We start from the raw sequence: 137,282 nt of genomic DNA, 5'->3' as shown, positions 1-137,282 counted from the left end.
AAAAGTTTAAAAAAGGGTCTGGAGCCATTAATGTGCCTGTTTGAGAAAGAGAGAGAGACAGAGACAGACAGAAAGGAGAGCGAGCTTAAGAAGAAAGCTGGCAGGCAGCGACTGAGGGAGAAAGCAACAGACATAACAGACTTATTTTTTCTTTCCTGGAGGGAAAGTCAACTTCTGGCTGCATTTCCAAGAAGGGAAACTGCTCTGTAGTAACGGCTTAAGTCTTCCCCTCCCTCTGCAGCCCATCCTCTCCAGCCAAAATTTATGAGGAGATATATATATATATAATCTCCAGACAATGCCAACCTCCAGAGGGGGCCCATGCCGATAAAGGGTTAGTGGGAGGTTTGGTCTTGGTTTTGGACCTCCCAGGAACTTGCCACCCAGCAATGTTCCCCTGTCATGGCCCAAACTTGCTGTATCCAGGGTTCTTGTTTCTTCCTTATTTTAAAACAAAAATCTTTGCTTGGGCGTGTGTGTGTGTGTGTGTGTGTGTGTGTGTGTGTGTGTGTGTGTGTGTGTCCAAGGAAAAGCAAGTTCCCAGTCGGTAAAATCAAACTCACACTCAGAAGAAAGTGGTTGTTCAGACCCTTGCCTTACTCACAGTCATCCTGTGATCCTGGGGACTCACCTGGGCTGAACCCTGCTCATTAAGGGGTAGAGGGCAGTGGTCCATGTCTGTCAGCTTCCTTGTTATCCCAGTACTGGGGAGCTGGAGGCAAGATAACTTCCTGTTTTTAGACAGTCTAGCTATAGAATGAGACTGTCTCAAAAAGCCAAAGGAAGAAAAGAAAAAAGAATCCCATCACCCTGGCTTGGAAATAGGAGGTCTTTGGGGGATCTTCTCACTGTGGCCTCACCGGAGATTGCATCTGTATGGGCAGGATCACCCTTCCAGTTGGGCCGCTGGAATTTAGTGCTGCACCCTTGGAGCCTCCTAGGAAGTCTGAACTCTTCTTCCTATAGACTGGGGAAACAAGGGGAATGGTACGGGGTTGGTGAAAGAATCGACCATTAGACCAAAGTAGGGGGGAAGTTTATTGAACACAATGGGAGAATTCAAGGGGTGTGGGGGAGTAAAAAAGAACGGCCTGTCTGCAGCCATCCTCTTTCTTTTTTAAAAAAAAAATTAAAATTATGCTTATTTCATTGTTCAAGAGGTAGGGCAATGTGTGGAGCTCAGAGGACAGCTTGTGGGGCGTCAGTCTCTCCTTCCACCATGTGGGTTCCAGGGATGGAACTCAGGTCACCAGGTTTGAGGGAAAATTCTATCCCTCACTGAGCCGTCTCGCCAGCCCACAATCTTCTTTGACTAGGATGACCCATCATGTAATTCCCATCATGCCGTTCCCAGCATACAAACGATAACAGTTCTGGTTGCTCAGTGTTCGATTCCAGGAGGAGGCTGACTTGAGAGACAGAGCAGCTCTGTGGTCTTCCGTCAAGGCTAATTTTGACTGGCCACATTCACCTGGTGAGAAAGAGTCTGGTTTCAGGTTGTAATTTTCCTGATGATCATTAATGGTCTTGGTGGTTGGTTTCTGAAATGTAATATACTGGGCAAGACCGTGAGTTTCAGGGCCTAATGAAAGATCTTTCTGAAGGCGTGGCCTCTTCTACATAGGACCTTAAATGGGCTTGAGATGTGTCTCTCTTCAGGAGTGATAGGGGAGCTTAGGAATGCCACTGAGAGGAGAGTTAGCCAGGACTGTGAATTTCTTTGATTAAATTATTAAGGAGCCTCTTGAACGTCTGAACCCTCTCTGCCTTTCCTGATAGTTGTGTGTATCACACAGCATTCAAGTAAGACTTCATTTGAAGGGCCTCATTAATGCCTTGTGTTTTGATTTTTCAGATGAAGGCTGAGCTATTTATTATCTGACAACAGAGAGAAAGAGAAACCAAAGGGAGAGATTATGTAGGAAGGGCTTTTATACAGCGAGTGAAGGGAATTGATAAGTTGCCCACGGTCCTGTAAATAACCTCTCACCTTTGCTCCCGTAAGCAACCTTGATTAAACTCATTGGCGAATCGAAACAGAATAAAAGGGGAGGGGGGCTGGCTGGGAAGAAGGAGGCCAGCAGGACTCCCTTTGGGAATTAGTCCTAAGGGAGTGTGGGGGTTTGGTTCAACAGCATGCAGGGACCACAACCTTGTTGATGACTCTGAGGTTTTACACTAACCAGTAGCTGTTGTCAGGCCTCTGAACACCAGTTTGGACATGTCACAAGGGAGGTTATAGGGGCAGAGTAGACTGATGGTCAAATGTTTATAAATTAGGGATATGGCAATCCCTGGACTTCTGGCTTGGGGGAAGGGATGCCTGGGAAAGTTGGAAATTTTGAGACAGCGTTTTGGAGAGGTTGTGCACAGTGACCATCCAGGGAAAGATAAACTGTCCCCAGGGGGTATTTGTTGTGAAATAGAAGAAGTCTAGTGGTGTGCCTGGGTAAGAGGGGTCAGGGAGAGCCTATGGGATGGTTGAGCTGTACTGTAATGAGTTTTGACAAGATGTCTCTCCCTAATAGTGTGGTAGCCATTTCAGTAATACTGGGAATGAATGTATAAAAGATACATTTTTCTAAGGAGCCATCTAGAGGGAGTGTGAGGTAGCTTAGCTCTGCAGGAGTTACCTACCAATTCCAATGAGGAGGATCAAAGACCAAAAAGTGGGTCCAAGGAAGTTGGTTAGAAGTTGCTATGGGATACCTTTCTGTATGCTGTGAAAATGTGTTGCTCTGATTGGTTGATAAGTAAAGCTGCAATGGCCTATGGAATGTCAGGATGGAGCCAGGCAGCAAAATCCAAGAGAGATAGGAAGAAGAGAAAAGTGAAGGAGAGAGATGCCATCCTGCCATCCAGGGAGGGGAGCAGCATGTAATGGCATACAGGTAAAGCCACAGAACACATGGCAACATATAGATTAATGGAAATGGCTGAGTTTAGTTATAAGAGCTAGCCAGCAAGAAAATTGAGCCATAGACCATGGCTATGCAATTAGTAATTGATACAAGCCTCTGTGTGTTTATCTGGGTCAGAGTGGCTACACGACCAGGCAGGACACAGGAAAACTTCCAGCTACAAGAAGTGGCCTCCATATTGATTAAGAAACTATTTCTACTTCCTGCCACATCCAGGGTCATCCAAGGCTTTTCCATAGAGATGAAAAAAATGAGAATCTATATACAAGCAGACTGTTAGTCAAGCCAGTCCTCCTCCCTTGTAGTCCAAGAATAGAATCAGTGATATCCTCCATCCCCCGACCTTCATGTCTCCAGGACTTTGGGTATTGAGATGGTCCTCCCTTTTAAGAGAGAGGCAGTTCTGGTCCTCACTGTTTGCAAAGTGATCATAGGCCAGTTTTGACAGAAGTGTCCTGGCTGACTCAATGAGGGTGCCTACAGAGAAGGAGGGGGTGTTACTTGAATTTGGTGTCCTCATGTGGGAGAGAAGGGACACAGTGAAGCTTTGCGGTTTGTATCATGGATGGAAACACCTAGAGCCGTCTGTCATAGGCTAGGGCAGCTGCTATTGCATCTCCTCCCTCTCTTCCCTCTCAGTCCTCAAACCTTCCTCCCAGGAAATGGGGTGCCTTGAAGCAAAGCAAGGAGGAAGGTTTGGGGTCCCTTGTCCAACTTGGGGTCAGATACTTGGGGAGTACTAACTGATGACATGGGTTGGAAAATGACGAGGTCTTCAGGACCCTCTGGGTCCAGGTTGGTAGTTATACGCAGCCTCAGCCAGTCTGGAAGTAGAACACTGCTGGGTTCGCAGTGGGGCCTTGGGTTATCCCTCTCAGTTTGGTATAATTGGCAGGTTTTATCACTACCGGTTAATCATTGTGAACATGTAGTTATGGCCCTCCTTACCTGGACATCCTTCTCCTCATAAGGCTACCCAGGATCTGTTTGGGAGAAGTGCATCTTCCAACAGGAGGGGCTTCCTGTGGGATTCAGATGTGGGCCTCATTGGCCCATCACTCAGCCAGCCAGTGGCCAAATACAGGTTTTTTCTTCGTGTGGACAGTAGGTAGTAAAAAGAAAGCGGATATTCTGCCAATTTAGGTCAAAGGAGACGGAGAGGATCTGAAAGGCTTTAATGTAATTAGAGAGGTCTTGGCTAAGAGTCCACTTCGGTTTCTGTGTGGGCAAGGTCAGGTGTGAGGAGAGGAACATAGACTCTGATAGTGCAGTTCTCCATTGGTTGGTCATGGAGGGGACCTAGGCTTCCTGGAGCAGCAGAACACATCAGTTCTTTAAAGTTGTTTCCTGAAAGGGTGTGTGGATCTCAGCGCCCTCTCTCTGGACATGGGGAAGTGGCTGACCCCCTCTGGGAAGGTGGACTCAGGGAGTAGTTAGTTAATAGATGGAGTGCACTGAAGGAGGCCTATCCAGGATGTCCTGGCCTCCTGAGGGCCATGGCAATCTAGCTAAACCCACATGGCAGGATTTTTTGTAGATTTAGATCTTGAGGAAGGAACATGAAAGCCTGGATATATATAGGAGACCTCTGACCCTTAGAACACTGTGACAGAACCGGCTGAGCAGAGTGTTGTGGTGAAGCGTCGCACAAGGATCACATTTGCCGATCTGAGTCTGCACTGCAGCCGAGCCGCGCTACGAGGGGATGCAGGGTGTTTCTTTTTTTAGGGTCTGGGGATCAAATTTACCTCTGTTCTTTAGAATAGATTCCAATTCTATTGTGAATGTGATGGGTTAGAAGGGGCCTGTCTCATGTTGAGACAGGGTGGATGACCCTAATTCCTAATGAGGCGTGCTTCTAGAGGACGGGGATCCAAGATGATTGCAAGGGAACTCACGGTACAACCTTCAAATGGGGGGGCATGAAAGGATCTCCTGATGAGTTATCTTAGCTGCTTTTCTTTCTTTAGCACAATTTCCCATTGATTCTTTGGGAATTTCACATCATGCTCCCCAATCCTGCTCAATTCCCAATCCCTCCATATCTGCCCCTCACCTCCATAGCATTCCCCCTCAAAGAAAACAAAAAGAAGTCAATTAAAAACAAAACAAACCAAGAAGTCACTTAGCTCCACCATCTTTCCCACCTCTCCAACACCTCTGCATTCATCTTAGTATCATCAGGAGCTGCAGTGTGTCGCACAGTAGACCCTTCAGTCCACCCAGCTTGACTTGCAAATGCTCACTTCAATGAGTTGTTGGTCTGGTCCAAGGCCTCTGGCTTCTGGTACATCATCAATACTGGACCCTCGTGGAAATGCCTCTCAGACATCCTGCTGTTGCCCCCAGTCATGGAGAACCTACAGATGCGGTTCCACAGAACCAGTCCCTTCACGAACTCTGGCAGGTCATAGATGGGGTAGATGTTGGGGTGAGCCAACTCAAAGCCCTGGTTGTGGGTCTGGGTGGTAGCTGAATTGGTCAGTCCAGGGCAGCTGGGACCACCCCTCTCAGGCAAGGGGCAGAGCCAGCTCTCCCAGCCTGTGGTGAGGAGTGGCACCATCTCTCCTGAGTGTGGGGCCAGCTCTCCTGTGAGGAGCTCAGCTAACTCTTCCACTATAGTGGCTAGCCAAGGGCAAGGTAGTTCTTCCAGGGTCAGCCAAGGACAGGGTTGGCTCAGCATGGCCCTCAGATGTCAACATGCATGGTTCCTAAGGCCGCCTGTGGTAACATGGGTCACAGAGATCAACACAGACCCCAGCTGCAGCAGGACCGTGGACCTAGACATGGCCTTTGGCAGCTACTCAGGCATGGATGTCACCATGGTCCCAGTGGCAGCACAGGCCACCCAGATCAGTATGGCACTGGTGGCAGCATAGCCCTAGGACACCAACATGGACTCAGGTGGCTGTCCAGGTCCTGGGCTTCTGTTCAGCCTTCAGTGGTTAACTGAAGTCATGGACATCAACACAGACCCTGGATGCTGTAAGGCCGAGCGCCTAAGCATAGCCCTTGGCAGCAGCTCAGGCCCTGACATCATCATGGCCCTGGGTAACAGCACAGGCCACTCAGCTAGGCATGGCCACAGGTGGCAGCCCAGACCCCTGGCATCCTTGTGATCTTTGGTGGCAACATGGGTCATGGATGTTCACACAGACCCTGGCTGCAGTAGGACTATAGACCCAGACATGGCCCTTGGCTGGAGCTTGGGAATCAGACATCACCCTGGCCCTGGGTGGCAAGCAGGCCACCCACATCAGCCTGTTCCTCACTGCCTTCACTTCTTCAGCTCTGCCTCTTTCCACAGCACATGAGCCGTTCTGCTTCTCTGTCTCCCCCATTTCTCCTCCATATATTTGCTCATCATTGCAAGGCACCGGGTGGGCCTGTGGATGTCTTCAGCCAGCCCAAGCCATCTCTGCTGCTTTTCTATACAGTGACAAAAGCCATGACCAAGGCAACTGATAAAAGAAACCCTTTAAATTGGGGTTTGCAGTCCAGGAGGTTAGAGTCCATGACCATCATGATGAGGAGAGCATGGCAAGAGGCAGGCAGGCATTGCATGGAGCAGTAGCTGAGCATTTACACCTTGATCCACAAACAGGAAGAAGAGGGGGGGGGCTAACTGAGAATGGTGTGGGCTTTGGAACCTCTAAGCCTATCTCCAGTGACACACCTCCTCCAACAAAGCCACGCCTCCTAATCCTTTCCAAACAACTCTACCAACTGAGTACCAGACACTCCAATATGTGAGCCTATGGGGGCTAGTCTCATTTAAACGGCACAGTATCTGTCAGGAATTGGAGGTGCCACTTTATAGAAAGGGGTGTCCTTTTTAAAAGACTCCATTGGTGTTGGGGCCAACAGTTAACAGGAGAGAACACTAGGTGAAGTTCAGAAAGGGAAAGACTTACCAATCTGATATCTACTGTGGGGACATTCTCAGAGGCGAGAAATCGAGTCAGGAGGGCTGGCCAGGAGAGAAAGGAAGGGGACATTACAGGATGGGGAAGAGCATCCGTTGCAATGAACACAGCAGATGTTGCTGTGTGGTTTGCACCAGGAACGGGGACTGAGCACAGAGAAAGAAAACAGTTCCCTCTCCCAGGCTGTCCCAGGCCTTCAGATCTCATCCGAAGTTGTCTTGGCCAGAGATTCTCAGTTGCCAAGAGAGGAGGGCCTTTCTGTCGAATGGTTTGTTAGAGAGGCCAAGTCCCTCACCTCTGTGGGAATGTGTGTGAGAACAGAGAGGCTTTTAGACTTCACAGGAGAGTTGCCTCAAACCCTGAGGCTCAGTGGAGAGTCCTGAGGCAGAAAGAGAAAGTTCCCAGAAGACGCTGGGTCCCTCAGCCCTCAGGATGGTGGGACGGAGGCAAACAGAAAGGAAATTTCCCAAAGGTTGGGTTTCTCTCCCCTCAGGATGGTGGCAAGAATGTGCTTGAGTAGGGAGACTTTCTAGTTACAGCTGAGCCAGAATCCTGCAAATGTCTGGATGCTTCTGTAAGAACCAGAAAAGACTACCACATGGGAGGGGTGATTGGCAGGTTGGTGAGAACATCCAGAGTAGGAAGTAGCAGGATGGGGGAGTACACCACCATAGCTCAGTAGCCAGGGCAGTGACAGAGCCGCCTGCCCCGTGGCCGTGGGTGTGGGGTTTGTGCTTCAGAGCTGTCCCCATTTGATTAAGATGACCCGCCATGCACTTCCTGTCCTGGACGGCTGATGAGTGATCCTGGGCACAGGCTGGGTTTACACAATAGCAGCTCCCATACCAGGTCACGGTTAGAGTGATTATCACGGTCTGGCTGCCACAGTTTCCTTTGGGGAGACACTAACCGGAAGCATAGGCTCTAGAAGTCCCCTGTTAGGGACTGGTCCTTTTCTGTGGTGTCTCAGTCATGGCTTTCTCTCCATATTTCCCTCTCTCTAGTAAAGGTTCACTACTTGGATGGGGGGGGAGGCACACTTCCACAGGCTTTAGGTCTGGCTCTGGACTATTACAGCGGTTAGGGTACAGGAGCTTAGGCAGGTTCCCTAACCTCTGAGACAGTTGTTTCTGCCCCTGGAGAAGAGGCCGATGTGTGGGGTAAACAAGGTCTCTCTCTCTCTCTCTCTCTCTCTCTCTCTCTCTCTCTCTCTCTCACACACACACACACACACACACACACACACACACACTTGTGCCACAGTGCACATGGGGAGGTCAGAAGACAAGTTTGTATTTGTGGGAGTCTGTTCTCTCCTTCTGCCATGCGGGTCCTGAGTATCAGACTCAGGTGGTCAGGCTTGGCAGCAAGCATCACCTTTCCCTGCCGAACCATCCTCTGGCTCCGTTTTTATTATTGTTGTTGTTTTGTTTTTAAGGCTCTCTAGTAATTCTGACGTCATATGGGTCCTAAGGGACTTGAAAAGATGCTATGGGGCTGGCAAAGTCCTTCTACAAACATCCACATCTGTAAACCTGGGAGTGGAGTTTCTAGATGACGGAACACCACCTCCACTTTACAGATGTGGAAACTCGGGCTCTCATTGCTCATCCGTGGTCACACCACCGAAGCCTCAAAGTGGCTTAGTGAGAATTCCAGTCACCCTGCTGTGAAATCCAGTGTGGGCTCTGCTGGTGTCTCAGCAGTCACTGTGTGATGAACACGCCTCCCCTCCTGCCAAGCCAAACGTGTCCCTAAATATTTCTCTCCCACTCTGCCACCTCCATGCTTCCCCCTGTCTGGAAGGCTTTCTCGGCCCCATCTGCCAGCTGCAGTCCTCGCTAACTTCTGGAGCTGCCACCTCCTTCGCAGAGACATTTCCATTTCCCAGTTGCTCTTCCCTTAACTTGGAAGTGCTTGGGTAGTGCAGCCTGCGCTTCAGCTCTGCCTGCTGCTTGCATCCTGCTCTGGCTGCTGCTTGCATCCTGCTCTGGCTGCTGCTTGCATCCTGCTCTGCTGCTGCATTCTGCTCTGCCTGCTGCTTGCATCCTGCTCTGGCTGCTGCTTGCATCCTGCTCTGCCTGCTGCTTGCATCCTGCTCTGCCTGCTGCTTGCATCCTGCTCTGGCTGCTGCTTGCATCCTGCTCTGCCTGCTTGCAGTTTCTTGCAGTTCGACAGTTGCAGGTGTTTGCTCCTTCTTTCTACAGAGGCCCCCCATGTCTGGCTCATCTCTGACCTTCCCAGGCAAGCCTCTTTTAGGTAATTCCCCCTCTGCACCCCTAACCTTCCACCATAGAGAGCTGCTCTTCCTCTGCTGCCAGAAGATGCTAAGGATACCTCCATGCACACATCACGATAAGGCATGGAGTCTGGAAGCAATCTTCTCAGGTTTGAATCTCAGCCTCAGAGTGGACAAGTTCCGCAGCAGTCTCTCCCTGCCTTGTGTTTCTTTTCTGCAACATGAAGAATTAATGGCCCCTACTTGAGAAGTTATGGTAAGGATTAACAAATTAATTCATGTTAGATATGTGGAGCAGGCTGGAATATAGCAAGCGCATGATGACTATTGGCTACTTCTCTGAGATTTATTAATTCATTTGACAGCCCTGGAAAAATGTTTGTGAAACTGGACAGGAAAGAGGATTCTGGAGAGACTGCAGAAGAGGGAGCATCAGAAATCTATCTCCCAAATGTCGCAACAACTGATTGTTGGGTTCTGTTTGCTGTGTCTGTTGTGGAAATCTGGAGTCTGTTGAGTCCTGGGAGCTTTCAGGGGAAGGCTTGGTTCACAAGCTGGCTGATTTCAGTCCATTTTAGCTGGTAACCCAGCAGCAGCAACCTATACCCCAGTCCTGGGGTAGGCAGCTGTGCAAGCCAGGACCTATATATACATCACTCAGAAAGGACATAGTTCTCAGTACAAGCTCAGAGCCCTGAACTCTGATTCTCATTGTCACTTCTGAGGTGGGGACACAAAGACACTGGGAGCTTTGTTGATGTGCCTCTCCAACTGAAGCAGCTACCCAGGCACTTAAAGAACAGATGCTCTTCATTCTCCTTATTTTTTTCCCCTTTGCCCCCTTGGGAGTCACACACTAAAGATCATCTATTCCAAAGAAGCTGTATATACAGAGGACACTACAAAGTGACCACATACAGCCAGGGAAGGGCTCAACAAAGACCCAAGGCCTGTTTATACCCTAGGCTGTACTTGCCACAACTTTTGTCCTATTTTGATCTGTGATTTTGAGACAAAGTCTCCCTATACAGTTCAGGCTGCCTGGAACTAGGTAACACAGAATGGTCTGACACTGACATTCCTCTGACTTTTCAGAGGTGGGAAGATAGGCATGTACCACAATGTCCACCGGGACAGCTGTCAGTGGAGAACAACCAACCAGCCAACCAACCAACCAACCAAACCAACCAACCAACCAACCACCAACCAACCAAGAACTGTGGAGGAGAGAACTTTTTTTTTTTTTTTTGAGACAGGGTTTCCCTGGGTAGTTCTGGTGCCTGTCCTGGATCTCACTCTGTAGACCAAGCTGGCCTTGAATTAAAGGCATGCACCACCACCACCTGGCTGAGAACTTTTATTTCAAGATCTACTGAATTACTAGTTTAAAATGTCAAGTTTTCGCTGGGCAGCAGTGGTGATTCTGTGTCAGTTTTGATTTCTGATAAAGCAGGTGGGGGAGATATTGCATAACAGGTGTGATTCAGCACTTACAGCCCCAGCCAATGGGAAACATATTAATGTGGCTGCTGCTGTCTTGGCCAGTCATGTTTAGGATAACCTCATGCCCTTCTGGTTGCCTATAAAAGGAGCCTGTGAGCTTCTCTAGAGGTTGTTGCCATTTTGTTGTGTGGCTAACCCCTGCATGCAGGAATTCTTCTCTTGAGAAATAAACATGCATGAGTGATGGGCTTTTGTGGAGTGATCTGTGGACCCTAACATACACACACCCCATATGTCACCCACATGCACAATAATGATAATACTAATACTAGTAATAATAAGCAAACAGAGGTCAGGCATAGTGGCGCACACCTTTAATCCCAGCACCCAGGAGGCAGAGGCAGGCAGATCTCTGTGAGTTTGAGGCCAGCCTGGTCTATATAGTAAGTTCCAGGACAGCCAAGATTGTGTGGAGAGAGAGACCCTGTCTCGAAAAACCAAGAAAATAAAATTAAAGAAAAATGAATATTAAGGGGAAACTGAGAAAGACCTAACATCAGATTTATTCTAGAAAACTTTAAAATAACCAAGGAGAAGTCAAGAAAGCAATGCATGAGCTGAATATTAATAACCAAGAAAAGATATAAAACCCTTCGAGGGAACCTGGAGCTGAAAAGGACAATAACCGAGGTGGAAACTTCACTTCAGGGATGCAGGAGGTGAAAGAAAGATTAAGCAACCCTGAAGCCAGGACAATGGAAATATTTACACCCAAGGAACAACCAACAATTAGAGAATGTAGACAGAGAGCCCTCAGCTAACAGAGAGATGCTTCATGAAGTCTGAGAAGAAGAGACACTTGTAGAGAGGATATTTAGAAAAATGGTTGCTAGATACTTTGCAAAACCTGACGATAAACAACTATAATTTCAGCAAACTCCAAGAAGCTCCAAGGAGAACATTGAGAGGGACCTACATTGAGACATTATAATAAATTATCAAAAGCTAGACATAATCTTGAAAACCTTGACTAAAGCAGCCTAGAGAAGCATCCACAGGGCTTCACAGCAGGAATCTCAGCAGGACCTTGGCAGCTTTGGAGGCTGGAAGCTGTGGATGGAGCCAGCCAGAAAGCTAAGAGAGAACAAAGCAAAATCCTGTCAACCAAGAATCCCGTATCTCACAAAACTTCGAAAATGAGGACGAGTTAAGACATCCCCATTCTGTCCTGCAAGAATCACTAAAGGGACTTCCCTAGAGCGAAGGAAAGGAATACAGACGGCAACTCAAGCTGTAGGCAGGAGATTCTGATAAAGATAAACTCGCAATTATAAACGTTAGTGTTGCCGTAGGGGGGCTTTGTAACCTCACTTCCTGTTTTCTGTGTTGTTTGAAAAGAATTATGCATTTGTTTAGTTTGAGGGACACAGTGAATAAATGTGTAATTTTGTGATTTCAATCACTGAAAGGTAGAAGGAAGGACTGTTAAGGGACCGTGTGTGTGTGTGTGTGTGTGTGTGTGTGTGTGTGTGTGTGTGTGCGCGCGCGCGCGCGCCTATCTGTTTGAAGCTAAGCTGCTGTAAATTCAAATTAAAGTATTATGCCTTTAAGATGTTAAACATAACCTCACAGCTCACAAAGAAGATAGCTAAAGAAAAGAAATGAACGTTAACGAGGGAGGGATTTACATGTTATGCTGCTAAAAATCAGCCAGACATAGAAGAAAACAGAATGCAGGAAATACGAGACAAAGACTACAAGGCACGCGTAAAACAAACAGCCAAGTGCTAGAGGAGAGCCCTCCATATCAGCACAGAAGTCACCCTCCTTTGGGGGGAATATGCTCCGAGGACCCCCAAAACTGCAGGTGGTGCCCTAGAAGTGCTGTGGGTTTTCACTGCCATCCATACCGTGGGAAAGCTTAACTTATAAATTAGGTGCAATGAGAGATTAACAGAACTACTCAATAAAACAAAGCCACGGAACTGTCATAACAATGTACAACATAATAATGGGTGAATATTTCTCTCTGACACAGACAGGCATTATATAAGGATTATGTTGTATAATGGGCATAATGGATTATATAAGGAATAAGATTATATTACAGAATGGAGAATCTGGATGAAAGGGATATTTGTGTCCTGGGCAGGATAGAGTGGGACAGAGTAAAACTGAGTGAAATTTCATCTTGCTACTCAGAACAATTTAAATCTTTTGAGTTATTTCTGGAATTTTCCATACTTCAATTGACTTTGGGCAATTGAAATTGTGGGAAAGAAAACTGTGGACAAGAGAAACTACTGTAACTACTTTACTTGTTTATTTATTTTTATTTGTTTACCTTTAGAGACAGGTTTTCTCTCTGTAGCTTTGGCTGTCTTGGAACTCACTCTGTAGACCAGGCTGGCCTTGAACTCAGAGATCTGCCTGCTCTTGCCTCCCAAGAGCTGGGATTGAAGTCATGTGCCACCGAGCCCAGCTTCACTTATTTACTTATGCAGGATCTCAGCTGTAGCTGAGACTGACTTGGAACTTGCAGTCAATCCCTCGGCCTCAGCTTCTCCAGTGTTAGGATTACAGTGTGAACTGCTATGGTAGGCTGCACGAAACACACGGTCCCGACTAGAGCTGTTTCTTTATTTCTGATTGGGGTATGAAACGGTACACCCACTTTATTAGAAATGTTCTTACACCCCTAATCTAGGAGGCATCCTGGCTTAGCACCCCAACACACCGGAGGGGACTGGTTGTACTTGTGACTGGCTGACTGGAGCTGCCCAGCATTGGAGAACATCAGACTGCATTATCATCCGCTGGGGAACAGCGCAAAGCACAGTTTCTACTGATTGCATATTGATTTTACATTACGTTGTGCCAATGTCAAGTTAAAAATGATTAAGCCGAGCCGATGATTGCGGGCCAGGTATAGGAGACGCAAAGGAAACCATTAGCGACCATTGATATGTGCTTCCCAAGAGAGATTTACTTTAGATCCAAAGACACAAATAGATCCACAATGAGAGAGTGGCACAAAGATCTTTCAGAGAAGTTGTAGCCACGCCTGTGGGGTGGCTGCACCAGTATTCCACAAATAGATTACCGTCAGTTCTGTACCACTCCAGGGACAGACCCGACCGACCGACCGACACAGTGAGGGAATGAAGAAATGAATGACAGACAGACAGACACACAAACAGAAAGCTGGGTTTGGGCGGTCTGAACTCTTGGATGGAGAAACCTCACTCCAAGCGTGTTGTTTCAGTTTGACAAGGTGAAAAGATAGAGGTGGGCAGGGGTAAGGACTGCACCACCTCCTCATATCACCAAACCGAACACTTAGAAAGGGTTAAAGCTGGGCAGGGGTGCTCACCTTTAATCCTCACACTCTGGAGGCCGAGATAGTACAGATCTCTGTGAGTTCAAGGTCAGCCTGGTCTACATAATAAGCCCCTGTCTCAACAAACAAACAAAAACAAAAAGAAAGGGTTAAAATGACATGTATGTTGTGTGCATTTTACCACACTGAAACTAAGTAACAAATGGATGGGGAAACTAAAGGAGCCTGATTATAGGGCCCAGGAAAACACTGTGGGTGTAGAGGGCTTGGAAGGCACAAAGGAAGACGGAAGGTGGTCTGGGGCCTTTAGAAGTAACACCTTGAAGACCTCCCTTGGCTGCCTTCTGGACAGGTGACAGGGCTCAGATGAAGCAGGAGGTGGAACCTGCTTCCATTCCAATCCATGTGTTCCCCAGTTTGGTGGTGGTTGGAGATCAGAGGCTGTTTTCCAAGTAGCTGTCACACTGGTCCCTTTCCAGGGGTCTGGATACACACTTGTGACCCTCCCCTCCCTCCCTTCCCTTCCCTCCCTCCCCTCCCCTTTCCTCCCCCACCTTTGTTTCCATGTGCCTCTGATCCCCCTACACTCCCGACAGCATGCAATGCTCCTACCACTGTGGCTCCGACATGGGAGCTGGAAGCCTTGAGGATTCAGTGTCATGAGACACTTTATGCCCCATTCACCCCTCACTTTTAATTCAGGAGACTGAGGCCCAGAAAAATGAACGACACATACAAGGTCACAGAACTAATAAGCAAGGACAGCTTCTAGATTCCCAGTCAAGGGCTGTTTCTTCCTCTTTCTCTGCATTGCTCCTATACACAGCATCCCCCTGCCTCATTCATCTGTCCTGCTGTCTTTATTCTCTGTCCATCTCTCCACTCATCCCACATGTTTCCCAGATGAGCCTCTGACACATGTCTAACCTTGACTGTGCCCTGGGAGTTCACAGTCAAGCTGGACTCATAGACACAGGCATAGCACAGATCCTAAAGAATTTGAATGTCTGCCAGCAACAGAGACTGAGCATACTGTATCCAGGGCAGTCTGGGGACGTTGTCATGGGGCAGGGGGTGAAGGAAACCTCTTGGGCCCAGAGAAAGGGAGGGTGAGCTTAGCAAAGGAAGGATATGACCTAAGTCTGCAGGGCAAAGAGCGGAGCAGACAGTGTTTCAATGTGCTTGAGGAGCAGGGAACCAGGGGCTCCAGTGAGGTCTGGCCTGAGAGAAGAGGAGGCAAGGGAAGCCTTGGGGAGTCTCACATACCTCCAGTTAGTCTGTTGGTCTCCTCCCAGAGGCCTGGCAACTCTCTTGCCTCACCTGCCTCCCTCCGCAAACATTCTTACTCCTCCTCCTCATCAGAACTCCATCATCTCCTTCTTTCATTTGATCCTAGCAGTTCCTGGTTCCTGCTAGCAGGCCACCCCTTCCCATTTATCCCTTGTCCTGCCTCCCTGCTGAGAACCTGACCACTCTACGATGCAGGCACGGAGTCTTCAAGACGGACCCGGGATTCCTGGCTTTGCCACTGCTGACTCTGACTTTAACGTGCCCATAGGAAACTTTCTGGCCACCAGAATCCTTCTGGCTCATTGTTTCATTGGACCCCTCTAGATCACCTGGGTATGGAAAGATGTTCATTTACAGCACGGTCCAGAAACCTGACCGGATTAGGTATCCCAGACTGCCAGTGAACCCTGGGGGCCTTTGTTATCTTACTCAGGGTGATAACTCTGTTATCAGAGTACTGTGTGCAAAGAGCTGTGTACTCAGTTTATTACTCTCTGCCCTAGTACAAACAGAACTTTGAAAGTTTACTGTCTCAGAAGGCTGATGTCTATGCACGCTAGGGTCAGTGGCAGCCAAGAGCAAATGGGTGTTTTATCAAGAGATTTTCAGATTTCTAAATGATAGTTCACAGTAAGAAACACATAGTACCACAACTGGACACACACACACACACACACACACACACACACACACACACACACACACAGCCCATATTTGAAAGAGAAGTTTGACAAGTAGTGTCCAAGTGTCCATACCTATAATACACTCTGATGGCTTCTTTTCTGCTCCATTCTGTTAGGAATAACAATGATGGTCACAACTCTGTGAAGTGCTTTCACTCCCCACAGAGAGTTACAATGGGCAATGTGCAAAATGCTGCTTTGGTCTCTCACATTAAAACGAGACATAAGGAAAGAATTCTTTCCCAGCCTCCTTGCTCAGCTAAGCAGATGAATGGCAGTATGTATTCGTCTTTCCAGCTTTCTCACCTTCCAGTCTTCCTCTCTAGAAAGGCACAAGCCTTCCAGGCCACTGAGATGTCCCCCGGGCTCTCACTGTGTGAGGAGAGGAACACAGGCCTGCCTTCCCCTCCTGGGCCAGCACTCCCTGCATCTCTGTCCCCACCCCACCCCCAAGGCTTTTGGTCAAGGCACTCTCTCCAGTGATATTGCGCACCTTCAATCCCAGCAGAGGCAGAGGCAGAGGCAGAGGCAGGCAGATCTCTGTGAGTTCGAGGCCTGCCTGATTGGCGGAGTGAGTTCCAGGACAGTCAGGGCTACACAGAGAAACCCTGTCTCAAAAAAGCAAAAAGCAAAAAGCAAAAAAAAAAAAAAAAAAAAAAAAAAAAAAAAAAAAAAAAAAAAAAAATGGTGCTCTCTCCCTCCAGCCTTTGCATCCGCTGCCTGTCAACAGGACCTCTGCCCAAATCCACTCCACCCCGGGCACAGTTTGGCTGAGAGCACTTCGGGCGGTCCTCTCTCCCTCGCCGAGTGTGGGGTCTCCTCAGTTATGGGAGCAGCCTTTGTGCTTTGTGTCTCCCATTTGGTGCTCAAAGCTTTGTTCTGGTGGCTCAATTGTTTTTGTCTTTTCTGCTCCAGCCCTGGCAGCTCTGTAAGTCTGAGGTCTGATGTGTTTGTTGCCATGTCCCCAGCACAGAGCTCAGGACCTGGCACATAGTATAGACAGAGTGGATATTTTTGGAGGCATAGACTTTAGACTCCAGGAATGTTAGAACCATACACAGAAGCACTGTGTCAGCCAGGCATGGTGGCACACACATATAATACCACATTCTGGAGGCTGAGGCCTGAGGATCTGGTGTTAGAGGCTCCGTCGTGGTTTCTATTGCTGTGAAAAGACACTGTGACCGCAGCAGTTCTTATAAAGGAAAACATTTCATTGGGGCTGGCTTACAGGTTCAGAGGTTTAGTTCATTATCATCATGGTGGCACACAGGCAGACATGGTGCTGGAGAAGGAGCCCAGAGTTCTACATCTGGATTGGCAGGCAGCAGGAAAAGGGAGGGACACTGGGCCTGGCTTGAGCTTCTGAAATCTCAAAGCCCACCACTCCTTGACACACTTCCAACAAGGCCACACCCACTCCAACAAGGCCACACCCACTCCAACAAAGCCACACCTACTCCAACAAGGCCACACCCACTCCAACAAGGCCACACCTCTCAGTAGTGCCAATCCCAGGGAGCTCATGGGGGCCCTTTCATTCAAACTACCGCAGAGGCTTACCTGGATTATGTAACAAGACTTAATAAACGAAAGTAGAAGAGCAAACAAACAAACAAAGAGAACTAGCCTGGGGTCCAGAGGGGGCAGTAACTACATGGCTGGAATACGGACCGCTCCAATCAGAGCACAGCTATTGTAGTCACAGAAGCACAGTGACTGGGTTCACAGAGGTGGACACGCGGGGCCAGAGCCTACATGAGTTCCGGTGCTTCCCAGAGGAGATGGCTCTGGCTCCCAGTTTTGTCTTATGAACCGATAAGAAGCACCTTTTTGTGGATCTGGTGATCATTTGGGAGAGATTGGGACCGTCGAATCTGGCTGAATGCACACACAGACTGTGCTCCCTCTGGGCTGGGCTGGGTGACCTGTTTCCCTTCGTGACCAAACATAGTCCCTGCTCTGACCTGGTATGGATGGCGAGGCCTGGGCTATGGCCAGGGATACTTCAGGAAGGATTCTCAATCAAAGCAGGACAAACTCACTCAGAAACCTGGGTTTTACAGATGGGAAAACCGAGACTCAAGAGAGGGCAGGAGTCCAAGGCTCATAGAGCATGCTGTGGCAGAAGTCCAGGGAGAATCTACTCTTCTGTGTAGGCTCCTTCCTAAAGCCCATAGGTCACTGGGCTCACAAGAGGAAGAACTGGGACTTGAACCCCAGCCTCTGACTCTGAGGCTCCTGCTCTTTCTGTTGCTCTGTGCTATCTCCTTATGTCTCTCCCCTGGCCCGTGTCCTGGAACACAGGCAGAGCAGGAGACTGATGGGGTAAACATGGTCCATCAAATATGGTGGGAGGGGAAGCGAGAGGACCCAGCTCTCCAGCAGGCACTCTTGGCTTCCCCACTTTCCAGGGAGCTGTTGGGAACCCATTTCCTTTTCTGTAAAATGAAGACAGTTATTATCTTGTACGGTGGTGAAAAGGCCCCCTGGAATCACTATGGAAATGGACACAAGCCTGGATATGGCAGCTACTGGATACCGTGTTCTTAGCAGTAACAGCAGCCGGGTTTAGTAAACCTTGTTGAATAACAGGGGTGACCTGGCTCACCAGTTGCCTCCAGAGCTGAGATTGGAAGCTAGTGAGCAGGAGGCAAGAGAAGAGACTAATAACTGAGCACCTGCCTTGAGTCAGGCATTCCACAGTGTCACAGCTGCTGGGGTGAACTCTGAGTGCTCACGGCAAGGTGCAGCGAGCTGTCTGGCTTCAGAGGCGGGAAACCGAAGCAGAAGGGGACATAAGGTTCCACCTCTTGTGAGAGCAAAACACAGATTTACAGCTTGGGCAGTTGGACCCGAGAGCCCCTGGGCAGCCTCCGTGTTGACACACGCGTCTCATCTCTGCTCAGAGGCCCACTGGGTTATCTTTGTGTTGGGCTATGTTGGGTCCTCTGAGTGGGTCCTGGTCCCTGGTGAACACTATCAGAATCTTCCCGGCACCTCTTCCAGGCTCTGTTCCTCCATATTCCCGAGGATCACCAGGTAAGGTCCCACCTGTCTGTCTACTGAACTTCCCTCTTCGGGAGCACCTACTCCCAGTCCCAGACGGTGACCTCTCCTGAGGAGGATGGGCTTTGGGCCCTGTGGTGCCTCCCTTGCACGCTCTCTTTTCTTGGTTCTGTGTTTCCAGTTCACAGGATGCCCCCTCCCTTCAGCCCTGGGGACCGAAATCAGAGTGTTTCCAGTTAAAGAGCCAGGAGCTGGGAGGTCAAGTTCTTAAAACCAGGGCCCTGAAGGGAAGAGGTAGCCTGGGGAGGGGGAGAGTGAGAGGTAGTGGAGAGGAGAGGAGAGGGTCAAGGGGCAGGAGCGCCACTACATGTGTGTGTGTACCCAAGCACCCTGCAGTCCTAAACCCGGATCCTGCCAGGTAGTGAAAGAACGCCGTCAGAATTGGCATCCCAGGATCAATTTGACAAGAAGGATGCTCCTATCCACCCACAGCAGGGAGAGAGCTTCCGGAGTGAGTCAGCTGCCCGGCTAGTGAGCTGCCTGTGGCCCAAGCAGGGTACTTCGCACCCTGGCAGCCCTAGGTCCTGCTTTGGAGCCCCAGGAGAGGAACTGCCACTCAGGAAAGAAGGAAGGACACTTGTCTGCTCCTGAGGTCATCATCAGGGCTGGTGGCTGATGCAAGAATGTGGGGAGTGTTTTCCAGAGTTCTTGGTGAGGCCACGCTTGAGGCCTGTGGTGACCCTGGGAGGTGGACTCCTACCCCTGTTACACAAATGGAAGCTTGGGGGAAGGAAGAGATCTCTCAGTATAAGGCAGAAGTGATAAACGGAGTTAGTTTTTATGCTGTCAGCACCTATGATGGTGGGCCTCGTAGCTAAAGTGTAGGAGACACTTAACTGGGGCTCCCAGCAGACATGACGTAATTCTGGTCTTCGTCCTCACAGGCCCGCCGGGAGAACCCTGTTGTCATCCCTCCCCTCTTCAGAGAGAGAAACAGGCGTGCTAGATGCCTTCCTCAGCACCCAGAGCAGTCCCGGGAAGCTGAGGCTTGAATCCAGCCTTCCATGTCAGAGTCCCTACCTTTAACTGCTTCTCTCAAAGTTGTGTGTGTGTGTGGGGGGGGGGAGCTGGGGGGAGACCCAACTACACTCCCTGTGCCCTCTCACTGATGGATGGGGGTGCATCAGGCCCTTCAGCTAACAGCACAGGGAGCTGGCCTAGCCCCAGAGGCAGGTGGACAGCCATCATCAGCCTGGTTCAGGGCACTTCAGGTTGGGGCACCCTAGACATGGTAGGTGACCTGTGCTGACATTTCTTATCTCCAGGGACACAAAGCCAACTGTGAGTCTGTTGAAACAGTAAGGCTGGCGGGTTGCTCAGCTGAGGCAATCGGCTTATTCAGAAAAGAGAGAGGAGAGGTCGAAAGGGCAGGGCAGGGACACTATTGCTTTTGTGTGTGTGTGCTCAAGGGCACTGCAGGCCAGAATCAGAATCCTGCCGGATAGTGAAAGAGTTTCATCAGAATCAGCATCCTGGGATCAGTTTCACAAGAGGGATGTTTCAGCCCACAGCAGGCAGGGAGCGTTCTGCCCTGGCCAGAACACCTGGCTTGATGTAGCCAAGGAACCTAGAGTCTTGAGAAACAGGGGTCCTTCTCTGGCTCAGGGTTAATTCCCTTCACAGTCTTAGGAAACAGCTTTGCCCTGTGCATCTGAGTCTCCCTGAATGTCCAGGGAGGGGCTTGGATAGTCTGGTTCTCAGGTTCTTTTCAGTCTTGCACCCTCGCTCTGAATGCTGACTCCTTAGATGGGGCTCACTTTTCAAAGACAGGAAATTGTTGCCCTGCTCATTGGAGAGGAGGATTTTCAGCAGTTCTGCATTTTTCCTTAAGTCTGGCTTTCTACAATGGTCCTCACTACCCAAGGGGTGTCTAGAGGATTGTAGGAGAGATGCCATGCTGTCCAGACATGGGCACCAAAGCTGTAAATTATCCACAGACGTCTATACTGGCTAAGGAGCAGAGCCTTCTCTTCACTTGCTCTGGGCTGGGATTCTGCCTGGGCATCCCAGCACTTTAACGGTTCATGCTGATGGAGCCCGGAGTGCCAGCATGATTTCAGTCATGGCATCACACCCCTACGCTGCTGAGGTGAATTACTACCATAAGAGGAGATGCAGGGTGGTAGAGGGAAAAGGTCAGGTTCACACCCCGCTATGACTTCTGACTCCTGGTGTGAGCATGCCTCCGCCCCAGCTTCATCGTCTTGCTGGTACTGACATTTCGGCACCCTGTGAATGAAGTCAGAGGCAGAGCACATGTATGGGATGACACACACATGCAGGCCAGCGAGCAGTGTTTGGGTACAAGGCAAAGGGAGTGGACCGAAGAGGGATCTGAAAGACCCAGGTACAAAGTCTGTCACTCATTATTACAGGCAGACTTGTGATCCCCTCCCCCACCCCAGTCTCTCTTAAAATCCTAGAGTATCTTGGAATGTGGCTATCTGGGGAGAGATACCAATGACAATGAGGTGAACAGGCCAGGCCTTGATCCCATGTTACAGGTGTCCTCATAGGGAGAGGAGATTGGCACGTGGACCCATGTGTTGAAAGTGAAGGTGGTTATCTACAGGTCCTGGAGTGGGGACTCAAGAAACCAAGCCACCGGAACGGTAAGGTGACACATCTCTGTTGTTGAAGGGACAGGGATGTATTGTGAAGGCACTAACAAGCATGGTAGAGGAGTCCAGAAAATGCCTACGAAGAGGCCTGATGCATAGTAGGGCCTCAGCAAATGTCCCTTGCCTGTATTCCAAGAACAGGGACCGCAGCTGGCTCTCTGGGGAGAAGGCACTGGGCATACTGCAGAGTCATCCTGTGTCAGCTTGAATCCAAGGGCCCCATCCTTGACTCCACCCTCACTTAATGCCCTGATTGGCAGCTAACCCTGCCCTCAGCCCAGCCCTGGCCTTGGAACTGGCTTCCGGCCAGGTCGGTTGGGTGCTGGGTACAGAACTGCCTTCACCTGTGCCCGAGTTCAGAGCAAACCTGTCACGGTTCATAGGCCGGTTTGGCATAGGGCACAGTTGCCAGGAAGTGGCAGAGAGGACTCTTGGTGTGAGCACGCCCCACAAGCTTCAGGAGGGGGCTGGGGGTCCCCGACTCAGCAGTCTTGGCTGGGATCAGCACCTCACTCTCCAGACACACCCTGACTCCTTCCACCACCAGACTGCCTACAGGTCACTCCAAGCCTTGGGGAGGCTACAGGATACGGGGTAGGGAGTCAGTGGGAGCCAGGCGTCAAGTCCTAGCTGGGCCGTGGATGGGCTGTGTGGGCTGAGTGACGTTGGGCCCTCCTTCAGTGGAGACTAGTCGGGCTCAGACAGACAGAGGCTTCTGTAATGGGAAGGTCATCTCCACCCATGGAGCTCCCAAGGCCCTCCATAATGGCATCTATTGTGATCGGCTCACAACTAACTGCTCAGAACTGTTGCTGAGTCAAATTCCTGGAGAGTCAGGATGTGTGCCTGTGGGTAGGAGAGCTGTCTGGCACATCCAGGGGCCAGAGCTTCCTCCCTACAGCATCCCTCCTGCAGCTCCTGGCAGCCTGAGAGGCTAGGTAACAGACCTCAGCTCCCGCCCCCAGCCCTCAGTTCCCTCAGTGTTCTTTTGCTTTCCGTTACCACCCAAACTTGTCAGGATGTTCATATTTTCTGTGGTCTCTCCTCCCCTTCCCCTTAGGAGAATGGTGATCATGTAGCAGGAACTTGGTGCTGATTACTGTTCCATCTCCTGCACCCAGAACAGTTGCCTTGTGCTGAGCCCTTCCCCGACCTGGGTCCTGCACCCAGGAAGACCTAGGGCTGACAAAGAAAACGGAGAAAGGATAGACACGTGGATACACGTACACAGAGAAGCTGAGGTTGGGTGGTCTGGGCTCTCGGATGGAGAAGCCGCGGCACACTGGCAGCTTAGCCGGTTTATCATATACACTTGAACAGGGAGGCAGTGTTACAGTGTACAGATAAGCAAGGGGGCGGGGTTTATGGTGTACAGCTGAACAAGGAGGCGGGTTTAGCTAATCTCCCAGGAGCAGTCTGTAGGAGAGTAGTCTTCAGGCTGTATACATCTTGGGGTGGGGTGGGGGGCACAGAAAGTCCACACTCACACCTAAGGGAGGCTCTGCCACTACCACTCGACTGAAGCATTGGTCCCTGACATGGCCCTGTCCAGGTTCAACAATACACACTCACACAAGACTTTCCTAGCTCCCTACAGCCTGGTACATAGTAGGTGTTCAGGCAGTCTCTGGGAGGGGAAGGTGCTGTGGATATCGTTCTATATAAATAAAACACTGATGGCCAGTGACCAGGCAGGAAGTAGGTGGCCAGGCAGGAAGTAGGTGGGACAAGGAGAGAGGAGAATTCTGGGAAGCAGAAGGCTGAGGAAGAGAGACACTGCAGCCACCGCCAGGACAAGCAGCATGTAAAGATGCCGGTAAGCCACCAGCCACGTGGTAAGGTATAGATTTATAAAAATGGGTTAATTTAAGATATAAGAACAGTTAGCAAGAAGCCTGCCATGGCCATACAGTTTATAAGTGATACAAGTATCTGAGTGATTATTTTATACGTGGATTGTGGGACTGCGGGGTTTGGTGGAACCTGGAGAGAAGCCCTCCAGCAACAGGAAGGGAAAGAGAGAGAAAGCTGAAGATCGTTTGCAGTCAGCCTTTACTGCATTTGGGACTGTTGCTTTAAGTCAGAGCCCAGCTCTACTTTCTAGAGATGCAGGAAAGAGACACAGACACAGGGACTGTTAGCTTGACCTGTTTCCTGAGAGAGGGCAAGAGGCACCAGGCTGGGGACCTGAGAGCAGGATGGCAGCTCGATGACTGAAGGCTTTAGGAAACAGTGGTGCTGAGAATATCAAAGGTGAGGAAGAATTGGACAGATGAGGCCAGAGCAGCTTCTAGGCAGAGAACAGCTCTTGCAATGGTACCGGGTGGGGGGTGGGGAGCTTGTGTGGGGTTACAGGCATGTGATGCTCTGCATGTGATATGGTCCAGGAAGGGGCTGGGTTAGGGGCTGATGGGACACAGCTTTGGGATGTGCAAACCCAGCCTATGGCTTCTCTGGGCACTCAGAGGCCTCCTGCTGATTGAGAGTCAGGGCTGTCCAGGGGCAGCCAACTGTTGCCCGATGTCTGCCCAACCACAATTTTCCGAGTGAGCTTACTCTCCTGAGCTGGTGTCTGTCTCTCAGTCTCCGGAGTCTGGGGTATAGGCCCAGCCAGTGTGGCTTTGGGATCTTGGAGTAGCCATACCTATCCTGAGCCGAGTTTCCTCCTCAGACCGGCAGCTGGAGGTCTCAGGGCTTTGTCGGCCTTGCCTGCCAGAGCTGGTGTTTGGGCAGCTGGAGCCGAGGCAAGGCAGCAGTTGGTAGAACTGCCTTCTCACCCCAGGGGATTATGGGAAGAATTCTTCCTGCTTTGCTCAGCTTAGGATCTGGATCCTGGTCCTTTTTCAAGGTTTGTCATTGACACTCCTGGTGACCTCAGTAATTCTTCTGCTTCCCCTACGCCTTCTTCCATCTTCAGAGATGGGAAACTTTTTCACTTTGTGCTGGACTCCTGGGGTGTAGAAGACTCAGTCCTGTCCAGTGAGGAATAGAACCACAGATGTATCCACCATCTATGTCCACTCCAAACGAAATAATGATGCAGCTGCCACTCAGAACTTCTCAGCCCAGACCTTGTGACCCTACTGAATACCTTCATTGTTTTTCTCTGCATGCTCTCAGATAATAGCTCTCACTCCCATTGTGTAGACAAGAAGACTGAGGCTTGAGTAATCAGATATTTCTCTAAAATCCACACAACTGGCACAATGACTCCTGACTTAAATCAGTCTGGATGATAGCCACTCACTGGCTCTGCTGTCTCTCATTTGTGCATCTGTTGCTACTGTGGCCAGGTTTGGGGTCTCCTGCACTTCAGGTCCATCCCTGACTAATTGTGCAGTTTCTAAGTCAGGGGAGACAGAGCAGGGCTTTCTATTAGCAATCTGCCTGTGAGGATCTTGGGGTCAGAAGTCCCATGCCTGGGGTCTCAAGATGCATGCTCTCTGGAAGATTCTGAGCCTCACTATCAGTTTTTGGAAGTACACTCCTGTGAGTGAGGAGACCCCTGCCCAGCACCCTCAGATTGCTCTTTCCTGCAGTTAGCTGGCAGTGGGCAAGGTCTGGGCGGGGAGCCCAGACTTCTTGCAGCCCTGGCTATTGCTGGATGGCCAGTGTGTTCTTGCAAAGGTCTCTACCCTTTTGGGGTTGTTTGTTTTTGAGACAGGGTCTTATAAATCCCAGGCTAGCCTTAAACTTGTTGTATAGATAGTCAAGAATGGCCTTGAACTTGTGATCTTCCTGCCTCTATTTCTGGAATGCTGGGAGTATAAGGTATACCACCACACCTGACTTTATGTGATGCAGGGATCAAACCAAGGGCTTTGTGCATGCTAGGCAAACACTGTACCAACTGAGCTACATCCTCAACAAGTCTTCTCTGTGAGATGTCAGATTCCAGATTTGCAGACGTGAGGCTGGAGTAAGCTCTCCGAGCAACACATAATATGAAGTAACTGTAGATGACTCAAGCCCTGTCTTGGTTGGATCTGGAAGGCCGAATGTGGTTTTGAATGGTTCCCCTCACCCCTCCCAAAGCCCCTCCTAGACCTTGTGGCTGCTCATATGGCTCCACCCTGCATCTCAGATCATTTGGGAGAGCAGACAGTGATGCAAGAGGGAGGGAGTGAGAAGGGCTGAGGTCACTGTGGCCAACTGCCCAATAGTGTGTGATGGAGGGTGTCCTTGGCTCATGCCCACACCTAGCCAGCCTCCGCCTTCCATCCTGTAAAACAGTGATAACAATAGTACTTACTTTCAGAGGTGCTTGAATGGTGAGGATAACATAGGGACCAACGGGAAGCATGGTTGAAACACACATGGCACGGAGCCTGGGATGTAGTCAGCACTCAGAGAAAATGGCTTGGCAATAAGATGATGGTGCTGGTGATGGTGAGGATAGGGAGAAGGATGATGTCAGCCATGATGCTGTCTGACTCCACCCTTGTGGTTCTTCCTGGGTGCCTCTACCCAAGACATCCCACCCCAGTACAAACATGTCCGGAGAAACCAAGTAGCCAGGGCCTGCCCTCTGAGTTGGGTAGAGGCCAGATGCTGACCCTCATGGACAGATCAGTGCCCAATGGCTGTGTTCTGGGCATGGTGGAGCATCAGCTTTGAAAGAATTAATGGAAGTCTTCCCAGGGGAGGCAGTGCTTAGCTGCAGTATTGATGGAGGTGTAGGAATTGGCTGATAGAACAGAATAGGATTTCTCTTTTCCATTTAAAGGCATTCCTGGCCGATGAAATAACATGAGCAAAGGCAGAGAGGTGTGAAATAGCCTGTCGAGCTTGGGAAGCTGTGAGAGGCACAATATGGTTAGACAGTTGGGAGCCAGTGGCAGCAGGGAGGTGAGGGAGGAGTGAGGATGTTTGGGGCAGATCTCACCGAGCCTGGGGTGCTAAGTCATGCACACCCTAGCTTTAAGGCCGAGCTGTTTGGTACATTGTACGATAGACATTCCAAGCATCTACCGATCCCAAGCACTTTTGTGGTGGACACCGTGAGTGCGAGCCCGGATGCCTCAGAATCCCCAGGCTGGGTCGTTCCTTCCTCAGTTGTTGAGATTTCCAGTGGCAGAGTTTGAGGCTGATACGCCTCCCCGCCATTGCCTCCCCATCTAGTGTCCTGTCCTGTCCTGTGTCTGGTAACTGGTTCCTATGGGGCGTGGGGGTCCAGGACTCTTTTCTCAATTTGTGATAATTGTGAGAAGTATTTCCAGAGGCTGGGGATGGTTTAGTCTAGAAAGTCCTTGCTGTACAAGCCTGAAGAACCTGGGCTTGGACCCCCAGCAACCTGTGCAAAATCCAGGCCCAGAGGAGGTGAAGACAGGTGGGTTGGAACTCACTGGCCAGTCAGCTCATCCAAATGAATGACCTCCATGTTTGGTGAAAGACCTGGTTTCCAGAAATTAAGTAGAGGGTCAGTGCGATGGTTCAGTGCTGAGGTGGTGCTTGCTGCCAAACCTGACAACCTGAGTTCAAATCCCAGGCCCCATATGGTGAAAAGAGAGAAACGAAACCCACAAACTGTCCTCTGATGTCCACATGAGAGACATGGTGAGAACTCATGAGTGCGCGCACACACACACACACACACACACACACACACACACACACACACACAGAAAAAAAAAACTTAAGAGGGGAACAAGTGAAGAAGACACTTAACACTGACCTCAGATCTCCACAAACAACATGTGTATTGCACCAGCACACACTCATGCACACACCCACAGGAACACATATATCTTAACTCACACACAGCCCCATACATACACAACCTCTCCAGCTCCAGACCTCTGGGAGGAGCAGGCAAAGGCTTTGGAGGGATTTACCTCAAAGTCCAGTTTGACCCTCTGCTCAGTCCCTCCCCATAGAGGCTGATCTTGAAAGAACTTCCCCGAAGAACATTCTGCCAGCAAATCTTCCTCTTGGCCTCCTTCCCCAGGAGCCCCACCTGAAACAGCCCTCATGTAGGGATGCCCATGATGGGTGACATGTAATAAAGGGGTGATAAGGAACCCTGATTTTGAGGGAACCTTCAAAAGGGCATCTCTGTCCAGGGTGAGGGAAGGAACTGGAAGGACACATCGGAGTCTGGCGGTCAGAGAGGGCACGGTTGCTGCAATCTAGCAGATGTGGGCATGAGGTGGCGGGGCAGGCAGGAAGGGTAGATCTGAGGGGACCTAGAGAACAGGGGAGAGACTGAGTGTGGAAAGGGTCTGGGAGCCATGGAACATCAGGGCAGAGGTGGAGTCCGTGCCTGGAATGACAGGAAAGATTGAACAAGACAGACAGCTCAGTGAGCATCATGGCTACCAGACATCTGGGTGGAGGGGCCCTGGAGGTGTGTAGGGGGGCTGTGACCTGGGGGTGCGGAGGTTGGGTAACAGCAACTGGTGGTTTACAGAACATTCATTCACCCATTGAGTCTGTCAGCAATCAGAAAGACCAAGTGTCCTAGAGAGTCTTGCTGGGTGAAGGGACACTTGCACTGTGAGTGGCAGCTACTTCCAAGTAGTCAGCTAGCATCCCTGTATGCCAGTGTCCTACAAGCCCTGCAGCTCCCTCTGAAATCCTCCCGAGAACCCGCTAGACAGACACCTCAATCCTCGTCATAAAGAGGAAGCCAGGGCTCAGGGAGGCTCCCGCTTTGGCAGGAACCAGGCGGCTCCTAATGGTGGAGTTAAATCCAGGCTCATCTAACACATGCCTGTAATTGCTGGAGGGGAGATCGGGACCCAGAATTCTTGGCTCTTTAATCAGAGTCCTTTCTCCTTGCTCAAGTGGCCACTTCCTGTGGTGAATTCCAGAACTTCTGATCATGAGCCAACTTCTTCTTCTTCCAAGAAACAGAGCCGAGAATGACCAGTTTCTGGGGGGTGGAGTGGGATTATCTTAGCAGGAATTTCCAGGCCCGGGAATCCCCCACTCATGGTCTGGAGCCCTGGCACACAGGAGCAGGTCTCTGTAGCAGCGGCAGCAGGAGTCTGTCCAGTGGACAGCACCGCCACAGTGTCAGGAAGGCGGGGCCCCCAAGCCTGCCTCAGCTTGGCCCCATCACCCCCAGCCTGTGCCCTGTGGGGAAATGGGCTCTCTTCAATCATCTTTTCCCAGAGTGTTTCTGTAGAGCCTGGCTGTCTCATTGAGCCGCGAATGTCTGCAGTCTCTCCCTTCTCCATGATTTTGTGTCCCAGGGCTTCAGTGACCTGCTGTCCACCACGATCTAAATACATTAAACGGAAGCAAGGTGTGGTGGAACACTCCTGCAACCCCAGCCCTGGGGAGGCAAGGGCAGGAGGCCTGTGAGTTCAAAGCCAGCCTGAACTGCACACTGAGACCTTGTCTCAAAAGACAAAACCAATCATTTTACATGGAAAATTCCAGAAATCACTTGGTAACTTTAAATTACATGCGGCTGTGAGCAGCGTTGTGCTCTTTCTGTGTCTCACCCAGAAAGTGAGCCATCCTTCTGCACATTATCCACCCCGCATGTACTACCTGCCCTTGCTCCGCCAGCAGACACCATAGTTAGCTATTAGACGCCCGATGGAAAGATCAAACACCCAGCGGGTGACAGAACGTGTGGGTGTCCACGTTTGCTCGTCTCATCCTGGAGTGGTTCCAGCCTTGCTTGTTCACGCGCAGGCCCAGAGGCAGCCACAGCCGGAACACAGTGGGGTTCAAGCCTTCACTTCATGGATGTGGACAGAGTGGGGTCCAGGGAGGACAAGGACCTGCCCAAGGCCACCCAGTGCTCTGGTGTACAGCATGTTCCATCCTGAGTGTCCCAACCAGCAACTCAGCGCCTTTCCATGCCCCAGATCAATGTGAGTGGTGGCATCAGGCCAGAGGATTGAGGGAATTTAGAAACTGACTTGAGTTCAAGGTCTGGCTCCACCCTGGACTTGCCAGGGGACTCTGCCAGGTCACCGGTCTCCCCGTCTCAATTTCCTGGGCTTTGAAATCAAAATACTGACTCCTTCCTTACATAGTCCTTGTGAGAACGTAGAACAGCGTTGTGGGAGACATGCAGTGGGCCTGAGCTGCTCCAGCCAATGACCGTCTTCACTAATGTTGACACAATCAACACCAGCTGTGCGCTCTCAGACACACAGCTTGCTTCAGCCCCATCCAGAGCAACGCAAACTGCAGACGCAGCACCCACTGATGGCCCGGCACACTAGAGATGCTCACTAAAGCTTAGTATCTAACTCTGCATGCAATCACTTCTGCTTCCATGGGTGGCTGCAGGGGACCTGCCTCATTCCTCATGACAACAACCCAGGAGACGAGAAGAGACGAAATTGTGATTGAAAGAGAGGAAAGAGTACGGAGCTAGCTTCTAAAATCATCTTCTCATGGAAGCTTGAAACAAAGCAGCATGTGTTTTAAAAACCTGGTGTAGCTCAGACCTCTCTGGTCACACCCAAGACTTTTACAGGCCCTAGGGAAGGAGCCAGAACCTGCAGATGACCTCCCTCCTGTACTCTCCCTGGCCAACACTGACCCTGGGCAAGGCTCAGGAAGAAAACCAGTCCTGTGTGGTCGTCCAGGCTATAGCTGAGCAAATGCCAGAAATGTTCTTTTGGTAGCTAGATTTCATCTGGAGCTATGGTGGAATAGAATATTCTAGGTCTGGGAAGGTTCTAGTGTCTCCGAGTCCAGCCTCCATTTCTCTCCAGTTTCATGGGAGTCCAGAGTCGGATGGTCTCCAGGAATGGAGATGTAGCCCCAGGCCTGATGCCCCATGTAGCACCCCCTCATTCCCGTCAAGGGCCTCCCCTCTTCTGTCCATCAACCATACAGCCCAATAGCATCTGTGGTGGTTTGCATGAGGGTGCTCCCATAGCTTCATGAGTTTGAATACTTCATCTCCAGTTGGTAGAACTGTTTGGAAAGGATTAGGAGGTGTGGCCTTGTTGGAGGAGGTGTGTCACTGGGGTGGTTTTCAGGTTCCAGAAGCCCATGCCCTTCCCAGTTAGCTCTCCCTGTGTGCCTTGCTGTTGACTCATGGCGGGACCTCTCAGCTGCTGTTCTAGCGCCATGCCTGCCTGCCTGCTGCTGTGCTCCCCACTATGACGTTCATGGACTCTGGGGTTCCAAAGCTGTAAGTGAGCCCCCAATAAACTCTCCTGTAAGTTACCTTGGTTGTGGTGTTTTGTCTCGACAATTGAAAAGTAACTAAGACAGCAGCATCTCGGTGTGTCCCCATGGGTGTGCCGGCTCAGAGGCAGCTAGGGATGAGCATGTTGTCCTCCCTATCTTACTGCACTGCCAGTTGCCCACTTAGCGCCCAACTCCTGCACCAGCTTGGACCGAGAGAAGGTTGGACCTAGGTGAGGCTGGATCCAAGGTGGCACATGGCACGTGAGAAGTAATCTAAATGCCCTCAGAGGTGCGTTCTAAGACTGCTGGGGGACACAGAAAACCTTGAGTGGTACCAAATGCTATATACAGGCCTTGGGGCAGAGGGAGCCTGGGAACAATGAGGACCTCGGTTGGTCATTTTGTTCATAACCTTCGAGTGGCTAAAGCTGAGGGAAGCGTGTGGACTCTTACCACGTGGTCAGCCATCCACAGAAGCAATGGTGACCACTCCCTGTGGCAAGCAGGATGCTCAGCTCTCGCTGCTCACCGAAGCTACTACGAGCAAGTGAGTCCTGTTTTAATTCCCATTTTACACCTGAGGAAGGAGACCTTAGAGATATTACCAGGCTTTCCCAAATGTGTACACTGAATGGGTGGTAGAGTTAGGAAGTGAATCCCGACAACAAAACTTGGGCCTCTAGCCATATCATACAGGTGCCTTCGACTCCAGTGGGAAACTCATTTAAACTGGGATGTTTCAGGGTGGCCTTCATCAGCTCAGGACTACTGAAGCCAGGCATCATTATTTATGTTTGTAATCCCAGCACTTTGAAGGCAGAGGCAGGAGGATTGCTGCTGGAGGATAGCCTGGGTTATCTCTTCCGTGACTGGCTGACACATTAGGTAAGATACGGGCCCAGACATTTTCCTCAGCTTCAGCCCACCCAAAGTTCATGAACCGGGAGGCTAACCTAAATCCTGCAGAGTGAGACTCTGTCTTCAAAAAACCACAAAGAAATACGTATGGGCTAGTAAGAACAAAGCGGAGCGGTTAGTGTGAAGGGAGGCCACCCAGGCTCATGTCACTATCTTAGCAGGCACAGCTGGACAGATGCTGCCCAGGGCCTGGAGTAGTGATGGGAGAGCCAGTCACACGAAGAAGGATGACAAATAGGAAATGTGCCCTTTGTCAAGGGGTGTGGCCAGGCCAAGGAACTGCCGAGAAAGCCTGGGAATATGTCCTCCAGCTGTCTTCTCTCCTTCCCTCCCATGTCCTGCTGAGGTCCTCTTTGCTGGATCCAAGCAGAAGCCAAAGGGCCTTGGAGCCTGTTCAGGTCAGTCTCTGAGTGCACAGCGGGTTTTAGAGAAAAGGAGAGCTGGCCTGGAAGAACACGACCCACCCACCCAACCAACATACATCATCTGCCCCCCCAACTGTCTCTCTATTTTGCATATCTCTCCTGGCATTGCTGTATCAGGCTCTGCTCTTGAGGGGAGGAGGGAATGATTCTAGGCAAAACAGATGTGGTTGCAGTCTGCCTCTGTGGGAAGCTGTGGTCTGGGTGTCTGGGACTAAAAGTGGACAGCACTGCCCTTGACCTACACAGGAGTCACTGCTTTCTGTGCCCTGAGAGGCAATTGAAGCCGCTGTCTCCTGTGTGTGGCTGACAGAGCAGATGTCAGAGGAGACAGACGCCATCCAACCAGCAAAAAAGAAAATCCATCTGCTGAATTTACCAACTGGCCGACAAATCTTGAGATTACACGCAGCTCTGGAGACGGGAAACTGTAGTCTTGCTGAGGAAGGGCTCTGCCCAAGGCCCACCTTGGCCTGGGTGGCTTCATGAAGAAACAAAACCCCAGGGGCAGGCGGGCAAGTCCCACCCAGCCTTTGGGGTGTGGGTATTATCAGAACCCTGGCTTCAGTTCCAGCTCAACAGGGCACCCTCGAAGGAGCTGGACCTCCCTCCGGGCCTCAAACTCTTGTGCAGAGGGCCTGGGACATGGAGTTCTGAGGCTGCACACATCCTGGAGAAAAGCCACACAGCAGGGTGTGCCCCCTGCCCCTGTGTGCTCCCCCAGAGCTGGAGTCTGCCCCTGCCTGAATGCCTCCCTGACTTCTGATTTCCTCCAGGACCGTGAGTTCCTTCCCTGCTTCCTTGCCCTTAATTATCCCGCTCCCTTCCACCCTGACTTAATTACTGCATCTGAGCACATTACCTCTGGCTGCTCAGACTTGCTGTGAGGTTAACGATGCCAACAGCGCTCATCTGAGGGTTCCAAGCATGGGGGGAGGGCTCTGGGAGCCCACTCAGGGGTCTGGGAGGGGGAGAGTACTGCCCTTGTAACACCCCCACCCCCACACTTGGTGTGACTGATGCCATCGATGCTAGCAGCTCACTAGGATCTGACGGGTGGGACCGGGGCGTTTAGACTTCCAGTTATCTCAAGTTGGGCTTGTTTGTTTGTTTAGGCTAATAGCTTTTCTTTTCCAACTTTTAGTTTCATTAGTATTTTTAGTTATTGTACCGAATGATAGGTTCTTGTAGCTGGAGTATTCCTGTATCCACCCGGCTCCTTGTAGCTGCTCAGGCCCAGTTAAACACACAGAGACTTATATTACTTATAAACTGTATAGCTGTGGCAGGCTTCTTGCTATCTGTTCTTATATCTTAAATTAATCCATTTCTATTTATCTATAAGTTGCCACGTGGCTCATGGCTTACCAGTATCTTACATCATGCTTCTCCTCGTGGCGGCTGGCAGCATCTCCTGACTCAGCCTTCTACCCAGCATTCTCTTCACTCCTTGCCCCGCCTACACTATCGTTCCTGCCTGGCTACTGGCCAATCAGCGTTTCATTTATCAATCAATCATAGCAGCAGGTTCTATTATTACCTTTTTGCACATGTGAAACAGTTATTGTATCGAATGCTGGGTTCTATTACGGCATTTTCTATACACATGTAACATTGTACCTGGCTGGTATTCATGCCTCCACTGTCCTCTGTCTCACTCTTTCTCCGCCCATTCTTTCTGGTCTCCTTCCTCTCAAACCAAACCCCTTTGCTTTCATGTCATGTATATTTATACCTAGATTCTACACATAAAAGTACGTGTGATATTTTATCAGTCTTTCCCCGTACATTCTCTCGTCCCCCAGCTTACTTAGTTTCCCTCCATTACTAGGCTGTCAAAATCATTTCCTGTAAGATTTCATCTATTGGCACATTTGTATGTCGGTTTTCATGATCTGTATGAACCCCTGAAGTTCAATGCCCAGGTCCTTTATGCCTGGACCTGAGAGGGTTTGCCACTTGGAAATGTGGGCTTAGCAGATGCCCGGGGAAAAGCTGGCGGCTAAGTCTCCCCATGGGAATGTCATTATGAAGACAGTAACCCAGGGCAATACACTGGTATACTACCTCTGCCTCCTTCCAGATTAAAGATGCCCCTAGGCAGAAGGGCTGCAAAAAAAAAAAAAAAAAAAAAAAAAAAAAAGCCCTTAGCTCTGTGCACAATCCAGAGTAGTGCCAGCCAGCAACAGGGTCAGACGCTAAGGATGCACTCCTGTACCCAGTCCTGATGCAGGCCAGTCCTCTGTCCAGCCCCAACCAAGGTCACGAAGGTCATGGTCTCTGCAGCCAGAGGCTGTCACTCTGCTGTGATGGGAGCAGGCCTGAAAACAGAACTTCATTTGTTCAGGACCAAGATATTTCCCACCCAGCAGAGCCCTGTGTCCTGTCCCACCCCCTCAGCCACTGCATCCCCTAACTCAGCTGGTAGCAGGTCACTGCTTGGGTCACATTCTTTGTGAGTGTGTGAGATTGTGATCTGGCACTGAGGATAAGAGCGAGCAGGGTTAGCCTGTGAGTGAGTATACGGGTGTGCTCATGCAGAAGCCACACTTCATAAAATCAGCTACATCCAGGGAAGAACAACAGACACTCCCTGGCATCGGTCTCACAGCAAGGTGTACGGACCCCAAGCAGCCTAGAGAGGCTTCAGAGGCTCTGAGCCAACAGGCTCCAGTCTGTATTTTTCTCCCAGGGTCTGTGGTTATCCCGGGTCCCTCTGGCTGACAGGGAGGCTTTCGGGGGCTGGGGAGATCTTCTGGGTCATCCAGAGCAAATCTGATCCCTTTGTTCTCAGAGCAAAGCCATCACTAGTTGGGCTGGAGAGATGGCTCAGCAGTTAAGACACAGGCTGTTGCTCTGGAGGACCCAGGTTTGAGTCCCAGCACCGGCATGGTGGCTCACAGCCATCTGAAACTCTAGTTCCAGGGGGTCTGACGCCCTCTTCTGGCTTCTGCAGGCACTGCATGCACAGACATACATGCAGGCAAAACACCTATATACACAAACTAAAAATAAATAAATCTTAAAAACAAAATCAATCCATTACTAGGTCCCTACCTATGGAAAGCCAGTTTTTTATAGGGGGGAGGGGCCAGGCCTGGAGCTGGGAAAGGAGACCAGGGCTGACAGAACCTTACTGAGACACCTGTGCTCTGTTCTTAACACACAGCTAAATTAATCTCCTCCACCACCTTGGGGGTGGGTGGGAGCTAGGTTATCAGCCCCATTTTATGGAAAAAAAAACAGGCACAGAGAAGCAGGTAAAAACAGGCACAGAGAAGGGCGGTGACTTGTCCAGATTGCTCTGAGCTTTCGTTCTCATCCTTTTCCCACCAAGTCATACCCACTTCAGTGCTCCCCAAAGTTCAGAGGACCAGTGGGAGAGCTGAGAGTTCAGGCAGCGCTTCGAGCTTCCATCTCAACTCTCCATTCCTGACTCCACTCCTGGTCTCTGCAACCATTGGCTGCAGAGACCTTCGTTAACTGGAACAGAAGAATGGTGCTCACCGAGGCCGAGGATGGAGGAGGATGGGAAAGCGTGCTGTGCCTACGTCTTGCAGAGCACCAACCTCCATGCGGCGCCTGTGGAACCACAGATTGGGTTCCTAGATGCTCTGCCCTCTCCTCTCTCCTACAGTGTGGTGTGCACACCAACCCACCAGCCATGGCTTTCCCAGTGTCACCAGGAGTTCCTTGATATGATGGTTAGTAGGTGGTCAACTTGACAGGATCATAGAATCGCGGAGACAAAGCTCTGGGTGTCTCTGGTGGAGTTTCTCAATTGGGTTAAGCGATGTTGGAAGGCCAACCCAGGATGTAAGCAGCACCATCCCGTGAGCTGGGTTCTTAGACTGAATACAAAGACGAAAGAGACTTGAGCACCTGCACTCATCCGTCCACTCCCTGGCTGCAGATGCCATGTGACCTGCCCCTCTGGCTTCCATCCCCATGACTTCCCCACACTCTCAGACTGGAAGCCACACAACCCTCCTTTCCTTAAGCCGCTTCTTGTCAGGTGTTTGGTTCCAGCAAGGGCAAAAGCGACCAATTCCCTTGTCAAATTCAGTGGATACTTCATGCGGCCCCTGGTTGGCTGTCCTCACAGAGGCCTGGTACCCTCCTCCTTCAGATGCCCCTCAGCACCTCACCTCACAGTCTCCCCTCTCCTCAACCCTTCCTGAGGCTCCTCCTTCACCATGGCTACGTGTTTGTCCTCCTTCACTTCCCCCACCCTCCATCCTGTCACATCCAGTCGCTCTGTCCATCTAGCTTCAGCCACACTGTCGCAGCCTCAGGCTAGCCCCATGGGATGTCCCCATGCTCTGCACTCAGCCAGTGAAGAGGGCAGTCACCCAAACCCAGACCTGATGCGCCTCCTCCTTGACTCAAACCCTCCATCCACACATGGGAAAGTGAGCTCAGGGGTGCACAGTTCTCTGCCCTAGCACATACAGTGTCCAACGATGCATGCGTGCCCACACATGTGCATTGCATGACCCGAATGGCTGTCCCCGTGGGATACGCTGACCCTTGGAAGTCACACAGTGGAGCCCTGCCATTCCTGCTACCACAGCAATATCAAAGATCTTGCCATCAAATTGTGAGGCAACTGAAAGGCAAGGAAGGCCACACTGATCAACTTCATTTATATGAAGTTTACGAGACAGATAGCTCCAGACCCTCATGGGAGAAGCCAGGACAACAGTCAACCTTGGGGCCTGGAGAGTGGAGGACAAGCCAGGTCTTCTGGACGCTGGGCATGTCTTGCATGTTGAGCTAGCTGGGCTTAGCCTGGTGTGTTTCTCATGAAACCACATCAAGGTGCATATTTACAATGTGGGAATTTGTATATATATATATATATATATATTCAATGATATATTATATCTATGTATATTATATATGAATCATACTTCAATGCAAAGTTAAACAACTAAAATTACCATCAGGTTCTTTATTGCACTCAAGAGAAAACCACAAACTTCATTCTAGACTGGTGCGTACAAGGCCCTTCACGAGCCACCCCAGACCTTGCTGCCTCCTTCCCATTATCACTTACTCCCTTCCCTGGCCCTTCCAGGATCAAGGTGTCCACCAATGCCTGGGAGCCAGAGCCTTCTGCGTTCCATCTTTCTGGAATGCTCCTGCCAATCTATTTCATCAGCCAACTCCCAGAGATCCTCTGGATGTTTCCAGTTCCTGGAGAGTTAGCGTCTAGCAACCTCAGCTGGGTGTTCACATCCAACCTCCGTTCCGGCATCTGAACAACATTGTGCTCCTCTTATCCCTGTCTTGGCTCTGAGCTCCATCTTACAGGAGCCATCTTTGATGGCTTTGTTCTTATATCCCCAGGGCCAGGTCAGGGCCTGGGACAGGGTAAGTGTCAATAAGTCATAAAAATTAAACTGAATATACTCGTGTGTATGACATCTTTTCACTGAAAGGAGCGGGGTGATATAAAGGGAGTGAGAAACGGTTTTATGCACATAAGTTAATGCAATACCTTGACATTCAGAGTCAGAAGTCCCTGAAAAAAAAAAGTCTGTTCAGTCCTGAATACATCCACAACAAAAATATAAATAAAAAAATGTTACCTGTATTTTTTTTTTTTTTTTTTTTTTTTTTTTTTTTTTTTTTTTTTTTTTTTTTTTTTTTTTTTTTTTTTTTTTTTTTTTTTTTTTTTTTTTTTTTTCCTGTTCTTTCATGTCATATAGGCATCCAACAACAAGCCAATTCATGCTAAAGTAAAAAGAACTGATTACCTGTATTTTTTTTTTTCCTTTTTTTTTTTTTTTTTTTTTTTTTTTTTTTTTTTTTTTTCTTTTTTTTCGAGACAGTGTGTTTCTCTGCGTAGCTTAAAATCTACATGTGTTCAGAACAGAGACAAGTTTAAAAAAAAAACATTTAAAGAGCATTTTTACTACATTTAGAAAGTGTGTGTGTGTGTGTGTGTGTGTGTGAGAGAGAGAGAGAGAGAGAGAGAGAAGAGAAAAAAAAAAAAAAGAGAGAGAGAGAGAAGAGAGACCATATGTATATGGTGCCATTTCAGGCATAGTGGTCTATGGAGAACACCTTCCTTCTTATGCTGGGTACATTTACTGGCCCTTTAGAATTCATATGGGGACACGGTTATTAGAGTGGAACATTCTAAAAATGACTTTTCTTTCCTTCCTTCCTTCCTTCCTTCCTTCCTCCCTCCCTCCCTCCCTCCCTCCCCCCTCCCTCCCTTCCTTCCTTCCTTCCTTCCTTCCTTCTCCCACCTCCTTCTCCCCTTCTCAACTCTATCACATTAGTGACTAAGTTTTCATGAACCACTGAGGGCCAAGCCACAGCTAACCCATAGCAACATCCTGTGTTGATAAGAGTTGCTATTCACATGGGAACTGGAAAGGTGACTCAGCAGTTCAGAGTGCCCCTGCTCTCCCATGGGACCCAAGTTCAGTTTCCAGAACTCACATCAGGTGGCTCACAACCACCTGTAACTTAGTCTCCAGAGAAACCAATACCTCTGGTCTCCATGGGCACCCACACTCATGTTCACATACCCATACACAGACACATTATTAAAAATAAGACATATCTTAAAAAAAGTAGTTACTGGCCATGTACGTTGGTACTGCTCTTTTTGGAGACTACCTGACACATCCTACTAGAATTTAAAATATACTGCATATTTGCCCCAGAAATTCATTCCTGTTATCTACCCTCTGAAGAAACACCTGGATACATGCACAGAAATATTTCTTAAAGCACTGTTGGTAACACTAAAGATTGGGAGGAAAATGTCCAAACAGGGGTAGTTAAAAACTGGCATGCTCTGTTAGAGGTTCCACACAGCAGCAGAGCAAGGCATCCTTGTAAGCTTAGACCCACGGTCTTGTCCAAGGGAGGCCTGCCGTTTGCCTGACTCTGTCCTGTGTTCCAAATGTCCCGGTGAAAGACCCTAACCCTTCAGGCTTATACCCCCCAAGCCCCAGGAAAATAAGGAACTAAAAAGAAAACTAGTTCCAAGGGCAAGCTGACCCAATCATTATTCAACTACCCTTGTAACAATGTAAAAAGATTTCTGTTAAGAGATGTGCTCGACTGTGACTGGGATATTTGCAAGTGTTCCAGGAAGGACCACTGTGACCTTTGTGTAAACTCCACTCCTGCCCTGATACCCCCCTTGAGGTTTCAGGAAGAATGTACATGCAGACGTGACTGTACCCACTCTGTGATCAGACCATGATCTTGTGAAATGAAATTGTATGGGAATTGTAATCTTACGGCTTTTGTGGGTCTTTCCTTTAAAAGCCCCCATGTGGCTGCAGTAGGATGCGACTCTTGCTCTTTGGAGCTGAGTTTGCCCTTCTGTACAGTCGCCGCTTCAATAAACCTCATGCTGTTGCATCAACTGGAGCAGAGTCTGGGTTCTTGGGGTACCCACTCGAGACCCTAAACCTTTGGGGTCCAACACCGGAAGCTGATCTGAGGGCCAGAAAGGTAAGCAATGGAGCAGTAGAGACTGAGGTGAGACCCCTGGGCAGGGGCCAATGAGGCTGTATAGGCTCTCAGTGCTCGAGCGTAGCCATCTCAGAAAGAGTCACCCCTGAAGCATGGACTGACTACAAAGATCCCGAGTTCATGAGCTGGGAACCTGACTGAAGAGCCCTGTGCCCGGACAGGTGGAAGACAGGCCTGTGGGGGCAGACAGCACCAGTGTGCATGCCTCTTTAGGGTGATCCTCTACCTGCTGTTCACACCAAGCTTCCAACCTACCCCAGCCATACCCCAGACACTTCCCAACTCCACCAAGTAGAGCCAAAGCCACCTGCAGGACAGACTTGATCACCTTATTTTTATGTATATATTTTTAGGCAGAGTTTTTATGTAGCCAAGGCTGGCCTCAAAATCCCTATGTAGACAAGGATGACAATCCTTGAAATTCTGATCCTCCTTTCTCTTCTTCTAAGTGCTGGGGCCACTGTACCTGGTTTTTCTGCAGTGCTGGGGCCTCATGCATTCAAGGCAAGCACTCTGTGAACTGAGCTACATGTCTGCCCTCAAAGTGGAGCATATTTATTTAAGAAGGCAGGACAGTACCTGGGTTCTTAAATGATCAGCTCAGATCGAAGTTTTAAAAACAAATTCAGTAACATGATGTACATTTTCCCTGACAACCAAGGGAGAGGATGGGGAGAAGTTTGGGAGGAAAGTCAGATTAGTAACAAAATAATTATAGCTTCCTTGTGCACCAGAGCAGTGAGTTGAATCTTGTAACCCCTCTGCCCAGCACGTGGTTCCTCTGTTTTCTCTGCCTGGCATGGTTCTCCATCTCTTCCTTCTGGTTGCTTCCTACTCTGCTTTCAGTGTGGCCTTTGGTATTTCCCCCGGGAGCTACCCTGCACCCACACTGACTTCCACCATCCTGTACTTTCCTTTAGGTGGCATTTAGTGTATTGTATTGTGATACCTACCCACCCTCCGAATGCGAACTAAGACCACCTAGTGTCCCCTCAGCATTTAGCATGGTACTCAGTTCGTGGCAGGGGTTATTTAAGGATGGTTAAAAGGACAGACACGCATCAAACAGATGCGTGGGCAAATAAGGATTTGTTTACAGGGGGCCTGAAAATAGTATGACTTAAGGCCGCTTATTTTCCAACTCTGGACCTTGGTTTGGGTCTATAAAGAGGTGGGCTGGGGGCTGGAGATGTAATTCAGTTGTAGAGTGTTTGCTTAACATCAACCAAACCCCGGACTGGATCCCCAGCAAGCATGTTACCCTAGCACTTCCACTTAGTAAGCCTGGCCTACATAAGATCTTGCCAGGATGTGTGTGTGTGTGTGTGTGTGTGTGTGTGTGTGTGTGTGTGTGTGTGTGTGTGGAGAGAGAGAGAGAGAGAGAGAGAGAGAGAGAGAGAGAGAGAGAGAGAGAGAGAGAGATCCCCGGACTGTCTGGATTGCTAGATCCCCTGTGCCCCACACTCAGTCTCAGACCGGATGTCTGTTGTGCCTCCCAGTGCCCAGTGCTCAAGGCCTCTGCTGCATCCTCTTCTGGGTGTGAGGTATCTGTGTAGCTCTCTCCCCGCCCCTCAGTCTTGAGGTACCTTTACAGCTTCCATATGAGCATGGCCACTGATCCTTCCCAGAGTCCAGCAGGCAGGCAGCCCAGGCAGCTGAGGAGTTGCCTCATCCAGGCTCACCCTGCCCCTGGGGAAGTGCTCTCTCCACTCTTGTGTGATCTTTGTGGAGGCCAGAGGACAACCGTGAGTGTCAGCCACCTTCCACCTTGTTCAGGAGAGGGTCTGTCCTTTGTCACTGTGTGAGACAGGTTGGGTGGTCTGAGAGCTTCGGGAATTCTCCCGTCTCTGTCCTCACATCTCACTGTAGGAACATTAGGATTGCAGATGTGGGCTGCTGCTTCTGGCTTTTGTGGGCTCTGGGTCCCACACTCAGGTCCTCTCGCTTGCACAGCCAGGGCTTTATCCACAGCGCCGTGTCTGCAGCCCTGGTTTAATCTTTTGTTCTGTTTTCTACTCCCTCTTTCTCTGCCCTTCCCTCTCTGTCTCTCCCTTCCTGTCTTGCTTTCTGTGACCTTCTCTGCTCTCTCCACACTCCTGTCCAACCAGCAGTACCCTCCACCTACCCAGGCCTTCCCCTCCCCCAGCCTGGCAAAGGGTGGCGGTCAGGCCTGAATTCCACCCTCACACTGCCCACTGCTCATGCTCCACGAAGGTCAGTGGGCATGTGCTAGATGTCACAATTTCCTAACACGGCCTTGTTGAGGCAGTAGAGGACAACTATGACTCACGGGCAAGGTCATCTGGGCCTTTTCCAACCTAGAGATGTCCTACCTCCATCCCGCCTACGCAGCCTGGCCCCCTCCTGTCTCTTACTGTTCTGGTGTCCTGGCCAGGAGCAATCCCCTTCCTAGGCTGCATTTAATTTCCCCGGGGGCTGCTTGACTCAGTCACCTTTGTCTCAGAGCTTGTTGGGCCCTTACACATCTGAGAGGAATTAGAACCCAGGACATTCAGATGTAGGAGAATCCAAGTAAGAGGCGGCTAGGCAGAGAAAGTAGGAATGGACGGAGGTAGGAACTGACCAGTGAGATTCAGCCCCGATGGATCCTGAGGTCTGCCTTGCCAATGTGTGGAGGGGTCTTAGGCAAACTATTTCCCTGTTCTCAGTTTGCTCCCTGACCTAAAAATAGAATACAGTTCCCACCATGCACTGTTGTAAGAAGTAAAGGTTAAGTCATAAAATGCCCAACACAGAAGGCTCAGGGTAAATTTTACTTGAGGTGGAATTTGGATGCTTGATGAAGGAATAAGCTAGGAGCTGGGGAGCTGGGTTTAAACCCCATCATTGCCTCCTGTGATTGCCACAGGGAGGATGTCCAGAATAAAGAGGAAGTGGAAAGATGAGAAGATGAATCGTAACCAAAGGCAGAGGGTTCACGTCTTAGTAAGTACTACCCGAAAAAAACACAACCAGGATAAAAATGAGTGGAGAAAGATGCCTTTTAGTAAACCAGGGGAGCATTGGGTTGTTTAGGAAGCAGTGCTTTCTGGGAACAAAGAAAGCATGGATGGGATTTATTGGGAAGCCTATATACACTAGTATAGGAAAAACATGTAGAGGCAGGCACATTTCAAAGTACCATCAGTTCAAGGTCAGGGAGCACATGTTCAGAAAGGAAAGATAGCTGCCATGAACACTTTGGGCATGCTCAGTTCAGTATTGCAATGAGCCAAGTTTACTCTAGATTGCCTGAAAGAATGAATCAGAATGACTCTGTGACCTTGGCTGTTTCCTGTTAAATTTCTCAAAAGACTTTCAGCTAAAACAAAAGGAAAGAATATCTTTGAAGATGTGTTAACAATCTTTCAAAGGGATAGCAGCTCTCTCCCCAGGAGGGGTAGGAGTTACACTCTAAAGGTAAATGAATGGTTGTCTCAGTTGCTGGTCAGCTATGGCCTTGCATACATCCCAGGTCCTCACTAAAGCCGAGGTGGAGCATGTACTCTGCAGTATGGAGGAGAATGAAATAAGAAACTTCAAAGAGCATGGTTGGTGCTCAAGAAATACTAGTCCATGTATGAATTATAAATATCATAGTATGAGAATTGAAATTTGAAATTCATCATTTAAGGACGAAACAATACAAAACGGTAGGGTGGTTGCTCCGTTTAAGCCTTCACTGGTAAGGATCATGGTAAAAGGGCCTGGCCTGTTTACCGTGGCCCTTAGGCCCACAGCTGTTGAGAGAAGGTGCCTGGAGATTTTTTTTTGCAGGTTTTGATCAAATGTCCAGCAAGCTTCTGAGGAGCCAGACATCCAGCCCCAGGGGAACTATGATTGGAGCAGGCACAAGGAGGCTAAGGTCAGAGGGACAGTCCTGCCAATGAGGACAGAGGCCCAGGGGCTTGGCTGTTTCCATGACTACAGCTTTATTCTTTCTTATGGTAGTGATCTGGGCACCAGGCTCCTGTCCCACCTAGCATGGGCCATGACCCCATAGGAGGCAGGCAACCGACTCCTGATTCTACTGGCTGCCCTTAGACATACTGCATGTCACTGTATCTGTGCCTCAGCTCCTGCTGTTCCTCACACCAGGGTCATGTAGTTCGGCCTTCTCTTTCGGCTAATAGCCTGCCTATCCTCAACTCTACTTTGAACCCCAAGATCTGGTCAGGATGACTCATTACTAACTGACTCTGGGAAGGTTACCTGAGTCAGTGAGCCCCAGTCCACTAACTGGCAAATGGGGTTGTTTGTCCCTTCCTGGGAGTCTTACGATCATCAGGGAGAGAATTTACATGAGACTATGACTGGAGCATAAATTTATACTGACACTTTCTTCAGTGAAAAACGAGTCTTGCTTTCTGCCTTATGTTAGTTGGCTTATGTCCCTCAGAATGAGAAGTCCTTAAGGACTGGGTCATTCATATCCTTGATGTCTAACCCAAGACTCAATTCATCATGGAGTCTGTGGAGGGTGGTGGCCCTGGCCCTGAATTCCCACAGACAAACAAGGCCATATTCTTTGCATGATCAATGTGAGGATCATTCTCTGATCATCCAGTCAATTAACAAATGCTTAGTGATCATCTATTAGACACGAGGTTTGTCTACAGAGCTTGGGTGACGTCAAGCAAAAGTCACAAGCCTTCTGTTAGAGGGAGCAGACGACCAATAGCAATGGACTTTAGGAGGTGACAAGTTCTCTGGATAGAAATAGATTGACACTAGAAGGGTTGGGCCAGTGCAGGCCTCTCTAGGAGGGCTGGGAGTATGGGAGGGTGTTTTCTAGACAGAGGTCCCTGGGAGTGTGTTCTTGGTCAAGAGAGCAGGGCAAAGGCTCTGAGGTGGAGCCTACTTGGCTTGCTAAGGTGGAGCTGGACTCCGAGGAGTCCAGGTGTGATGAATGAGGTCACAGCTTAGGAGAGGCATGAAAGGCCACTGGGGAAACTTTGGTTTTTCCAAGTGGCTTTGGAGCCTTGGGAAGCTCTGACCAGAGAAGTCACCCTGTTTGCCACTGTTTTAAAAGGACTGCCCCACTGGGCATTTTCATGGGCCCCAGCTCCCCTTGTAGCTCTATCCCTGAGTGAGTTATTTCTCTATCCTGCCTCATTCTCCTCTGGAAAAAGTAGATTAATACTATGTACCTCCCAGATCCTTGGCAGAAATTCCTGTCTGCTTCTAGACCTAAGAATAGCAGTCCTGAGCAGTTGGTCGGCTTCACTCATGAGCACAGCATGGCTCATGCTTCCTGGCTGCTCGGGAGCCCAGAGTGTAAGGCTTGGCCCACGGCAGGCATGGCCACCTTCACGCCATTCTGATGTCGTTCCTGGACTTGGTTCCTTCACACCTACTTTAAAAATACATTTTAAATGTTATCGCCTTTAAATGATGCCTTTTAAATAACATTTTCCCCCTCAATTACAGAAATAAGACCTGTTACTGTTAGCTATTTGGGGAAATACACAGGAAAAGGACCATGAATGAAAGAAAATATGTGTAACTCAAAGATAGTACTTTAATCTTTCTATAGTATTTCTTGTCACTGAGTATATGTGTGTGCGTGTGCATGCATGTGTGTGTGTGTGTGTGTGTGTGTGTGTGTGTGTGTGTGTGTGTGTGTGCGTGCGCGCATAGCCAGAAGAAAATGAAGCTACTAAACATTTTCCATCCTTCCCCCAGTTCCCTTAACCTCAAGCCCTTGGCCTTACTCAGCTGTAGGGCATGATGTCTTCATGCTGGGCTGGGTCTCTCAGGCAGTGTTATTGGACCATCTTGGCCTTTGTGGTTGGAGGGTCAGCCACTCATTCAGAAGGCCTGGTGAAGGGTCAAACCCTCACAGTCCAGAGCAGACAGCGTTCTGAGTGAGGGAGAGCTGGAAGAAAGGTGAGGGGTCTGGCTGGGTACACCTCATGCTGTCCCAGAAAGACAGCATGTGGGAAACAGCAACCAGACGCAGAGGGCTGCTGTGGGGCTCTGGGAGCAGGCAGAGGCTGAGGGCCGAAGAGCAGGGCCTGGCTGGAAAAGCAGAGGCAGCTGAGGGAGACAGACTATGAGAGCCTCATAAATGTCCCCTGCCCCAGGAAGACTCAGGACAGCTGAGGGAGGATCTGGGTCCCTGGAGTGTGAACACAAGTGGAGTGACCTGCAGCCTGTATGCGAAGCAGCTGAGTAAGGCAGTGTGTCCTTTCATAATCCTGGGGGCTTGAAGTTGGTGTCAGAAACTGGAAGTGTTGGCAGGCTGCATACCCTGGAGTCTTCGGGACGGACTTTTCCCTTCCTCTGCCAGCTGCTGGTGGCCGTCAGTCCTCCATGAGGGCGGCTGCGTATTTCCCTGTGCCTTCTGCCTCAGTCTTTTCTGTGTGTCTGTTAATCTCTCATGATAGGCCCCTCCCTTCCAGAGCATCATCTTAACCAGATCTTTTGCCACATAAGGTCACGTTCCTTGGTTCCAGGGCTTTGGAAGTGGATGTATCTGGGGGTAGGGACATTGCAGTAGCCAAGAACATTGCTTGGAATCAATAGGCCTTATGACTGGGCACAAAGATGGCTGGCGGTGACCAGTGGGAGCTGGCCAGTCAGGGCTCAGACAAGATTATGAGATGTCTGTCTTAGGGCAAGCCACTGCAGACAAGAGACATCTGAGGACCTACCTATTGAAATAGGAAAAGGAGGTGGGGACAGGGACTCAGAAATGATTGAGGGTGAATTTCTACCCTGTAGAGTGGTAGCTTATCATAGAAATTAAACTTTATTAGGAAAATGAAATTAGCAGTTTTTGTGTCCTTGTGTGGTCTAAAATTATAACTCATTATTTACATACATGTGAACGTAAGTAGATATATAATTCTTAACCCCCAAATGAGTTCTTATCAATAAATACTAGTTTGTAGGCTAATTATTCTAACCTAATAAAGTGATTTAAACAATTTTCTGTGTTGTTAAATGTCTTTGATTTTGACTGTCTTTGATAGTCTGCTGATAATTGAGTGTATAATTCTATACATATCACACTATCTTGTAATTTTATGAAGTCTTAGCTTGGCCACTACACTGTAATCCCAGCACTCAGGAGGCTGAGACAGGAGGTTTTCAGAAGTTGAAGCCAACCTGGGCACATAGTGAGTTCCAGGCCATCCTGGGCTATAGCATGATCCCCTATCTCAAAAAAAAAAGTGAGAAAGAGGGGGAAGAGTAGGAGAGAGAGAGAGAGAGAGAGAGAGAGAGAGAGAGAGAGAGAGAGAGAACACTCTTATAAGCCAATCAAACCTGCTTTTCTTTTTTGACAAATGGGAAATCAACATATTTATTGAGTTGCTATGAGGTTGCTATGAGAATTAACTATAATTCTGTATATGTAAAATTTAGAACTGAATTTTAAAAAATTCAATCCAAGTTGAATTTTAAAAATTGGATTTAAAATTCATTAAAATTGGAATTCATCAAAATCCATTATCTCTTACTGCTGGAAGGGTGCTGTCCAAATCAGAAAGCCTCCTTCTCTCCCTACCCTTCATATCTAATCGTTGCCAGCTCCCACCCCTTCTCCTCAGGGACCCTCTCAGGATCAACCAGTTCTGCCCACTCTCATGGCTTTTTCCTGACTCAAGCTCAGGCTTTTTCCTGATTCAAGCTCTATCTCTGCTCTATCTCAACCCCCTCCTGGCTAACTTCCTTTGGGTTGCTCCCAAAGCAGATCCTGAGATGATTTAGGTAATTTGTTTGGGAAGTATACGCTCATATAAATAAGTAAACATTGGAGAAATTGGGGAGAAAAGACAATAAAATAGGGAGGGAATGAGCTCTGGTCCCTGGGGACCCTGTACGTGGAGTAGGGTCCTGTGGAAGCCCTTCTCTTTCTCTTCGTGGGTCAGAGGCAGGAGGTGGGAATCAGTCATGGTTTCCTGAAGCTAGGATGGTCTTCTGGGCTCCAGAGTGGGTATCACAGCATCTGCTGGCTTAGTCTTTACCTCAGTCTCCCCCTCTAAAACAGGGATTCCCAAGACTGTGGGTTCAAGGCTGTGCCTGAACAGGGCCGTGGTTTTCAACCTTCCTAATGCTGTGACTTTAATACAGGTCCTCATGTTGTGGTGACCCCCAGCCATAAAAGTATAGTTGTTACTACTTCATAACTGGAATGTTGCTACTGTTACGAATTGCAATGTAAATATCTGATATGCGATCCATGTGAAAGGGTCGTCCGACCCCCAGGTTGAGAACCACTGGTATAGAGGCCCAGGCAGAGGGGCAGTGGGACAGACACAACAGGATTGCAGGTGGGCCTGCCCCTTGTCCAAATCACACAACTGAACAGGGTGGAGCTGGACTGAACTATGGATGAGAATGAATGAACATCGGGTCTTCCTTGGATCAGACTGAATTGGAAAGCGGATGTTCTTAGCTTCAGGTTGCAGAGAAGGGGGGCAATGAACCCTTTGAGATTGCACATTGGCCATGACTGATCCCCCCACACAGCACAGAGTCTACCCTATGCCTCTGAAAAAGGCACTTAAGGGGTAAAGATGTATTCCAGACATCATGGATGCCAATTCTTATCTTCATAAACTCCCTGCAGATCTTAACAGGGGGAAAAAACTGCTCCTACTGGAATGCTGCCAGTGTTGATGACTAAAGGGACTCTCGTGTCTGAGATCTGCTGAGGGATCAGCTGTCTGTATGACAGTGAGTTTCCCCAGGAGCTCTGTGACATGGCACCTACATGGGACTCCCAAAGAAGCTTGGGGTCTGGATCTCAAGGATGGCTGTAAACAGACCCCGTGGCCTTCAGCAGAACAGGCCCTGCTGGGTCCTCTTGGAAGCACAGACTTTGTTATGTGCTGATTAAATACTGAATCCAGCAGCTACTTCCTGGTGCAAACTAGCCAAGAGCTTGGGTCTGGGGCACACAGATGATTTCTACTGGCAGAGGTGTAGGTGATCAAGACAGGAGGCCACTTCAATGCTGGGATGATGGTGGCTACCACAAAGGATATGGCTGTGGAAGATGCCAGTGTTGCTTTTGAAGAACGATGGATAATAAAGCCATTTGTGCAGAATACGAGGAGCATCCCAGAGTTAAAGAAAGAAACAAGAGAAACAACTCCAGAGTTCGCAAGCTGCTTGGAATGGCGTCATGCCCACACATGATGACTGTTTAATGATAGCCTGTCAGATGAAAGATGTTTTCATTAGCTGTTCTCAAGAAGAAACCCAGGAAATGTTAGAAGGCAGCAAAGAAAATTTGCAAGAAGAAATTGATGCCGTAGAAACCAGATTGGCATCCATTCCATCTTCTTCAAATGGTAAAGAAAGGAAACTCATTTTGGGGCTGAATGATTGCTTACTAGGTTAAGAGCACTTAACCCTCTTCTAGAGGACCTCAGCTTGGTTCCTAGTGCTCACAAGCACCTGTAACTCTAGTGCCAAGGGATCTGATGCCCTCTTCTGGCCTTCTTGGGTACCTGCACTTACATGCACATACACACATATATAATGCATACTTTAAAAATAAATCTTTAAAAAAATTTCATTTATTTAATGGAAACTTGCCTATTTTCACATCTTGCTTATTTATTTTTAGAAGAAGTCAGTATTCATAATATGCATTTTGCATAATAAAAGTCAAGTTTAAGAGCTTTGTGTTGTGTTATGAATAAACAAACAAACAAACAAATAAACAAATAGTCTTGTATGCCAGGATGGAAGGAGGCACAAGGCTACACAGTGGCTTGATGAGATAAATGAAAAGGAAGCTTCCTAGACAAGGTGACAATGAGATGGGTATTGACGAATGACTGTAAGTAGGAGTGTGTTGAGTGGGTACATTATGGGCATCCCTTCACTATTTATATAGTCAGGCTTCTTGATACATATGGGCTAAATGAAAATGATATACACAGGAACCTTGTGGCTAAGGAATCTGAGGCCCAGAGAGGCAAAATGACCTGCCTTGTGTCACACAGCACCTGGAGACAGATCAAAGACTCCAACTCCCTGGGTCCAAATCTTTCCTTATTGGGCATGACTCCAGAGGACAGACAGGCAGTGGTGACAGCATAGCTTCCTGCTCTGAGTGTGCCCATGCAGGGTTATACCAAGCCCACACCTGCGCCCACACTGACTCATCAGCACAAATAGATATGCCATGGTCCTTTAGTTTCTGTCTTCTGTGCTTCTCTCCACCTCTCAGGCTGGGCGAACATCAACGTTCAGATATGGTAGGTCATAGCCTTCCTGCAGCTGGTGTCACCTGCCTGGGTGGGGTGAGCATGGGGCAAGCATGGCGTTCAGAGGGGTGGGAGCTGGTGGCAGGCTCCTCACAGCACAGCTCATGAGGAAGCAGAGAGCTGTGGGCTATAGCCTTCCAGCACCTACCTCTCGTGGCTGCTTCTGCCAGCGAGGTCCAGCCCGAAAGGCCCCACAGACTCCCAAAATACTGCCACCAGTTGGAGAACAAGAAAGACTGTAGGGACAGTTGATACAGAGGATGGAGGCTGAAGTATGTGACTTTTTATGACCCCGACTTCAGAAGTAGTTACAAGACACCGCGCGGCTGCAGCCTATCACTTAAGGCAGTGCTCAGCATCTGAGGAGTTCCAGGCCACAGGATATGAACCTTCCCTCTCGACTGGGAGGGGCAGGACCCTCAGAAAGCATTTAAGAGCAAGTGTTGTCCCAGCTATCTTTGGAAAATACAGCCTGCCGTGCCCGGTTCACACCCGAATTTAACAGAGCGTCCAGTCTCTGTAGTGGTTGAGTTTATTACAGGCTCCCTGGCTGTTTACATTGTAAATGTCTTGGAGTTCTTCCCTACCTCAGCTTCATAAAAGAATGTTTCTCACCACGTCTTCAAACGCTGACAAAAACAACTGGCTCACCTGTGTTACAGACCTTGACCCACCTGAACCTGGTTTCTGTGTAGGTTGTTGAGTGTGGATCAAGTTGCAGCTTTCCCGTAAGGACACCGGAAGTGGCAGTCCCACGTGGACAAGGGTTTTCTCTTCTTCTTTCTCCCAGTGCAGCTGTCATTTCTCAGGTTTCCACACGTGCACAGCTGGTTTCTGGGCTCCCTCCTCTCTCATTACCTCACTGTGTTCACTGTTTCTCTCCACAGCCACATTTTTGTAATTTCCATGTGGCCTGTGATCCGTCTCAATAGCTTGTTGGACAGGGCCACTAACCTTATTTTTCCTTTTGGGGGCATATCTTGGCCTTTTGCTCACCCACTTAAAGAGACGAAGCAGCAGCAGCTTATATTGTGGGCTATGATGGCCTGGTGGTTAAGGGCACACACTGCTCCAATAAATTCAGTTCCCAGCACCCATACTGGGTGGCTCACCCATAACTCCTGCTTCAAGGGGTCCTACACCTTCTTCTGATCTCTAAGGACACCCACACATACCCCAATACACACACAATTAAAAATAACAAAGTAAATCTTCTTTAAAAGCCCATACACAAGTGACTTACACAATTCTCTGGAATAATCACTAGAATTTGGATTGGAAAGGCATACAATCTATAAATTCACTATTGACACCAGTAATTGGGATCTTTTAATATATGGGATCTGAAATGTTTTGTTTCTTTATAGGTCTCTGTTGGTGGTTCTCAACCATGTTTAAAGTTTTTCTCATAAAAGCCTTGTTTGTCTATTATTAAATTTGCTTCGAAGTTCATTTTAACATCTGTTAGTATTAGAAATACATCTTTTAAAATGATGTTTCTGAACTTTATGTCGTCAGGATATACAATGTGCCTGTTTTGATATATTTATCTTATATCCACGCACCTTGCTAAACTCTTGTTTCCATTATTTGTGGGTATTTATGATTTCTACATAGACAATAGTATCTTGCGCAAACAATGGGCTTTAGTTTTTTCTTTTCGTATCTTTATATTTCTCATTTCTTGGTGTTATTTTATTGTGATGTCCGGGGTCTCCAAAGGGAAGGCAATAGAAATTACAGCAGCAGAAATCTTTATCTCCTACAGAGTTCTAAAGAGGATTTAAACAACATCCCCCTGGTTATCCAGCGTTTGCTCATAGGCTTTTGTAGGTGTTCTTTTATGAAGTCAAAGGAGATTTTGTCTCTTTCAAGTTTGCTGAGTTATTTTTAGAATCATGAGTGGACATTGAACTTTATTGAATCCATTTTTTTTTTCATTTATGAGATGAAGTATAATCTTTCTCCTTTAATTCCCTGTTGCAGAATGCTAGGATTAGGTTTGGCTGTAAATGACTAAAACCCCCAAAGTATTGGCTTTCCTATGAGGGAGCTGTCTTTCTTAGAGACGGATCTAGAGCAAACAGCACAGGAGCAGTTTGGTAAGAATGCACCAGGAGGCGCTCCAGGCCACAGGTGTGACGCAATTCCTCCAGCGAGCTGACACTGTTGGTCCTTGTCCCAGGGTGGGTAGGAGGGTGGGACAGGGGCAAAAGCCTGGCTCACCTGAAGAAGGGCTCCTGGAAGTTGGTGCCTGAGATCTCATATGTTTTATTGGGGATTTTAACGTTCGTGCTCCTATAAACATTTTACTCTACCTATAGGCTTTGGTTTTGATATGGCTGAATTGTGATAACTAGAGGTTATTCATTTCTGGAAGGTTTGACATTGCTTATGGGGAAAACCCTCTTTGGAACATTTCCTTGTGTGCACACATAGAGAAAATATCCAAATATGCAAGCCAAACATGTTTATATTTCCTGAACAAACTATCGTGACCTACAAAACAAGGCTGTTTCCCTACATACAACAGAACCTTCAAAAACCACAGCAAGGGCATGAATGCATTATCTCCATCCACTCCTTACGCTGCTTGTGGGTTCCTACAATTGTCCCAGGGAAGTCCTTTAGAGCCAATGATCCGGTGTAAAGTCTCTCACTGTCCACCTCTTAGACTCGAGACCGAGGCGGAACTGCAGACCTGCCCTGCTTTTCCCATGCTCGAAGCTCTCACAGATTACAGGCCGTTTCCTGGAAGATGCGCTTCACTACGACTTTGTCTTGTGGCTCCTGGTGACTAGATTCAGGTTTGACTTCTTGAAAGGAATGTTTCAGGAGTTTTAAGTATTGAGCTTGAACCCTTTTTTTTTTTTATTGGTGGCTGCTTTAAGCCAACAGTGGTTTTAATGTTTATGACTTATTCACTACTATAGGTTGTTTCCATTCCTAAAGAGCTGTCCTCTTCAGGCTGTCTTTTAAGTTTACATTTTGATCTGTAGTAGCTTCCTGTCAGGTGCAGTGACTTCACCCTGTTCCAATCCTGATGGTTTGCTCTTTGGTCTCTTGAATAGTGCTTGTCAGGCTTCCCCATCATAAAATCTTGGAGCAAAAGGATCTTTTCCCATCCCTTTCACAATGAACAGCATTTTGTGGGAAGGTGTTTTGAGGGTGTGTAAATATCCCATGCGTCATTAAATGTCCCCTCCCTCCTTTCTTCTGTCGCTAATATCTTGGGTTCCTGGTTTCATTATTTTATTCAAGGACTCAGTCTGTTGTGGCCATTATTTATTTTGATGCACAGAGTAATCCAGCTTTGCCCTATGGGAACCCTCTCTGGTTCTTTCTGAAATGTCCAACATTCTTTGAGCATGCTCTTTCTGACATCTCAAGCTGTTCCGTGTTTACTGTGTATTCCCTACCCCTGGGCTTGGAGTCAATCATGTTTGCCAGAGGCTTTGACTCCATTGCTTTTGGGGAAGGGTGCCCTCCCAGGCCCTGTCAGCAAAGTAAGCAAAAGAATGTATCTCCCTACGGGTCCGTGCCTCCACCCTCAATTCTATGCCGACGCCACAGGATTCACTCTTTCATGGTCTTCTCACTCAATCGTATAGAACTCTCGCATGACCCTGCTGGCCCAGTGTGAGGACACCCCCCTCTCTCTGCCTGGAGGCTGACAGCTGGTGCTGGATCCCACCCTCCTCATGCCCCAGGACCTGGCACAGGAGAGGCAGGTAGAAGTGAATGTTAGTCGCCCTCACCCACGCGATGCTCAGTCTGACACAATGAATCCGGAGTTCAGAAAGTCAAGGCTTATTTTACGAGCTTGTCTCTTCCTTATGCACTGGAAGAGAAGCATTTGCTTTCCAAACCAGCAGGAACTCCTAAGCCCAGCCCTGCCACACCTTCTTCCCTCCCCTTTGGGGCTTCCTGACCATCTCTTTCCTCCGAGTTTATTTTACTTGTCACTCTCTTTGAATCTCATATTTGCAGCTTGACGCTCTCACTGCATTGAGGGTCTCTGTCTTCTCATCTGAGACATGGGAGAGGGACGACCACTGCATATTCTCTCTTTTCCATGCATTGGTCCTGAGCCGCATCCTTTATGTGTTCCTGGTCTATTTATTATTGCATATTCCTTCCTCTGCCTCTCATTCTCTTCGGACCTCCCTCCCTACTTCCTCTTTTATGATCCCCCTACTTCTGCCTTCCAGCATTTACTTCCTGTCTTAACCTTTCTCAAATCTAGCTCTCCTGCTCTCTGGCTTTCTGTTTCTCGCGTGTCTCTGTCTCCCTCCACCCTCCTTTCTTTCCTGCCCCTGGCAGCTTTGCTGGGAATCCTTCTCTGACCTCATTGCTACTTGGTTCCTGCCTCCTGCTGTCTCCCTGCCACTGCTGTCTAGTCCTTCCCTTGCTGATGTTTCTGGGTTCCTGCCCATCTCACCATCCCTGACCAGAGCTCCCTTCCCATGGTACCCTGGCGGAGGACTAGGAGTTGATGCTACGTGGCTTCTTCTTCTCCCCAGCCTGTGGCAGTAAGAGCCACTGTGAGGCTGGCCTGGGGAAGCATGCTGGCCCAGCTGGCAGCCTCTGTCTCAAAGGAGGCTTTGCAAGCAAGAAATGGCACTCAGCTGGCAGGAAGCTGGCCACAGCCTGAACTCTAAGAGCAGACAGCAGGTCCACAAGCAACCTCAGTCCTGGTGGGCGGTACAACCACGTGCCACATGTGCACATACACACACACACACACACCCCTCCCCACAGCTGGGCACCAGCCTGGCACTCAGCTTCCTTGGGAACTGCTGCTTCTGTTCAGGTTCCACTTAGGATCACTTCCTCCCTCCCTTTGGAGTTGACTCCGGCCTTAATTGCCAGCTCTGGCTCCAGCGTGGCCCCTGAAATGTTCTCTATGCAAGTGTGAATGAAGATTCAGTGGGAAGGGAACAAGGATGAACCCATCCGCAGTTTAGAAGCTGACTGGCACCCCATCAGGCTGGCAGAGTCTTCATCTTATAGTGTGGCTTCCATGCTTTTCTAGAACTCAGCTCTAGCATGTGACATTTGCCGTGTAGCCACAGTTCCAGGTGCGCCTGTCATGCCATAGGACCTCCAGAGTCACCTTGCAAGGCAGGCACCATTATCCTCCACATCACAGGAGAGGTCACAGGTCAGGCGGAGACAGGATTATCAACCTAACTCCTGTCATATTGTCCTCTGTTCATAGTGACAACCTAGGCCTGAAGAGATGGCTGGGGGATGGGATCAACTGAGTCGGCAATTGGACCAGCTTTGGGGAAGGCTCAGCAGAAGGAAGCATGTTAGATCTACTGTCCCAACAGGGGCCGTGCCAGATCTAGCCAGGATGACAGTGTGTGAGGACAGACGCTTTAGGGTAAGAGCTGGGAAGACAGACACATCACAGCCCCTTCAGAAGGAAGAAGGGCCAGGCCTGCCTGTCTAGGCATGGCACCTGGTGGTTTATCCACACAGAGGGCCTGCTTCCTCCCTGGCTCACCATCCAGGGCCTGCGGAGCTCTGAAGGGTCAGCATCTGTGCTGTACACTCTGCAACTCCTGCAAATACTGAGTCAAGTTGGCCCTAGTGGGGCCCTGGCCAAGGGGGGAAAATGGACAGCTGTTTACACCCCATGCCCCAGGGCGCTGTTGGTGCTCAGTTCGCATAAGTGGGGCTCCCTCTTACCATACACTATATGGCTCATGGCTTCTGCATCTCCCACTTACACCTATTTGCTGCCAGCTTTATGCGGGTGGCAGGTCCCCCTGCAGCCTGCCCACCACTGCTTCTGTTATTTAGCTGCCGATGAGGATGACCTAGCAGAGGGTTCATTCACCTGCACAGCCGTGAGGATGGAGGGGCAGGAAGCACCAGACTGGGGATCTCCTTCTCAAGTCAGTTGCTCTTCTGCTGTGTCTCGGCCTCCATCAGGTCCTAAGTGTCTGCCTGCTCTGCTGGATTATGGCAGCCACCCTCGTCTGCCGACATCAAAACGGCTAGCAGAGCAGGCGATGGAAGGCAATGGAACCCACATGCATAGAGACTGCATTTCCACAAGCAGGACCACCGGACAGGACGCCCTGGAGAACTTCATGAGGGATCAATGTGAAGGAAAGGCCCTGTGAGCCCAAGACTGGGAGCACAGCCATGCCCTGCCAGAAGACGCTGACCCTCTTGTGTAGAGGATGTTGGCTTGCTCTGAGTGAAAACCACACCAAGGCTGAGGAGATACAGAAGCAGACTTGTGATGCAGCACCTGCAGGAGAGGTTGTAGACCAGGACACAGGAGGCTCTGGACACTGCCTTCCCGTGAGAGCTTCTCTCCATCTTCAGACCTGCCCTCGAAAGACCAGGGGACCAGCTGCACATGACATCCCTTCATTGGTTTTTTGTTCTGGGCAGGACTGACAGCTCAGAACAGACAGCTGTTTGACTAGTGTTCTCTCTCTTCCTCTTCCCCTTCTCCCTGCCCCCTGTCTGTCTGTCTATTTCTGTCCTTCTCTGTCTGTCTCTGTCCTTCTCTGTCTCTGTCTGTCTGTCTGTCTGTCCCCCCTCCACACACACGTGTGTGCTGGGGATGAACCCAGGCCTTGTACATGTTAAGCAAGTGCTTTACCACTGAGCCACACCCTAGCCCTCAGGTTTTTGAGACTGGGTCTCACTATGTAGTTCAAGTTGGCCCCAAACTCATGATCTTCCTGCCCCTGACTCCCAAGTACTAGGATTATATGTGTGTACCACCATGCTCCTCTTTCTTTCTTTCTTTTTTTTTTTTTTTTTTTAAAAATTTGCTTTAAAAAAAAGCTGTATAGAACCTGGCTTTGCTTTTTGCAGAGTGCCACCGGTGGATAGGGAGCCCACAGGTTGATTCCTTGTCCTGGGATAAATATCTGGTGCTGATTAGGAATGACTGACAAACCCAAATGGAGAAGTGAGCATCCTTACACCCCGTTAGGGTGGCAGACTTGCGCTTTCTCCCGGAGGTGCGAGCCAAGCCCCTCATGGAGATGCTGCTTTTGCACGTTGCCGGCTTACAGCTGGTGCTCACCATGGCGTGTGAAGTGTGCACTTGGCATCCTCCCAGGTGGCAGGATGAGCCCATTTAACCCAAACCCATGTGTGTCTGCAATGACCTTCCCCGGCCTCAGAGCACAACCTCCCCCCATCCCCCCCCCCCACTCCTCTTTAATCGCATTTTATCTCCTTTCAGGGAAACCTCGCACCGGGAGGTGTTTAGATACTGGACAACTTACTTCCCACCTCACACTTGCTGGGTGGTCTCGGGTGACTAAGCTCCAAATGCTTCACACTGCAGTACATTCCATTCACTTCTTAAACACGTGCAGAAGGCAATAGTGTCACTGTTTCCCCTTGAGACTCCATGGCAGTTGGCGGGTGCCACTCGAGTATCGAATCTGTGCTTTCTGTCTCTGTCCTATGCTCCCTGGACTCCGGCCTGGCCTCTGCACCTTGAGTCCCTCGTCTTCCAGAGCTGCCAACACGCTGCCATGAAGGCTAGCTCTCACTACAGGTGTGCTGGATGGCAGGAGGCAGTTCATTAAGAACTCTAGCGGAGGTCAGTGAGTGCAGTCCGGGTGCCCTCTGCTGGAAGAAATGCTGTGATGACATTCTAAAGTGCATTTAGTCCATCTGCCTGCCATCATTCTGCTATTCACTTATTCACCTGCCTGTCCAGGTACCAATCATCCATCCACCCATCCACCCACAAATCCTTTGATCCACTCATCCACATTCTCATTAATCCATCCATCCATCCATCCATCCATCCATCCATCCATCTATCCACCCACCCACCCACCATCTGCCTACAAGTACATGATTCTATCCATACACCTACTCCTACAGCCACGATTGTTCCCTCCCTCCCTCCCTCCCTCCTCCCTCCTCCCTCCCTCCCTTCCTCCCTCCCTCCTCTCTCCCTTCCTCTCCCCACCCCCCAGTATCACCATCCCTTTTCACTGGCTTTTCATTGCAGCATCCCCAAGTCTTCCTCTGCACCAGTCCCTACACAGGCCTCAGTGCCACCGCGAAGGATAAATAGAGCCCCCCACCCCGCCCCACGTGCTTCTTTCCCGTTTGCAGAGCACTTTCCCATCCATCAGTAGCTCAGAAGCCTTAAGATCCCCTTTTACTGGACGGGGAAACTGAAACACTGTACTGCCCACAGCAGCACACAGACATAGTCTTTGCAGACAGTGAGATGTCACTAATTTTGTCACACTGGTCAAGTGTCTTGGGTTCTCTGAGCCTTAGATTCCATTGGTAAAGTTGACTATTTGATGACTATTTGCCATGTGTGGCTCTGGGAAATCAGTGGGCAGGGCAGCAGGGGCCCCTCTTAATCTTGCTCCATTACATTATAATGAAGCTTAGGAGACACAGAAACATCACACAGTGCCAAGGTAGTGCCACCATGTCACGTCATTGTCATGATGTCTCTAAGAATGGAAGGGGATGGCTGGCGTGTTTTAAGACATTTTCAAAGTTTGTTACTGTACTTAGGTGTGGCTGGCCTGGTGTTCTGCCTCCCACAGACCCGGAATCAACTGAGCTCACACCAGTCTTTCTTCCCGTGGGTTGTTCTGTCAGTCATTTGGGCAGAGTAATGACAAACTAATGGATACAACCGTTTTCCCTGCCCAGCCATTCCCAAATTACAGGGTCACGAGCAAAATAACCAAGAGTTGTATTAAACATTTACATTCCAGGTATCTTTCCCTCATTAGGTGACTAGAGCAGAATGCCATACTCTGCTTGTCCCCTTCAGAATTCAGAGAGATACTTCTAGAACATACAACATGTGCCTTGCACAACTGTGTAACTCCATGGAAGTTACCTTCTGTGCATCTCAGTTTCCCCATCTGCAAAATGGGACAACAGTTGTAGCGTTTGGAACATTCAGTCTAAGCCACACCACTCCACACAAACTTGATTTCTGTTTTCCCAGCTGGAGTGCTGTAGTCTGGTGTGGCTTTTCACCAGAGGCCACTGCTTCTCTCCAGGCGGTCAGCTGTCCATGGGGCTCCACAGCCTGACCCCATCTTTAAAATTTTTTAAATTATTAATTAATTTATTTTGAGTGTACCTGTGCCAGAAGGAAACTGTGGGAGTTGGCTTTCTCCCTCCACCATTCGGGTCCCCAGAATCGAATGCAGGTGGTCAGACATGGCAACAAGCATCTTTACTAGCTAGCCATCCTGCCAGCCCTGTCTTGAGCATAGACCCTTCTGAGCAAGGGCCTCTGGGAGCTACACAGTTTGACTGCACACTTTATGCTGTACTCCCTGTATTAGGAGGGCTAGGAAATGACCATCCCAACAAGACAATGGAGTTGAGTTGTTGGAATTGAAGCTAGGAGTCTGTGAAAAGTATTTACCTAAGTAGAAGGCCTGGGTTCCTTTCCTGGAACCACAGAATAAATGAAGAGTTGAGTCATGAAATTCAGGAATATTCTCCTGTATTTGTGCAATACAGGGATAGACTTTTTGCTGAGGAAGACAGGGATCCAGCAAATTGTCATAGGTGGTAGCATGGGACAATATCTATTCTGGGATGTCACAGGGCTCTGGCACTAAGCCCCTGTGACAATGATAGTGATTATAAAGATAATGGAGAGCCAAGAGAGCATACTTACAGTCACATAGTCCTTAACAGGGATTCAGTCTGAGGAGCACATTGCTGGACACTTGCACGGATGTGTGACCATTAAAGTCTACACATACAAACCTTGATGGCATACATCAAGCCTGATCCATGCTTAGACCACACAATCACACTGTCACACATGCAGTCTGTCATTGATTGCTATGTGATGTCTGTCTGTATGTAGGGAATAAGGGATGTAAATTATGATCACATAATTGAGGGCATGTGGTTGAAAGAAAGCATCCATAAAATCTAAATGGAATCCTTCACGTGCTGCAGGGACAGCTAAGGTGCAGTGGAGGCCCACACTCAGGATCTGATGGCAGCATTCAGTCATGACCTCTTCTACTCTAAAGGGGGGACATTGATGGACAAGGATGGGACCCCAAGTCACATGGGGCAGACATTTAGGAGACCAGGGAGGAGTGTAAGAATTCTAAAACTTCAAGTTGCCCTGAACTCCTTTGCTAGTAAATACAGTCCCTGCAGGCCTTTCTGAGCACCCCCATGGCTACTCCCCCTCCCCAGAGCATGTCCTCATCACTTCATTCCTTTCTGAGCACCCCCATGGCTATTCCCCACCCCCAGAACATGTCCTCATCACTTCATTCCTTTCAGACCACAGCCAGGGGTCCATTCCAGCAGAGCCTGGAGAACCCCCAGGTTCAAACTGCCAGCAATCGGTTTCAATGTTAGCATGTAAAAAGCTGGGTCTGAGACCTGACGACAGAAGTCAACCAGTCCTGAGGCAAGAGAGGGGAAGGGAAAGGCTTTAGGACCATGAAGTCGGCGGATTGGAAGATGGAGGCCCACCTTGTCCTTAAGAGTGATCATCCTGGGAGGCTGACTTCTAGTGGCATTAGATGAGGGTCGAGTGACGTGCTTCAGTGCCCAGCCTCACATGCAGTGAAAGACTTTGAATTCCATGCCAGTCCCCAAAAGTTTAGATCAAGAGGAAAAATGCTGAAATTAAACTGGGCCAAATTCACTGATACAGGAGCTGGTTTCAGGATCTAATATTTTGCCTTGATCTCTCAATAGTCTTTTCATCTGCTGGATGGATGAGTGGGAGTTTGGATTCAACAGCGGCCTCACTCATAAAGAGGAAATGTGAGAACCTCTTTAGAACAGGGAGAGGGATGCATCTGGAGGCGGGGAGAAACAGACACATTGGGGAAGATAAACATGGCGCCTGCCAGCAGGAGGGTGCCCCCTCCACCAGAGCAAAGAAGAATGGATGCATGGAGTAGGGCCCTGCTCATGCTGAAGACCTCCGGGAGTCAGAGGCCACTGTGGGGGTGAGGTAATGGACGTTCTTGGTGATCGATGTTAATAATGGTAGCCTGGGAGTCTAGATAGGGAAGAGTCCTTGACCATCAGAAACAGATGAGTGGACACAATTATCAGAATGAGCTACAGGTACAGAGTGATTGTGGAAGTGTTTATGGGATCTGTGGGGATTTTTAACTCATTGCACTATCCCTAACACCACAGACAGGATGTTTTGGCATGGAACTAATAGAAAAAACGAAGAAAAGGGTTACAGGTCAGACAAAGTGGCTTGGGTGTGTAGTTGGCTGGTAGAGTACATGCCTAGTCTCAAACACTGCAAAAAATAAAATTGTTTTTAAAAAGATTGGCAAGACTTGAGTGGGACGTAAGCTTGTGAGTAGATGTGAGCTGGCACTGTCCAAAGAGGTAACCAGACGGGCCACTGGACACAGGAAAGGGTCTACTTCCCACTGATCTGCTGCAGTCAGATAAACTGGGAATAGTTTCAAAAGATGCTTTTTCTCCTTCTGTACAAACCTCTGGCTCTGAGGTCTGCCAGATAACCGGGTGGTTATATTAACCCAGGAGCGACTGAGTTACCTCTGCTGTGGGCACCACCATCTCTCGTGGATGCCCTGGCCCTATAGTTTAGTCTTGGCCTATGATAGGAAGAAGGACTTTCAGTGTTTGGGCTACTGAAGAGGCAGCAAGGTGAGGAAGAACATGTTCCAGCCCCAGGGGGTATTAGGTCAAGTTAACTCTGCATGATCATTCATGTATAAAACATCTTAAATAAGCATTGTGTTTTCTACAAGCCTGGCCAAGCAGAATCTGGCTCCTGGGGCAAGACAGCAAAGGGGTAAACACGCTGTGAAGAGAGATGCCGTGCCTTCCACCTTGGTCGTCCTGCAGACATATGCAAGGAGAGCCGGTTTCTTCTTGCATGGCAGTGGTTGTTTTCCATGGCAAAGCAAGTGGGGAGCTGAGAACGCACTGCCCAGGGGCAGGACCCCCAAATTAGTGAATTTTAAATTCGCCCAAAGCAAGAGTTGCCACCAGGCTCTGACTGGACATCTGAGTCCATTCTTGGGCTTACCAAAGGCATTTTATAATATGGATTTTCCCTTGGTAGTGGCTTCCATCCTGCCTTCACTTGCTCCTTGGTCTTGAGGGGTCTGAGCAGTCATTTGTGAAGTCATCCTGAGCCTCACCTGCTCAGCCGGCTTCACCACAGGGGCCCCTGTAAACATTCTGTGGCCTGACCCAGCGTTCTGTGACAAGGCTGTTGACAGGGAACAAGGATGGAGCAAAATTGTGCTTTGAGTGGGCAGTCAATTAAGGGCTCAGAGGGTTTCCCCCTTTCCCCCCTGTGGTGATCTCTGCCTCATCCATGGGGAGGAAGATGGCAGCCGTATGCAGTTCTGCTTGACAGTCAAACACTATCTGGGGTCATCATGGTGAGGGTGCCTTGCTTCACACCCAGTTCCCAGACTGCAGTCCCCAGCCTCAGAGCCTCGTGGAGGTAGGACGAGGGTGGGCACCAGGTCTCTCTGAGGCAAGTGGATGCCATGGATCTTCTTCCATGGTGGAGGGAAGCTGGGAGGTTACTAGACACACACTCTGACTGCCACTGAGTGCTAGCTGTCAGGAAGGGCAAGCAGGACACTCTTGGCCTGGGCCTTCCCAACGGAGGATGCGATGGTTATTCACCCAGTTCCAGAAGGACCTGATGAAAGTGGGCATGCTCAGCAGGCAGGCAGGTCACCACCTGGCTTCCCTGACCTGGCAATGAGAGCTCGAGGGGAGGAAATATGAAGCATTTTCCCATCTATCCCCTGCCCAGAGAGCACAGCCAAAGCAATACCAGATCCCCGAAGGCCTGAAGTGGAATCAAAGGCTTGAGAGACATGGGCAGTCATTCTTATCACACCCCATTAACTTGCATTTCTTTAAAAAACTAACATTTATTTATTATGTATGTATATGTGTACCATGTGTGTGTGATGCTCACGGAGACCAGAAGAGGGAGTCAGATTCCCTGGATCTGAAGTTGCAGGCTGTTGTGAGCAGCCCAGCATGGACTCTGGGAAGTAAACTTGGGTCCTCTGGAAGAGCAGCGAGTGTTTTTAACCACTGAGCCATCTCTCCTGCACCCACACTGGCATTTTGACTGAGCAGGGGAAAGGTGGATGTTCTGGAAGACAAAGACGATTGTCGCCAATGCAGCCTGAGATGACGCCAAGGAAAGCTTCCCTCCAACCGTCTTTACTGCACTGGGTCCATACAGTCCCGACACCTGCTCTTGTCCTGGCAAACATGATCCGTCCTGTTCCTACCAGGAAGTACATCAGAAGTGGTGTGCGGAAAGAGCAGCAGAGGTCTCTATTGTTTTGTCCCCAGAGCTATCCAGAGCTCCAGATCTCCGTCATAACAGGGCTCAGGGGACCTTGGATAAGCTGGATGTCCCACAGAGTATCATGGCAGTAGATTATATTGATGCCATTTTGCTAATTGGGCCTGATACCAAGGGAGTTAGCCAGAATCCTAGATGTCACAGTGGTAAATGCTAGGAGAGCCATCAGTCCCTGAGGCTGTCACCCCAGGGCCCAGGTGGCTAAAGCCATATTGGAACATCCTTCCTTCTTCCCTCCTTCCTTTCTTCCTTTCTCTTTTGTTTCCTTTTTGTGTGTGCATGTTACTGGGGGTGGGGTGTGGAGGCTGTAGGTGTGGCTGCAGTTGTGTTGGGGGGTGGTTAGAGGCCAGAAGTCTACCTTGAGCATGGTTTCTCAGGATTCATGAACCTTTTTAAATTTAATTTTTTAAAAGAGTAGAATTGCCAGGCGTTGGTGGCACTTGCCTTTAATCCCAGCACTCGGGAGGCAGAGCCAGGCAGATCTCTGTGAGTTCGAGGCCAGCCTGGTCTACAAAGTGAGATCCAGGACAGGCACCAAAACTACACAGAGAAAACCCTGTCTCATAAAGACCAAAAAAAAAAAAAAAGAGTAGAATTAATTGTCATTTACAGTCAGATAGCAGTTGGGTACAGGTTTCTGTTCTTCATACTTTTTCACAAATTAGGAAAACAACAGCTTTTAAACAGCTGGTGGCTGGTTTTGCATTTTCAGGACATGATAAGGCAAATTCATTAACAGTGGCTTCTAACTTTTCCCTCTTAGTTCCAGAAAAAGTGACCCACCTTCTGACCCGTTTATGAGACTGGAAGGTTAGCATGCACCTGACTTCACTGTTTGCAGCAACATCCTGATAGTCATCCACATCCACTTCAAGGAAGGGCACTCTGGAATACTTATCAGAGAGGAGATGGAAGGAGGCTGATCTTTCTGCAAGGTCCACAGTACATGTCTGGGAAGTCCAACATCTCAGGCTTACTTCCTGCAGCATCCAGGGCCTCCTGAAAAGCTTCCATGCTCTTGATCAGCCTCATTATTTTGGCCATTGTGGGAAGGCACCTGATGAACTACTGAAGAAACAGGCCTGAGGCACCAGAGCATGCACTAAATTTAATATAATTTATTATTGTTGTGTGTGCGCATGTCTGGATGTGTATGTGCATGTCCTTAGCACTTAGGGGTACAAGATGTCCTTGGCTGTCAGTCAGCTGCTTCTCCCACACGCTAGGGTTCCGTCAATAAGTGGAAGTAGCTTTGACAGCCAGAATGTAGCCTACCCACGACAGCATGGACTTCTATTATGGCGATGCCACTGCTGTGTGTCTAAGCGGCCGGCAGCAGAGGTCGCTGCTGAGCAACAGTTCTTGCTCCTCTTGGGAGGGTATCGGCCAGCTACCTGGAGACTGATTCTATCAGATCTCTCCTTCAGATGATCGCTTTCCATACAAGAGTTAGGAGCCGAACTGGCCATGTGTCTGTTTCCCTCACCTCCAGTGCTTTTGCTGAAGTCAGGATCACAGTCACACAGGCCACCCCATCTTTTACCAGTGTCCAACGACACCCCTGACTGGAGGAGGCATTTTACCGCAGGGCACAGAAGCAGGGGGCTCGCTGGGGGCTTCACCTCATCCGTCACCCAGCATCTGATGGGATAGAGAAAGAGAGTGCTGGGGACGGTGACAGGGTCAGTTGGGGACAGTATTGTACAAGATTGGGTGTGATCTAGTGGCCAAATGTGCCATCCCATAATCAGAGCAATGGGGCAGGAGTCAAGGAGTGGAGATGAGGGCGGTGGGGGGTCTCTCATTCTCTTGCACAGATGCTCTGCTGGAGGGTCACTGTTCATTTGTTGTCCATTTCTATTATCTTGAACTTAGGATTCTGGAGCACCTTGATCTTTAGCAGTGGTTCCCCACCTTCCTGATGCTACAACCCTTTAATACAGTTCTCGAATTGTGGCGACCCCCAACCGTAAAATCATTTCCATTGCTACTTCATAATTGTAATTTTGCTACTGTTATGACTAATGTAAATATCTGTGTCTTTCAATGGTCTTAGGTTACCCCTATGAAAAGGTAGTTTGACTTCAAGGGGGTTGTGACCCACAGGTTGAGAACCACTGCTCTAGAGGGTGCAGAGGTTCTTCTGATGAAGTAGGTTAGACCTATCCCTGGCCATATGGACTCCTCAGGACCCAGGGTCAATCCAAGAAGGGAGCTACTACATAAGCTTGCGTGACAGATCCCAATTTTTATAGGGGAATTTTGTTAGTGCCCCATAGGGGGCGAGAAGGGCTATGTAAGAATACAGTATGTTAGCGCCAAGAATTGCCTTGCCCTACAATCCTGAATAATGGCCACCTTGTAAGGACTAGACTCAGATCCTTCAGGAGGGAAGCTTTGTTTCATCCACCTGGAAGTTTCCACAGACCCATGACAATATCTAATTGTTCCTTCTGTTAAAAACTGTCCCATCCCCACTGATGGTCAGTGGTTTCTAGTGTCTGCCTGAAAGTCACCCTGTTGGACCACAAGTCATCTTCATTCCAAGCAGCCATTTAAGGGCAGAACTGTTGTAGGTCACTGTCAGTCCTGCAGTGAGAACGGACTCCACTCCTAATAGATGGGCTCAGGTAAAGGACACATCCCACCTGGAGCATAGAGTAGGAAGGAGAAAGAGGGAATCAGGGCAGTGGGGAGGCAGCTATGTGGTCCCCCAGCAGAACTGCGGGTGGTGATGAAGTGAGACCCAGCCCCTCTTCGGTTCCTGATCCTGCTCCCTGAAGAAAATGGCGTATCTTTGAAGGTCTTGGAGCTGCCCGTTTCTTCCACTCTCACAAGCAAGCAGTGAACAGACTGTGACAGTGCATCATGACGCCAGCCTCACGTGATCCCCACTCCCTGTGGGTGAGGGGCACTTGTCACTGGCTTCCAAACAAAGAACATGGCAGAGATGGTATTATTAGATCAATTACACTCTGTTAGGTTGGCTGGCTGGCCGACTCTCTATGTTGCTGGCTTTGAAGAAGCAAGTAGACCCCACAGTTCATGACCAAGGGAGCCAAGAAACAGATCTTTCCCTGATTGTGTCTCCAGATGAGACCCAGGCCTGGCTCCTTGATTTCAGCCAGTCAGACACTAAGTAGAAGTCTCTGCTTAACCTGTGTTCAGACTTAGGGCCTATGGAACCTGTGGGATAATACTGACTGTGGAAATACATGATGTGACATAGAAAAATGTAATTCAGGGCTGGGTGACTGTAGTGCACGCCTTTAATCCCAGCACTAGAGAGGCAGAGGCAGGTGGATCTCTGAGTTCAAGGCCAGCCTGGCGGGGGGGGGGGGGGGAGAGAGAGAGAGAGGAAAAAGAAAAGAAAAAATACAATTCAGGATTTTTTTAAGTGCTGTGTAAGAAAAAAAACTAAACTGTTGGTGCTGAGGAATGTTTGGTAAAATTCATATCCCTACATTATTTGTTGATATTATAACTTTAAATTATGAAAACTTTCAAATACACACAGAAATAGAAAGAAGAGTGTAATGAGTTGAAAACACATCTGGAGAATGGGGGTGGGATTTCCCAGTGTCTCCCTCTCTGTCCTCCGGTTGTCTGTGAGCTTCTCCTCTTGACTGAAACTAGCCAGAGGCAGTGACAAAGGATGCCGGGAGTTTCTGGGTTAGGCCATGCAGTGAATGTGCAGTCCCAGCTTCCCACCCTCGCTCCTCCCTCTGAGCTTCGCCAGCCTGCTGAGGGGTCAGAGAATGGGAAGGAGAGCCAAGGGGCCCATGTCTGCCACACCAACAGGGGCTCTGAAGCCCTCCCAGAGTACGATTGGGGCTACATAAAAAAACACAGCCCAAATGAGCTTACCACATATCTTCTCTTTCTTGACTGTTAAAATCATGCTAAAGACTGCATCGTAACAGAAAACTTCGGGGCTGAGTCGTGTATATGGCAGTTGATGTTCTTTGACTCATTCTACAACATCTGTCACTTTTCAGTGGCAAAATGACATCTGCCTACTTCATTATCTGTTGACTCTTGTGCCCCTCCCCATCCCTGATAGAAAAAGTCTGTGAAGAGTGGAAACCTTTGTTCTTTCCATATGATGATGGGGGCTTAGTTATTTAGGGCGATACCTAGGAGACAGATGAGTTTGGGGAAAACGGCAGGAACTGGGGGTTTAATTGGGGGTGGGGGAGTGACTTTGACTCACTCCATGGCAGAACCGAGAACTGAGTGCTTCCTAAGTTCCAGTTGAATGGGTAAGGTGACAAAGAAAACAAACATCTTTCCACTTGACAAGGTTGCCTAAGGGGTGAGGTGGGGCATGATGCCAGCCCTCAGCAGACACAGGGCCCTCAAGAAAAGCTGGCTGCCCAGGTAAGCGGGAGCGGGTGGAGGAGGGCGGTGGGTAAGCCCACTGGACTGAGGTCTTATCCACACCAAAAGGAGGGTAGAAAAGCCGTCTCATTCATGACCAACCAGCATGGTGCGATAAGCAGGAGCCTGAAGCTGCAACCAGTCGGCCATGCTGCCATGGTTCTGCAGCCTATCAAATGACCAAACTCTCTGGGCCGGACTTAAAATGAAAGTAATAACAGTGCCTCTGTGAGTAGAATGAATTGTGCACTTGTGGATGCTTGGTGATGCTGGCTTCTGGGACTTGTCCAGACTCCCTGCCTCCTGGGTGCCCGAGCGTGACCGGAGCTGTCCACAGTGCTGAAGAGCTCTCTTGCCTTCTCTCCCTCCCTCCTATCCTCAACTCTCCCTTCCTTTCTGAGGTGGCTCCCCAGAGCCCTGGGGTCTGAACAGATTCAATTTTCCAAATGGTTTCTCTGGGCTCCTAAGGGGGACAGAGAGGGAATGAGCCATATCTGAGGCACTGCCCAGGCAGGAGTCTCAGGAAACCGTCAGATAACAGGAGCGGCGGCCAGGGCACCACACTGAAAACCGGAGGCCCCAGGTCTGAGGACCTGGTGTGAAAAACTCAGAACTGACAGTGATGTGGTGTCCACTCTACAGGCCCACCATGGCAGGTGAGTATGCTGGGAGCATGCCCTGAAGAGAAGGCCGGGGGCGGGGGCGGGGTGGTGGTGGTGACCCTGGGCTGATAGGAATTCTCCGTCCATGTCCTGTAGGCTGCTGTCACGCTTTCTGGTTTGGTGTCTTCGTGTAGACAAAGGCTTCTCCATCTCTGAGTTCCAGGGCTCTGATGGGAGCCTTTTTAACTCTGTGTGCTCGGCCTCATAAACCAAGCAGTGGCTAACTCTAAGGCCATCTCCAGTTCTAAAAAATGCAAATCCCATCCCCACTTCAGGTAGCCCTTGCAACTATTGTGGCCACTGCAGAGGGACCAAGGGAGCTTACACCCATGGGGGGAATATTTGAAGGAGAACACGGCTAAGTTCAGAGACGGAGATCCCCGTCTCTACGTGTTCTACTAGCGCATGGGACATCATCGCTGATGGACGTTTAGAGACTTAAGATGCACACTGAGCTGCCTTTGCACAGTTGAGGAAACCAGGGCACAGGAAGGTCTGGACTGTGTGCTGCAAATCAGGGCCAGAGCTGTAGTGAAAGGCTGCCCTGCCATGTCCTACAACTGTGCTGCTAATGTCGTGAGCCCTGTGTGTCTTTTCAGGCCGTTGACTGCAGGATTCTGGAGGCACTGAGTCTGACCAGGAGGATCTCAGGTCAGGGGTCCTACCAGTGTTTTTCAGGACCAATGTGCAGCCTCCTCTCTGAGCTTCAGTGTCCTTATCTAGACATAGAGGGGTCGAGTTAGGTATCTACATCCTTAAGGCTCTGACGCTCCATATGAGGTAGATAGATAGATGATAGATGAATAGCTAGATAGGTTAGATAGATGGAGAGGGATAGGGATAGGGAGAAGGGGAGAGAGAGGGAGAGGGAGAGGGAGAGGGAGAGGCAGAGAGAGAGAGAGAGAGAGAGAGAGAGAGAGAGAGAGAGAGAGAGAGAGATTGAGAGCAAATTCGAGCGTGAGGATTTGGTTGGTATTGATTCTTTGACTGGAAAGTTGGAGGCTAAGTTCTGGGTCTGATTTGGTGAGACCTTTTGTGAGACCTTGGACAAGTCACTATCTATCTAGAATAAATTTCCTCCTCTAAAAATGAGAGCTAAGAGGTTCCAGCAAACTCTGAGTCAGGGACGATTTGGGAAACAGACTGTGAGGGAAGTGACTGCCACTTTGACCAATGAAGGCACATGTTTTGGTTCTCATCTAAAGGCAGGCAAAGACATTATATGGCCAGAGCTCATCCCATAGCCCCAAGGGTGAGTGGACCTCAGCTGGATGCCAAGAGGTCACTTTGAGCATCACAACAGGAGGCAGCTGGGTCCACAGGGCTCAAGGCAAACAGGAGAACAGCTTTCATCCTCCAGCCCTGAGCTGGAGAAGCAGAGTTGTTGTAGGCTTCAATGGGCAGGGCAAAGTGTTGGCTCTACACCCTGGAAACTCCACAGATGGAGTGGCTGAGGCCTGAGACTCAGCCTCCTACCTCCTTCCAGCTCAGCTCTCTTTGCATCTTCTGCCTCCCTGCAAAGATCTGAAGATGGTGGGGTGGTAATGAGGAAGAGGAGAGGTGGCTCCATTAGCAAGTACAGAGCGCTCATCCCCACCATACACACGACACAGTCTAGTTTCCACAGTCCACCAGGTAACGCTTTGCACCTTCATTTTGCAGGCTGGGAAACTGAGGCTCAAAGTGTCTAGCCCAAGGTTAGGAGCTAGTAAGTGAGTCTTCTACATGGTTCCAAGGCTCTTCGCTCTCAGCATCAAACATGATTTCTAAAGAGCTGCCCTATCCAGACCCTTTTTGATGTCATTCAAAGAAAACCTTCCCTTCTCTTGAGCTATGTCTCCAAGTGTAGGGTTAAAGTGAGCTCTGTCTGCTCTAGAAAGCCCTTACTGTCCCCTGCTCATCCCCACTCATCCTCTGTCTATGGTCCAAACTCATAGCTAACTCTTCCCTTGGCTGAGATCTGCCTCCCTACTGACGTGGCTGTTTCCTGGGGGCCAGAACAGATCTTACTCCTTTCTGGGGTTCTCAATGTGACTACATAAATGGTGTGAACAGGAAGATAGCTGGGCCCTGCGGATGGAGGAGAGGCTATGGCAGGTTTCAGCAGAAGCCAAGAAGGTTTTCGGGGTGGTACCCAGAGCCTCTAACAGCAGATAGAGGGGAATGGCAAGGAATGTGAATCAGACACAGAGCTCGGGTGAAAGCCAGCCCTTGCCTTATTCTGAAGCTGACCTATTAGGCTCTGCAGCTCTCTGTGAGTTCCTGCAGGCCACTGGCTACAGAATTCTTGAGACACTGAGTTTGGCCAACAGAGCTTTATGTAGAGGAATTTTACTGATGCTTTCTAGGATAAGACAAGTGTACTTGGAGGGAAGTCCAAGCATTCTGTTTGAGAAAGCCATGTTTGAGGTGGAAGAGGAGCTGAATGGACTTGGGTTACACCCCATCTTTCTACTAACTCCATGCTAGTTCCTCCAGTTTCTTCCTCTATGCAGTAGGGTAGAGAAGCCATTTGGTCCAGGCAGGTCTGTGAAAGATGCCGGGAATGGAACACACATGTGTGGTGTGAACACTGTAGCCCCAGCTCTCTTGGACACATCCAGCACGTGAACTACAGCACTTGGCCCAGGTGCTTTGCTCCCGGGGCCTTGGACCCAGCAGCCAGGACCTTTGGGTGGAGCTAGGCTTGTAGAGAACAGTGGCAGGGCAGGGAGAGCTTGATCCTCCTAAAGATGAATGAAAGAAGAAACAGCCATCCCAGGGTAGGAGAGGTAGGACACGGAGTCCCTGAGCACTGGCATGATGCTGAATGCTGTCCATGGTGCCATTTTGTCACCACAGTAAGACTTCTGAGCAGTTTTGCAGTTCGTATTTTCAGGGGAGGAAGACAAGGCTCAGACAGCCTCGGAGGCTAGTCTGCAGGGGGAGGCAAGGAGTTGGGTCTCAATGCTATTTCTGTAGGCAATGTCCTGTTTGAGCTCCAGCCTGGGACTCAGCTTGGACATCACAGCTCTGGGCCAGTCCTAGGGAGTCCTTCAGATCATGGCTCCAAGTATCTTATATACCAATATGAGAAACGGCAGAAAGGCTAGACAGGAAGGCTTATCCACACTCCTCCCCAGGACTGCAGCAAGCCCTGCACCTTGAATGCCAGGACTGGACAGCACCACCCAGGAAGACCTGCCTGCCCTGCCAGAGCCCATGGGGCCTCAACGTCAGTCATCTGAGGACAGCCTCTTCCATATCAGCTCTCTCTGTGGTATTTTGGGGTGTTCTTCTGTGGTCTGACTCCCTTTCTTTGCCAGCATGGGCAAGAGAGACCTTCACCCTTGGGGTGCTGGGTCCCTGGGACTGTGACCCCATCTTTGCCCAGGCACTCCCCAGCATGGCTACTCAGTTAGCTGTAGATGGAGTCAACCAGGATACCTCACTGCTGCTGGGCTCACAGCTGGATTTCAAGGTCCTCCCCACAGGCTGTGATACCCCTCATGCCCTGGCCACATTCGTGGCCCACAGGAACACAGTGGCTGCTTTTGTGGGCCCTGTCAATCCTGGATACTGCCCAGCAGCAGCCCTGCTGGCCCAAGGCTGGGGCAAGTCCCTCTTCTCCTGGGCCTGTGAGGCTCCAGAGGGAGGAGGTGAGTTGGTGCCCACGTTGCCTTCTGCTGCCCATGTGCTACTGTCTGTCATGAGGCACTTTGGCTGGGCTCGAGTGGCCATCGTGTCCTCTCACCAGGACATCTGGGTAGCCACAGCTCAGCAGCTGGCCACAGCTTTCAGGGCCCATGGGCTGTCCATTGGACTGGTGACCTCTTTGGGACCCGGAGAAAAGGAGGCCATGGAGGTTTGCAAGCAGATCCACAGTGTGCATGATCTGAAAAGTAAGTATGTCTGGGTCCCTCCCTGCTGTAGGCAGCTTGAACTTCACATGGCCACAAGGAAGCCCTGTCAATATCAACTGGGCTGAGCACTTGTCAAGTATCTGAATAACGACCTGTAAGTTATCCTTGATGAAGGTTTCCTTTGGCAGCCCAGAGAGAGCAAGGAACTTGCTACACAGTAGTCAGTCAGATCCACAGGATCATAAGCTCTGGTTCAAATGCCCAGGGCATTCTTGGCAGTTGCCTTTGAAATGAAAGTTCCAGGAGTATAGCAAAGATCTAATCATGACTAGCATTATAAAACAAGCAAACAAACAAATAAATAAATAAGTAGGGGAGAATAACAAGGATAGAATTGAGAATGAAATAAAATAGAACAGCGTGTGTGCATGTGTGCACAGGTATGTGTGTATATATGTAGCTCTTAGAGCTACTTTCATTATATCCCACAGGCTCTGATCTGTTGTATTTTCATTTTCACTTGATTCTAGAAATTTAAAAATTCACCCTCCAAGTTCTTTGATGATCCATTCACTGTTCAGCACTGTGTTGTCCAATCTCCATTTTTGTGCAGTTTCTTTTGCTATTGATTTATAGTTTTATTACATTGTTATCAGATAGTATAGGTTTATTTCAGTTTTTTTTAAATTTGTTAAGAGTTGCTTTGTGTCCCAAAATGCAGCAAATTAGTCATCCACTGTTACTGTGTTAAGATCAACCAGCGCCTTTACATCCAGTATGGTTTGTTTCATGAAACTGGGCGCACCAATGTTCGGTGCCTATCTGTTCATATTTGCAGTATCCATCTAATGGATCACCCTTTAACCAAATATACTGACTTTCTTTATCTTTTATGACTTTTTATAATTTGAAGTCTATTTAGCTAGGTGTTAGAATTGCTAAACTTGCATGCTTTCCAGTTCTATTGACTTGGAATATCTTTTATTATCCTTTCACCAAAAGGCTGTCTTTGTCAGTGAGGGGTGTTTTTTCTAGACAACACATAGGTGGGTCCCGTTTTTGTTCTTTTGTTGTTGTTGTTGTTTTTAAATCTAATCGGTTACTCTATGTCTTTCAATTGAGGAATTGAAACTGTTAACATTCAGGATTTTTACTGAAATGTAGGCATTCAATTCTGTTACTTTGTTATTTTTGTAATATTTGGTGCTTTCACAATCCTAAACTGTTTATGTATCTGTCTAGTGTAGTTTATTCTTTCTTGTGTTCTCATGGATGTGTTTATCTTTCTCATTTGTGTGTCATGCTAGCTAAGTGGTCATAAATGTCTTTACTTTTGTTTTACATAGAAGGATAATATGATAGCTTTGCTGGGTATAGTCATCTGTGTTCTCAGTTAATTTTCTTTCAGGGATTAAACTACTGTCCATAACCTCTTAGCTTTTAGATTCTCTGTTGATAAATCTGCTGTTATTACCATAGACCTGTTCTAGATGTGACTTGGTGCTTCTCTATTTCAGCTCTCAACATACACTCTTTGCTCTGTATACTCAGTGTTTTAACTGTAATAGGATATGGGGATGTCTTGTCTGTCTGGCTAAATGTATCTGGATAGCCCACTAGATTTGGGAAATTTTCTGTTGTTCTTATTAAATGTATTTTCCATTCATTTAACTTGGAAGTCTCCTTCTTTATGTCCATGACTCTCAGATCTGGTCCTTTGGTATCACTGAATTGATATCACGTATCCTGTTCACACTTTTTTATTATTTTCACCACTGTCTGAATATTTGAATTCATGTACTTGGACTTCAAGACCTGATACTCTCTGTCTTAACTTGATTCATTCTGTTCTGAGGAGTTCCACTAAGTTTTTATTTGAGTTACTGAACTATTCAGTTCCAATAGTTGAACTTGACCTTTTCAGTATTTCTTTTTAAATTAATAGTGATGATGATGATGTGTATGATGTGACTATGTGGATGGTGGATGTCCATGTCATGGTACACATGTGTGTTCTGGGGACTGAACACAGGCTGTCGGATCTGCATTATTGGGTGGCAAGCATCTTTACCTACTAAGCCACCTTACGCGCTATCCTTTCTCCAGTATTTCTTTGTATTGATCCCCTTTCATATCATGCGCTGACTTATTCCATTTGCTATTTGCTTGTGTCCTCTTTTAGCTCATCCAGTAATTTCTTTGTAGCCTCTTTGATTCTTTTGAACATTCTTACAATCATGCTTTTGAACTCTTCATTTAGAATTTCATCTACTCTGTTCTCTTTGTGGGCCTTTCCTGTGTAATTACTGATTTTCAAACAGTCACTTTGCCTTGGTTTTTCATGTTTCTTGTATTTCAATGTTGGAACTTATGCATCAGATATTAGGTTGTTGGTTGGATTTTTTTCTACACCTATTATTTCAGTGGAAGCATCGGCAATGTTTAAGTGAGCCTGGGTTGTAGCAGAACTGAGGTGCCGTTCCCTCTGTGTTTCAGTATTTGGACCTTCAGCCCATGTGCTCAGAGCACTGGCTCTGGTCCCCATATTATTTCAACATAGCTGATTCTGACAGCAGATACATGAATTGTTACTAATAACCCAAGAACTAAGATGTATCTTCACTCTCAGAAATCTCAAAACTGTCACGGTTAGTCTTTATGAGTGAGACCAAAGGTTCCACCTCTCCTTGCTGGAGATGCTTGACTCAACATTTGAATACTCAGTTTTGTGAAATGTACCCTCTGGCTGAGCTCTGGGGATATGGAAGCAACAGGCTAGGACTCAGAGGCTAGAGCCTGAACAGAATCCAAAGGAGATTACCTGTTTGGATGTGAAGAGTGTTTCCCAGGGAATGTGACATTAGGGTGGGACCGAACAATGAATGGGAAGTCAACTGCAGAATAGACATGAAGGTAGGAGCACCCTAGACAGAAGTGCCAGCTAGCGCAGGAAGTGCAGGGAACACACCTCATGGCCAAGGGAGATGAGGGACAGTTTGACTCCTCATGGCTGGAGCAGTGTGGGAGAAGCTAAGGAGCCCATGACACCATGCCTCAGCCCCTGTGCAGGGAACTGAGTTCCAGCCATGATGCTGAGATTCATATGCAGAAGGCAGAATGATGAGAGGCACTGTAGGAATTCCATGCTGGCCCTATTAGTTGTGTGCCCCCTGGTAAGCCCCCCAAATGTGTCTATGCTTTCAATGTTCTTTCTTTCCAATGTTGTGTGCTTTTCAATAGTTCTTTCAATGGCACGAGGCCGTTCATAGGGGAGGGAAGCGGAGATGGACATAGCCCGTCAAGAGAGGTGCCCTGCACTGGCTTTCCCCCTAGTTGTGTGGGTTTTAGCTCTCTTGTGGCCAGGTACAAAATAGTGCTTCCAACTCCCCCCAAGAGAAAAGGCATGTCTGGGGGACAGCCCCCGATAGAACAGTGGCAAAGCATGTGGGATATGGCCACCGCTCTCTGGCTGCCTATCCCACTGGGTCTTTCTTCAGGGGCTCCTCCAACTGTTTAGGTTTCAGACAACTCATGGCCACCAACCCAAACAACACAGCCCCTCAGGGTCTCAGCCAAGGAAAGCACTCCACCCAGGCGCAGACCTCTGTGTGATGAGGGGCCTCAGGACCCACAGGGAGTCTCCGTTCTTCTGTGGCCGCTCCATATTCCTGGGTTTTCTAGGGGAAAGGATGGCAGTAGGAACCTGGCTTCCTCCCAGCCAGTGGTGGCCTTCTCTGCCATGGCTGCAAGTCTGTCAGGAACCTGAAGTAGGAAGAGAGCAAAGGAGCAGAGGAGGTCTGTGTGGACTTTTACCCTGGGTAGGGTCGCCTCTGTCTTGTGCCTGGGGAGCCAATGGACCCCTTGTTACTGAGGGCTGTAGTCAGCATTTCCTCACTGTGAAATAAGTACCTGAGAGAAACAGCTCAGAAGGAGGGAGGATTTTCAGTCACAGCTCCAGTTCAAGGTCAGCTGGGTCTCCTTGCTCTGGGCCTGAGGTGAGCCAGGGTATCATGGGGGTGAGAGCATGTAGTAGGGGCTAGGGGTTGCTCACATCATAGCTCCAGGAACCAGAGTCAGAAGGAGTGAGGATAACCTCCAGAGGCATGGTCCCACTTCCCATCAACCCTCAACAATGCCACCAATTATAAACCCATGCATGGACTAGTGTAGATGAAGACAGAGCCCTCCTGACCCAATTGTCTCTCAGTGCTTAGACCTTTAAGTGCCACTGAAGGCCACAGTTAAGGTCACAGGCTGATTATGAATGAAGCAAAATGTGGTCAATCAGACAGTGGAATATTATACACCATGTAAGTTATGCAGTACTGACACACTCCATGACCAAGATGGACCTGGAGTGCTTTAAGTAAAAGAAGTCAGACATTAAGGATCCCATGTCAGATGAATCCCCTTAGAGGAAATACCCAGAAAAAGCAATCCATTGAGATGGCGATGGACTAGGAGGAAGGGCGGGATTGACAGTGGGGGTGATGAATATTCCCCAGATAAAGTAACAGTGATTATTTTCCCTACAATTCTCAAATGTACCCAAACTACCAAAGCATGCACATTTAAGGATTTGTTTTCTAATATGGAAATAATCTTTTTAAAATAATTTACTTATTTTTATTTTATATGCATTGGTGTTTCTGCTTTCATGTATGTCTGAATTGAGTGTGCCAGATCCTCTGGAAGTGGAGTTACAGACAGCTGTGAGCTGCCATGTGGTTGCTGGGAACTAAACCCGGGTTCTTTGGAAGAGCAGTCAGTGCTCTTAACCTCTGAGCCATCTCTCCAGGCCCTGGAAATCATCTTAATTAAAAAAAAATAAGCATGATGACATACACCTATAATCCCACACAGACTCAAGCAACCTGGAGTACATTGTAAGTTCATGACTAGTGTGGACTATATCACAAGACTCTATTTTAACACACACACACACACACACACACACACACACACACACACACACACACACCTCTTTCAGTCTTATAAACTGGTAATGAGTCCTGGGCTCCAGTCTCAGCTCTAGTACTAAGTTTCTTATATGTTCTAGAGAAACTCATAAACCTCTCTGTTCCCAAATTTCTTCTCCTGGAAATTCAATAATGATAAACATATATCTTCACGCTACTACAACTTGTTCTTTGTGAGACAGGATGTACCATGTAAGGCCAAGCTGGCCTTAAACTCACAATCCTCCTGCCTTGCTGTCTCGGTGTCCCGAGTGCTGGCGTTACACATTACACATGCGTGTATATCACCACATGCAGTAGTGAGTGACTAAATGGAAGGGCACATGGGGACAGCCATAGAAAGCTGTTGATACATATCAGCCATTAATTATCAGGGCCTGAGGGGTGGGGTGGATGAGAAGCAGGTGCTGTGTGGCATGCTGGGGTGGAGGGTCGGAAGGGTCATCTTAATACAAGGGTATATGCCATCAAGAGGATTTTTTTTTTTTAACCTATAATTGGTGGCCCCAGCCATAATGGCTATGGGGTCAGACTGAGGTCAAATCTCACTCGTACCCAGGATGCTTAGGGGTTGGGGTTAGCAGTGTGACCACAGATTTTAGGAGCTCTGAGGGCCTTAGGATTTGGGTTTCTGGCAAGGGCTGAAGTGCCAAGGTGACCCTGGCATGTTCACCCCTAGTTGTGGTGCTATGCATGCACTCGGCGCTACTGGGGGGCCTGGAGCAGAGCACTCTGCTGCACTGCGCTTGGAAGGAGGGCCTGACAGATGGGAGACTGGTCTTCCTGCCCTACGACACGCTGCTCTTTGCTCTGCCCTACCGCAACCGCTCCTACCCGGCCCTGGATGACCATGGACCCTTTCAGGAGGCCTACGATGCAGTACTCACTGTCAGCCTGGACTCTGGTCCTGAGAACCACGCCTTCACTGCTACCAAGATGAGCGGAGGGGCTACTTCCCACCTGGAGCCAGAGCAGGTGGGTGCTTCAGGTTCTCTTCAGCCTGGAAGGTGGGGCCGTGAGCCAGTATATGTGCAGCACTTCACCAGTCACAGGCCTTCCTAGCCTGGGCTAGGGGCCCACTAGGCTAGCCAGCCCCCTCACTGTGGCCACATGACCTGTGTCTGTCTCCCTAGCCCATAGGTATTGGTTTGTGCCATCTATCTATCTATCTATCTATCTATCTATCTATCTATCTATCTATCTATCTATCTATCTATCTATCTATCCATCTATCTAATCTATCTCTGTCTCTCCATTCTTCCCTTCTGCTATGTTGTGACTTCCAGTGACAGTGTACTCAGTCCCCATAATTCTAATTTCCATCTGCTCTTTCTCTGGTGACACTCCACTTCTCCTGACTCAAACCTCTCTAGTGAGCTGTGGAGATTAAAGGAAAAAGGTGTTGGGAGAGGATTTTTCGAGGTCGCCACTGTGAATCTGAAAAGTGCTAGTGGCGGGATGTGGCTGCTGGCATGGGTTTGGCTTGAGGGACTCAGCTGAACTCCAATGCCTGCTTCGTAACGAAGAAAAAGAGCAGTGGCTTGAGGTGGTGACAGGGATGCAGGTGCAGGTGACGGCCATTCATCTTTTAGAGATGGGAATTGAGTCTCTCGTGGGCCACCAGTCAGTGTCAGGGACCTGGTGATAAAAAAGGCAGGCTTCATCCTGCTGAGGAACACAAACAGTAACCAAGAAAGGAGACAAACAGATTCAGACAGTGATGGTTCTGCCAAGGAGCAGACAAGGATCAAGGGATGGAGCCAGGTTGGAATAGAGGAGTGGACAATGGAGACAGGATGGATCTAAGAAGGCCTCCGTGAGGAGGTGACTCCTGCGTGGAGCTCTGAGGGATCGGGAAGCATTCAGATGAGGACCAGAACAAAGAGCAATGAGGTAAAACCTGCTAGAACCCAGACTTTTGCTTTTGGAAGGTTTGAGATGCCTACGATACATCTGAGTTAGAGGCAGAACAGTAATGGCGGCAATCATGGAGGCGGTGAGGCCGCTCAGTGGGGCTGGGGTAATGTGTGCCCCAAGAGTGGACTGTTGGGGAAGAGGACAACAGTCTAAACAGTCCTGCAGGCCGCTGCTTTTGATGTCTAGGGTGACAGGATGGAGGGCCTTCTCTTCCACAGGTGTCCCCACTCTTTGGAACTATCTACGATGCTGTCGTCCTGCTGGCCCATGCCCTGAACCGCTCTGAGAACCATGGAGCAGGGCTCTCGGGAGCTCGCTTAGGGGACCACACAAGAGCTCTTGATGTGGCTGGCTTTAGCCAGAGGATCCGGATGGATGGAGAGGCAGAAGGCTAGCCCAATATGTCATCCTGGACACAGATGGCGAGGGAAGCCAGTTGGCTCCCACACACATTCTGGATACAGGCACGTGGCAGGTGCAGCCCCTGGGAAAGGCTATACACTTTCCTGGAGGGAACCCTCCAGCCCATGACGCCAGCTGCTGGTTCAACCCCAACACACTCTGCATAAGAGGTAATTTACTGTCCACCCACTAAGCTCTCATCTGTCTAGTTACCCATCTGTCCACCCATCCTTCCTTCCATCCATCCACATACCAAATCATCCATCCATCCATCCATCCATCCATCCATCCATCCATCCATCCATCCATCCATCCATCCACATAGCAATCCATCTATTCCATCCATCCATCTTCTCACTGGCCTACCTATTCTTCCATCCATCTACCACTAACCCACCTATCCCCCATCTACCCACCCACACATCCATCCATCAGTCGACCTATCTTATCTTTCCATTTGTTTATTTACCCATTCTTCACTAAAACTCTTTATGTGGATAGTCCTACAAAGGGGACAAGAGCAAATATAAAGAGGAGCTATGACCTTTCATGGGAGGCCTGACCAGTATCTGAGAAGCACTAGGAGACCAGAAAGGCCTCCCCTGGATGATCAGGACTAGAGATGCCCCCTAGATCTCCTAAGTGTCCCACAGCCTTGTGAGTAAGCCACCCCCCCCCCAGACACCATTAAAGAACTGAAGTTCAGAAAGCCTTGGTGACTTGCCAGAGTCACACAAGAAGTCAGTGGCTGAGCTCATGCTGAACGCAAATCTGCTGACTCCAAGTACAGGATTCATTTTCCTTATGTCCACTGGGAAGTGTGGGACGAGAGGCCCACACAGTTCTGATTTCTGTCATTCATCCATTCTGGCCCTCATCCTTTGTGACGCATATGACTATGAACACAGAGAAGTGCACACACATGTGTACAGTTGCATATATATACAAGTACATTCCCTAATGCACACATAATCACTATGGCAGCAGTGACAAGCTGACCAGGCTTGTATAGGTCCCTGTCCTGCCTCAAACTTTCTCTGCCTCCTTTTGTCTGAGGCTCGGCCAACCCTGTTCTTCCAGCCCTAATCTCCAGACACAGCAACTCCTGCACTTCCCAGACACACACCACCCCAACAGGCCTCCCTTGACAGGAATGCTTGTGTTCCTGACCCCAGTGCCACCTCAACTTGCTTGACCACATCTGCCCTGTAACCTGTGTGTTTCTAATCATAAGCAAGCACTCGAGCACTGAGCCACACCCCTTGCCTCCATGATCCTTACACATCAGCTCTTCCCCTGAGTACATGCTCATAGCAGCCTACCCGGCCAGGCAGGATCATCCACCTTCTACACTGAATGTGAATACCAAGAAGCCTCCTGGGGAGGGAGGGGCTGAAGCCCTCACCTGCTCATCTGCCCCTCTTTTCTTCTACAAATAGTGCATCTGGCCTCCTGTTCCACTACTGCTCACTCTCAGGAGAAGGAGAGAACAGAACAAAGACCCTGTCCTCCACTGACAGTCTTGAAGACAAAGCCAGGCCAGGCCCTCCGGGGGCTTCAGCCTGGGACAAGCAGGGGTGGCTAGGGACCTCACAGGGATTTGAGAAGGCAGTAGCCAGGGCTGTGAGGGGACGGTCACTGCTTTAATGACGCCTGTCTTGCCCTGCACAGGTGTGCAGTCCCCGGGGGGCCTCCTGACTCTGACACTGGCCTGTGTCCTGGCACTGGTGGGTGGAATCCTTGCTTATCTCATCAGGTGAGGCTGGTGGGCCTGCTCAGGCTTTCTGTGTCCCTGTCTTACGGGGGCCTCCATTGGCAAACTACGGGGCTTTTCCCATCCTCACTTTCAGGGCCTCCTGCCTCCTTTCCCTTCCTTAGCTTCACCCAAGAAGAGCCAGGAGCCCTGGCTGTCTCCTGAGAGGTCTGTGTGAGGCTTGAGGAAGAAGCCTATGGTGCTGGATGAGACTCTGCCTCTGAGCGTCAGGCTCCTGTTTGTACAGTGAGGGTCTAGTCAGGTCCATCCCAAGGATCCCTCACCTTTGCAGACATCTCCCCTCGTGAGCCTGAATTCAGATGCTCCGGAGCCTCAGCCATATCTGGAAGAGGGCAGCCGTCCATTCTCACCTCTAGCAAGGCCTCAAGGAAACTGGTCTAGGCACCAGTAGGCCAATCAGGTCCTGGGAAGTTGCAGACCTGAGCCCAAGGCCAACAGGCTCTGTGTAGACAGTGCTTGGTGCCTGCCAGCCCTGAAACGGGCACTGAAGGAGATGTGGGAAGGACTGGGCGGTGGGTGCTGAGTCAGAGGCAGGTCAATCGCCTGACTGAGGCCCCACTGTCTCCCACTTCCAGGTTAGGCCTCCAGCAGCTGCAGCTGGTGCGGGGCCCCCACCGGATCCTGCTGACAGCGCAGGATCTCACCTTTCTCCAGCGGACCCCCAGCCGGCGGGTGGGTGGGCAGACCCGGGTAGGGTGGGCAGGTAGGCAGAGGGCAGGCTGGGTCTGGCCTCTTGACCACCCCGGCACCTGTCCCAGAGGCTGCATGTGGACGGTGGAACTGAGTCAAGAATCGTGGTGGAAGGTGGGAGCCCAGGGTCGGTGATCCAGGGGTCAGCAAGGAGCCTACCAGCCCTCCTGGAGCATACCAATGTCGCCCTTTACCAGGTGAGGGCTGTCATCACCCCACACCAGGCCTGGAAGGCTGTGACCAGTTTGGAAGAAGTCTACCAAAGACACAGTCTTTGGCTTCTGGGGTCCCCATCTGTTGGGACTTTCCTGGTTCCCCTAGCACATGGACGGCAGCCCCAGAAAGGGGAACCAGCACACCTAGCTCCCACTGGCATGGTTCCTGGGCTGACCTTGGGAATCACAGCCTCAGCTACTTAGCTTTGGCTTTGGCCCGGATCCCCCACCTGCTTAAGCAGTGAGCTCTCTAGTCCCTAAATCCCAGGGTGAAGGCAGTACCAGCCACTGGCACCTTCAGGTGGAAGCTGGGCCTCCAGCCAACAGGAAGTCTACGGAGTCAAAGGTCAGACAAGCAAGATTATGGCTGCTGAGAACACAGCCATTTTTCAGATGCTGTTACTCTCAAGTTCAACTACTTACTGATGTGTGGTTCTTTGCCTATGGCTGCCATGGCAACTGAGCTTGGCTAATTGTTTCCATAGGAAGCAGCACAAGGCTCTTGTTGCTTATTTTCCACCTTTTCGCCCGGGCCACCCCACCTTTTCCTTTTCCTACCAAAAGAAGGCTTTAATGACGCACAAAACACAATAGCCCACAGGCTGCAGGTGAGGCTGTACCGAGGCAACCCGCCAGGGACCAGAGCAGAGGGCTGGGACCACACTGAGGGCTGGGTCTCGTCCTCTCCTGCACGTCCCTCACGTCTCTTCTGGAACCCCCAGTCACAGCTTGGGGATCCCAGGTACCTGAACCCTTTCATGGTAAAGCTGGCCTCCAGCCGGAACCTGCTTCCTGGCTGGACCTCTTCAGTCTTCATCTGTTGGCAGCCTGGCTTTGCAGAGCTGGAAGCCGAGGCTTGGCCTAGAAGTTCCCTTCCCAGGTCACAGGGCTCCAGGGAGGTAAAGTGAGGAGTGGGAGTCCGGTCCACCAGCCAGAGCCTGGCCCTGAGCCTCCCCGAGTCTCAGAAAAGAGTCTGCTTACTGCTCCCATCGACCGGGCTATGCCCAGCTCGGAGCACAGAAGAGGGTGCACGTGGCGGGGAGACACTAAGCCCAAGGGGCGGTGGGATTGTCCTGTGATCACCCAGCTAGAGAGCTAAGGCCGGCAACGTTTGTTCCTTTTCGTTGCTGTTGTTTTTGAGTGTTCATGTTATATTTGTTTGTTTGTTCATTTATTTATTTATTTATACTTTTTTTCACATCCGGACCACGGTTTCTCCTGCTCTTCTCCTCCCAGTCTCCCCCCTTCCCCTCCCCTCACCAATCCACTCTCCTCCTCTGTTTCTCTTCAGAAAAGTTTTTTGGTTTTTGTGGGGTTTTGTTTGTTTGTTTGTTTGTTTTAGTCAGGGCTTCTCTGTGTAGCCCTGGCAATCCTCACACACACACTGTAGACCAGGCTGGCCTTGAACTCACAGAACTCTGCCTGCCTCTGCCTCCCCAGTGCTGGGATTAAAGGTGTGCGCCGCCACCAGCTGACTCCAACTCTTGTTTTCCTTCAACAGGGAGACTGGGTGTGGCTGAAGAAGTTTGAAGCAGGCGTGGCTCCTGAGCTGCGGCCAAGCAGCCTCAGCTTCCTGAGGAAGGTAGGACCGTAGACGGAGGGGTTCAGGGGACCAGGGAGGCACATGGTCAGGACACCCTCACTGGTCTGGATTGGTCCCTACTCCCTGGGCATGCTTCTGGCCTCAGAGAGTCAATGCTTTCACTGTTATCATTGCCTAGTGACAGCATGTCATCAGTTAGCCATCAGCGTGGTCACCATCACACACACACCAGCATCCCTCAAGCCATGTCAACATCCCCAACACAAGCCTCTCCGTAACTGTGTGGCACAGCTCTTCCTCCCCCAGCAATGGACTCTGGGTACCACCAAGGGTCCTCAGTCTAGGTCTGCCTCCCTGTATCCATCTCTGCATCTGTTGTTTACTCATACACAGGGCAGATTCTGGGCTTAGGAGAAGGGGTTCTGTTTCCTGAGGGAGCTTCAGTCACCATCATGGACTACACAAGCACCTTCCCCCAAGAATATCACCATCAAAGAGGCACATGGGAGGGGGGGCAGAGCCCAGGAAGACCTCCTGGTGTCCTGCCTCCATGGAATACCTGGCTTCCCTGTAAGGCAGAGCCAATACTACCCAGCCCAGGAGAGTTGTGAGGAGGACAGGATATATATAGAATAACCTAGTAAGTGGCATGCCTTTGAGCCCGGGGGATCTGACTTCTTCCTTATACTCTAAAGGCTGTCTACTGGTCTCTCCAGACTCAGGGAGGGAGAACATGCAGGCATCCCTCCCCAGGAAGTTGAGTTCTGAGCCATCTTTGTGAAGAAGGCCTAGCCAGACAAGGGTTTGATCTGCCCAGGCTGGGCCCTTCTTGGGGAGGTTGCTTTCCTTCACTGCAAGCAAGAGCCCTTCCGCTCTCCATCCTCCTGCATCCTGTGGACTGTGGGGGAGGGAGAGGATAGATAGTGTTCAGATCAATGGCATCAGTCAGGCTGAGAAACAGATCCAGACCTGACTCTGTGGAGGTACCTACAGCTCCTCCATGCGTCCGTCCACGATGCTGCCACTCATTGTTCATTCATTCACTCACTCTTCTACCCATCTATCCATTTATCCATCAGTGTGTCTACCTGCCCATCCATCCACCTATTCCCTCATCCAGTCCCTGAACGTCTATATTCACCTACCCATCAGTCCATCCATTCAGTTATCCGATCACCTATTGACCCATCTATCTACCTACCCACTTATCCCCTTGTCCATCTGCCCATCCATCCACCTATCAGTTCACACCGTCCACACACCCCATTACTCATCTGTCTATCCCAGGGCCTTGATGAAGGGTCCCAGGGGCCCCTAAGGTGCCTTTTGCCTCTGCAGATGCGGGAGATGCGGCATGAGAACGTTACTACCTTCCTGGGCCTTTTGGTAGGCCCTGAGTTCAGTGCGATGGTGTTGGAGCACTGTTCCCGGGGCAGCCTGGAGGACCTGCTGCGGAATGAGGCCCTGAGGCTAGACTGGACCTTCAAGGCCTCCCTGCTGTCTGATCTGATAAGAGTGAGAGCCACCCCAGGAGCTAAGAGTTAAGGGGAGGGGTGGGACATGGGACAGGCTCAGATTCCCCACAGCTTTCAAATCTGATAACGCTGGGCTGGAGAGATGGCTCGGCAGTTAAGAGCACTGATTGCTCTTCCAGAGCAATTCTAGTATCCACAAGGCAGCTAACAACTGTCTGTAACTCCAAGATCTGAAATCTGACAATGCAAAAAGTGAGTTGAGGCCAGAAGGCCTCTGGGTCCTGTGGACATTCCATGGTCCTTCTCACTCCTCAATGACCCCATATGTCCCCTCCCAGGGTATGCGGTATCTGCACCATCGGCATTTCCCCCACGGGCGCCTCAAGTCCAGGAACTGTGTGGTGGACAGTCGTTTTGTGCTCAAGATCACTGACCATGGTTATAAAGAGTTCCTGGAATCTCACTGTTCTTCCAGGCCGCAGCTAGCCCCAGAAGGTCGGCTTGGCAGCAGGGGCCCCCAGTAGGGTGTGATATATGGGTGTGTGGAGTAAGGGGATGGGGAGGTCTCCAGTGCCCCACAGTGTCTATGTTGGGACCTGGAATTGGTGGGTTTTCTGATCTGGAAGAACCTGAGGCCCTTAACCTAGGTCCTCTCAGGGGCAGAGAAGGCACCAGGAGACCCTTTCCTGTGATTTCAGAGCTTCTGTGGACGGCCCCTGAGCTGCTGCGGGGCTCTGGGAAGGCCAGCTTCAAAGGTGATGTCTTCAGCCTGGGCATCATCCTGCAGGAGGTACTCACCCGAGGCCCACCCTACTGTTCCTGGGGACTCTCAGCAGAAGGTACATGTCCCCCTCTGTCAGGGCTCCCTGGACCTCAGACTGCTCCTGCAGTGGCGCCCCACCCCCACCGCACCCCCACCCCACCATGTCTGTCCAGCCCCAGAGATCTGTCCTATAGATTTTCAGGGGGCCTCAGTCAGAAAGGTGCGGCAGAGGCACAGCTGAGCTCTTGATGGATGGTCTTTGAATTCATAGAGGCCTGGCTTTCCTCTTCCTCCACCAAAGTCCTGTCCATTTCAGGCCTGGGTTTAAGGGGTCAGGGAGGGGTGAGAGAACAGACTCCAGGGACTATTTGGTCTCCTGCCTCACATCTGCCTGCTGGGGAAAAGAAAGACCACCCAGATGGGCTTCCGTGTTTCCAGGTAAGGCCCTCCAGGTAGAACATCAACCTTTGGGCACAGGGATCATGGACCTTCGGATAGGGCTCAGTCCAAGCCTGCTGCTTCCTGGGATGTGCTTTCTCCAGCCTTGGAAAGTGCAGGATCCAGAGCTGAGCTTTGGGAACTAGGCCTAAAGCTGCTTCCACAACCATTTGCCCCACAATTTTGAGTAAATCCCTTTTCGGGCTAAGCCTCTGTTTCCTTATCTGTAAAATGGGCACCAGGGGGCCTGCCTCACAAAGTCACTCTGTGTGCAGCTTTGCACTCTGGATCAAGGACCTGAAATAGGGTAGTTGCTCAGTAAAATCTGCCTGGGTGGTTTGGGGATGGGCTAACGGGAGTCTTACATTCTCTCCTGTACCCAACATGTTGGAGGGTACCTGTGTGCACAGGGCCCTTTGAGAGTTCCAAGGCACCCACACTTTGTCGTGCTCCATCTGATGCCCTGGGAGGTGACCGATGAGCCTTTTTCAAAGAGAAGATTTAGGTGATGCTCAAAGAAGGGCAGGGACCTCTCAAGGAGAGGAGTGGGGTTTGGCTGGCGGTCTCCTCATCCAGCACGGCATTCTTAGGGACCAGGTGAGCAGCCTTCAACACAGAAGCCAGCACTGTTGAGAATGGAGATGCGGTGGATGTGAACAGTAGCCCTGGCACCCTGGCACAGCAAGGGGACCCGGGGACCAGCCCAGGGCCATTGTTCTTGCTTGCATTGTTTATCCTCGAAGATTCTGAAACCCGGGTCTGGGAGGACGGCTCAGCCAGTAAAGTGCTCTCATGCAATCATGAGGACCCGAGTTTGGATCCCCAGCACCCACATAAAAAGCTGGGTGCAGCGGCACAGCCCTAGGGAGGGAGAGACAGGAAGAGCCCTGGAGATTGCTGGCCAGACAGTTTAGCTGATGGAGGTCGATTAAGGGAGACACTCAACATCGATCTCTGGCCTCTACATGTGTGCCATCCATGCACATGCACCCCCCACCCAACTTCCCCCCCACCCCCTACACAGAATGCTGGAGCCTCCACACTGTCTTCAGCTTTTACTATCTGCTGACTGCAGAAACACCCGATGACAGACGCTATTCAGAAATCTGCGATGCTTTGAAATGGATTTACATTTCATTCATCACAATGCAGTCGGCATGCTTTTAAAACACAGCTGCGCGTGTGTGCATGCTCCAGATCACTTCCATCTGCACACACTTCTTTGTAAGCTCACAGCCTCCCAGTGCCTGCGGTCTGAGGCCCTTGGAGTCTGAGGCCTGAGGCTGGGACCCTCTGGACAGACAGGCTGAGTGGAAATCAAGCCTACTGTCATGTCTGCTTTTTACTGGCCTGTATTGGTGCCCCCCTTCACCCTGTGAGCCTCAGTTTACCTGTTTGTAATGCTGGTCATTAATAGCCAGTGTGTGGTAGCACAGACCTGTAACTTCGGCATTCTGGAAGCAGCGGCAAGAGGACAGCGAGTTTGAGTAGTCTGAGCTGCACTGTGAGTTTCAGACAAGCCATGGACTGCCCCGTTTCAAAACCACGACAATCAAGGCTAGGGATGTAGCTCAGGATGTAGCACTCAGTAGAGTGCTAGCTTCCCATGAACAAGGCCCTGGGTTTGAACCTCAGCATCGTATCACCAGGTATGGGGGCACATGCCTGTAGACTTGGGATGCATGAGGATCAGAAATTTAAGATCATCTTGGGCTATGTAATAAGTTTGAGGCCAGCCTGGGAGAGACCTTGTCACAAACAAACAAACAAACAAACAAACAAACAAATAAACACCTACCCCAAACCATAAAGGGACAGTGATCTCTCGCTATCCCCAACGAAGTGGCCAACCTATGGTGGGGAGTAGGGGACTGTAGAGGAAGAGGCTCCATGAAAGGAGGGTCCCAGGCCTTCTGGGAGGTTACCCTGCTACGGCCCAACCTGTACAGAATGTACAGGGATGACAGAAGTCCCACGTTGATCTGAGGCTCGGACCCTGAGCGAGGAGCCCAGCCTCTCTTCTTCTCAGACTTGATGAACTCTTGGCTTTGCCAGAGACGCTTGTCTAGGGTGGGGTGCGGGACTGAGGTATAGGGTGGTAGAACCAGAGAGCTAGAGCACTGGACTCTGTGGCCTTGATGTGTGGGCCTCACCTGGTGGAGCAGAAATGTCTTGGGTGATGAAGGCTGTATTTGAGTCACTCTTGTGAGGAGTGGTGTAGTCTCTGGGTGTTGAGACGGATATGGAGAGCTGTGTTGTCAGGTTTCAACCACAAGGGTGGGAATCGCCAGTGACAGAACAACAGCCTTGGGGAGAGCCTGCCAGGTGCCAGCCACGACCTTCCCCACCTTCTCCCTCAGCACCTCTCAAGAGGAGGCCCTCTGACCCCATTTTACAGATGAGGAGACTGAGGCTGAAGGGATTAATTAACGTTTCTCCGCCAATCCATAGAGAGTGGTAGCAGATTTGGAACTGAAACCCAGCTTCTTGGCCCAAGTCTGAGACCTTTCCTCTGGCCACGGCTTGAGGCAGATCCAGGAGAATAGCAAGGCTGTGTGCACTCCAGCTGTGCAGGAGACATGGAAAGTCCTGGGAGCATTCCTAGGGCCCGATTTCCCCTTCCCTGCCCTACCACAAGACCCCTCCCATAATCCCTCAGGGCATCTTGACCCAAGGTACCCATGGGATTTGCTGCAGAGATCGTCCGGAAGGTGGCATCCCCCCCTCCTCTGTGCCGGCCACTGGTGTCCCCTGACCAGGGCCCCCGGGAGTGCATCCAGCTGATGCAGCAGTGCTGGGAGGAAGCTCCGGATGACCGGCCAAGCTTGGACCAGATCCACATGCAGGTCAGTGCTCCCCAGAGGCGCAGCCGCTTCTAAGCACTCCTGTCCACAGTCTTGGCTTGGCCCAGTGCCGGCCTCATGCCTTTGCAGGGCCCGGAAAGGATGGGTAGTCATGGGATGCAGGCCAGCAGCTCCACTCTGAGGAGGGCCGTCCTAGAGAGAGTGCCGTGTTTGCCAGCGCTATCCTGAGTGTCCAGACTTTTCTCAGTCACTCCATCTTCAAGGCAACCCTCTGAAGCACACTGCCACAGTCTTGGCAGAGACGAGTTCCCAAGGGACCTGACCAGCTGACCTGGCTGTGTGTCTGAAGAGCTGTTGGGGAGCCTCACTCGGGACCCAGGCCTCCTAGCACCTGGGCAGAGGCGTCTTTAGTGACTATGGAGACAACCTTGGTTCCCAAGTCAGTGAGGAGGAGATTAGATGGGCTCTGGGGTCCCCCGAGCCTGATCTGGGGCTGCAGTGGGAGGGCTGAGACAAGCCTGCACAAGTCCTGTGTGGGCCTGACGGAGCAGGGTAGCGCTCCTCCAGGGCCAACCCAGCAAACCCAGGGCCACAGCTCTGCATCCTGTCCTGGTCTCATAGTCGCCAGCCACAGCACTGTGAGTTACCAAGGTGAAGTTCAACAGGTCCGAGGGGCAGATGAGGAGGGACAGAAGCGGCAAGGCAGACAGAGACTACATACAGGGCTCCTTGGGACACTGGCGCATACCCCCATGCACACTGTAGCATCATGGGTAGCGCCCACTTCACAGATGACCATCTGGAGCTCAGGGTTAACAAGCTCCAGGGCTCACAATGATGGGGGGAGGGGGTACACGAGTTAGAATGAGCCACAGGTGCCTAAAGCACCAGGCTGCCATCTTCCTGGGGAGGGTAGAAGTCATCCTAGCTAGAAAGCCGGGGGAGGAGGCACTGGCCCTGAGTCAAGGGCAACTGTGAGAAAGGCGGCTGTCTGAGGCCCATGGCAGAGAAGGCTGTGTGGACGCGCACCGTGCTTGGCGTGATGAAGGTGGGAATGCGCCACACATCAGGGAGGGTGGGGGCAGAGGGCTCAACCAGCTGTGCCTGCTTGCACCTGCTGTTTCAGATAACTGACCTCCCCTGTTCTCTTAGCCTCCTGCTGTGAGGGCTGGGAAGAGGTGCCAGTTGTGGCCACAGTGTCCTGATATGAGACCCGAGAGAGGCTCTGTCTGCTGGGCAGTGGCGGTAGCTGTGTGTCTTTAGAACAATGGGTTTAGGCCTCCGTTGTCTGCCTGGGTGTTGGTGGATTGTGCGATCTATGTTTCCATTTTGGTTTTGTTGCTAAGAAGCTTGTCTCTAAATAATGATCAATTTCTACACGGAAACCTCACTCCTGGATTTGACCTTTTTTTCCCCTTAATCTTTAGTTTTCTTTGGTTCTAATGCCCTCAGATATTTAGAGAGGTAGAATAAAATGGAATTTTATATATTCTACTTATCCATTTGTCCATCCTTCCATCCATCTGTCTGTCCATTCATCACTTATCCATCACTCATCCACCCATTCACTCATCATGTCCCCATTCATCCATTTACCCATCCATAATGACTCTATCTATCCATCCATCTATCTGCCTTTGAGAGGAACACAGAGGATCCTGCCTACAAAATCACTATGAAACCACATGTAATCTAGCTGTATGTTTGTCGATGATAATGCTTGTCTGGACACAAACTCCTCTGCTAAGCTTCTGTTCCTACTTACCCACCCCATCCAGAGGTTCCCCCACATCCCTCTGAGCCCCTGTGTCCTGCTGATTCACATGTCTGCCTCCACTTCAACCCATCTCCCCAGGCAGAGTTCTGTCTGGCTCACTCCCCAGCTGTGGGCAGGAGGCACTGATTCTTATGAGTGAAACCGAGACCTTGTTCTCTCTCTAGTTCAAAAGCATCAACCAAGGCAAGAAGACGAGTGTTGCTGACTCCATGCTGAGGATGCTGGAGAAGTATTCCCAGAACCTGGAGCGCCTGGTCCAGGAGCGGACTGAGGAGCTGGAACTGGAGAGGCGGAAGACAGAAAGGCTGCTCTCACAAATGCTCCCTCCGTGAGTGGCCCGGGGATGCGAGTGTGCTTCTACTTTCCTCCGGGACGTGCTCAGAGAACCTGGCCTCCAATTCATTCCTGCTTACTTACTGTGTGAGCGCGCACACACACACACACACACACACACACACACACACACACACACACACACACACAAGTGCCTGGGGGCACAAAGGTCTTTGCGCTCACAGACATGCACTAGGTTCTTATCCTTCCTAAGGCCATGACCCTTTAATACAGTTCTTCATGTTGTGGTGACCCCCAACCATAAGATTATTTTTGTTGCTACTTCAAGTCTGTAATTTTGCAACTGTTATGAATTATAAAATCTGTGTTTTCCCATGGTATTAGGTGACCCCTGTGAAATGAAATGTCATTTGACCCTGCAAAGGGTCACAACCCACATGCTAAGAACCATGGCACTAGAGGAACCTCGAATGTTAAACACACAGGGTTGTTCCTTCAAGGAAAAGAAAACAAGACCCATTTTCCACCCAGAAGGCTAGAACAGACATGCTTTCTAGCCTGGTGACCTTTGTACCAGAGCTGGTACCTGACCTCCCCAGACCCTTCTCATAGAATTGTCTTCCTCGGTCACTCTATAGAACCTATCTTTATGGAAGGTGTCACATGCACTTTACAAAGAGTTTCAAATAGTCAGGTCTCATGTGTACTTAGCTTATTTTGTTCCTCAAGGAGATTTAGGCATGCTTTGTTGTGCATGTGGGATTGAGTTAATCATCGAAAGAATAGTTCTTCACCAGATTGTGCTGTGCTTAAATATGCCTGAAGTGAACAACTTGGAGTCAGACTCCTGAAGTTTGAACCAACGCTGGCTACTGAGTGATATTGCACCAAACTGCCTTCTTGCCTCTAGGGGCTCTTCCTAGACCCCCGCTGCCCACAAAGGTCCCAGAGACTCTCTCAACAGATGCCCAACATGTGAGGCTTGACCCTCAGAGAAGTTAAGACTTTTTTCTTTAAATAGAAGTGGAGGATAGGCGTTTGATCCTCTCACCTGAGGAGTCCCGGCGGTAAGGGAGAGAGAGAAATAGCATGGATTCTTCTCATTCCTCTAAGGCAGAGCATTTTATATGATTATTGAGGTGTCTGTTAAAAATCCAAAGGAGCAAAATACCTGAAGCAACAGCTCTGCGGCTTTGTGCAGGTGACTGTAAAATTCAATCCTTGGTTTCCTGACTAAGGAACAAGGGGCACAAAATCCCTGTCAGTTATTTTGCGATCTGGACTGCAGGAATGTATTTCTTGGACCCTCTTTAAGAGGACTGTAATAAAGAGGAGGATCCTCCAGTCACATTTCGGCAAGGGCAAGGCTTGCTGAGGGCCGCGGGGCTCTCACCCTCGCTCGAGCGGTGGCAGTGTCGCTGAGGAGCTGCCCTTGAGGCTGTCCCTGGTCCCTCGTGCCCAGCTCGAGGCTCCAAGCTCCAACCACGCCCCAGACCCCTTGCCTTTTCCCAAGATGCAAAAAGGGAAAACACTGAGGTAAGAAATAGTGATCCAGAACTTACAAGGATGGTAAACCTTTAGACTCCCAGGGGCAACCCCCAGCCCCAGAATCAAGGGAGAAATTGACCCAGTGTGGATTTGTCAGTATGGCTTGACCTTTCATGGGGAAAAATTAAAACAGGCCCATCTTCTAGTTCAGGAACAGTTACAATTAGGACATATAGAACCTCCAGTCAGTCCTTGGAATTCCCTTCTTTCTGTAATTCACAACAAAAAACAACAAAGAATAATTTCCGACTGTTACATGATCTCAGAAGCATAAATGCTATTATGAAAACAGTGGGCGGCCTCCAGCCAGGGCCCCCCCCACTCCTACTGTGGTTCCTCAAGGACATTAGATTCTCACAGTTGACTTAAAAGACTGCTTTTTCTATATTCCTTTACAGCTTGATGATAAGGAATATTTTTTGCATTCTCTGTTTCCACTTTATTCAGTCAACAGCCAAGGACCCAATGTCAGTGGAAAATTTTACCACAAGAGATGAAACATAGCCCCACATGGGCCAACAGTTGTGGGGGGTCTCTGTGACCTTTTCAAGCATCAGAGCGACCAGCCACTGGAGGCAAGAAGGTAGTTTGGGGCAACACCACTCAGTAGCCAGCATTGGTTCAAACTTTGGGAGTCTGACTCTGAGTTGTTCACTTCAGGCATATTTAAGCACAACAAAGTGAAGAACTATTGTTTCGATGATTAACTCAATCCCGCATGCACAACAAAGCATGCCCAAATCTCCTTGAGGAACAAAATAAGCTAAGTACAGAGCTGACTATTTGAAACTCTTCATAAAGTGCATGTGACACCTTCCGTAAAGTTGGGTTCTATAGAGCGACTGAGGAAGACAATTCTATGAGAAGGGTCTGGGGAAGGTCAGGTATCAGTCTGGCCAAATAGATTGCACAAAGGTCACCAGGCTAGAAAGCATGTCTGTTCCAGCCTTCTGGGTGGAAAACAGGTTTTGTATTCTTTTCCTTGAAGGAACAACCCTGTGTGCTTAACATTCTAGGTTCCCCTAGTGAATGTCTGTAAGCACAAACAGCTTCATGCCCCCTACTTCATTTTGGCACTTGAGTGCACACATATGAGCACAGAGGTCAACATCAAGTATCATGTCTTAGAATACCTTCCGTGTTGGTTTTTTGAGATAGAATTTCTCTTCATGGTCTGCAGTTTGGCTGGGCTGACAAGCAATCCCAGAGGCCTTCCGGGCTCTGCCTCCTCAGTCCTGGAATTACAAGCATGCATACCACCCTGGACTTTTATGTGTGTTCTGGGAATCAAACTCAGGTCCTCACTCTTGCACAGCACCTTTACTAACTGAACTATCCCCCCCCTCCCCAGCCTCATTTCTTCTCATTTATCTAACTTATTTTTCTAGCCTTTCCCCATGCACTGGGCACTGAGCTATGTAGACAAGTGTTGAGCTCCTGCTGCCCAACCTTGGGAGCAAGGAGTGGCCACAGAGCTCCTAGATCACTGCCAAGAAAGTCAGGACAGGTCCGTACAGCATAGCTGGCACATTGGTGTAACTGGAGGCTTTTCTCCACCCCACCACATTCTGCAGTCAATTCCCAAATTATCACTCAGAGGCTTATATTAATTATAAATGTTTGGCTGATGGCTCAGGCTTATTACTAGCTAGCTCTTACATTTAAATTAACCCATATTTCTTATTTATGCTTTGCCACATGATTCGTGGCTTGTTACCTCATTTTTTACAGGTCTTGCTTCCTTGGTGGCTGGGTGGTGGTTCCCTGACTCCTCCCTTTTTCTCCCTTTATCTCTGTTTGGTGTTCCCACCCAGCCTTATTATGCCTGGCTGTAGGCCAAAACAACTTTGTTATCAACCAATGAGAGAAACACATATTCACAGCATACAGATGGACATCCCACAGCACACTGGCCAACCTGGAACAGCCTCTCAACTGTAAAAGCAGGGTCCTCACCTGGCCCCTCCCATCCTTTCAGGTCTGTTGCCAATGCTCTAAAGATGGGGACAACTGTGGAGCCAGAGTACTTTGACCAGGTCACCATCTATTTCAGTGACATCGTGGGCTTCACCACCATCTCAGCCTTGAGCGAGCCCATTGAGGTGGTGGGTTTCCTCAATGACCTCTACACGCTGTTTGATGCTGTTCTGGACAGCCATGATGTGTATAAGGTGAGGACAACCAGAGACTCGCCCTCTCTTCCTCCCTCTGCAGCTGCGCGCCGCAAATTTGTTTCCGTCCACATACCTGTGCATTTGTGCCAATTAACTGTTGCTGTGTAATGAATAATCTCAAAGTCCAGTAGCGTACAATGAAACCATTGGTTACAAGCTTCAGTATGAGCTGGAAGACACTCCTGGACTCACACACGTCTCTGGCTAGCTGCAGGCAAGGTGGGCATCTTTGTACTCTTAGCTTGGTTTTCTGCATCTCTGGAACCTTGACTTGAGGGGTTCGGCTCTGGCCCGTAGTCTCTCTGAGATGGTTCCCCTGCACGGAACATGGCTGAGTTCTGAGGGAGGGCAGAAGCATGCTGCCTTCTTGAGCTCTAGCCTGGGATTCGCACACTGCTTTCCTTGACAAATTCTGTTGGCCAAGGAAGACAGTATGGCAACACTAGATGTGGATGGGAGCTGTGGTAGCCACATTGCAGGGATGTGGATCCAAGGAGAGATGGACAGTGTCATTTGAGTTTATTTGTTCACAGTGTCCCCATGTCCATGGTCTGTCTGTTTATCCTTTAACATTTTCATGGGCAGGCGCTTTTGTGCTTGGAACATGGGTATAGAGACAAGCCAGCTCTGGTCCCCACCTTGTGGGGAGACAGGCACTAGGGGTCTTGGCAGAGGCACCAAGACCTTCTATGACCTGTTTCTGATGTCTCGAGATCCTGGGTTTGGTTCCAGCATGGCCAAATGTGTTGCTTTGGCCAAATATCTTCCCCTCTCTGGGTCTGTTTCCTCATCTGTGGATCAGACAACCTCCATCCTGCAGTTCACGGAGGACATAGAAGCGTGTGTCAGCTGCAATGGGAGAGCAAGTCGCTCACTGATTCCTCCACAGCTCTGCTGTGCTGTAGAGACCCTCCTGCAACCCAGCCTCCCACACCCCTGCCTCCCACACCCCTGCCTCCCGCACCCCTGCCTCCCGCACCCCTGCCTCCCACACCCCTGCCTCCCACACACCTGCCTCCCACACACCTGCCTCCCACACACCTGCCCCCCCACACCTGCCTTCCACACACCTGCCTCCACACACCTGCCTTCCACACACCTGCCTCCCACACCCCTGCCCCCCACACCTGCCTTCCACACACCTGCCTTCCACACACCTGCCTCCCACACACCTGCCTCCCACCCCTGCCTCCCACACTCCTGCCTCCCCGCACACCCTGCCTCCCACACCCCTGCCTCCCACACCCCTGCCTCCCACACCCCTGCCTCCCACACCCCTGCCTCCCACACACCTGCCTCCCACACACCTGCCTCCCACACACCTGCCTCCCACACCCCTGCCTCCCACACCCCTGCCTCCCCACCCCTGCCTCCCACACCCCTGCCTCCCACACACCTGCCTCCCACACACCTGCCTCCCTCACCCCTGCCTCCCACACCCTGCCTCCCCACACCTGCCTCCCACACCCCTGCCTCCCACACCCCTGCCTCCCACCCCTGCCTCCCACACCCTGCCTCCCACACCCCTGCCCCCACCACACCTGCCTCCCACACACCTGCCTCCCACACACCTGCCCCCCCACACCTGCCTCCCACACACCTGCCTCCCACACACCTGCCTCCCACACACCTGCCTCCCACACACCTGCCTCCCACACACCTGCCCCCCCACACCTGCCTCCCACACCCCTGCCCCCCACACCCCTGCCTCCCACACACCTGCCTCTTATGTCGGTCTAGGAGCTGGTGCCCCGGGCAGCTCCAGATGTGACAGAGAACGTGGGGATGGGGGTCCAGGTGTCATCCCACTCAAGCCCTGTTGGCTTTTATCCTGAGTGTGGTTCAGCAACTCCTTGGAGCCATAGCCCTTGGGGGATAGGGCAGGGGTAGAAGCCTGAAGGAGTCAGGGGATGGAGCAGGCATTTGTAGTGTCTGTCCCAGCACTTATGGAACACCTACTGTATACAGGATGCTGTGTTAAGGGCTTCGTGTGAGAAGTGCTGGCCCCTCTGACTTACAGATGGCTTAGTGAACCTGAGGCTTGAACCTGCACTTGGGTCCTCAGCCCCTTGTAGACGTCACCCTCTTCATGATGTAGATTCTCCTGGGATAAGATGGCAGGTCACGAAGGCCCCCACAAGCCCTCTGGAGTTGACCCACCTCTTCTCTGAGTGCCTTTGCTGCCGCTCCTTCTCCGTGGACCTCCACATTTCCCTGAGAGTTCGAGTCTCACCACCAGACCTTTTCACTTGCTCCTTCCTCTTTCTGGTTCATGCACCTCTTTCCTCTCTGCCTGCCCCCCAGTTAGCCGTCCTTCCAGTCTCCCATTTGCTCGCTCGCCTCCAGACCTGGTGAGGTGCTTTGGTTGGCACCCTCAAAATCCCCCCTGACGGCACTTGGCGACTTAATCCTGAGGCCCAGAGAGGAAGGAGACCTGCCCAGGGCAGACAGACAGAAGCAGAGCCAGCAGGAACTAGAGCGTGCACAGGCTGCCATGGGCACTAGCCCCTGCAGACAGCACAGTGGGTGACCCACAGAGGCCTTTGCCACTGCCACTGGAGACTTTAGACACCCCTCCCCCTCTGCCTGCCGGGGAGTGGGGCGGTACTCCACGCTCCAAGTGGTGTCTGGCAGCCTCCTGTGGGCCCCACAGGTGTCTCCCCGAGCCCACGAGCTTTGATCCGCCCTGAGTCACCCTGGCCTGTCTCTCCTGCCTCTGCTAATCTTTCCTCACACATGTGTCCCTCCCAGCTCTGAATCACGCCTTGGCTTGTGCTCTGAACTCTGGCCAAGAGGCCTGCATCTTCCCGGCAGAGGGAAATGAAATCAAACAAGGCCTGCACAGCTCTCCAGATGTGGGGAACAGCAGGCCCAGTCCCTGTGATGTGTGATGCGTCTCTCATCACTCCCACCATCTGCCTTGGTTTCCCCCCCATCAGCAGCAGGATCTAGTTACAGCTTTGAATCTTTTCTGGTCTGAAAAGCAGCCATTCAAACAAACACTTGCTGCATGTGTGGGGATGGGGGGGGAGAGTAGGGGAGGGGTGAGGGTTAGGAGGAGGGGTGGGGTGGGGGTGAAAAGACCACCCCAGCATCACCATCGCTAAGTAAGCACGTTTCTGTATGTAGTGTGGAATTGAGTGCTGGGGCTCAGGGCCTCGGACAAGGCGTGAGGCCGTACATAGGAGGACAAGGGTGTGACTACCCAGCTTGGCCTGGGTGTAGAGGTGTGAGGCAGGCCCTGGCCATCTAAGCTCTCAAACAGCGTGAACTTGTCCACCCTCCGAGCCTGAAGCTCCTGTTAGTGACGCAGGGTTGAAGGGCCTGTGGTTCAGGACAGTCTGATGACTAGGAGAGAAGGTGCTGTCTTTACCCAGTCACGACATAATGCCAGCACTGGCTGACCGCCGGGGATTCCCGACTCCCAGGCTTCCACTGGAAACCTGGGAGGAAGAAGTATGCATGCCGAGCAAGTACCTTAGGAGGGGGAGCTTGGCCTGAAGGTCTTCACGGCAAGCCTCGCTTAGCCCTTGGTAGGATGATTTAGCCCTTAACACATGTGAGGCTCAGAGAGGGCAAGATCCCCGCCTGAGGTTACACAGTGAGCCAGTAGCACAGTTAGACCCCACTAGCACGCTCACTAGATTTCAGACCCGAGTCTGCTTCTCTGTTGTAACCGCCCTGCCCCCAGCCACCTCTGAAGGAAGCAGAACATACCTTACAGGCAGTCACAGTCACCAGGCATCTCTGGGCACATCACCTCTATGAGGGCCAGTGTGGGGCTGAGCTGAGCTCGGAAGTACTGGGCTGTGGGAGGGCCAGCTGGTGAGAGGCAGGGGTACATGGCTGAGGTGGGGTGCGGCAGGGGGATGTCCCAAGAAACAAACAACTCTGATGGTGGAGGGGTGCCGTGGAGGGGCGTCACACCAACCTCGGGTCCTGAGGTTGGCAGGGGCTCTGTGAGGCAGGGTTACAGCTGGCTTTGTCAGCTCATTCCACTTGCGGCTCACGGAGAAGCTGTAGCTGCAAGAGAAGCCCTCTGCCTGTGCCAGCGGCAAGCTGGGCGACAGTGTCTGTCTGTTCCGAATTTCTTTCCTTTACCCTCCTCCTCCTTTTTAGTGTGTGTGTATGTGTGTGTGTGTGTGTGTGTGTGTGTGTTGTGTGTGTGTGTGTGTGTGTGTTTAAGGAAGAAACAAACACATAGTGGGTATGTGTTTGTGTACACGTGTGTGGAGAGCAGAGGACAACATGTGGGGATCAGTTCCCTCCTTCCACCATGAGGATTTGGAGGATCAAACTCAAGTCGCCAAGCTCAGCTACATGCACCCTTACCCACTGAGTCATTTCAAGCCTCCCCCGACCCCTTCTTCTTTTGAGTCAGGTCTTACTATATAGCCCAAGGATTGCTCGCCTCAAACTTGCAGCAATCCTCCTGCCTCAGCCTCATGAGTGCAAGGATCACAGACTGCTCTAGGCTGCCCTAGAACCCACTTTCTTCCCAGTATCCATGGAAGCCAGTAGAGTCGGGACCCAGACTGTCCCTGATAGGTGCTCTCTGCAGATGAAGCCCTGGCTGGCTGCTGTGTCCTCGAGCACGCTGCTTCCTGGGTCTGCTATCAGAGACAGACTATAGACAGAGGCCACCTGAAACTCACGGCCCAGTGCTGAGTGCCTGGGCCTGGAAGTCTAGCAGAGGCTGTGGAGTGCGTGAGGTCTGGGGCTGGAGGCCTCCTGATCGGTGGCATGTAGGTTTGGGTGTGGGACAGGCTCTTTCAACAGGCGATTGTCATTTGCAGGTAGAGACCATCGGAGATGCCTACATGGTGGCATCTGGGCTCCCTCGGCGCAATGGGAGTCGGCATGCGGCTGAGATCGCCAACATGGCCCTGGACATACTTAGCTATGCGGGCAACTTCCGCATGAGGCATGCACCCGATGTGCCCATCCGCGTCAGGGCCGGTTTGCACTCAGGTAGGCAGAGGGCTGGAGGCCAGGGTCAGGCCTCTCAGAACTCCCAGGGTGGTGGGTGCTGCATCTGAGCCTCTGGCATCCAGACACTGCCAGAAAGGCTTTGTGACCTTTGGCTACCTTTTGCCAAAGGATCTGGGCACTCGGATTCACAGACTTGACTTGGTTCGTGATGGTCTGCCCTTAGCATCTGGTTGAGGGCATCTGATTCCACATGGAGAAGCCGTTGGTCTGATAGAAGAGGCAGAAATCTCCTATAGATATGGGGGCAACTAAATGTCTGCTGACCTGGGTGTGGGCAGGGTCTCTATGGCTCCTCCCCTCTGTGGCTCCCTCCTGCAGGATCAAGTGCAGAGTGGAGGCCCCCCCTGTAGCCCCAAAGCCCTCACTGACCTCTCCAGCCTCCCCGCTGTGGCTCCCCACCAGCTCCTCACCCACACTTAGCTGTGGTTTCCCAGGCCTTCAAACCTGCCGTCTCCTGCCCGTCCATCTTCTTTTCAAGACATAAGTCAGCTATCACGCCTCTGGGTTGCTTCCCTCACCCCAGGACTGGGCACTGTCTCCCTGTGGCCCACACGGCTGGGTCTAGAATATGCACCGCCCCTTTGGTGTTGCCGTTGACTCCAGACAGCACGCTCCTCAGCTGGGGACACACAAAAGGTGGTGTGGTGACTTGGGGAGGCTGATGCTGAGACCTCTGTCAGGCCTCCTGGAGCTCCCTGGGCACATTTGGATTTCAGGGCCCTGCGTGGCAGGTGTTGTGGGTCTCACCATGCCTAGGTACTGCCTCTTTGGGGACACTGTCAACACTGCCTCCCGGATGGAATCCACGGGGCTGCGTGAGTATCCTCAACTTCTACCCTGCCCCCGGGGGAAGTCTTTCTCAGTAAACCCAAACTGGCCGTGGGAAGCAGTACTCGGTCAGCATGTCCCCACCTGGTGGGAGCATACCCTAGGTGACAGCAAGGTCACAGTAGGAGAGGATTTGTGTTCTCTAACTTTCCCTGGAGTTTTTTTTATGATGATCTCATGGGAGAATTAGCAGAGAAGACCGTGATTCAAGAGGCAGGAAAGCTGGGACCTCACCCTAGCTCTGCAACTGACTTGTCCAGTGTCCTTGAGCAGGCTCTGCCCGGAAGGCCTCGGTGTCCTCCTTTTACAGTGAGGTGACCCGCTTCCAGTTTGGGATTTTATTTGACTGCATGCCAACCCTGTTGTGCTAGGTCAGCTCCAACACCACCATGTAGACATCTCCAACATGTCAGGCCCTTGCTTGGGGAGGCCCTGCTCTGATGGCTTGGAGATGGCCACCCCAAACTGCCAGGTCTTAGGGCCTCTGCCTCTGTGTGTGTAGAGGGTGCTGTATCGTCCTAAGGTAGCTCTGTGCGCACACTGTGTAACTGGGTGTGGTAGCCCCACAGGTAAACACTGTGTTCCAGGGACCTCCCCTTCTAACGCTTCATCAACGTGATTTGTTTTTTCTTGGGGGCTCTTGTGCTGACCAGCTGTCTACGAGAGTGAGAGTCTGGGAGAAAGAATCATGCTCGTCATAGTTGTGTTGTGAGACTGGTTGGGACTAGAGTCGTGGCTCTTAGAGAAGTGGGTGCCACCAGGGAGTGGTGACTTGCTTTCTGCCTTTCTCCCCAGCATACAGAATCCACGTCAGCCGAAGCACCGTCCAGACCCTGCTCAGCCTCGATGAAGGCTACATGATCGATGTCAGAGGCCAGACTGAACTGAAGGTGAGCGACTGCCCTGGGGACCGTTTCAGCCGGCCAGTTCGTGTGAGCTGGACATAGAGGAGATCCTCTCTGCTCCCTAAATTTAGAATCAAGAAAGGTTTCTTCAGGGGCAGGGCAGAGAAGTGGTGGCTACTAGCAATCCACCTGTGTAGCATTCTGGTGCCCAACACACATAACACACATAACACATATAACACATATAACACATATAGCACACATAACACATAACACATAACACATATAGCACACATAACACACATGACACATATAACACATATAGCACACATAACACACATGACACATATAACACACATAACATGTAACACATATAACACGTGTAACATACATAACACATGTAACATATAGCACATTAAAACATGTAACACATATAACACACATAGCACATATAACACACAATAACACACATAACACAGCCCTCAGAGCAGTTGGGTCACATAGTTACCCTTGCATCACATAGTTGAGAGGATTCAATTAGAAAAGCAAAGACTAGCACATGACCCAGTCTGGTGAGGGCTCCGAGCTCGTTGCCGTCTCTATAACACTCCTGGGCTTCTGAGCATCCCCCAGAACCCAGTTCAGACGCCACCTCTCACTATACCCACCCTGGCCCAAGAACATCCCCACTTTCTCCAGTGGCTGTCATAACTTCTCTGTGCGCCCGTGAACAGCGCTCCACAGTGTGACCCTGGGCTGAGCTTGCCCGTGAGATCCTCCAAGGCACAGGAAAGTCTTGAATGCTGGCGTTTCCTTCCTTCCTTCCTTCCTTCCTTCCTTCCTTCCTTCCTTCCTTCCTTCCTTCCTTCCTTCCTTCCTTCCTTCCTCTTCCTTCCTTCCTTCTTTCCTTCCTTCCTTCTTTCCTTCCTTCCTTCCTTCTTTCCTTTCTTCCTTCTTCCTCCTCCTTCCCTTCCTCCCTCCCTCTTCCTTCCCTTCCTTCCTCTCCCTCCCTCCTCCCTCCCTCCCTCCTCCCTCCCTCCCTCCCTCCCTCTTCCCTCCTCTCTTTTTTTATGTAATGCTGGATGAAGGCAATGACTTCTCCTACCTCCCCCTCTTCTGTTCCCCCACCCCCAGTTCCTCTGCTAGGACCAGGCCTGACTAGGAGGCAGGGGCTGCCTAGTTTAAAGGCCACGCCCCTCCCTGGCTATGACTGGACCTCAGAATCAGGCATTCTTTGTGATTCACCTCACGACACTGTGGGATGATGCCACAGCACGAGGTGCCGCAGCAGGAGGCACCCGCCGAGGACATGGTCCTCAAGCTCCTGAGGGCCAATATCTGCCTGTGTCACCCTGGGCTTGACAGGGCTGAGGCAGGGGGAAAGCGTGGATGGGATGAGCCCGGGGCAGGACTGTTTGACTTGGGGACATGAGCGTCCTGAGAAACAGAGGACTGGGTCACAGAGGAACTCAGAGGGGTGGGCTAGCATAGGACCTCAGTGTCCTACAGCTCCCGCCCACATAATCTCAGGGGAGACTGCAGAGTCTTCCGAGGGAAGGCTGGAAGGAATTCTACAGGGCGCATGCCTCAGGTTTTAGCACTCCGGGCCTGCCTTCATCTCTTTAGCTGGTGGGTATTGTATTATTCAGTCCTCACCATAGCTTTAGGAGATAACAGGAAGCACAGAGAGCTGAAGTAAGTTGGCCGAAGTCCCGCAGCTGTCAAGAGGCAGAGCCAGACTTCTTGCCTGGAAAGTTTCCTCTGGGCCAGGGCCTCTCACCTCTTCTCTTTGTTCCAGGGGAAGGGCTTGGAGGAGACCTACTGGCTGACAGGGAAGGTGGGATTCTGTCGGCCCCTCCCTACACCTCTGTCAATCAGACCTGGGTGAGTGGGGAGGGAGTCCCCAAAGCCAGAACATGCCCCCATTAGAGATGATCGTTATTTTAGATTCGCAGAGACCTGATAAGACCTGAAAACCACATCACTGGCCCTGTGCTAACTAAGCACTGTCTGCACTGGTGGATGGGAGCTGTGTCTGCTGCACAGCCAGGCTGTTTGGGGTGCAACTGGGGGGCTCCACGATGCTCAGTTAGCCTGCACGAGAGCTTCCTGTATCCCCACAAAATCTTCACAAACAGACCATCTGTGGGGACACCACACAGGGGCCTGCCCTGCGCACCCAGCACAGAGGGTCTTTCTAGTCTGACCTGAGCATCTCTGACCTTATTACCATCTTCCACAGTCATGGGACTCATATTAAAAAGACACCAAAAGGCTGCATGAGGGAGACTCTCAGTGCTTGGGCCTCTGACTGCATACTCTGGCCTGCATCCTTGGGGACACCATGTCCTTCACTGGGGGCCATGTGGAACAGTAGCAGGTTGCTCCAACAGGCTGTCCCTCCCTCCCTCCCTCCCCCTCCCTCCCTCCCTCCCTTCCCTGCCTGCACAAGAGCCTCCACGAGCAAAGGCAACAGGCACAGGTGTTGTCAAAGAACAGAGAAGGTCCTGGGACCATGATGGCCAAGGGGTTCTGTCCACCAGGGGAGGTTGAGCTGGAAATGCATTGGGCCCTCCCAGATGACCCCACATTGGGTTAAAATTCTCCCTTCACCAGAGCCTCTAACTCAGCGGTTCTCAATCTGTGGGTTACGACGCGTTTGGGGCTCACATTTCAGATATTGACATTAAGATTCATAACAGTAGCAAAATTACAGCTATGAAGTAGCGACGAAATAATTTTATGATTGGGGGTCAGCACACCGTGAGGGACTGTACTAAAGGGTCTCAGCATTAGAGAGGCTGAGAACCTCGGCTCTAACTGGTTGCTCTTAGCCACTGCCTGGTCTGCCCTACCCAGCACTTGCTCTGCTGTTCCCGGCAGCTGGACACCTGCTCTTGGGCTTCTGAGCTGCCTCCCAAAGCACACCTCAAGTCTTCCCTCCAGGGCCTTTGCTCTTGAGGTTGCTATCGCTTAAAATGCCCTGCTACTCTCGAATTATTTATTTATTTATTTATTTATTTATTTATTTATTTATTTATTTATTTATGTCATTAAGTGTTTTTTGGTGGGGGTAGCACTGGGACCCCTCTCCTCCATTGAGCCACACCCCCACCAGCCCCGCCCCTTCCTATACTTCAGGCCTCAGGTCACAAGCTCCCTCTAAGCACCCGACCTGGTCACACCCTGATAAAGCCCCAGTCACCTCCTGCTGGGTCCCAGCCAGGCTCTGTCCATGTCCACATTCAGGAAAGCCCTGTCATCCCCTGACTACCCTGTCCTAGGACTGAGGACCTGCAGGCGTGGCCGCCATTTATCAACCGAAGCTCCCGCAGCTGATGGCTTTTCCATTCCTAGACAGAAACTTTAGAAAGTGCCAGAAACATTTTCATCTTCTGGCTCAGGGAGGGAGGAAACTGGAGATTAGCTGCAAGGAGCATTGCCTGACCCAGAGCCTCAGGCAGGTAGGGGAGGGTCTGTGTTCAGAGTGCAGGAACACACACACACACACACACACACACACGCACACGCACCACGCGCACGCACGCACGCACGCACGCACGCACACACACGTACTCAATCACACACACACACACGCACACGCACACGCACACGTACTCAATCACACACACACACGCACACGCACACGCACACGTACTCAATCACACACACAGGCACTCATGCACACACAAAGCATCTGCTTATACACACAATTTCCATCAAAAGCCAGGCAAAGATCAGGGACAGAAACCCTACCCCGACCATGCCGTGACATAGCCACCGTCCAGGGCAGCAGAACTCAGAGGGTCCTGCCCCATCACACCTCGGAGAGACTCCCCACACAGCTCCGTTTCTCTTCCCTCTGCCCTTCCCAAACACCATCAAAAGTATCCCTGCGGGCTGGGAGTGTGGTTCAGTGGCAGAATGCTTATCTAATATGTGTGAAGCCTTGGGTTTTACCCCGCAGTGTCAACAAACGTCCCCTGTGGATTGCTGTGAAGTCTTGGCTGTCCCTCAGACGCCTGCCTGCCTCGTTCTCTTGATCAAAGCAATGCCCCGGGGTTGGCCAGATCCAGGCACTACGGGGAGAGCATGAGAAAGTGAACGTGTATGAAGGGGTGTCCAGGGAACCCCTTGTCCCAATGCCTCCTAGAGTCATATCCCAAGTAGGCACAGAGGGGTGGGTGGCCGGCCACACAGGCAGATGAGGAGTCACTGTGTGGCCATGGAGAAGACACCACATGTTTGAGCATTGCTCCCACAGTGCAAAAGGTGGGGAAGATCAAGCCGGTGTGCCCAGGGTGCCCAGGGCGGCCTGCTGGGTGTCAGCAGACACAGAGTGGAAGACATGTCTGCCACGTTTAAAAGCCACCTATCACTATTGTTCCAGCACTTGTTTCTGATCCTCATCTTTCCTTTCTCCTCAGAGACCCATGGCAGGACCGCATAAACCAAGAAATCCGGACCGGCTTTGCCAAAGCGCGCCAGGGTCTGGCTGAGCCCGGGAGGTCAGGGGAGGCTGAGCCAGGTCCCTGATAGGAAGTTAGTGGGTGGACCCAAGGCAGCCAAGATGCCCCCACCACCACCCCCTGCGAGCTCCCTGGTGATCTGCCACCCATGAGTGACACGAACTAGTGACTCCCAGGGTGTCCTTACGTCCTGCCAGGGACACAATAAAAGTAGAAATACTCCCTTCCGCCCCGCAGTTCTTTACTCTGAGTTGGACAAGGCATTTTGATGCAGAGAGCGCACTGTTTCCAAGCCCCTGGCTCTATGGAGGACCCTGTCCCCACCACATGGCCAAGGGGCAAGGCAGAGTAAGGAGGGCTGTGCACAGCTCTTCTGGGGAAAGTAAAAGCCAGGCAGGTGAGGGCTCCTCAGACCGGGACGGCGCCACACCCCTCCCCCACCACAGCACACAGAACCTGTGTGTTATCCTCTCTAAGAGCATCGGAGGATTCTCAGAGTGCTGAAAGTATATCCTTGGGCCCTCAGGAAGCTCCCAGCCCTGCCTATTCCCCTGCCTCATCAGAATCAGCCCACAACTTCAGCAGCTGGGAGCACTGTGCTGAGAGTCCAGTGTGTGCTCCCAGAATCTCAGGATGGGGGCAGGGGAGGGGCTGCAAATTCCTCAGCTGTCAGGAAAAGGGGAGTTCTATCATTCAGAAGAAGAAAGAAAAAAGCCCAACTCATTAAACTACGGCACATCAAAGAATGCTCCCCAAATCCCTGTGGGTGATTTCAGAGCCAGCGAAATCAGGCACACATGTAACTCATTTCCCCACTGAGGGGAGAAGCCTGGGGCAGGGGCGGGGTGTGGGGGGGAGGGGAGCCACTAAACAAACTCTCCTTCAAAAGATCCCTTGGGAGGGGGAGCTGCAGGACTTTATCCGGAGGGTTCTGGGAAAACCTGTCTAGGGTCACTGTGTCCAGAGTCCCTCTACCTGGCCTTCCCTATCTGTGTAACTTTGGGTCTTTTTAAGTAAGGACCAAGAAGACGTTCTGTCCCCCCCCCCCAGGGTGCTCCTGCTGCTGTCTACCTAAATGACCTTTGCCCTTTCCAACACCCAGTAAACCCCTACACACCTGTCAAAACCCACCTGAAAAGCCCCTTTCTCCTCCTCTTGCTACAGCCCCCTCCCCAGCCCTCCTCTGAATGACTTGGCAGTTACTATGGCTGTCATCACCGGGGCAGCAGCCTTACTCAGCTCATTCCTTTAGCCTAATGTCTCCGTAGACGCAGTCAAGAGGGACTGAATTGGTGAATGGACGGACATGTGACAAAGCTAAGAAGCCCATGGGCTTCTTATGACAATCCTTCCCTCCGGTGCTTGGACTCACGCTCACCCAGGACCCAGCAGTTTAGGCTCGGCCGCATGTCAGCTGGCCTTAGCATCTCTTGCCCAGCCCCTGCTCACAACCCCTCGGCTCCTCCAGCCCTGGGCCAGCCTGGGAGTTTCTTCCAGACCCTGGCTTCCACCCCTCCTGACAGATTCCTCCTCTTCTTCCAGGCTCTCTGCTCTCCACCACTTCCTACAGGAAGCCTTCCCTGAGGCCTTCACCCTCCCCTGAGTGCTATGCAAAGGGCGCCTTTCCTGACTCCTCCTCCCCAGCCATTCTGGCTATACCAACCTCTCTGCATACGCCTCTACGGCAAACCCGAGGCTTCCTGAGCAGTGCTGGGTCTACACCTTGCGTTTGTGACTCTGGTGTCTGGTCAATAGAGAAGGAACTTAGGGGGGCAGCAGAGATAGAGATGGCTACCACAGTCAGGTGAGCATCCGGGTAATGTTACTAATGTGTGTACTGATGAGTGAACACAGCTCAAAAGGGAGAGGCTACATTCTAGGGGAGGCTGTTAAATGTAGCAGATCAAGGACACAGGTATTGGTCATCTGCTATACACAGTCTCTGGCCAGCCTCGAGGTCCTGGGGAGAAGGCCAGCAGCTCCTTAATGAGAAGCCAAGGTCCCCAAGCCAATCCTGGCTCCCTTCCAAGGGTCTAAGGTCTGCCAGTCCCTCTTTCCAGACCCTCCTCACACGCTCCAGTCTCAGCAGGATGGGTCTTAAGACATCCACTAGGGGGCAGGCAAGGCATTCCAGAAACATGGCTTTTTCAGCCGCGGGCTGCTGGCTCACTCAGCTGCAGCAACTTGCCTGGGGACCCCACCTGACCACTGAAGGGCAGTGAGAGATGACAATGTCCTGTCGCCGGGCAGAAGGCCTGGGGGCACTGAGAGGCCATGTCAAAGGGTTTACTGGGCTTCATTAGTCATGCTTCCTACCAAGTGACAAGTAGGTGCCGCTCGTTTTCAGCACTTTCCCTGGCTCATGTGGCTTATTGTATTGTACCCTCTCCTGGGAGGCAAGCCAGATTGTCCCATTCACAGACAGCCAGGCACTCAGTGGCAGGCCCTACCACTGATGGCTTTGGCCTGCCTTCTGGGCCCCAGACCACAGACACCTCCTTGAGGAGTCCCAGGTCTCCCGACTGTGCCAGACAGGTGGTGTCCTTGTCCTCATCCTGGGTCCCCCTTCTCTCCACCGCACACCAATCACCCACCCAGTCAATCCACCACAGCAGACTCCACCCTTCCGCTTTTGGGGGATGAGATGGGGATGGAACCCAGGCCTGGGCACATGCAATCCTCCCATCTAGATTTCGACATTGTCCTAACCTCCAGAGTCCAGTTGTGAGGGCAGTGGTCTCCGTCAGCCCTCTTGCCTCCATCTTGTTCCAGTGTACCTGCAATTCAGACTTCACATGTGTGTCGCTTTTCTGTTTAGCCCCACTGCTGGTGGCCATGAATCTTCACCAAAACACTCCTGCCAGCAGCCCCCTCCCCCTGCCTGTCAGCCCTCCCCATCTTTGTGGTTCTTGCAACCCTTAGTCAGCTAATTCCAACTAGAAGGTTGAAACTGCAAAGAGAATTCCTGCCAATAGGCTCTGGAGACTGTCCCCAGTCCCCGCTGAGTCAGGTGTGGGGTGCTTCTAGCTTGAGAGCATCACCATACCCACCCAAACCTTCTCGGGGTTGTCACGCTTGGAGTGAAGGGGGGCTGGCACCAAGCGGAGAATGTTCTCCTTCGTCTTCCTCTGTGTCTGCTCTGAAACCGGATCCAACTTCCCAGTGGTTCCCCTGAGAAATAGGGAGCCTTTGAAGATCTCTGGGTGCCCTAGAAGAAGGCCACCACCAGTCACCACACAGCCAAGCCTGGCAGACTCCTGCCCACGTCAGGGCTCGCCGGAGCTTCTCCTTGGCAGTACTTGTCCCCTCTGCAGCCTCTCACCAGCAGCTGGTCACCAACTCCTCTGGACCACTGGCCCAGCCCCGCATCTCCTGGACTAATCACTGCGGGACTGGCCACAGAGGCCCAGCAACTCGTGTGTGTGTGTGTGTGTGTGTGTGTGTGTGTGTGTGTGTGTGTAGACAGAGTTGATGCTGATGTCTTCCTTGACCTCTCTCTATCTTAGTTTTTGAGACAGGGTCCCCACTGCACCCAGAGTTTACTGATCAGGCTAGACTGCCCGGCCAATGAGCTCCAGTCTCAGGCTCCCTATTGCTAGAATCAGAGGTGCCTACTGCCACATCCATCCTTGTATGGGGGTGCTGGGGATCAGAACTCAGGTCTTTGTGCTTGCATGGGAAGCACATTACTGACTTAGCCATTCTCCCAGCCCTAAGGCCTGGACTCCTTAAAGGCCTGGCATTCTCCTGGACTGGGCACACTGTGAGGCTCTCATGGACAGCCCATAGAACGTCTTTCATGTCACCCAAATCAGGGGAACATGGATGGGGTGTGTGGAACTCCATCTTCTCCATAGTCCCATGAGGTAAGCAGGGGTCATCTTTTTAGATGAAGGCATTCAAGCTGGGTTCAAGGTCACCCAGCCACCCCATGGCAGAACTGAACCTCAACTCCAAAGCCACCTGGTAACTCCACAAGCTACAGAGTAATGAAGAGACATGGACAGCTCCACCCTGCCCCAACAGGGAGATAGAGTGGGGACCCTGTGGTGAAATGGGAACATTCTGGAATGAAGGCAACGGAGGAACCAGTTAGGCCTACACAGATGTCTGCATGGTGGATACAGGAACTAAGGAGAGCACTGGGGACAGAGGTCAAGGTCAAGCCAATAGTGTGAGTGTCAGGCTGTAGGAGAGCATAGGGAAGGCCAGAAACCCAGGACGATTTGGGCTTCTGTCCCTGTGTGCACCAGCAGCCTCCACAGTTTCTCTCAACCCTCCCACAGTGCCCTTTCCTGGCTCCTGAGCCCAAGAAATACAGACACAAGGCACCCTATGGGCCCCTTTTGCACAGTCAGCATGGAGCCCTCCAGCCCTTGCCTCTGGAATTTTCCATGAGAGAGAGGAGGTGGGGAGCAGAGAGGGGGGAGCTGGAGAGGAAAGAGAGAGGGGGACTGGGAAGGGCTTTTGGTGGAGATAACTGGGCAGGCTGGGGAGAGCAGGAAGGAGAGAGGGGACAGAAGAGGACATGTGTGGGTGTGTGATTTGGAAGGTGGTGTGAGCAGTCCAAGAGACAGGAAAGTGGGAAAGGTGGTGTGAGCCTTACCCCCAAGTGCCATCACAGGCCTTCACTCAGGAGAGTGGCCTGGTCCATGGCTGCCACAGGGACATAGGAACAGGAAGGGGACCTTGGACTAGAAAGCCATCCTGGGGAAAGGTTCCAGCTTCAGAGGGGGAGGTGGGAAGTAAGAGAAGACAGAAGGGAAGGATGCAGACCAGTGGCTGAGGAACTAGGCACAGAGTCCGGGCATGGTAGCCCTGGCCTGGGGGCACTGAGGAGCTGGAGGCGGCAGTGGGGAGCAGGAAGACAGGAGAGCAGCGGGCTTTCTTCTAGGTCTGGCTGGGAAAGAGGGCTCGGTCCCTACGGATGGAAAAATACACAGGGAGAGCCACTGTCTAGAATGTTCCTCCCTCAGGACCTGTGTCTGCCAGCCGGCAGCACAGCCAGACTACCAGGAGGCTGGGCAGACCTGTGAGACCCACTTGGACAAGGTCAAGTTTGTTCTGGGGAATGGAATTGAGACCTCGAAGCCCAGTGTCCTGCCTGCTGACACACACAGGAGTGACAGCCAGCAGGCAGGAGCCACATAGCCTGGAAGAGGCCAGAGAGCAGAAGTCCTGCAGGCCCATAACCACATCCAAGCTTCCAGAGCTGGAGAGGGATGACTTTGGGAGGTCAAGCATCCATTGACTCAGTCCAACCTCCTTGTATCTGTCTGAATGAATCACAGGATCCCCAAGACTGCTGCAGTCTGACTGATGCCCAAACATGTCTTCTCCCCTCATTCCCTTAGGTACCCCAGGAATCAGCCCTCATAAAAGATAACTTGGTTATGTGTGGTCTAACACTGAGAGAATCTGCTCATGGGCCCTGAAGATGGCTGCCCAGTTCCTGTGAACTGTGTACACTGTGTGTCTGAGTATATGCGTGCTTGTACATGCAGACAAGAGGCTTTTCTCCACATCTCTGGTATATGAACCAGGGGTTTGGAAAGCTGGGACATTTTGTCTCTCTGTACACATAAGATGTGAACAATGGTTTGCATTCTGTATCTAGTGTATGAGCGTGCATTATGTGTGTTCAGTGTACGTCGGCGGTGTGTTCTGCACAAGTAATGTATGTTTGTATTGGATTTGTGCAGGGTGTGTATCTCTGTGTGGTGACTATGTGACTTGACTTCTGTGTGTGTGCGTGTGATGTATATATATGTTCATGTTTGTGCAGGTGCACACACATGCTTGTATGTGTGTGTGAATGCCAAAGGTCAAAGTTGGGTGCCTTCCCTGGCCACTCCTCACCTTACTTATTTGTTCATTTTTGAGACAAGGTCTCTTACTGAGCATGGATCCAGCTAGACTAGCTAGCCAGTGAGCTCCAGAGATTATCTTGTCAACCTCCTCCATTCTCCAACTCCCATCCCCCAGCCCAACCCAGCACCGAGATGCATGCCACCACACCCAACTTCGGTTCTGGGGACCCAAGCTCATGCCCTCACCCTTGATCAGCAAGCACTTTAACAACTGAACAGTCTCCCCAGCCCTGAGATGGTTTTTCAGGGCATCCCCGTGAGTTTGAGAGGTTGGTGATGCTGCATGCCTAGTGACATTTTGTGTGAGGTGGCAGGCTTTGTTTCTATGGAAGCGTTCCTGAGGTCTCTGGCTGTCTCTGCGGCTGTGTGTGGAAGGCACATGTGTGCAGGGGTTGCTTGCTGACACACAGGGCTGGGTCACACGAATGCGTGGCTCTTGTGAAGGACTGTCACGGGGTTGGGGAGATTAGTGATGTAGCACAGGAAGTTGAATCTGCTTGCTATCTCCTGGCTCTGTGGTCTTTAGCTGGTCACTTATCACCAGCAAACTGTCTCCTTCAAAATGGAGATGATGCGATGATGATGATAATGATGATGATTGAAAAACCCACCTCATTAGGTGTAGTAGGGCTTGACTGAGCTATAACTCAAACGCTGCCTGGCCTAGCCTTCCCTTCCCAGCTTGAAACCACTTCGGGCAAGGAAGACTCGTGACCCTGTAAGCAGACCTCCCTTACACTCCCATCCCTTCCTTGAGTTGCCTCTGCCTCACAGGTCAAGGCTGCCTGGCTGTAAGAATTGTAAGAATAAGGGATGGGACACTTGCAGCGTCTCCCCATTGTCCTTTTGCCCCACAGCCCACTGTCCCCCATCACAGAACTCCATGCCCAGAGCCATCCTAGACTAGGTGCCTCTCAGAGGGAGGTCCGTGGACCAGCAGCCTCAACACCATCAGCCTTCTCTGGAGATGTAGATTCTGGGGCCCACTCCAGCCTGCTGAACCACACTCCCTGGTGGGGGGGGGGCAGCAATCGACTTGAACAGGACTCAAGAACTCTCGTGTTTATGAAATGTGGGAGCAGGACTCCACCTTCTCTGAAGAGGCTTCTGTGTGAGCCCCCGGGGGCCCCACATCCAGTGTGAAGCATGGCAAAGAGAGAGAGCTGGCTTGAGAGAACTGGACTCTCCCCGAGTGGCCACAGGCTGTGGTCACCTTACTGACCTAGAAGGAGAGGAGGCAGGTGGCCTTCTCTGAAGTGTGGGAAGGTGCCCCCTACCTGTGGTGATCAGCCTGGCTTGTGGGAGGCAGAGTCCAGAGGCTCTGCCAAGTGTGGGACTTCTAGCTGTCTGAGGAGGATGGGGCCTGAAGATGACTGCAGACAGCCCAGCCAGGAACCTGGCGTCTGGTCTCCATCTCGGCAAGGAGCCTCAGGGAACTTCCAGGACAAAGTGCCCAGCGTGAGAACTTTGCCAGGCCACAGCCCCTCTCCCAGCTGCTGGGTGCATGAACCCTGAGGGGCAAGGCCTCTCAGCTATAGTTCCCTCCAAATCAGGTCTCCCTGGTCCTTCCTCCATGCTGGGACTCTTCTTCCTGTCACCCACAGAACTCAGGCTTTCCCACGAGGAAGCTGACACTACCTGCCAGACTGACCCAACCCTCCACCATCAGCTTTCCTCAATGCCATCAGCTCCCCACCGTCCTTGAAATTGGGCTCCCTTCTGCAGAGGATGATCTTGAGTCTCCAGTGAGGATGCTGAGCTGAGGATGCCCCATTCCCCTGCCCTCCCTATGGAGCCCAGTTCCCATCACTGCCAACCCTAGTGCTGCCTCATGGACCATGGATAAAGCCATGCTGTGCTACCGTTAAGATGGAGCAAGGCCTCATGGGATCTGACCTTCAAATAGTTAACCGGGAAGCCTGTGAGCTGGGTCCCCCCAGTTCCCAGCAGTCCCCGGCCACAGTATTGTGGTTTCACGGTCCACGGCTCAGCACAGACGCCCTGTGAAGATGTGTGTAGTTTCATGTTTGTCTTAAAAGTTTTCACTTGGCATCTCGCCACTCCCTGGGGGCCTGGGGAGCCTCGGGGGGGGGGGGCTCAGTCAAGGTGCTCACTGCCTGGAGGTGCTCACTGCGGGGACTCAGAACCTGGAGGCCTCTGCATGGATGACTCTGACGGCCACATGTTCCCTCTGGGGTCAGCCAGGCTCAGTGGCCTGCAGGCTTCAAGACGACCTGCCCTGCCTGTTGTATGAGTTAAGGCCAGAATCCCTAAGCCTGTCCCTAAGAGGGGCCATGATGCCCAGCCAAGAGGGGAGCTCCAGGAAGGCCCCTCCCCCGACCCCATCCCACCGCCCTCTTCCCTCACTAAAGATTCCAGTACAAACGACACACCTAGTCCCTCTGTGGGTTTGTTTCCCTGGCATTCCCCAGCATTGGCCTTTGGCTTCAAACTCCCTTCTCTGTACAGCTGACCCCCGGCTGCAATGATTGTACTTTCTTGTCGTCCCTCCAAGAGACATGGTCAGAGCCGTGACCCTCAGCGGCACCGTTAGTGCCCTCTGTGTTTAAGGGAAAGCAAACGGGGGAAGAACTGGGGGAGCCAGCGTTCTGCTCCAGCAGTCAGGGCCCTAATATCAGCTGATGGGGAACTCCCTGACTCCCAGGAGCCCCCATGGGTGCTAGGCAGGGGCACGGAATGAAGACAGCCAAAGCTGAGCACTAGCCTCTGGGGCAGGAAGGAAACCGGTGATCAGTTGCTGACCCCCAAGCTGTGTGACCTGAGACAGTTTACTTAACCTCTCTAAGCCTCGCTTACTAGTAAATGAGAATAAAGACACAGGACTGGAGCGCTGTTGGCGGCCATCTTTACTCTGGTATACCAAATAAGGAGGACTGGCCCAGAGCAGGTGTTCGGCAAAGAGCAATGGAAACATCAGGGATCCATGTTGTCATGATCCTTCTCATTCTGTTCTGTAGGTAAAGAGGGACAGGAAGTCAGGGAGGTTTGGCAACTTGCTCAGAGTCCCACGGGATATGTACAGCATTGGCTTTCTGGATCACTGGCTCCTACATGTGTCCTCAATGTCAGCCTGCCTGAGCAAAATCCTCCTAAGGAGCCTTGAGCAAGACTTAGTGTCTGAGAACCACATTCTCAGAGGGTGAGCAATAAGGGCCCAGGATGAGATGGACCTTCTGTCCAGATGGAAGCATTTCCATAGAATCACCGAAGCTGGTGTCTGGCCCGCCACCTGAGAACCACACTGAAAACACCCAGTTTCTGGGGGATGCAGGCAGTACCGGAAGGAAACAATGGGGAGCTGCCCTCCACAGCCTTAGAATAAAGTACCCCCCATACTGCCTTGTTATCAGACCCTGCTTAGATCCTGGCCTCTCTCCCCTGCAGGCTCGAGCTCTGCCTCCTGGATGAGGCCGTTTAACCCTCTGGACCAGTCACTGTCCTTGGTCTCCCTCCTCAGCCTCACATCTGCCCACAAGAGAGGATGCTGAACAATTCTATTTCCCAGCCTCCCAGGGCCCACCAGGGATGGGGGGTTGGGAAGTGGTGTGTGTGTGTGTGTGTGTGTGTGTGTGTGTGTGTGTGTGTGTGTGTGTGTGTGTGTGTTCCTCACTCGTTCTTTTTTTTTTTTTTTTTTTTTTTCGAGACAGGTTTCTCTGTGTGCTTTGCGCTTTCTGGACTCATTGGTGCCCGGCTGCTCAAACTCACAGAGATCGCCTGGCTCTGCTCCGAGTGCTGGATTAGCGTGCGTCACCACCGCCCGGCTTTCCTCACTCGGTTCTTAACCAAGGCTGTTTCATGCCGTCTCCCTGCCAGCCGAACCATAGGTTTACCATTTGTTTCGCTCCACAGAAACAAGGGGAAGTCAGAATAATCAAGCCACCTTCCTGAAGTCACACAGTATGACAGCTCAGGGACAGAGCTGCAGGAGGTGGGGGAAGAAGAGTCCCAGCTTGGTCTTTGGACCCAAGGGACCACTATAGCGGTGGGCATGCTTGGCTGCCCCTGTATCTCTTACCTCTTGGGGAGCCCCATCCGGGCACTGAACAAGATAAGACAGAACCCCATGTGCTTCCTAAGCACAACCGCAGCCTCTGGCGGCACAAGGGAAGCAGGCCGCTCATCCTGTAGCTACGGCACCAGCTTTGCCCTGCCCCCACCGTAAGCCAAGCTCTAGGGCAACTCTGATAGAGTAAGACAGCATCGGGTCCTAATGGGAGCGTAGACAGGGAGAGCCCAGTCTGCCTGGATCTCTGTGTTCATGTTCTGCTCATGCTGCAGAGTAGCCATGCAGCCCTTTCATGAGCCCCTCGACTTGAACCTGAAAAAGGTCTCCACCTAATTAAAGCTGCAGATGAGGAACGTTCGCTAAAGACCCCTGGGTGCCGGCCCCAGTCTACATGGGTTCATCCTGTCCCGTCCCTCCCACTTTGCAGAGGGGAGCTGAAGTTCAGTCTGAACAGATGCTACAGAGGAGATCCTAAGGGATGAACCGGGACTCTGGGGGCTCCTGGGGCGGCTGTGGGCAAGCAGGAAGCTTGCCAACTCCGACCTTGCTGCATCCCTCACCTGCAACCGGAACTGACTCCGCTCCTCATAGCAACAGGGGCTGCCTCCTTATGAGCCTGACCTCGGGCTAGGTCAGGGCCCTGGACACTGGCCCAGGGACTGTCCTCTCTGGGTTGTCTGTCCTCACTGCTCAGGACCATTCCATGGCGGACTAGATGGGAGGAGAAGGTCCAGCTCCACTCCTGCTCACCACAAAGCCTGGTTAGGATGGGGTGGATGGCCCTGCTCCCAGAGCTGCGACCATCAGGGAGAACACCGTGACTGAGGAACCAGGCCTGGAGGACAGTGGCAACACTCTACTCCCGGGAACGCCTGTCTTTCCAGTCACACGGTGCCAAGGATCGAGAAGGGCCAAGTATCCTGGAAAAAGGAGCAGCTTTGGGTAAGTCGTGAGACTCTCAATATGCAATTTAACCTTACCAAGCCTCAGGTCCCCAAACTGCACACGGGGACCTGACCAGTCCCAGCCAGTTGGTTTTTCCATGTCTTTTCAGTCAACCCGCACCCAACCCCTGGCCTCAGTTTCTCCATCAGTTAGCTGGGAACTTTGACAGGCTTGGAGTTGACTTGAAGACAGGATAACCAAGGTACGGGGAACCCCCTCAGGGCCGTCCCAGGGCCAAAGAAGGGTCACTTCCTTCGAGCTGTCGGTTGTCAGTCACCTCTGGGTGGCCTCTGCCCGAGTGCGGCGGCGCCAGGATTTCCTCCGCGGACTTGTGATTCCCTGCACCCCAGGCCTCGCGGGCCCACGGCTGCACGTGCGGCGGCCCGGGCCTAGCTTCTTTCGTGATCCTTCCCTCTCTCTTTCTCTCTCGGAGTTTTTTGGCCCAGCGATTTTTGGGCAGAGGGGATGGAGGCTCCGTTCCCAGATGTTTCACCAGTGGAAGGGCGGCGGTAGGACCCCGCGGCTCGTAGTCCCCCAAGGGGCGTGGCCGGGCGGACAGTGCTATTTAAAGGGCGGGCGCCGCCCCCTCGCGGCCGGCAGGCAGGAGCGGCGCTGCAGCGCCGGCCTCGGCGGGCTGGACCCCGCGGGCTGCGCGAACGATGTGCTGCGGAGGAGCCCGGCGGCGGCGGCGGCGGCGCTGAGCCAGGTAGGGGCGGCAGATAGCAGCAGTGCCTCCGGAGCTGGGGTTGGATCCTCCCTCGGTCCCCAGGTCTTCGTCCGTCTCCCCCAGGAAGGGCTGAGATGGGTGTTCCCATTTGACAGCTGGGAAAATAGAGGCAGGAAGTCCCGGACGTGCCTAAGAGCACACAGCCAAGCAAGCAGACCAGGGTTTGAATTCAGGTCTCCCCGAGGCAGACATGGACTTTCCACTGCGCCGCTGTTGTCTTTGGAGGGGATACCCCAGCTCTCTTTGGAGAGACTTGAAGCCGACCTTCTTCACGGGTGATAGATGGGAGGGACCCCTGCTCCACCTCCACCCCGACATTCTGCATCAAAACCACATTCCTTCGGGTTAAGGTCTGATTCCCCCGAGATGTGGGATGTCTCCAGAACGGGCTGCCTTCACTAAGTGATTCACTGCCCTGTGAGTCTCGAAGCTGCTCTCCCAGGCCCCCCTTGCCAGTACGTCAGAGCACACTGAGAGCATTACCCGCCCAGTGTGCTCCTGGGCAACTTAGGAGGGAAGTCTTGGCAGTTGCTTTGGAGACAGAGGGGCTGGATTCTGATCCTGACTCTTCTATTTACTGTACAAGTGACTTTGGGTAAGTCATTTCTCTGAATCCCGTGTCCTGGGAGAGAGTCCTACAGGGAGCCACTGGGGTCTGCGCAGCACTAAGGGTCTGAGGATCTGCATGAGCCCGGGACCAGAAGATCTAGGGGCCGGGGGCAGGCACTTCACCTTCCTGAGTCTCAGTCTTCTGGTTTCTAAATAGGAATTACAGTAATCACCACACTTGGCGGCAGTGAGAATTTAAAAGACCTGAGATCAGTCTAGTCCTTAGAAAAATGTGTAACCTCCTTGCATAGTGGGGCCAGTCTGCTTTTGATGATAGGATTGCCCCTCTTATCTGTCTGCCCTCTCTCTGTCTCACACACACAGTCACACACACACACACACACACACCACACACACACACACACAAGCACATACACAGATAGGCTTTGACATTTCTCCATGTCAGAATCCAGCCACTTGCCTGCAGACCCAGGACCTCTGTCCTAGCACACCTCACCTGGGATGCTCAGCGCTATTGGTTCCTGTACCTACTGGGAAGGGCCCTGTAGTGTCCCGGTACCTTGCTGACCATGCTCCACCTGATCATCCCCACGGCTCAGGGGGGACAGTGGTGGAATGGGAAGTGGCGTGTGCCACAGATGGCAGATGGGTCACCCAGATGGAAGAGGTAAACGAGCTTGCTCTGGAGACCCAGACGAGCTAGTGGTGGGGCTTGACTGTAAGCCTGGATTCTAATGCCCCGTCCTCCCTGTGAGGTCCTCCCTGTGAGAGACTGAAGTCCTCGGATGCTGGGGAGGGAGGAGGCACCACAGGGGGCTTCTTTCTACCATAATTCTGTGGTGCAGTGGGGACTGTCCCTTCTGGATATGCAGAAGCCTCGTGCTGGGGTAGAACAGCGCACGGGAGCGATAGAGCCCCTGGGCATCTCCACCTTAACTAACCCCGGGTCCTAACATCCTTACTGCCTCAGACCGTCTGCCCTCACTCAGGCACTTGTTCCTTGAGAGAAGGTTAGTGAGCATCTACCTAAGGAATGAAACGAGCAATAAATGGGTCTGCAAATGGGTGTCGGGGAAATGCAACACATTGGAGCCTGCGCAAGGGCATTCTGGGTAGAGGGAGCAGCAAGGCAGAGAGAGCCCCAGGCAGGCCGAAAGTTCCTGGGGTGTGACCGAGGAGTTTGCTGAGGAGAAGACGGTAGTAGAAGATGCTGATGGGATAGAGTGTGAAGCCTGGACCGCTACTGGAGATTTCAGAGTGACTCGTAAGATCTGGCATGTGATTTTGAAACGTCACCGACTGCCATGTATGGGACGGATTGTCCAGTCCTGGAGGGAATCGAGGACGCAGGGAGTGGAGTCAGCTGCTGCAGCGAAGGTGGGCAGCTTTGAACCTGGACGGACAGGGAAGTAAAGGGGCAAGGAGACAGAGGGAGGTGGGGGACCTCCCCTCACCTGCATTCCGCATTGGAGACTCAGACGCAGGTGGGCCATCTGGCTGCCCCGTGTCATGAGGTCGTCCCCAGGAGTACTTTCCTTTCAAGGGGTGGGGAAGTATAGTGGGGTGTGCTCTGTGTTCCACCCCGGGCCACCCAAGGCTCAGCAACTGTGAGACTCTGAAGAACACAGACCAGCCATGGGGAACCAGAAAAGGCTTCCTGGAGGACATGGCATCCAAGCCAAGCTCCACGAGGTGGGGAGGTATTCAGCCGCAGGGGCAGCAAAGAAAGGGAGGGCGCAGGCAATGAAAGGTACCCAGAGGGCCAAAGGAAATACATGTGTTCAGGACCCAGAGTGGGGGGGATGATGAGAAGCCAGGTGGGAGACAAGCGCTGGCCCAGAGAGGGCCGGCTCCCCCAGGGCCCCGGAGATGAAGGCCAGGGGTTTTCATTTAGCTCTGAGTATGCTAATGTCAAGCAGGTGGGGACTGCTTTTGAACCCAAAGAACAAAATTTCCTGTGAACTCACAGCCTGCAGTGAGAGGAGAGTGCTGTGGGGCAGGGTTGGGCTCTGGGGGAGCCAGGAAGGAGAGTTGAAAGGGCCACACTGGCCGCTGAGCTGCGTGCATGTCTCAGCAAGATAACGGCAGAGCAGGCTCTGACCGCCAAAGAGCCGGCAAAGGTGCAGACCTGTCTGTCCCAAGGCCACCTTCAGAGTGGCAGCTCTTAGTCTTTACTGAGCACCCGCTGTGGGAGACCTTCAAGTGCAGAAGGGCCCAGACCCACGAGTCTCAGCCTGCCACCTCGCTGTGTCGTCCTAGCTGCGTGTGTGTGTGTGTGTGTGTGTGTGTGTGTGTGTGTGTGTGTGTGTGTTGCTTAACCTCTCTGAGCCTGGTTTGGGTTTGGTTTGGGTTTTGCATTTGTTTGTTTTTTCCCCTTCTATAAAATGAGAAGTGTAAGAAAGTGGAACTGAGTCCTCGTGAGGATTCAAAGAGTTAGTAATTGTCAGGCATGATCATGGAGGGGTGATATGCTGTGACATTTTCTTAGAATATGTCCTCATTTATCCTCAGCCAAACTTGGCATGGTGGTCATTTACCTCCGGAAACAAGGTCAGAGAGATAGTGTGGCCCATGTAAGATCACACCGAAGGCGCCTAGTGGAGAGGAGGGAGCTGCTGGCTGTTTCGGCTCTGACTCCTGTGGTCCTCCTTGTGAGCACTCGGCGTCCAGGCTGGGATCTCTTCGGTCCACTGTCTCATCGCTATTTCCCAGCACAGAGCTAGATGTGAGATGACATTCAGTACGGGAGTAACTGGATTCATTCATTCGTTAATTAATTAAATGAACAGGCCGATCTGTCTCCTCGGCACACGGCTCCAGTCCACAGGGATTCACCCCTGCTAAAGGCCTCTGGGGTCCTCACGGGCCCCCACCCTGGCTGCTTACACTGCAATGGACCCGTGGCCTTGGGCGGCCATCGCCTTCAGTGAAAGTAGAGGGCTGGCAGCCTACTGGGGTGGGGCTTCCTGTCAGTGCCCTGGCCAGCCCCGAACAATGACAAGAGAATTCCAACCAAAAGAAAAATGTCAAGATGAAGGAGAGTGAGACATTCCATGTGGGGCCTGTGGACCTGGGATGGGGGCTGCCTGGGGCCTGAGGGGAATGGGGTTTGAGGCCTGTCTCCCTCCAGCCAACCTTGCCCTAGGGTCCCTTTGCCTCCTGAGTACCCCTAATTTTAGCACCCCTAATTTTTTTAAAATTACATTTTATTGATTTGAAGGGAGAGGGTGTATGTAGAGAGGGTAGTGAAGTCCAGGAGTCAGTTTTCTCCTTCCACCATATGGGTCCCAAGATCAAGCTCAAGCCATTAGACTTGATGGTAAGGGTCTTTACCCCAGGGCTATGGCAATGGCCTTGGGCAGGCCTTAGGTAAACCCAAAGCAGACAGGTCATGCTTTGCTTTAAAAGTCTTGCTTCCCCTGAGTAATGACTAAGCTTGGCCTCAAAGTCGCAATCCCTGGCCTCCTACCTCGGCCTCTGAAGTCCTAAGACACCATTCCTTTCAGCTTCCCTGAGTGGTGGAGCCCACATGCCTCCTGCTTTCAGTTCTGGCCCAGAGTCCTGGGGGAGGGCAAGCGGGTGCTGCCGGCAGGGCAGGGAGCGGCGGCCTCACAATTCCTCTTTCCTCTACACCCTAGGCAGAGCCATGAGCCACCAGATCCTGATCCTCCTGGCCATGCTGACCCCGGGCCTGGCTATCTCTCAGCACCGAGAACAAGTGCCCTGTAGGACGGTAAGACGCCTCACAGGCCGAGTAAGGAGTGCCTGTCCCATCCTTGCTGGGAGGGGGTGTCCCACAGCCCAGCACAGGAGCAAAGGTTAGGGGACCCAGAAAAGGTTAGCGTTGTACCTTGGTATTTGTTGAGCATACACTAGACTGTTCAGAAACGTGCTTACCCAACAGTCTTGTTCTCTTTTTATAGAAGGAAAACTGAGGTTTGGGGAGGCTAGGTGACCTAACCAAGATCATTCGGCTAGGGACAGTGGGACCCACTGGCTCTCTATTCCCCAAGCTGCCTCTGTTATAGGCAATTGGTCTTGTGGGAGCTACTTCAGGAAAGGAGCTGGGAAAGAGGCAAGCTGGGAAAGGCTCCTCTGCACTGATCCTTCTGGGCACTGATCCCCTCCCGACTGGGCTCCTGGACTTGGCCTGCCTGCTAGAATGCCCCTCACTCATTACAGCCAGGTCCAGTGTCACCTTGTCCAAGAAGCCCCCCCCACATTGCTGACTGACTCCTTCAGCCCAAGCCTATCTTACCTGGCAGACCAAGAGCTCCTTGGGGACAGAGAACAGGCTTGACTTCTGTTCTTTTCCTATTCCAAGGCAGGCAGAGGCTAAATGTAGTGACCCTGTGGGGTGCAGGGGAACGACCCTTTAGGTCAGTGCTTCTCAACCTGTGGGCCATGACCCCCACAGGGGTCACATACTAGATATTTAATTATGATTCATAACGGTCGCAAAATTACAGTTATGAAGTAGCAACAAAAAATAATGTTATGGTTGGGGGTCACCACAGCATGAGGAACTGTATTAAAGGGTCACGGCATTAGGAAGGCTGAGAACCACTGCTTTAGGACACTTGTGAAGCAGGGTTAGGGATGGGACAGCGCCCCCCCCCCAGAAGGGACAGCTGCTTAAAGAGGACAGGAACACCAGCAGCCACCTGCCAGCAGCCCTGTCCTGGGGTCTGTGTGCTCTGCTGTGGCCCCCACTTCATCCTTGGAGCCTCCTGAGCGTCTCATAACCCAGAATAACGGGAGGAAAGGCTTCGGACATCACCACATGCCCAGAGACTGGGAGGACTGAGGCCCTACAAGGTGAAGGGCTTTGGCCCCAGCAGACAGAGGGCATGGGGCAAGGGCACCCCAAGAAGCCGAATATGACAGACAGGAAAGGACTTTCTGAACCATCAGGAAAAGACACGTGACCCCGAGGGCCCCAAGGATGGAAGGGACAGAGTCAGGACCAAACCCAGCCAGCCCCCACGCTGCTCCCTGCCAGTGCCATCCTTACGCAGGCTTCTCCTGTGTGTGGATGGAGTTGGATGGCATGGCCTTTCCCCCATCAGGAAGAAAGCAGAGCAGTGGCTGACACCGCAGAGTGAGGAGGGATGCTGAACCATAGCCGACGCTCATCCTCTATCACCTCGGCACCAGAGACTCCTGGCAGTCAGTCGGAGCTTGGAGTTCAGGGGAGAGAGGGGAGAGAGAGAGCTGAGGGAACCTCCTGCCCTCACGCTCCTTCTGAAGTCTGGGCTGGATTGGAGATGTGGGGACCAGGTGCTTCCCTGGACCCCTGCAATATCTGATAGACAGTCTCAGGCTCCGCCGGCTCCTGTCATGGTTCCTCTGGAGCTGGTGTCCTGGAGAGCTTTTGCTCATCCAGAGGGGAGGGGACATGGGTGTGGGTTTGCATGGGGGCGTGTGGCTTGTGCATTGCAAATGAAGGGTAAATAGGGCCGGCCAGCCTGGGTCCCTGGGTGCTGAAGGCTCAGCTTACACAAAAAGGAAACCATGCTAGCATCTTGGGTCATCTTGCTGCTGCCTGCAGCAGGTTGGTCCTGAGCACTAGGTGGCAAGTAGGTATCTAATTTCTGTGGGTGGCAGTGGGGGTGTTGTTGGGTCTCCTAGAGCCTCAGTTGGCAGCTTTTCCTGGAGGTATAGGGCTATTCAAGGTACGTTATGCAGAAGGCATCCACACCAGTGCCCATGGCCAGACAGTGCCCTGCCTTGCCCCTCACCTTGGAGTCCTCAGGAGGAGCCTCAGAGCAAGGCCAGGCAGGGATGGCAGGCTTGTGTTTCTTCCTCACTACTTCAGCTACTGGGTTCCTGTGGCCCAGGCAAGTCATTGCCAGGGCAGGCCTTGACTTCAGCATATGGATAGCAGGTGGGCTGGCCTTTGGCTTTAATCTGAATATCCAGATTAGCTCTTTTCCTTCCGGCATTGATTGGATCAAGGCCTCAGCCCTTGCCTTAAGCACAGATGTCTGCAACTCATTCATAAAAGACACTCCCAGAGCACTCCCAAGACATCCATGTCAATCATGCTCCAAGCTCACTGACTGCAGGTCCCCACTCGGTCTTTGTTCAGGGGTGCCAGGCCATAGTAGGAAGGAAAGTTAGGGAGGGCCTTGGTGGAAGAGGTGTTGGGTTCTTGGTGAGGAAGTCTCATGCAGGTCTGATACACACATGTCCAGAGATGGGCGTGGAAGAGTGTGGGAGTGTGGCAAGGCATGATCACTGCATGCAAACTGGATTGAGGTGAGCGGACAGGTTGGGCAGAGCCACAGACAGTCTTGATGGATTCTGCTGTATGTTAAGGCCAAGGGCACCATAGGCAAAGGTTTTGAGCACTCTCTGGGCATTTAGCAGGTGGGTGGTTCAGTGGTGCTGGGGGCATCGATGGAGATAGGCTGGAGACAAGGGAAAAACTAAGCTGGCTGGTTGTAGATGTCACACTATTTGCTGAGGAGGACTGGGAGACCTGGGGTGACAATCTGGGGATGACCAAATGGAGATGTGCATTTGCATATGACCCTTAAAGACATGTTTTATGGAAGGACAAGAGTTGCTGAAAGACCCATGTTCAAATCCCAGTTCCCTCTATACCATCTGGGTGATCCTGAAGTCTCCCTTACCCTCTCCGGGTGATCCTGAAGTCTCCCTTACCCTCTCCGACCTGGACTTTGATAAAAATATGTAATTACATCAGATCACCCCTATACTGGGGCTGTTGTTGATCTGACAGGGTCACCAGTCTAAAAGTCCTGATATATAAAGTAGGTGTAGGGAACGACAAGTTAATTTTTGGGTAAGGAACCGGAGTGTTGATGTGACTTGCTAGTGGTCACTCAGTTAAATTGTCATCCCTTCCCCTGCTCAATCCCCTCACTCCTACTACCTTTAGGGCCTCATACTGGGGCCAGGCCACCAGGAGTGGGCCACCAATATGGGGGTAGATAGCAGCTGCAGAGAGGATTGTGTCCAGAGCCTACCCCACGTCACAAAAGGAATGAGATCTGAGGCTGGGCAGACCAAGTCAAAGTGGCTGGCAGGACACACTGCTGCTTGCCCTGTTGCAAACATCTTTTCCCAATGAAGCTCCCAGCCTAATGCTGGGACTTTATCTGGGATGTGGCAAGGACCTAGATGTGGCCCTGGAAGCTGTGGCCATGTTGCTCCTTGGCTCTGGATCACTCTAAGTGAAGCATAGCTTAGTTTCCCTTGTAACAGGACAATAATCAGCACATATTTATTCTTAGATCTGTCTACTATTTCTCTGTCTATTGCCTCCCTCCTGCCCAGCACCCACCAGACTGCCAGAGGCAGGGCCAGAGAGAAGCATGAGGTCATCAGCTGGGTGAGGAAAGGCTCTAGCATCCTGGGAGTCTGTGGGGAAGCCCCCTGTCTTTTTTAGGGTTTCCATTGCTGTGGAGAGACACCATGACCATAGAAACTCTTATAAAGGAAAACATTTAATTGGGGTGGCTTGCTTACAGTTCAGAGGTTCAGTTATTGTCATTATGGTGGAGAGCAAGGCAGGATACAAGAGGCATGGTGCTGGAGAAGGAGCTGAGGAGTTCTTACATCTTGACTCAAAGACAACAGGAAGTGGTCTGAGACACTGGGCATGACTTGAGCATATGAGACCTCAAAGCCCACCTCCTCAGTGACACACTTCCTCCAACAAAGCTACACCCTCTAATAGTGCCACCCTCTGTATGCTTACAGGGGCCAATTACATTCAAACTACCATGCCTCCCAAGCTTGGGTAGAGTTAGTCGTCTTTCCTAGAGAACCCTGTCCTGTTCTCCTGTCTTGTCCCTATTAATGCCAGCTTCTCTGCCACCCTTGCTCTCTCTAGGTGAACAAGGAGGCCTTGTGCCAAGGCCTTGGCCTTCTTCAGGTCCCCTCAGTGCTCTCGTTGGACATCCGAGCTCTCTACTTGTCTAGGAACAGGCTGCAGAGCATCCTGGCCTCCCCATTGGGCTCCTACACAGCACTTCGTCACCTGGACTTAAGTGTCAACGAGATCAGCTTCCTCCAGCCGGGAGTCTTCCAGGCCCTGCCCCACTTGGAACATCTCAACCTAGCCCACAACCGGCTCGCCGTGGGCATGGCACTGAACAGTGGTGGTCTGGGCCGCCTGCCCCTTGTGGCCTCCCTGGACCTGTCTGGGAACAGCCTGTACGGCAGCCTGGTGGAGCGGCTGTTGGGTGAAGCCCCGAGTCTGCATACTCTCTCACTGGCCGAGAATAGCCTCACTCGCCTGGCACGCCACACCTTCTGGGGCATGCCGGCACTGGAGCAGCTGGACCTCCACAGCAACATACTGATGGACATTGAGGACGGTGCCTTCGAGACCCTGCCCCACCTGACCCACCTCAACCTCTCCAGGAACTCCCTCACCTGCATCTCGGACTTCAGCCTCCAGCAGCTGCAGGTACTTGACCTGAGCTGCAACAGCATTGAGGCCTTCCAGACGGTCCCAGAACCCCAGGTCCAGTTCCAGCTGGCCTGGCTCGACCTCCGGGAGAACAAACTGCTCCACTTCCCTGACCTGGCCGCATTCCCAAGACTCATCTACCTGAACGTATCCAACAACCTCATCCGGCTGCCTGTGGGGTTGCCCCAGGACAGTGAGGACCTCCATGCGCCCTCGGAGGGCTGGTCAGCCTCTCTACTGTCCAACCCCAGCCGGAATGCCAGCACCAATCCCCTCTCCCAGCTCCTGAGCCTGGATTTGAGTTACAATGAGATTAAGCAGGTCCCTGCCAGCTTTCTTGAACACCTGACCTCCCTGCGCTTCCTCAACCTCAGCCGAAACTGCCTGCAATCCTTTGAAGCCCGGCGTGTGGGCTCCCTTCCCTGCCTGGTGCTTTTGGACTTGAGCCACAATGCGCTGGAAGCATTGGAACTGGGCACCAAAGTCCTGGGGTCCCTGAAGACATTGCTTCTGCAGGACAATGCCCTGCAAGAACTGCCACCCTATACCTTTGCCAGCTTGGCTAGCCTGCAGAGGCTCAACCTGTGGGGAAACCAGATCAGTCCCTGTGGGGGGCCAGCAGAGCCAGGTCCGCCAGGCTGTGTGGACTTCTCTGGGATCCCCACCCTCCATGTTCTGAACATGGCAGGGAACTCGATGGAGATGCTCAGGGCAGGCAGCTTCCTCCACACCCCACTTACTGAGCTGGACCTCTCTGACAATCCTGGTCTGGAGGTGGCCACAGGAGCCTTGGTAGGCCTGGAGGCATCCTTGGAGGTGCTGAAACTTCAAGGCAACGGGCTGATGGTCTTGAACGTGGACTTGCCATGCTTCCGCTGTCTCAAGCTCCTTAACCTTTCTGAGAACCGCCTCAGCCACCTGCCTGCCTGGACACAGGCTGTGTCCCTGGAGGTTCTGGATCTGCGGAACAACAGCTTCAGCCTCTTGCCAGGCAATGCCATGGGTGGCCTGGAGACTAGCCTCCGGCGCCTGTACTTGCAAGGAAATCCACTCAGCTGCTGCGGCAATGGCTGGCTGGCGGCCCAGTTACACCAGGGCCGAGTGGCTGTGGACGCTACTCAGGACCTGATCTGCCGCTTCGGCTCTCAGGAGGAGGTGTCCCTGAGCCACGTGCGTCCAGAGGATTGTGAGAAGGGAGGGCTCAAGAACATCAACCTCATCATCATCCTCACCTTCACACTGGCCTCTGCCATCATCCTCACCACGCTGGCCACCTGCTGCTTCCTCCGTAGGCAGAAGTTCAGCCAACAATACAAAGCCTAGGGGAGCCTCTTCCCACTCAGTGTGGAAGCCAGAGGGGCAGAGAAGCTGGGGTCTAGCTCAGGTTACACAGTGGCCAGGGGTTCAGCATCCTGCATCCTGCCACATGGACAGGTAGTTGCTTTCTGAGCTGCACATGTGATCCAGTTGTGGACCCCAAAGTGGGGCAGTGTACTGAACAGAGGATACCAACAGATCTCCACTGAGCATCTGTTTCAGGCCAGACCCCTCTCTGGGCACTAGTAAATGAAACATGTGCCTGCCGTCTGGCTGTCACAGAACCAGCGACTGTGGAGTGTGATAGGCTTGAGGTGGGGAGGCCCTGGGCCCCCAGACCCGCAGTCCTCAGCTGGTCATGGAGAGTCCACCCTGGCTGGCTGTGTTTGGGCAAGGGAGGGCCAAGCCTGAGAGATGATTTGTCTGAGCCATTCCCACACAGAGCTCTGTCGCATCTGCTGATAATGACTTTCAGCCTCTCTGGAAACGAAGAACTTGTGACCAGAAGAGAGAGCCAGGATCTCCTCCAAAGGTCTTGAATCTGGTCTCCTAGGCCAGATTCTGAAGTTCCGGCTGAGCCAGCCTAAAGTGTGGTCACTTGGACTTCCAGCCAGCCCCAGGACAGTCTGTGTCCTGCCCTGGACAGGCCCGTCCCCCTCAGTGAACTCTCCTGTTACACACACTGACCCCAGTGCTGCCTGGATTGCCAGCCCCCTGCTCGGGCCTCCTTCCCTCCCGGCCCCACCCTAGCTTTTGAGCCAAGAGGGAGAGCCTCGGCTATCTGGTTCTGTTTTGCACTCGGCTTAGCAGCTGCAGAGGTGAATCCAAGCCAACTCTTAGAGGTTTCTATGTTATCTGTGTTATACACAAGAAGAAAAGAAGGTTCCTTACATTTCCTTTGAGAGCCTCAGGCCTAAGAGAGATGCCAAAGCCAAAAATGAGTCAAACCCGTGTCCTCCCGTCTCCAGGACCTAAGCCTTGCCAGTGCAGGGCAGGCTGTCAAGTGGACAGGAAGTGGTCCTACCCTAACCAGGCTCCAAGCATCCTTGCTGCACGTACCCACTCCCTCCTCCCAGACAGGCGGCACCCACAGACCCTCTGCGTCTGCCTCGGTGCCCCTCACTCATTTGCAGACCAGTATGAATTCTCCCTCTCTCATCTTGCTCCCACAGTCTCATCCTTCCTCCAGGAAGCGGAGCTGGGAGTTTGACGCTATGGAATGTCACTTTCCCCATTGAGCAGAGAAGGAAAGCCAGGTGGAGGGGCTTGCTCAGGGTCACACCAGCCAATGGCAGAGACCGTGGGGAAAACGGGAGAACACCAGCTGGACTGTTGCACCGTGGTGGACTGTTTGCTTTTTGTGCTCAAGGCCCGGAGCTGGGTGCTCAGCAGCGTCGCCTGTGTGGCTTCATGCTCAGCAGGCGGTCTCAGCACAAGACAGTGCCAGCTCTCACGCCTGTCCTCACCAGGAAAACAAGAAGGAAGACACCCCACCCCACCCCACCCCCGGTCTCTCCACTCATTCTCCAGACCCGTGGGCTACAGGGAGAAAGGGGAGCCCTGGGCCCAGTCACAGAACCTGCTTCATCAGCGCCCCTGTGCCTGGCCCCTGGTCTGCCAGGACACGCGGTAATGTACGAGGAGACAAAACCACCATTCACTCTGCCCAGTTTTGCAGATGAGGAAACTGGGGCCCAGAGTAGGTTAAAGACTCAGAGAACCAATGGGCAGATCTGGGGCTAGAACCCTCACCGGGTCAGCTAGTAGGGTCTAGGTGCTACTGCACACAGCACTCTGTCTCGGCCCGGAGGCCACCCCGTGGCCGCTGTGCCAGAGCTCTGAAAACACTATATCATGCTGCTGTCCCCTCCCAGCTGGCCACTGCCAGGCCCTGGGACCAGCTCTTTGTATAACTCACTGAATGTATTAAAGTATAATTTTGGAGAAGCTGTGGCCTGCCAGCCTGCTTACTTTGGGTTACCCCATACCGTTGCATGCACTGGAATCCTGACCCTTTCTTCTCCCATCCGGGGATTTCATTCCTCATGAGGCACCTCAGGGGACATGGAAGCCGTTGGCCAGCCCCATCCTGGGGTTTGTGCCTCAGCCTCTTTCGTAGCCTCGTCACAACCCGACATCACCTCTGCCCCACCCCAACCCTCAGAAACTGGTGCTGTGCCCCCTTCCCACCTGTCTGCAGTGATGTGTCGGCCCCCCCTGCTTTTGTTTTAAGGTGGGAAATGGTGGGCACAGAGAAAGGCTCGCCCTCCCCATCTTAAAACCAATGAAAAATCCTTGTCCTGCTCTCCCATCCTCCCTTCTCTGGCTCTCCACAGCAGATCCCCTCCCCTCCTCCCCTCCTCCCCTCCTCCCCTCCTTCCCTCCTCCCTCCTCCCCTCCTCCCAACTGCTCCCATGGAGGCATCCAGAGGCATCCCCAGCCAGAGGGCCACGTGTCTCCTAGGGGCTAGAGAACCCAGGGAGAATTTAGTAAGAAGTCAAGATTCAGATTGAACTTGAGAGAGAGAAAGAGAGAGACAGAGACAACACAGACAGAAACAGACAGAGACAGAGACAGAAATTGATGGAAGGAGGAGCTGCCTCCTCACTGAGAGAGACTGAAGTGAGAAGCAGGGACAGACTCAGAGGTGGGCAGCGATGCCTGTCTTGGTCCTTCTGCTTGGCTCACAGCAGCCCTTGAGCTGGTCTCTCGTGGCCCAGCTCAGTACACCACCACCCAGGTGCTGGCCTCTGCGGGTACCAGCCTCCTTTTCCGCCTGCCTCTCTTCCAGCCCAGCCTTTCCCCGCCCTCTAAGCACTCTGGAGGCATCTCCACAGCTGAAGTGGCCCTGGGCCCTCCCTGGATGGACAGCTTTGCCCTCTCCCAAAGATTCCTTCAAATAACTTCTCTGCCTCCAGCCTCTCACCCGAATTCCGGCTCCCTGCTCTCCCACTCCTGGGGGAGCACTGAACTTGCTGTTTCAAGGGGCAGTGCTGGGCTTGGAAGGCACACGGTAGAGGCTCGGTGAAAGCAGAGTTGGACCAGGCCATTGCATGGGCTGGGCTCAGCCCAGGACCTGTGGGCCTCCCCTCCAACAGGATCCCACCAGGCCCCTGACCCCCTTTCCTGGCAAACAGGGGAGCCTGTTCACCTGGCCAAGACCCCCAGTAGGGCAGAAATTCCTGTTTTCAGCGCAACGTGGACAGCTGCCAACTAGGTCATCAGAACATCCGGTTTACTGAGCTTTCAGCCAGTTCTAGGAGAGGGGGCCCCTCCTGCTCTGTGTCACAGGCCACCTGGAGTGTCATGCTCAACTCATCTAGTTCAGTAGGCTCTTAGGGTGTCCCACTCCTTAAGGGACCCTGTGTCCCCCACCCCCAGCTGCCTCAGCATCTCAGGCCACCAGACCCAGGGGCCTGGCCAGCTGCCCGCTGCAAACACCCTGCCCTCCGGACAGCCTGCACGACGACGACGACGACGACGACCCTGGCGGGAGTCATCTGCCGCACTGGCAGCCCCTCTTTGCTGTCCCCCCCCCATTTGTGACCATTCCTAAGGCCAAGCTGAGAAGCTGACGGGCCTTATTCCTACAGTGTTTGGAGAGATTTCTGTTGCATCTTGATAGTCTAGGGCTGAGACCCAAGCCCAGGTTCATCCCTCTCCGAAGCCAGTGAGTTTTTTCTTGTTGTTTTGTCTTCTTTCTGTTATGTTTTATTTAATTGCATCCGTGCCCACGTGCACGGAGATCAGAGTACGACTTGTGGGAACCGGTTCTCTCCTTCCACCACTGTAAATATCGGGGCTCCAACGCAGACTCTCAGGCGTGGCAGCCGATGCTTCTGCCCGGTGAGCCGTCTCGCCTGATTCTTGTTCTTTGGTTTTTTGAGTCATGGCATCCTGTGGTCCAGGTTGGCCACTATGCAGCTGAGAAGGGCCTTGAGCGCCTCATCATCCTGACTTCTCCTCTCACGAACTGGGGTGACAGGTGTGTGCGACCATGCCCAGCAATGAGCCGATGACCTCAACCATTGGCAGCTTCAGCACCTGACCCTCACAGCCCCAGGCTCTTTCCTTCCCTACCGGGCACGTCCCACCCACCCCAACACACCCACACACTCCTGCCACCACTGTCTGACTGGACCACCTCCTCTGTGGAGACGGCCTGGATTGCTTCCTCCTGATGCCTGTATCCCCATGGAACCCCAAGACTCTGGCATTGGATATCTATCTGGTCCACCATCAGATCAAGAGCCCTGGGGGGAAAAAATTCCTACCCAGAGTCCCCTGTTTGTCCCCCGGGACTGTGAGCTCAGAAAAGATTTCCCGAATTAATGAACCCTGCCCTCCAGGACTTATGAACTCTTGGGCTCAAAACCCAGCCTTCAGACAGACCCAGGGGATCCAGAGAGGGCAGAGGGCAGCAGGGCGTGGCTGTCCAGGGGCAGCAAGAGCACTTAAGCGTGCTCTCTGGCTGCTTTCTGCTGTCCTCGCCCCGAGGATTCTGTCTTATCTCCGTCCTCCCCATCTTCTCATCCTGTCTCCCCACCCCACCACCACTTCTGTCTCCCTAGAAACAGTCATGCTGAGAACAGGAGGGCAAGAGGGAAGAGGGGGGGCGAGCTGTTTATAGGAGCTGGAGTGGCTCCATCCATCAGCTCTGTTTGGAGTACAGACCAAGCATAATAAACAGATTGGCTCCTCCTCAGCTGTGCTTTCCCTGAACTTGACCCTCCCAACTTCAAGTTTCTCCAGCCAGCTGGTTCTCAGGACCCAGCTCCCACCCAACTCCACTCCGCTCCCACCTCCAACCTCCCAGCAGGCTGGCCTGGAGAGAGCTCTGTCTGTGAAATCACACAATGTCTGGGCCCACTCTTGCTCTTAGGGCCACCTTTGCTCCAGAAGTGAGGGCAAATTGCACTGTTGTGTCTCCTTTTCTCCATCTGTATAATGGGCTCATAAACACGCTTAATGCCGGCGTGCTTGAGCATCCCCAAGGTTCTGGGTCCTAGGTCTGTGGGAAACCTGGGGACAGTTAGATAAAACCTCTGCTATGGGAGGAGGGGAGACTCGGGCTGTAGCTCAAGCCAGGAAGCTGTCAGTGGTGAGGGAGGCTTTGTGCTCTGAGAGTTTGTTTGCAGCTGGTCACAGGCCTCACAGCTGGAGGAGTGAGTGGGCTTGGAAGGCATCTGAGCTGCCTACAGGGACAGCAGGATTTCAGCGTGAAGTGGAGAGGTCCAAGGGAGAGCCAAGCTCCAGCTCAACCTGGCTGCAGGAGAGCCAGAGCGCTTCGGGATCTCCCCCTTGAGCTCCCGGGTCCTTCAGCATCGCCCAGCATTCTGGAACCTTCTCTTCTCAGCTGGAGAGCTTCCAATTTGCCCATTTCCAGGATTTTGGTTCCAAGTCCATCCCTTCTCCCCCTAAGACCCCATACAAAGTAGAAGACGCAGATAGTGAAAACCCGATGACCCCCAGCAATGTGTTGTGTGTCCTTTCAGAGGGAATTCGAGAACAAATGAAGATTAAATAAAAGTGTGAATCAAAGAAAAGGAGACCAAGTGGGCGATAAATCACCGGAAGCACCGACATGTCCTAGGCCCTTCCCATTAAGGAAATAAATAATCTCTCTCTCTCTCTCTTTCTCTCTCTCTCTCTCTGTATATATATACACACACATTAAAAACAAAGACAAATAGTGATGAGAGCTTTGAGGAGAGTCAGGGAGATAGAGCTGGGACAGGGTGGGACCCAGGGGAATCCTCTCTGAGGACCTGAGGTGGCTGAGATGGAGGCTATAAACTGAGAGATCCTCAATGATACCCCCTCACACTTACTAAACACCTTCAGAGAGCCGAAGCTGAGCTTCTGACCCCGAGGCCGGGGCTCCCCACTGAAGGCAGTGGCCTCTGAGACTCTCCCCGCCCTGCCCAGAGTTCTTTGATTCCATTTCTGGAACCATGAGAAAACCAGCGGTGATGAGGAGGGGGTGGGGGGGTGTTCTGGGATCCAAGCATTGTGCAGGCAGGGTGAGGAGGCCCAACCCCAAAGGCCCCCACCTTTCATAAGCATTACTATTCTTACTATTTTGTCAGAGAATGGGTTTGGTTTCTGGTCTCTCCACATTATACACATGTCTGCCTGTCCCACCAGCTCCCCCAACCACATTAACATTCTTCTGTCAAGCCCTTTGTATGTTTCCCCAGGATCAAATCATGGTTGACAAAAATAAACTGTGTGCAAATACAAATATGCATATATTAGAGGGATTTTTATTGTCGCTTTATCAAAAATGGGATGGTAGTCTGCATAGTCTCCTGTAACTTAAAAAATTCAACCATATTTCAAAGAAATCAACTCTAATAAACTGATGTAGCTCTATTCAGTTTTTTTTTTTTTTTTGGAGTTCATGATATCCCAGTGTTAATGTTTTTATTTTAGTCATTCATTATTGATGGACAGTTTCTCTTTTTTTTTTTTTTTTTTTCGAGAATTTCATACACTGGTGCTGTGTCTACATGATTTCTCCCCTCTCTTCCTGCCTCCCGCTTCTCCCCATCTCCCCCAGCTCCGTCTCAAATTACTGACCTCTTCTGTGATTAGTATTGCTACACATAAATACACACACACACACACACACACACACACACACACACACACATAAACATAACCTTCTGAGCCCATTTAGTGTTGCTCATATGTGTATTCATATATGGCTGACCACTTGGAACTGGATAACCTCTCTGGGGCCTCATCCCTGGAAAAGACTAATTCTCCCTTAGCAGCCATTCATTGATTGTAGCTCCTCATTTAGAGGTAGGACCTTGAAAGGTTTCCCACATCCACATTGGAAGGTCAGCTGGTGCTGTCACTGAGCAGGTCTTGTTTAGGTGACCATATTGTTAAGATGTCCTAGGTGTGCCGGCCAAGCAGAGGAGAATCTATGGTCATGAAAGTAGTCACCAGGCATGCATGGCTATCATTTTACCCAATGAGCCGTCTCACTGCCCACAGGTCAGTTTTTAAGTAACATGAAATTGATCTCTACCTATGAGCTGGACAGATATCCAATTCTATTTGCTTTCAGATAAATAACAATTATGCCATCCTCGTGTATTAAAACTGATAAGTCACTCCATCTGAAAATTACATTCTGGTATATATTTGGGATCTGTCTGAGTTCCTGGTCCGTTCCACTGATCTGCGCTCCTATGCCGGCTCCTGATGATTGGTTTCAGTTTGTTTTGATCCCTGCAAGGCAAGTCCCCTCACCAGTATCATCTCCACTAACTCTGGCACGTCTGTGGGCATCTCCTTCTCCACAGACACCTCAGGGTTGTTGCTCTCTCTTAGGAATGACCTTTGGAGTGGAAATGTCTTGAGTTCTATTCGTCTGCTTACCTTTCTTTTATTGTTGGCTTATTGTTTTGTTTGCTTGTTTGAAGCAGGGTCTCCTGTAGCCCAGGCTAGCCTTGAACCCTCTTTATAGCTGGACATTAAACCCCTAGTCCATCTACCTCCAACTTCTGATGCTGTAGAATTCAGACACTGCTGCTCCAACCTGGATCACACACAACCTTCTTTGAGTAGGCTTTCCCTTGTTCAGTTTACTCTTTAGTACTTATTTTTTTAATGTTATCCGTGAATTTTAAATATTTATAAAGTTTAAAACATTATAAATGTCCATTTCTATGTTTATTGTTAAAATCACAAAACTCTTGATTTTTATACTTATATTCTAGAATTTTGTCATTAAATTAAAAAAAAGGTTTGTATTTATTTTTGTCAGTTGTTTCTTTGCAAGAAGCCCCTGACCTTTCTTGTGTGCAGCCAATTAATGGCCTGTTTGACCATCTGACACCCTCCCCAGGTGGCACCCACTTCCACCAGCTCCCTCCTCTCCCAGCCAGCACCATGGACCTCCTTCTCCAGCTCCTCCTTCCAATCCCAAGGCCCAGTCTCCCTGGGTAGCAGAAACAGGAACTGGAGTTCACTTCCTGGGCCAAAGGTTGAATGCTGATGGTGTTTGCGTCGTACTTAGCCTTCATTTATGCTTGATTTGACCCACACAAGCATTCACACAATTTTGATTAGTTTGCAATATTTAAAAACTTAAAAAACTGGAATAGTTGTTTCATGTGGGAATATATGAAAGTCTGGTTTTTGTCTCTGTGTACACGTATGTGTACTCACACAGGTGTGTAAAAACCAAGGGCTGATAAAAGTGTCTCTCTCTCTCAGTGTTCTTCTCTACCATGTTTATTTTTTATTTTGTTTTGCATTATCATTTACTAAAGAATAAAAAAGAAAATAGGTTATCTTTTGCTGTTGCTTTAATTTATTGGTCGATATATTTAGTATTGTGTGTGTGATGGGTATGTGTGTGGGTGCACATGCATGGCACATGTGGAGGTCAGAAGACAACTTTGTAGAATCATTCCTCTCCTCTCGACTTCAAACTCAGGTCACCAGGGTTGTGCATGTGATGTGCCTCCCACCCCCTCCCACCCCCCCCCCCCCCCCCCCCCACCCACCCCCGGCGCCGTCTCACCAGCCCTCCACCATGTTTTTTGAGACAGGGTCTCTCACTGAACCTGGAGCTTGCTGATTCAGCTGTGCTGTCTGGCAGTGAGGAGGTCTGGAGTCCTCCTGTCTGTCCCCCCAGCACTGAGATTATAGGTGCACACTAACTATCACAGCTGGCCTTTAAAAAAATCTGATTTGGAGACATAAACTTGGGTCTCCATGCTTGTTATCAAGCACTGTACTGGCTGAGCCACTTCCCGGTTCTGATTTTTCTCAAGACACTGTAATCTGGGCTCACAGAAGGATGTGTGGCAGGAGCTATGAAATTGCACCGCCCACCTGGGCTGTGAGTCCCTCAAGGGCAAGGGTCAGTCTGTCCTCCAGTCCCCAGCACCCGACACAGGACATGGCTCTGGTGTGGGCTTCAGCAGGATCCCTTCCTTTCCTTCCATGTCATGCACAAGTACTAAAGAAATGTGAGCCTGCCAGTCAGCAAGCATCTGACAAGATCGGGCCCTGTCCCCAGGGCGGTCTATGGACAGACCACTTTTCACAATAAGATTTTTGACTCATAAAAGAGACACAATATTCTAAAAGAAACTAGTTCTGATGAATGCAGTTGTCCAAAAAAATTTTTTTAAACCACACTGTGATTTCACAAGTTCTCATTAGCATATTACAAAACACGGCAGGTGTGCTAACATGTGCTTTTGAGGCCCTGATGAAAGAAAGATGTTTTGAGAGACGAAGAGCAGCTCTGACAAGGCTCAGAAAAGCCTGGTTTCTGCCTGTGGCAGCAGCCAGTGACTGTGAGGAATTGGGCCCCAGATCCAAGGAGAGAGAACAGTTGTTACAGTCAAGGAGAGGCTCATGGTGGGAGGAGAGGTGTAGCATTTGGTTTGGGGTTTTGTTTTCTTCTCAGCCAAGTTCACACGTGCTAAAACTTCTACCTTTGACAACCGTGGACCTCT

At 51.1% G+C, this 137,282-nt stretch overlaps 2 protein-coding genes across 4 annotated transcripts; both read left to right on the top strand.

Moving 5' to 3' along the window:
• The first annotated feature begins 64,363 nt into the window (after positions 1-64,363).
• Positions 64,364-105,991, top strand: LOC114698642 (guanylate cyclase D-like). The gene is given in 20 exon segments (XM_028877419.2): positions 64,364-64,457; positions 71,243-72,001; positions 77,621-77,916; positions 79,077-79,236; positions 79,239-79,430; positions 80,932-81,016; positions 81,610-81,706; positions 81,793-81,921; positions 83,441-83,521; positions 84,821-84,997; positions 85,296-85,452; positions 85,656-85,796; positions 88,856-89,004; positions 90,904-91,067; positions 94,560-94,752; positions 99,552-99,726; positions 100,464-100,562; positions 101,371-101,465; positions 103,219-103,304; positions 105,848-105,991. Coding segments are annotated over 20 exon segments (3,438 nt in total). The 3' UTR covers positions 105,957-105,991.
• An 11,345-nt stretch (positions 105,992-117,336) lies between these two features.
• Positions 117,337-129,738, top strand: Lrrc32 (leucine rich repeat containing 32). 3 transcript variants are annotated; one of them, XM_028877473.2, is made up of 3 exons: positions 117,337-117,437; positions 121,667-121,761; positions 125,893-129,738. In XM_028877473.2, exons 2-3 carry the CDS (start codon positions 121,675-121,677, stop codon positions 127,795-127,797), a joined length of 1,992 nt encoding a protein of 663 aa, XP_028733306.1. In that variant the 5' UTR covers positions 117,337-117,437; positions 121,667-121,674; the 3' UTR covers positions 127,798-129,738. The 3 variants fall into 3 exon arrangements, with proteins under 3 accessions (XP_028733306.1, XP_028733308.1, XP_028733304.1); XM_028877475.2 differs by lacking the exon at positions 117,337-117,437 and adding an exon at positions 117,479-118,053; XM_028877471.2 differs by lacking the exon at positions 117,337-117,437 and adding an exon at positions 118,091-119,405.
• Positions 129,739-137,282: the final 7,544 nt, after the last annotated feature.

Source organism: Peromyscus leucopus, chromosome 1, assembly GCF_004664715.2.
Source record: "Peromyscus leucopus breed LL Stock chromosome 1, UCI_PerLeu_2.1, whole genome shotgun sequence".
In the NCBI taxonomy this organism is placed as follows: Eukaryota; Metazoa; Chordata; class Mammalia; order Rodentia; family Cricetidae; genus Peromyscus; species Peromyscus leucopus.
The sequence above is the reverse complement of the archived record's forward strand: the minus strand, read 5'-3'. Positions and strand labels throughout refer to the sequence as shown.

What these genes read in the sequence shown, in the direction of transcription:
- Lrrc32 (XM_028877471.2), top strand. Translation starts at nt 119,333, where the DNA reads ATGTATGGGACGGATTGTCCAGTCCTGGAGGGAATCGAGGACGCAGGG. An exon ending in AGTCAGCTGCTGCAGCGAAG is followed by an intron (nt 119,406 to 121,666) that starts GTGGGCAGCTTT and finishes TCTACACCCTAG; the next exon opens with GCAGAGCCATGAGCCACCAG. An exon ending in AACAAGTGCCCTGTAGGACG is followed by an intron (nt 121,762 to 125,892) that starts GTAAGACGCCTC and finishes TGCTCTCTCTAG; the next exon opens with GTGAACAAGGAGGCCTTGTG.